Source organism: Anopheles bellator, chromosome 2 (genome assembly GCF_943735745.2).
Source record: "Anopheles bellator chromosome 2, idAnoBellAS_SP24_06.2, whole genome shotgun sequence".
In the NCBI taxonomy this organism is placed as follows: domain Eukaryota; kingdom Metazoa; phylum Arthropoda; class Insecta; order Diptera; family Culicidae; genus Anopheles; species Anopheles bellator.
In genome coordinates, this window is record NC_071286.1 from 12,114,381 (window position 1) to 12,256,496 (window position 142,116).

Genomic DNA, 142,116 nt, shown 5'->3' on the forward strand with positions numbered 1-142,116 from the left:
ATACTGAGCAAAACCAGTCGTAGGGCATTTGTGGGAGCAACGGTTGCCGCCGGCGGGCAACCGCAGTGGTTCAACAGGTTCAACAACTTCGTAAAGTCATTTGTCGGTCGCCGGGCGAACGACGGGTGGTCGCGTATTCAACATCGACCGTTGTGCCGCGGCTGTAATGCGCGCGAAATAAAGTCCAGACTATTCCGGAACTGCGCCGCCACAGAGGACGAAAGCGGAAAGACGTAGCAAACACACTCTAATGCGCACGCTCCCGGCCGTACACATCCTTTCCCGTTACGTCAGGGGAGTGCCACCGAAATGAAGCGTCATAACAAACAACAGACCGCCACTTGTTTTGTTGCCAGGCGGTGTTGTGAAAAAATTAGGCCAACTCTGGAGGTGGCCTCCCTTACATGCTCCATTTACGCAACGGATATCCTGAGCCAAAACAGAGTGGTGTGGTGGTGGATTTTTTTTATAAAAATCGATACTCGAAACGCTCCGTTTCCGGTGATACGATAATATAATGAGTGGTTGGGACGGTAGAAAGACAACCGCTCTGTTCCTTTGGAGGGTGCCCTCTACAGGCATGTAATTAGCTCTCCGCCATTCGACCTGCTGATTGCGAGTACCGGACACTTCTAGATGTACTCCGGATAGATGAAGTGTGGCAATTAACCAAGCACCCGTCGAGCCAGCCGATGCCGTTAACGTGTTTTGCGCATCGAAGTGTCACGAAATGGGATTATTGGACAAAAGCACTTCGGCACTATCTTATTAAGACGATTTTGAGCCGTGTAAGTCGACACTTTTCATCGAAGATCGACCTTCAGACGGTTAATTTACAGATTTTTGGTGTATTTTTAAACCGGAATCATTCCATTCACGAATAATGATTGCTTTCCGAGAAAACTTCTACACGACCACTTTTCAAACGAACATCAACGGAACACGCCCCCAAACCGTTTAGATGGTGATGTTTCGAAACATATTCAACATCGACCCACACAACCTTCTATGCTCAAAGTCTCCTGCCGCTCTGGCTGAAAATGTCTCGTTCGAGACCCCAATAGCTCGAAGCAGCTAAGACAAAGGTTGACGGCCCATGAGGTGGTGCGTTGTGCTCATTCTATTGGTTCGATGTCCCATGATCGGTGCCTGGGCAACGATCAGTGATCACGATCACGATGATCGACGGTATTCGGCGGCAATCCACCCGTGATGACGGCCAACAAAGGGAGGGAATGAGTTACGCCTGATACTGTGTTTGTTTTTGGAAAGATGTGAGCACAAGTTTCCAATCCATCGCACGGAACCTTGCGAGGGCTCGCCAAGGGGCTGGACGATTCCGTAGCCAGTATTTCAAGTTTTTCGTTTTGGGTTTTCTTACCTTCGCTTCTCCTTGACGGGCTTCACGATCTTCCCCGTCGCGTCGATCTTCTTGGACGTTGTCGCCACCGACTTCGTCGTCGTCGCTGTTTTCGTCATTTCGGACGATCGCCCTTGTTATCACACGATTCTACACACAGAGTTTGGTTTCGGTTTGTCCGTGCCGTAACGCTTGCTGAGATCGTCAATTGTGAGAATTGTGACACACACAGGTACACAAATGGAGAGGTTACTTTGAACTATTGTTTCTACCGCACAAAACTCATTACCACAATCACTCGTCGCACAAACACACTCTCGTCTAGCACGCACGCCTCGTCGGGACTCTTTTACGTTTTCGTCGCCTGCGGGTGGCCCTTCGATTGGCGACCAGCGCTTGGATTTGTTTGGTGCACTTTCTCTCTCTCATATATAAAAACGCACACTTACGCACCCTCAACGCGCGGTCTTTGTTACGAAATCGCACGCACGGCCGACGAAACCAAAATAAACACACCACGAGGTGCTCGAACCGCACACACTTACACGCACACACAAAACTCCACAATGTGTTCTGTCAGCTGCTGTTAATCACGGAGACGGAGGCTTTTCTCGTGAAGATGCTTGTTGAACACACAATCCACAAAACTAGCTCTCTCCGTATCGCTCTAACTCATCTGCAGCACGCCTGGCTTGCCTCAATCTCGGCGAGTAGCAACAACGAGCGTTGTGCGGTAATCGAACGGGAGCGGTGCGTAGTAGCCAGTGATAGCTTCTTGCATATGCACTCAGCTACCGCGCTCACAGCATTGGCAGGCCCTTATTTCCACGCTAGCGAGACGCTGGAATCAATCAGCACATTAATGCGCACGGAACACACCACTGCCCGGACTCAAGCGACACGACACAGTGTTTTTCAAACTCAATCACGACGCTCACAGAGGGGTTGAAGGTTGCGTGTCGTCGTCGAAGAACACAGAACACTCGGAACCTTGAATATTTTTCGGTCGTCTTGGCTGCACTGTTGCGCTGTGGCTAACAAACGCTGACTCAAACGGAATACTACCTCAACACGCCGCCTCACGCTCCGTTCAACCGATGTCGCCCAGATTGAACATTAAAAACGGCCGTGAAATACCCAAAAATTTGACTAACTTTTACGCACACGAAAACTTTTCATATCAAAATAAGACTGACTGATGCTGTCAAAATCTGGGCACTCAGTAGCGTCGGTGCCGGGAGGGACGCTCGAAAACGTCGACACTCAGTAGCGTCGGCAGCTAGAAGGGGCTTTCGCGGATTTGTTTTGTGTACGAAAAAACACGAAAAAAATATGACGACATATTTTCACGTTTTGCGTAATCCGCACGATTTTATGATTTCTTTCCATTCCAGCATGAGGTATTTTGTGTAAGAAGCGCTGCTCTCTCTGGCATCTACGCACCGCCATTTGAAAATAAAAGCAAAACAACGGATTTAAATTGTAACACTACTTTTGCATCATATTTTACTCGATAAATCTTTGTACGTTATACAAACTAGTTCGCCTTCGTAGCTACGGTATTTTTAACGGCTTCCACCGCCCCACTGTCCTCGTTCGATTGGTTATCGTCGGACGATTTTTCCGTCATTCCGGCCACGCCGCTGGCGTCCTCATCCTCTTCCCCGTTGAGGTTTTGTTTGTAAACGCCCGGGTAATTTCGCATACACTCGTTCATCGTGCTGAATGCTTCGTAGCAGTCGGAACCTTTCGGCTCTGCTTGACTGCAAGGGATGAATGGGACGTTTATGTAACCATTCCGATCGAAATCGCGTTGTCCTTACCTGTAGTGGAAGCAGGAAAAGGCTTCTCGGAATTCGACCCCGCACGGACCGATCGCCATTCCGCCTAGACAGGGACAGTTCCAATTGATGTCGCCACTTTCCAAAATCAGACCAGGCCGCGGTTCCGACTCCGGCAGCTCGATCTTGCTGGGCACCGCGTGGTCTTCCTTGGTGGCGAAAATGACCTTATCTTTCCCGTAGCTCTTGCAAATCGACATGGCTTTTAGAACTGCAAATGTGTTTCCACGAGCGTCAGCAGCAACGGAGTGGCCTTTCGCACCAGGAAATGGCAAGGTACGCCCTGAAATTCGCCAATCAGTGTAAGAGCTGCGCGCAGCTTGACATAAAAGTTCTTCGGCACCCGCAAGATAATCCGCCGTCGCAGGGCGTCAAACTTTAGCAAATCTACCACGGTCTGGCCACCGATTTCGCCAAACACTTTCTGCAGCGACTGTTCCACGCTCGCCTTCACGTAAATCGGCAATAGTTGGTCCGGATCTCGAGCAAATTTGCTGTGTATTTACAAGTCGTGTATCAAAAAGGTGTTGTAGTATCGATTCACGCAACTTTCGTACTTACAGTTCTACGTCAAAGTAAAAGTATTCGCTCATAATACTTTGAAAATTGCTACATTAAATTGCACAAATCTCTGCGGCCGCTTTTCGGTTCGAGAAAAAATGTGTTTTGCTTTTTGACAACCGGTGGATTTTTGACAGCTTCTGGAAAGAGAAAACAGAAAACGAAAGAGCCATATTTTCTTGCATGAGAAAAGCCATATTTTCTTGCATGAGAAAATATGCAAATACATTCATACCCCCGATTCATTATGAAGAAGAATTGTGAATTTTCTCCAACAATTAATAGAGGAAAAGCTAAAATATTCGCTTAATAAAACCCAACAATAATTCATTTATGAATACATTCAATAAATGGATTATTGCTGTTTGCTTCCTCCAATAACGCAGAAACAGCTGATAGTTGTCAACACGGCTGTTTGTTTTGTTGTCGTTTAGCAGAAATTCGGTTCGGATTTGGAGAAATCAGTCGACCCAAAGAAAGGGTTTAATGTTGAAAAGGCCGTATGGAATCAAAATTGGAAGGCTATAGAAAAACCAAACGACGTCAAGCGCTCGTGAACGATTTTAAGGATATCATCTACAATATGGTATCTTTCCAGCAAGTGCGCGTTGAGGAGAAATCGACGCACGTAATTATCGAAGCAGATGTACGGAAACCATGGCGTGCGTATTATTCCAAATTGCTCGATTGTGACGATTTTTGTTTGTAGGCTCAGCCCACCAAGGAAGAAAGCCCGAAAGAGTCACTCCGCGCGCAGGATATGCGATCAAAACGAATTCCGGCTACCCCTGAGCCAGTCGACTCCGATTCCGATCAACAGGTCGAAACGCCACCGGAGGAGGAAGAATCACCGCCTAGGCCACGATCTCTATTAACGTACCTCACGTATCTGGTGTATTTTCTGTTTTGGGTCACACTTTACGCCATTGCGATCGAGCTACGTTTCGGGGTGGTATTTCTAATGCTGTCGGCGCTTCTAGGCATCTACTTCAATACGCGCACGAAAAAGAGTCCGGGTGAAATAAGTGCATACAGCGTGTTTAACAAGAACTGCGAAGCAATCGACGGAACACTGAAGGCTGAACAATTCGAACGAGAAATAGGCATAAGACATTGACTGTGGAACGCGGCTCAGGCGACTTGACTAAATATATATACTTTGTTTGAAGATTTCGGTCGATGCCTAGTGACTGGAATCTTAGCATTATCTACCCCATACACAAAAAGCTATTATGCAGCAACTATAGCAATACGCTGGAAGTCCGTAAAATATTCTTGATTTCCTCCTCATACTGGGAGGCTACATGAGGCGTAACGTAATGTTTTTGACATTACAGATTAATGCCAAACTGCTGCGCCTCTGTCAAAACGTGTACGCCGAGCCGAGGCGCCGTGGCGTAAACCCGAGCGTAATTATTCTTTTCATACGCTTTGCTTACAAACAGAGGATAATTTATGTTCTTATTTGCTGGTATAGCAACAAAATCGGAAAAAAACAGATAAAAAAATTCAGAAATCAATTAATATCTCTTCGATTTCTATTTTCTTGGACCAAAAACACGAACGTAAACACGTTTGACATTTCGTTTTAAAAATTTTGCTGCCACACGAAGCGTAAACGTTTTGACGTTACAAATTAATTTTACGCTAGTTTTCACGCTTCGTGTAGCCCCCTAGTAATACAAATAATACAAATACAAATATACAAAATACAAATATTACAAATTAATTTTACGCTAGTTTTCACGCCTCATGTAGCCCTCCAGCGATAGAAATAAATTATTACTGCGGGGCTACATCAAGCGTAACGTAATTATTTTGACATTAATGATTAATGCCAAACTGCTGCGGCGCTGTCAAAACGTATATGTTTTGGCCGAGGCGTAAACAGTTTGGCATTAATCGTTAATGTCAAAATCATTACGGAACACCTCATGTAGCCCCACAGTTATAATTAAATCTGTATCCCATTTCCAAATAACAATCCTTTCATTAATTTTATTTAATTTTTTCAGTTTTTTAAATTTTCATTGTAGTTTCACATTTTATCCTTAGATGTCGCCCGAATCGATAGAAAGTGTTCTTTCTACAGCATGGCAGCGCCCTCAAGTGGAACTTTCGTACACTTTTAAGCCACGCCCTTTTACATTTTGAAAATTTGATTTTTTTTTTTTTTACATTTGTAAATTGGTTTAACTTTTTGCCAATAGATGGCTCTCTTTTGCGACTAAAAATTGATTTCTCATTTAAAAATTTAAATAATTTATTATTTCATTAATAGTTATTATATTGTTCAAATAAAAGTTGACAGAGATTTTCTGACGGTGATCCGTTCTTTGTTGCAGTGAATATGAAAGGTAATGAAACAGAAGTGAAAGGGTATATTGGTATGATACGAAACAATGCTTTTGAGGCCAGACCGGGATAGAAATGTTCTAGAAAGGACTCTCCGCCGTTCGCCTTCTGAAACGACTACAAATCTTGAGCCAAAATATGTTGACATACGTAGGTGTTTATAGTTCATTGCCATTCTTTCTGTTGCAGCAAACCAATCTAAGCTGAAAATGCAATCTTCCCACGTTGTACAACACAGCTATTTGGAGTGTGGTTCCCAGCAGCATCGCGTGGCAAACTGTTCGACTTGATAAATTCTCACGCAAATTAATGACTCGTTAGCGTCGAGCGTGCCCTCTCAAGAGATTCTCACCTTGACGACAATTAAAAATGATTGATTTAGTGTCAGTCTAGTAGCATCAAGAGCGGCACTAGCATCGAGCACTTCATCGACTGCCAGGACCTCACGGCCATTTTCTTGCACCACCATCAACGCTGCGCGGCATCGACCACCATTCGGCGACCGAGGATCGTGGGGAATTATTAGTTAAATTAAGACACCCCTTCAGTGTCGGCAGTGAACCAATTTGGTTCTAATTGCTACATAAGATTGCTGTCCCTCCGGCTGCCAAAAGGCGGCATCGCCAAGGACATCCTTTTTTACATGCCCGACAATTAGTGTCTGCCGGAGCATCTCTTGCTTCGAGTTGACTACCACACACGTTTCCACTGTGCTAATGACTAGTGGCGATAACTTGAAACGGCGACGGTTCGCCACTCTTGCAAATTATGCCCAAGCTCTGGATTAGGCTGAGGCCTCAAAGAATGCAGCAGATGACAGAGGGCCCCGAATGATTAAATAAATTCCAGTTAAACTAATTACCAATCGCTCCGGTACCTTTCCGCCAGAAAGTAACCGAAACTTTCGCTCAACTCAAAGACAACTGTTATCGTTCGTTTCGAGAGCCGCTGCTTCCCGAGCTTCCGTATCGTGTTCTGAAGTGGTGCCACCGTTGTTGGACCGGGACTGCCGGACTCTTGACAGTATGACAGACATGTTCAAGGGTCCTGTGCCGATCCTTGACACATACGGTGTGCCTGGCTCTCTCTCCGCAGAATTAAAAGACAAGAACCCATCGTGACTGCAAGCAAGTCAACGAGCCGGAACGACTTCCTCTTCGGCGTGAGTGCATTTTCATTCCTCCTTTATTTCGCAAGAAACACAATATGCCAGTGAAGTGGCAGTAACGAGATGTGAGATGCTCGTCTTGACTTTTTTGTCCGCCCAACAGTAGGGGTACTAAATGTAAGCAACGTAATATTTGTTAATCAACCTTAGATAAACGGTAATGGAAGAGTAAGTAAGTTGAACAAGATGATGAACTTTAATGTAAAAGAGCTAAGCGACATAAAGTTGAACTTTTAAATTGGCTTCTCACTTGGAGGTTCGTCGCTTGGAGACAGTAAAGACTATTTTCAATATTTTTGATGTGTTAACCACGAATGAGATGAACTAATTCTGAAACGTAATCTACGCCCCAAAGAAAATTCTAATCAAACACACAGAGTGTTTTGCAAAAAAAACGCAACTTCCGTAGATTACATTATTTAAATCACGAAGCTACTGTTTCTTTGTATCGACCTCTTACATTACCGACAAAGTGTGAACAAAATTGTTCAAAACAATTGTTTTAAAACGCATTCAACGCGCGGAGGGTAAGGCAACCATCGCTGTCTTTGGCACCTCATCGAAGCCATGGTCTCATTTTCAGCAGCTTGTCGAAACCATGTAACAAGTCTGACGCAACCCCTATGTTGGCCAAAAAATCGCTGCTGCCCCGTTGGAATCGCCCCACGGGGAATTCGGGGCTGTTCCGGGTGTTGATCGAGCACAAACGAGCTGCCGACGCTCTAATTTCGTTATCTAAACCATAACGTACTGAGGGGTGATTTTATGTCCACTTTTTTTTTCTTCTGCTGTTAGCCATGAGCATTACCCTCATTTTTGGCCATCGGAACCAACCTATGTAATGGCGATGCATGCGGCGAGGCCGCCGCCATCTTCCACCATGGTCGACGGGACCTCCGGGACCTACGGGAGATTCGGGAGGTTTTGGCGTAACGGTCCACCGATGAAATCATGCCTCCGCTTGTTGTCGGCCACGAGCACTCGTCGTCGTCGTGAAATGGATCAAATTTATGTAATAGGAAACGCTACCGGAAAACGAATGTCAATTATCCAAGTCGTTTCCAAGGGCCCGCCAGGGAACCCTGCCGGGAACGGCTTTTGTTGGGCCGTAAATTGAATTACCGAATTCATACACCCCAAAAACCCCCTGAGGGTGGCCGAGGGGTTAGATAGAGGGTCCCGAGTCTGGCTGCCACACTGCCATTGATCCAGGCTCCAAGGAGCCACTCCTTGCTGGTAAGCCCTCGGGCAGTCTGTCTCGTCTGCGATTAGGGAAAGATGCAAATGAAAGGAAAACTTTCTGCGGTTCGAGAGTTCGAGGGTTTTTGTGGAAAAGTGCGGCCCGTAATCTGTCCCGTTACTCTGGTGTCCCCAAAAATCTCGCTCTTGAATCCACGGCACGGTGTCCATTTACAAAATGAAGTCGAAGTGCCCCTGTTACACCGTGTGGGGATTTCTTGTAGAAAAGTGAGTCGATTGTGAGAAGACCTTCCAGGAACCGGGATTTGCCGATAGCCCGAAAAATGGCAAACGCCGAACCGACCCGAAGCCACACACGCGTATGTGGTCATCGGCAGTGGAACCGAAACGGTGTGTCCATTCAAGAGGTTCGACGTTCATCGACAGAAGTGTGAAAAAGGATCTCTCTCACTTTACGCCGAGTGGTGGCATTTCTTTGCACCAAAAATGAGTCGCCTTTTGTCGCCTCCCGGCCCGGGGCTTCACGTTTCAGGGTGCGATCGATCGGTTAACGGGGCTAACGGGATAATCCTGGCGGCCTGGCGGTGGCGTTTTGCATTACACCCACCGGCTCCAGCAGCCGGCCGGACCGATCGATTCCGAAACCACGAAACCGACGGAAACCCATTGTGGGAATGAATCCGTGGCGCACTCGCTTCCTTTCAGCTCGACACTCAGCTCCTCGGCCGGGGTTTTGTTACAATTCTTGGCCGTTGTTCCCGAAACCGAAGGTGTTTTTTGTGGACCCGGCGAACCCAGTGTCTGCCTCCGATAATCATGTTACAGCGCCCTTTGTGAGGACCAGAAGAAAGCATTCTCGGTCTCGGGGTTTTTCCTGTTCCACTCTCTGCCATGCGTTTGAAAGCGCGTCAATTCGTTGATTAAATTAACCTTACTCCCATTATGCCATTCGGGGGTCATTCGGAATGCGTCCGCCTTTCGTCGACGACGAGTATGATGGGCTGGCTCTAGGTTGCAGCATTTTCGGTAACACATTATCGCTAATGTGCCTACACATCGCTGGTCCCGAATGGTAATTGAATAATCGGCAGCTCTGGAAACGTGATTTCTTGTGACGACTAGACTTAAGCCTAATGAACACAACCTTTGTGCAATTCCGACGGGGGCCCTGGTCCGTTTTAACTGGTTGTGTGTTTTGGATTTCACAATTGGATTGGTTAAAAGTAACGTTCTGCTAGTGGTTTAAGATGTAAACGATGAAATCTATTGAGTATACTATTTTTCCATCTTTTGATGTTTACAGTATCCATCAAACACTACATCATAACATCAGTATCATCATTTCGCCAGTAAAGTTAAACTAATACTTGCCAGATATTACTTACGAGATTGTGCGAAATTATGCAAAGAAGAACAGAAATCTTTATCGGAAATAGAAACAGACGAGATTCGAATTGAAAGAAACCTTGCTGAGTAATAATAGCTCGTAAATATTAGTTCACGAGCAAATAAATAAGGTAAAGTTTCTGGCTCCTTTTCTTGTCTGTTGTAGAACCCATCACGCATGAAATGCTTATTTGTTGATGAACCTATTTACCAACTAGCATCAGAATTGGAATTGAACCATTGGAAGTGGAAGAGATTAGTAATAAAAGTCCCTTTTTAAAAATAATATCACTGAAAGGACCACACCTGGTAATCAAATGTGCCATTTTTTCGTCACTTTACATCTCTTTGGACAATATTTCGGCCGATATGTCGGCAACATCTTGGTGAATATTGTTTTCGAATCGAATGGAAGCTGAAATCCATGGTTTGTAAGCGTATACCTTTCGATTTCAAATAACCCCTACAAATAAAAGTCTGGTCGCCAGTTTTTGATATCAGTTCGTCCAGGGGACCAGGGTCGCAAGAAATTGAATGTTGCTTGAATGCCATCCTCCTGGAATCAGTAATCGTGCATGCCATTTTCACGAACAATTCACATAATAAAATCCGATATCATGGCCCGATAACGCCAATAACGGGTTACCGTAGATCCATCGTCGTTTTCAAAAAACTAGGGCTTGAGGACCATATCCACGATAATATCGACAGTTTTGTTTATTTATGCCTCCATGTAAGGCAGAATATGCTTCGTCAAACGTGACGATTTTTCGTCAAACTTTATTTTCATTTTTGGCAATTTCGATGCCCCATTTAGTGAAAACAAGAAGAGGAGAATAATCGTCTACGTAGGTGGAACTGTTGCTCCATCTAAATTTTGCATGGAAACATCTTCAAGTCCTTACGAATTATGCGTCGGAGAATGGATCGGCTAAAATTGTAATGAAATGAAGCTTCCAATGCGATCAATCTGACAACTATTGTCGAAGATAAACGGTGGCCCGGTTCCTTACAGGGTTTTTACCACGAAAAAATATATTTATTTTGAATTTAAAAGCTGCTGTTTTGGAGTTTCAATTATCTTCAATCAAACTTCATCTGCAAGCAGTTTTTTAGATCCATTTTGCCAATTCCCTGTGTCGAAAGATTTCGTGCAGTGGAACCAACCTGAAAGACCATCCCACCACGGGATATAAAATAGAAATAAAGTCTTCAAATAAAATGTATAAATTTCTCCGCTCCAAAATCCTTTCCAGAGAGAGCCACGGAGAAACAGAGTGCTATTGAACCGTTCCGATATTCCGTCAATCAATCAATCAAACATCACGCCACGGGGCTGGCCAGATAGTGGGGCTCAGTGCGCTGCAAAAGCGAAAATAAAGAATCTGCAACCGCCATTAGTATTCTACGGATCAGTGTGGCGTGAAACGTGCTCGTGACATGCAAGCACACGCAACCCCTGGCGTGACGAAGTTGCTCACGAAAGAGATACACAGCGGCGCGGCCCATCGGAGCCACTCGAAAAGTGACCACACCGACACCGACACGCCGGCTACCGGATTGGGATTCGCCAAATGGCCCGACACACACGGCAAAAACGCCGGACCTATCAAGAATCATGACATACACGGGGCACCCCGTTCGAAAGTGGCAACCCGACGGGGCGAAGGCTTGCGATGGGGAAGGGATTGATACGCCATTTGTCGATTGCGAAAGTCAAATCATGTTTATCGTCTCCTTCGCTGCCGAGACCAAAGAGACCAGAATCGGGGCCGCCCGCGAGGACCGATATGATGCTCGTGATGGGTCGAGTGACACGCCGGTTGAAGCGGTTCGTGACGTGAATAAAATGTACTCATCATCACCCGGGACGCTGCAACGTTTTATTACAATGTGTCGGGCCGGTCGGCTGTTGTGTTGTGTCGACGGAACACTTACTTCAGCAGCCATGGCTGAAGGGTGTTCCGGTGTTACTTCTCACCGAGTGTGCCGGTTCCGGCCGGGAAGGATGATAAAATCGATACAATGTAACAATGTCGCAACGTCTGACCACGATTTTTACGCCACGGCGCTTCGCTTGGCGATCGATGCGCGATAAGGATATCGTCGGGTCGCCCGCAGCCCTTCGTGACAGGTCGCAGCTGAATTATGCTTCAAGAAAATTGTTAAAAACCGTTCACCGAATGCGATGATGATTATTTTAAGCAATGAAAACAACGAAAAATATGGAAACAGCACGGCAAGGCTTTAAATCAGACCGAGACGGCAAAAAATACGGCGGTAATGGCGGGTTTCGGTACGTTAACGGAAGCCGTGAAGGACTGGACAAAGGAGATGTTAACCGAAGTATTCAGTCGTTTCACAAACTTCCTGAAACTAGAAGCAGCTCCCATAAAACCTGTATCAATGAATTTCGTTAATCTGCTTTTTATTTGGGACTTGTTTATAGACTTGTAAGAAGCATAGTTTTGTTGCTTTTAATTTTTGATACATAAATGTATCGCATTATTTTACATTTCGCATTTCCTCAACACACTCTTTGGAAAACGTGTGTCTTTCGTTGGGGTTTTTTCAAACTTTCGTACAATTCCTTTCACTAGCAAGCTTCGCCACAACACACAATGGCCGGCGCACTGCTGACAGCATGTTGAGTATCGAATCCGTTTTTTACCATTATTCACTGACGCAAAACCGAGTGGATATCGCTCCCGCGACGCAGAAGCGATACGGATGGCAAGCCATTTTTATATCAATTTTATTCAACGAAAATGGATTCGCACAGAAGAAACGCGTCCGGGGTGCGGTGAGCGTGTGGAAGGATCCTTTTTTATCAGGGGTTCGCCAGGACGGGACGAGGGGACAAGCATCAGAGAGGAGACCAGGGGAAAATAATGTGAAAGGAAGCACGCCCTGCTTCGGACGCCATTTTATTCATCTGCTGCCAGCAGAAAATCCCCGCACCCCGCACCGACCCCGAGCTCGAAAATCTGATACCGTCCCACGGCCACGGGCGGGGTGGTTGGATTTGCAGGAGCCGGTAGGCCGCGAGGGGATCGATTGGATCGAGGGCTCAAAATGGAACAAACGAAGCAACGAAGTCAACATACAAAAGCGTGAAGGCAGACACGGCATGGCGGAGAATATTGATATTCTAAAGGGGGTCCCCGGGGCGGTGAGGAGGGCCCCTCGACGGCAGCATCCTCGCGAGGGCCGCGTCCTGGCGTAGAATCCGGAGTCCGAGCGTCGACTAATGGAGGTTCAACCGAAACAGAACCATTGGACATTCACACAGCGCTGCAGAAAGCGAATTTAACTTATTCACAAACGATAAGTAGACTGAAAAGTAGATTTAATACGAAATTAAAGAGATGCAAATTTAAATTAAATAACGGCCAACAGTTGCGCACTAAGGCGAGTTGCTTAGTCTTTCCATTCCACGTAACAGTTCGTTTGTTTCCTTTTTACTGCCAATTCAAGATATGCTCATCCTTATTTTCAATAATTTTCTAACTTTAGAGTACAATTCACTTTTATATTTACTTTATGAAACATTTGTGGCATGTTTCACTTCAATTTCTTCGTTGTTCAACTCACACATCAGTTTTACTGTTTTCACACTATTTTCAAATACGAAACTGAAGGTGTACAGTTATGATGTTCATCTTAAAATTAGTTTTAATTTCCTGAATCGTGCGCTTTATCTCAAGTTTATCTTAATAGTTAAAGTCAGCTTATTTTGTGAAACGGTCCACCATCGTCAGAGGGCCAGATGAGTGTTAACTCACGAGCCCTTCCGGCGGCTCTCGAATGGAATCACCAACTGTCACTACCAACCAGTGGCACGGGTACGGGGTTCTACCCTTTACGGAGTGCCTGACTGCATACTTGAAGCATTAAAAGCCAACCGAATGCCCACAACACTCTGTCAGGATCATATCGCCCCATCCGTCCTCCGGTATTGCCCAGTGGCAGTTGAATTGTCAGCGGAAAGAGTTTCAATTTTATGTCTGATTGTAAATTACACTTTTGTTTAAGCGTACGGCGACAATTAAAGGGTAAAAACCCCTTTCTATGCACTCGTTGTTTCATTCGTTGGAGCAAACACTTTATTCTCTACCTTTACTCGAATCCGATTTCAAACTGTTCGCATGCCGTGACGTGATTTGTGGAGGCCGCTTCTTATTTTCTGCAACCATTTATCGTAACTCTAACTTAAAACAAACCGGCGCAACAGCGATAGAGATAGTGAGAAAGAAAGAGGAACCAATTTACATTCTTTCACGCTGATAATAGTAATGGTTTTCTGCAACTTCACTAAACGATCGGCCGGGCAGCAGCAGGGCAGGGCGATAGATCGGGATTGAAGAAGAACCCAAAGCTGAAACCAGCAGAGCCCAGTCCGTAAGCCCCACTGGGTGTGAAAAAGGCGCGCATGGCGAGCGAAGTTGTGCGCCGTCATTGTTGTTAACGAGGTCAATTATAGTTGATAATAAATTGGTTCTTCGTGCGAAACAGAAAATTATACGTTTGCACATTTCAGAGGCGAGCAGTCGTCGTCGGTGGCTCATCATCGGGTTGGCCGTGGTGGTTTACCCGGCCACCCGCCACCTGGGGCCCCAGGCCCCAGGTTCGGACCCGCGCGAGGAAGTCGTCGCCGTCGAAATGGAGAAAAATTGAAAACCCGAAGCTGCTGAATGGTTTATTTAACGATTTGAAAATTCCACTCACGCGTCGGGGTTGTCAGCTTGCCGGCGGCCGACGGCCGGGCCGCCATTATGGTCCGATGCAGGCAATAATGATTCATCACACCTATTGCCCCCCGCCTGGACCCCCACGGGGAAGTGACCCATCACTCCTGCTGACTGCTCACGATGACGGTCCCGAGCTTTCGGAGGCATCGCTCACTAGCTCCGGTTCCGGTTTCGGTCGGTTGCGTTCTCGGTCCGGCCCGGCTCCGGAATGCTTTTGATTTTATGCACCGGGCCAAATCCGGTCCCGGGCTGGGGACACTACCACACCGGGAGCAAATTACGGTGACGTACCCGCCAATCATACGGTGTACGATGGTCGGTAGTGAATGTGGCCTTATCAAGCGTGGTGTTTCCGGTCAGCTCGCAGCTTGCGAACGCGGCTACTAGCCACTGGGCCACTTGATAGATTCTAAAATTAATTTGTAAACTAAACTTAGGTTAACCATAAAATAAGTTTGGTGCAATTAAAATTTCGAGAGATTAAATTAGCTTACCATATGCTCTAAAATCACCATTCAAGTAGAGAAATGGCTGACAAAGAGTTATGTGAGTTCCACAGAAAACAGCGATTCAATGAAGTTTTGCTGAATATCATTTTGATCGATCAGACATGACTGATAGTTAAGTCCTATAAGTAGCTAAAAGGTAGTGTAATCGCTTAATTGTCCATAAATATTTCTCCATGAAGTTGCCGAATGCTGCTCTGAGCGATCGTCGTTTAGATCATCTTTTACACCACGGATTGTTTAACGAGCAAACATATTGTTGGAATGGCCTCTGTAAGCTGAAGCTCTATTTCTATTTCTGTAAGCTTAGTCTATTTCCCGTGCGTTCGATCTGGAAATAAATCGTTACTTTCTCGATGGAACCGAGTGCCCTAAGACGATTTGCTAAGCCTCACAATCGTCACCGACGTTGAAATTCCGATTGGGCAGATGCTTTCCCCGAGAACCCGGTCGAGGTCCAAAACTTTGACACGAAGTTGGTGATAAAATCATCACCGCATTTCCGGGCTTCACTTTTGGCTGTATGCACTTTCAATTTCATGCTCCTGTTTACCGGCCCGTATCCTTCCGCCTTCGGTTCAGCGCCTTTCCCACTTTCGACTTCCACTTCCTGGCCCTGACCCGTTGCACTTTTCGACGGGAGATCCGACGATAGCACTCGCATCCGAGCATCATGAACATGTTGGAAACTTTTCATACACCCCCCGGTTGGCCCGGTTGGATGGTGACGATCGAGTTTTCCGGCTCTTCACGGTCCAGGGCGCCGGTCATGCTGCGTCACGCTCTCCGGCGTCCGGCCTGGCCGTCGGAGTGGAATTAAACACTCGACGGGCGACGGGGGAGGCCGATGGCGGCGGATGGCTCGTGGCCCAGAAGCTTGAAGCTCTCAAGTGGTGTCTGGGCGGTAGAGGGACAGGACGCGCACAGAACTCGTGTTAAGTGGCTCGTGTTTTTGTTCCGCTATCGAGACAGTGTGGGTCGTTTCTGCCCCCCCTCGGCCCCGGCCCTGCTGTCTTCTCGAGCGTTAATCCGGTCATCTCATCAACCCTGGAACCGGTTGTGGTCCCCGCAGCCACCCACCGGAGACCACTCGAGAGGCGTGGTTGATGGCGATGAAATTGTTGCATGAGATGTAATTTAGCTGACTGCCTACCAAAAATGTCAAAATGACGATCGACTGGCTGGCCCTAGATGGCCGACCCGCCGTCCGCCGTCAAGATCGGCCGGGAGATGCGCCCCAGCCCGTGCAGAAGGCGAAGGGGCAGCAGCAAAACGCAGGACTTGTCTGTCAAAACATTCAATTTAACTTTCCGAACCGAGGCACGAGGGCCGAGGCGGAGTGTGGGCTTATCGGTGCCGGTGATCGGGCCGGGGTCTGGGCAGTTCCGGGCCAGTTGAGCAACCTCCGGTGGCGCTGGACTTGTTGGTCAGCAGCTTTGTTTGTTTATTTTCTGTTATCTTCATCGTTCTATTCTGACTGTAAGAATATCATCATCTCTGGCGATACGATCGCGCAGCTTGGGTCTGCTGGTAATGCTGACTATTTAATGTCCATGCTTTAGCACAACATTCAACAGTCAACATTAATTCAACAGTCTATACAATTAAACCATGAGTAATTTTTAAAATGACCTTCTCCGAATTGCTAGACTTCGTTGGCTCTGGCATCTTATTGGCTCTTGATCAGAGTTTCCTTTGCATTGCTATGGTTTATCGAATCAAAACGATCAATCAAGAATTTGTTTTTGACTGCAACTACTTGAATCTGCTCGAATGTCATATTTGAAATGACAGTAGCAGATGGCAACACTAAAAGAAATTATGAAATGCAACTTTTAATAAATTTAATAATTATTATCTTTAAAAAATCTTCATAAACAGCTTTTAAACAAATGGAATCATCAGTAGCCTTTTTTTGGACCGTGTTCGACCAAACCTTGAATGGCCGTTGGTGAGTGCAACGATTGTGTAATTTCCCCAAATTATCCATTCATACAAGTTCACTGCTTTCTCAATAAAACAACCAAAAGAATGGAATCAAGGCAGCACCTTAGTAAGGACCCGGCCAATTTAACAATTTAGCCACAGCAACAATCATACAGAACCGTTAATCGGGAGGTCCAACCAGAATGCGAATGCGGAATGCAGACTGGGCCAACCAAGGGCCAACTCGGAATAGTCTCCCGACGACGTTAATCTGCGGCCCATTTGGTCCGCAGGTATCGCCAGGAGCCAGAGCTAGCCAGCGATCGGGCCAGGCGGAGCCAGACGATGCCACAAATGTCTGGCCACCCAAAATCTGGCCAGTCATGCCAGAGCTCGGTTAATTTCACGTCGTTTCTCGGTTGTTCCGAGGGGCAGCGAAAAGCCAAAACAAAAACAGTGTTTCGCGTAATGGAGAAGGAAATTTAAGTGATCTCGGACCTCGGACGTGAAGATGGCGAACCGGGAAGAGAGAGAGAAAGGATCTTCGGTGGCGGGGCTGTCGAAATTGCTTAAAATCAATACCATGTTTGGTAAAGCACCGTTTACCGGTGGTCTTCTACGAGCAGGATTTCGGTTCGGTTTGGGACCGTTTTGGACTGGGCGTCGCGGCGACCTCGGCGACCATTTGTCGTTTCCCGTGGTATGCGCCCAAATTGGATCGATTATCCTAATCCCACATATTTATCCCTTCTGTGCGCGCCCCAAGAGAATGGCTCGAATCGGGTCTCTGGCTCTAGCGATGATGGTCGTTTTCGGTTTAATTTTTCCCCATTTTCCATTGTGCCTTTTTCATCGCCTTCGGGGGCCTAAGCTCTCCGTTGGATACCGATATACGTTGCGGTGGGTTTTCCTCTCGATTCCGATGGCGTACAGCGAAAGAAACCAAACATTAAAATCGTGATGGCTGTTCGCACGCGAGACGTTCACCCATACACGGTTTGTGGCCACCGTTCCGTACGGTATGATAATCGTGGTAATGATATTTCCGTCGGCTGTCCGGCGCCAATTGCAGCATTTTTTTCGTAGGCGATTGGAAGCGAGCAAGAAGGTTTAGTGGGCCAAAAACGTTGTGAGATGAAATGTTCGAATCAGTAACCTTTCTTTCGTTTGGTACAACAACGATCGAAATCGGTGGCATTGTTGGGAGCGAACCCGATCATTGGCAGTTGGCGCCAGCAGTGCGATAAAAACCATCGAAAATTGATCACTTTTTATTCTTCGATCGTGGAACTCTGAGGGAATTCCTCAAACACACACACGATATGAGGATGATTGAACCAAAGTAGATGATGAACAACGCGTTTGGCGCCTTTGGTAAGCCATTAAATGATCTACAAACTGCGTGAATTTACCATGAATCATTAAACAGTATAGAAACGATTGTTCTGATTGAAATAATTGGAGAATTATTAATGTTTTATACAGAATCTTTTTAAACTTAATTAAATGTTCTGATAGGAGTTTCAGAATGTAATTTGCTTGTTGCCTTTGTTTTCAAAATAATCTTTCGAATTGTGGTTTAGAAAGACGAAACTTTCATCAAAAACAAAACGAATTGAAATGTTTGGTCACAAAGACCAACTTAGAGTTGCCTGTTAAGCTAGGAGCTAGGAAAGTAATGGGCAGGAGTTGATATAAATCGTCAACGATTTCAACTTTAGAAAAGCAATTCGATACTGTGCCTACAAACATTCAACCAAATTAAATGTAAATCGAATTTCTAAGTGAAGAACAGATGGGCGCGAGTGACATGATGGTTAAATTGAAAGGAAAATATCATTACACATGGCACCCCGTATCTTCAGGACTAATGAGGAAGTTTCCCGCACGGGTTTAGAACTCAAAAACTCCGACGGGCGTGCGTTCCGGTAAATGAATTTTCCCTTAACCCTAACCGTGGCAATTTTCGTAACATATGACTGCTGCGCGTAACAAGAGTCGTTAATCCATTTTCCGCGTAACATTTGGTGCAAAATGGTGGCCCAGCTCCCGACGGGAGATTCTGTTGGTGGCAAAGCGAAAAGCAAAGTGAAGCGCGAACAAAAAATCACCGCATGCCGCGCACCGAACTGCGTCGTTATCGCGTTACATTTTATCAAAACGATGGAAACCAACGCCACCATGGAACCATGGAACGCCGGAGTATGTGCTAACGATGCGTATCACATTTTGCTGTATTCAGCCGGACCCTCAATGGAATGAAATGTATGAATATTAATAATCCCCTTGACTTCCACACCGGGACTACCGAGCGCGGCCGGCCGGCTGTAATAGAAATCCGACCCATGCTCACTCGATAATGATACACCATCTCGGGGCCCAGAACATAGGCAAGGATATTTGCGCCGTGTCCTTGGGGATGTTGAAAGAAACCGGCGGCGACGCGGCGACGCGGCGACTTGCGCGGCGCAAGAAAAACGATCCATTTCCAATTTCCATGGCCGCCATTACTGGTGAGCGCGAAGCCACGCCCCTTTCGGTTATTTACTTGCGCCATTTTTATTTACTTATTTTTATTATTTATTTATTTATTTATTTTTATTATTTATTTATTTCGATTTATTTGGCAAGATGAGGCTCGCGAGATTCTTGCCTTCATCTCTTGTCTTATCTATTTATCTTTAGGCTTTTATCTTTTGTAACTTTTATAAAACTTTTATATGGTTCCGATAAAATCTGTTTAACAACAGCGATAAATATCAGACTAAAATATGCGAATTTAAATGCAAAATTTAAATTATCCCTCGTAATGTTTTTTCAAAGGTTTTTCGAAGGCAAAACGCAATTAGCCGAGACACACCGGAGAAAGGTTGTCTCGAACTCCGACAGATGGCACTGCTAGCGGCTGAAGGAATGCGATTTCCCGCGAAATAAAATTTGAAATTTGTGATTTTTGTGCGCATTTACGAGTTTCAGTTGTTTATGGTTCTGTTTTACAAAAGTATGTAAATTAAATATTCGTATTTAATCCAAACCAACTGATCCCTTTTTTACAGACAAAAACACAAATGATTACTTAAAAATCATTTAGTTTTAACCTTTTCTAACCTTTGTTTGTTTCATTTTATTGTTAACAAAACAGAGCGCCACCGCGACGTGTCCAGCAGAAGGCACATGATTTGCTTTCGTTTCGATCAACGATATATTTTCAGAATAAACAACCGACCACAGCCAAGTCCTGGCCGGCTATCCTTCCTCGTATTGGTTTCAAACGGCCGGTTAGGTACGCGGACACGATCGATGTATCCCTGCCGCACTGCCGAGTCCTTTTTCCGTCCGCCTTCCCGGTGGTCCGTCGCTGCCGGGGTCGTTAATTAGCCGCCGAAGCCACATCGAAAGCTCTTGAATCCATCGTGAATGTATCGTGTAAAAATGACCCTCCGAACGGTGGCTGGGGTCCTGCGTTGTGTGTGTCGGTAAACAACAACATTATTTGTTGGCCGCTTCGAGACCGGCGGAAGGTGGAATTGTGCGTAGTCACATGATTGACGTGTGCAGACAAAATACGATCATTAGACTAGGAAAACATGGGCTCAGCCACGCGTGCCGTTGGTTGGCTGTTGTCGGTGACAAAACGTTTGGCCTGTGGTGAGAATGCGCCCACCAAACGGAAGCCGCTCAACACAACCTGCCCCCGGGGTTCCGGCTATTTTTTTGGGCGAACGGAAGTGAAACCACGCAAAGTCACGATCGACAACGATCAGCAGCCCCGGGTGCATTCCGAGGGCGCGCAACGAATCGCAGGGTTTCCCGGGGCTTTCACAGAGAATCATCGTGTCTAATTTAATTGCACCGACCCCGGAGAGTCTGTTGTGACCCTCGGAACCATTTCGCGCCGTTACAAGCCGTGGGTGCCAAAGTGACGACATCAAGCCGTAATGGTTGGCAGATGTGGGGCAGGAAGTATCGTGCGGTGGAAAACAGGTGCCACACCCCACGGCCGTGTCTGTGTTCCACACATCCTGAAGCAGCCGTGTTTGACAAATAGCGATAAATATATTTTCTGGTCCCCCGGCTGACGACCGCGTGGTTCATTTATCATTTTCTGTCTCACCCCCGAAGGACCCTTACCATTACGGACCGGGAATGGCAATCCGCGGGTCCCCGGCGTGAATTCGTCACGTCGTGTGAGAGATTTCACGACGCCGATTTGAGGGCACCCGATTAAACGAAGAATTAGAGCACACAAAAGAGCCACCCGTTCTATTGTGGGAGTAGTGTGTCTATTGTGAACGAAAAACGAAACACACCTACTGGGGACATTCAAAGATCGGTCCGCTTTATGGAACCGCGCGAAACCCGGAGAAACTCCAGAGATATTCCAGAGCGCGCCGGTGATGTATTAATAACTAATGAGCCAGGTGGTGCCGGTGGGGCCTCCATCGATCAGGCTGCGCCACCTGCAGGCTCCTGCGAGGTCGCCCCCCAACACCGACTCACTTTGGGGGTTCCATTAATTACTTTGCCGCCGTTTTTTACTGTTCCCGCATCCCGCGGGCGAGAGAGAGTTCCCGAGTTTCAGTTTCGTTTGAGCGTTGGACAACTTCATCTTCCATCCGTCGGTCTCAGTTTCGCGCGGTCGGATTCGTTACATGGGGAGCAAAGGAGCAACGGCGGCAGTGCCCACGGGCACCAGGGACTGGCCGCGAACCTGTAATGAGTCTTAACGTGTTTTCTTTGGGGTCCTTTTGTGGGGCGCACAGAGCTCCGGGTCTCCGGGAAGACAAAACTGCACACACTGAACTCTATGTGCCGGGGCGCGATGCGCATAACTTATGATGATTGTTTGACCCCGCCTGGCCACCAGTAATTAGTTGGACGCACCGGCGGGCCCCGACGACGGCCGGGCGGTCGATTGTTTTCTTGGCCCGATGGGCTTCATTCCCTCCTTCGGCCTCTGGACCCAGCTTTTATAGTTTGCCGACATCTTTGTTACCGGCCGGCCGGCCGACGACGAAAAAGCCGCGCTCGAGTTTCCACCGGCTCGGCGGCCAAAAGCGGACGACGGTCGCCCACTCGCGGGAGGCGGCCGTCCGGAAGGTTAATTTGACAGAATGATAAACGGATATTGATGGGCGTCATTAGGAAGACGTATGGAATCGGTTACCGGGCACTTTTTTCTGGACCCGTGAACCGCTTTACTTACAGTTTTACGTGTTTTGATACCGCCAGGCAGCACAGGTGAGGTCACTGGACACTTCGTGTTTTGTTATCGCCATTCTGAGGAACCTCCACAGTTTCTTCCTAAAAAAGTTCTTCACTCAGGGTCCCAAAAAGTGTGCGGTAAAATTGAAGAAACATTTTAAAAATTTCGGTTTTTCCCATTTCCCAGCCCAACGCCAGTATCAGTTTCCGAAACGGGTTTCGCACACACATGCGACACCCGGCCAAGGACACCGGGCCTGCAGTGCCCGGTTTTGGCCGTGATTTGACGTGTGTTTAGACATTCCAATTTCCATTCGCCATTGTTTGTTTTGTTTGTCCCGAGCTTATCCCATTGCCGCCGGGCGGCCCACGGGGGTCCGTTGCATCGGCCAGACTCGGGTCCGAACCCGTGGACCATTGGAGGAACTCGAACTCCGAAATCATCTGCCCAACAGCAGAGCGACGGTCAGCGTTCCGTTTCCATTTCACCACCGGACGGCTAAGGACTCGCTGGCTGTATGATTGAGCTGTCGATTATGTGTGTGCCAACGGGGTCCTTTCTCTATCTCTCTCTGCCTATCGGGACTGTTGGTCCTCGTCTCAGGGCCAGGACATCGGCGTCGCTTATCCTTCGACTGGCCATTGATGCCGGCAGCTATTAGCCGGGATAATGGCCCGGCTCACGAACGGCGGGACGAATGTTTTTCTATCGGCGACAGGAAGACCTCGAGTCGCTCTCGCTCTCTCTCTCTCTGACTCGTTGGTCGTATTATTAAGCGGTCAAAAATGGCACCAAAATACCGATCGCATATCAATGCTGACAGTGAAAGCAAAACAGGGAAAAACGAAAGAAAGGAGAACCTCGAAACTGTCAACACATCGGTTGGTGACACATTCTCCTCCCCGGGCCGGGAAAGAGGTTGGTCACGACCGCGGTTGGGTTGGGCTGAAAATTGTTTCACATTCCTCCTCGCACTGGAACCAAAATAACAAACCCCGGGATATTTTACTGCTTAACGGATAATCCGGCTCAGGGTAGCACCTTTGCTTTGTCATATATGTTTTTAATAGACTGATTTCTGGGGTTGCACTGCGGGCTGCGAGACGAGCCCCTCGAACCCCCTTTCACGGCGACAGTCCTGGTCCTGGCTGGATAGTTTTCGGCCTTTGGACGAGGAGAGAGCGAAACCAAGAGACAGAGCGATCGTGTCCCATGTCCGGTCCCGACTGATCGTTGATGAACTTCCTCCTGCGTCCTGGCTTTCTGGGTAATGCTGCGCACATCCCCGAGGCAGGCGGAAGATCTTCCTCCAGATTGTGATGTTGTTTTTATTCTCTCAACTCTGGAGCTCCCTTGGTCTTATGGTAATGAGAAGGCAGATCTGCGGCTTCTGAGCCGCTGGACTTCCTGAGCGGTTGTTTTGGTTTCGCCTTAATGACCCTGGGCCGGACTATTACGATCGCCAGTCGGTCCTGAGCTTGGCAGCAGGTTATCCTAATACTTCCGATACATAAAATACCGTCTTCGCCATATCTGCGTGATGATCGGGTATTTGACGACATTTCGAATGTCGCCTATTTTATACTTTTTTTTTGTATCTTTCTAATGGCTTCATATAATCTTTTGGATTGTTAAAAATTGATGCAAGAATGGAACTGGAACTAATATATACCGGATTTTAGCCAATTAAAAACTAGAGTTAGGAGTTCTCAGCGACAGCTGACTCCTTGAAGGTAAGGTACACGACACATTACAATCTGATAATGCTAACTAAATAGGGAATCTTTATGAATACCTTAATTTATACGTCAGTCATAGGAGGCATTGATCGATGTGATCGGTTCCAAATCGCCACATAAACAGCCTTTCACTCTAAATAATAAAAGAATTACTATTGTTTCGTCGGCAGGAGTTTTTTCCTTCGCTTAGGACTCGCGACGTGTTCCGGATTCTTCGGGACACACTTTCCACAACCTAGCGAGTTCAACAAACCGACCGCCTTCCGCTCATCCCAGCTTTGCTCTTTCGCCGTCGCCGCCACTCGCTTTGCGAACAATTTGTTGTCAGCCCAATAACTGTACAAATAACTCTTCACTCCAACCCAAACTAATAACCCAAGAAATGGACCCATTTAATGACCACTTTTCGCGCGGTCCCTTTGGACCTCGCGGCACCGCTGTAAAAGTGTAACCAGACGATCGTGAAGCTGTGGTCCGGGGAGTTTTTAGCATAAGGTCGCCGGTCCACCGGCCGTGTTGAAAAATCTCCGCAAATTGACCATCGTCCTGGGACCATCCCGCGGAGAAATGGGCCCTGTGAGACGGCCCGCCGATGGACGGATTATGCTCGCGGTCCGTTGCGCGAACTTCTCGTTTTACGGCTGCGGTGTATAATTTACTGCACTTTTATAGCCCTTATTAACACCCAGTGGCCCGAAACGGTGGTCAGATGCCGTAAGGAGATACCGTAGTGTTGCAGTTGCAGATAATTAAAGACCGCGGCAGCCGTGCTCGGTTCGGCTCGGGGCCCTGGGGATCATATTTTGTTCGGCCGCGGCCAACGAGAGCCTTGGACGTTGGGGAAAGATAATCCACAAATCCTAGCAAATCCTTGCGAGCAACACACAGGACGAACAATTCTCTTCCGCCAACGGCAGTCGTTAATCATTTCCGGGGCATGCCGCGACGCCCGGTGGTATGAATATCGTGGCCCGGGCCACGCAGTATCGATGGCCAAAGGAACCAGATTTTTCGGAATTTCGCGATTATGTTGTTACCCAAAAGGAAGGATATATCCCCAAACGTCGTGGGCGCCAACCATTGACCCAACGGGGGGCTCAGAAAACAAACACAAGCTGCACTAAGCTTCTCTGCGCACCGAACGGAGCAGTTTTCTGGAATTTGCTTACAATTTGCACCTTCAGCGTCCCACTGCGGTGCCGCCCGCGGCCACTTTTCGGCCACTAATAACTAGGTTCGGTCGGCCGACCGCGATCTGGCATCGTTTGTTTCGATAATTAATGGCGGAATATCTCAATTAAGCGATCGGAGGCTGCTCCGACTCTGGTTGCCGCCGTGCCTTCGGAGTCCTTGAGATCGTCACGAGATTTTTAGCCACATTTCAGGCCGGCTAGCGATGGCGGGTAATTGCACACCGATCGCTCGTGGGCTGAGGCAAAATCAATTTATCAAACTTACGAGGTTACGAGTTTATGGGGCCGAAACGCCCAAAACCCCCCCCTGAAGTCGTTGTGTGCTGAGGCAAAAATGTTGCCAATTTTTAGAAAACCGGTCAGCTGAGGGCTGTTATGATGATATCATCATAAGCACCGCCAGTGTAGGGTGTAATTATTCGCACATGATATGTTCGGGGCCCTCGAAACCGCCGCACAGCAGCATCGCGGCCGGCCAGGATCATTGACGGTGGTAATTAAATGCGTTCGATAATGCATTACGGTAGCATGAGCAAACGAGTGTGATTAAGTGTTCGGTTCGGTGTGTAACGTTCGAATTAAAGTAATTTTCACCGTATTCCTATGCTGCTAAATATTTTATCTATTTCATTTCAGCATCAAGCATCGCTTTTGTGCCGATCGCCAATTCCGCGTGAGATAATTGCACGGAAGTGGCCGGGGAACGAAATCCACAGATAAGGAAGTTAAGAAACATAGAAGGGAAAATGTGGCCCTCCCCGAGAGCCGAGCGCCGAGCGACGGAACCACGGGACCGGAATGGAGCCACCGACGACCGACAAAAACATATCGCATGACACAATGGAAACGGAAATTAATAAGGGTTAATAAAGCCCCTGTTGATTAAGCCCGCGTCGAGAGGGCCGCCAGGGGTCTGTGGCTATGCTTTGTTTTATCACCACCGCACTCAACATATTTTGTGTGCCAAGTAACGCGCGCCTGTAGCCCCCCCCCGGGGACACAACACATCCTGTGCGCGATGCGATTCCGCATGACACTCCGCGCGGCGCGAGGACAGCATATGCTTCCCCGGGATTTTTTTTTTTGTACTTCTCTGCTTTTGAATCTCTCCATTTAAATCCGAAATGACACTTGAGAGCACTTGAGCGGTGCCTAATTCATTTACTGCAAAATGCGAAACCACAAATGAGCTAATGCGCGGACTGCGCTTTCGCATAACAAACAAACTCATTGTGGTCCCTGGTCCTGTGAGTGTCTCGAGTGTCCCTCTCGTTCTCTCTCTTATTCTTGGCTTTTGTGACGAACCAAGGGGTTGCCAAGTACCAGTAATAGGGGTGTAATGGGGAGCCGGAATTGAAACCTGTCCGCATGAGCTGCGCAGCAGCATTGCACGGACATTGAGCTCATTTATTCATGTAGTATTGTCAAGGTTATGAGCAATGACAGTATGATAGCACATCTCAAGGCATACTTCGACACGCAGGTCAAGGATCATATTGATCATTTTGCTCGTAGCTTTGAATCCTTTTTGAAACATTTTTACATATATTTTTCCTTTCATTACAAATATTACATTCCTTGCTAGCGCTGCCATTTTTGTGTCCGTCAGTGTAGCGAGTCCGTGCGAGTCCTGGCCGTGTGGCCCCGGGCGACTCCGCGCGCTTCCACCACAATTCCAATTACTTCAGGCGGTCATTGTTTTTGTCCGGCTCAAGAGTGCGATGATGATAGTGGCTAAGGACAAAGCCTGGATGGCTGGATGATGTACACCTTTGTCCCGTCCCTGTGTTTTATGTTTCGTTACCGGAAGCCGGACCGGTTGCGATCGCGCGATCGCGCTTTCAAACGCGTCACCTGGAGCAGGAAGGTTCCAGGAAAGCGACGACGATTTTTGCGACGATTTGCCGAAGGAAGCGTGAGGTGGAAATTTTTTTTTCTAGTACGATCCGGAACCAGGAACCAGCCGAGCCTTCCCCCGGAATGCGGAAGATTCGCGGTGCGCAGTGTGCGATGAAACTCGATCCGCCTGCTCCGGACGACCGGGCAGCCGGCAGCAGCATATTCTGGCTGGGGGTCTCCGACATCCGACTGTTATTTGATCCACTTGTTGTTTTACTGCTGGAGTTATGTTGTACCCGCCCGGCTCGATCCGCGTGTCGATTCTCATGTGTGGGTTTGTGTGGTTGTGTACATTAGATTTAATGAATTAATTTGTCCGGACAAAGGATTTGTTAATTTTTCTCAATTAGAGCGTCGTCGATGACGGCTTCGCTCCCGGGCTCGGCCAGGAAGCGTGCGGCATCTGGGAACCTGGGAAGATTCGAAACGAAATCCGAGAGCGAACTAACCGCTGAACGAAGCTGGTTACGCCTAACATGGTGCCATTACGTTTGTTAATTAAGCAATTGGCAATAACGGCATCCTGGTCTGTGTCTGCTTAACGGGGGGGGCCCACATCATTCGGATTCGGATAGGAGAAAGAAAGAAATAAATCAAACTAATTAATTACTGTTAACGTTTTGTGAATACATGATTTCAAACATAAAAACCATTCATGACTTAAAACTCTCTTACATCCCATCTTTGTGGAAGGAATGTTGGATGCTTCCTATCCATAAGAAGGGCAGTAAAGAGTGTGTTGCAAACAACAGCGGCCTTTCTATTCGATGTGTACGTAGTAATCTCTTTAAAATAATTGCGAAGAAGCATCTACAGTTATGCTCTAACTCTTACATCTCCGACCAGCAGCACGGCTTTGTCTCGGTCAGATCGATATCGACGAACCTTCGGATCTTCTTGAACGGTTGCTACCCAAACTTTGACAAAGGTCTTCAGGCCAATTTTCCCGTTGACTATTTTCTAATAAAATAAATATTTAAAAAAAAGCAAATAAATACTAGAAGTCGGAAAAAGAAAGAAAGAAACAAAGAAAGAACAAAGAAAGATCGGAATAAAAGAAAGATCACATCAATCTTGACTCTCGAGTACAGGAACCAAATGCCAATACGGAAAATGGTACATAATAATTATATTAAATCCAGGCAGGAAAGCACGACTAAACCTACGGGAAGACTTGGAGCAAGTAACAAAAACGGCAGCATCGCAGCGGACAGTAACTCAACCAGGCTTTTGGCCTAGAACTCTAGTAAGGAAAAGTTAGCCTCAAAAGCAAGGTCGCTAACGATTTACAGACAATAAAAGAATTCGCAGTCGAATTAAAAGACTGAAGAAAACACGAAGTGTATGGTCCCAATGTCGTAAAGTGCACCATTGGTCGAGTTTCGTCACTGATTTGACCGACACAGACTAAGAATCACAGTTGCGCCAATTGCCAAATGCAATTCCAACGTGTTGTGCAACGCGAAAACATGCAACCCCCCAGGCAGGGGAGGCCCATTTTTGATGGACGATCAACATATTTGCTTGACATTTGCACTGCTTCTTGGGTAGCTCGGTGCGCGATGCCAGATCGTGCTCGCGTTAGATCACCCACTTCAGGCACGATCGTCGATGCACTACAAACCACGAAAGCGCCACTCCGACGCTCACAGATGGTGCGTGTAAAGTCTGGAACGTGCTGGGAAGTCGGCTGCGCCTAGGGCACCACCACAGGGCACTAGAGCCCCCAATTGAGGCTAAACGTTGTTTCGACCTCCATATTTCCGTGCAGCATAATTACAGCCGGGGGAGCCAATAATTCACCACCAACTATTTCGCTGCCCGAGCCCCGGCACCCCTGGCACCGAGCCTTCTCCGAGGTCCGAGCTCCCAACTAATCGCGAGAGATGATTATGATATTTTATAGGCCCCGCGAGCCGAACCGATCGCTTCGATTCGCAAGGATCATGTCGGGCCGGCGAGCTGGCCGCCTCCATCTGCGCGGCTCATTTGCTTCATCGCGGTCCCCAGCGAATCGTTCGCTTCCCAGCCCGCAAGATGGACTCTCTCCGTCACTTTGGGCCCCCCCCCCCCCCCCCCCCCCAAGGGGGGGAAAGCCCCTAAAATGGAAGGTGGATAATGTTGATGATCAACCGGGGACCGGGGCCTCCGCTGGACGAACTGGCCGGCCTCGCTCGGATGGAAGAGTCAAAACATCACAACAGACAAATTATTAGTTAAAAATCATTTAGCTCTCAATTTAGCTGATTCGGAGGGCCGAGTTTTCTTTCTCTAGCCAGCGTCGTCGCCGTCGTCATCATCGGCGCTTCTTCTTCCACTTCTGGGAAGGCCGACCCGAAACGCTCGCGCTGGCTGGCTACTGGAATTTAAAACGGTCGACGAATTTATTGCCCCATGCCTCTTTCACCGAGCGAGAGCTGCGAGGGAGCGTTCCATTCCGTCCGACTCGGGCTCGGGGCACCTCGTCGCCATCATCGGCCCCCAGAATGATGGGATCACCGGTCCGCGGCCCACAACGCGCGCTTCCACAACGTCTCATTACTGCAATCGATGATGTTTTGTGAGTTTCTGAGTCGTTGATTGCCCTCGGCGCGCTGTCCACGGTGGGTTCCTGTTCCCGCGGGAAGTACGCCCTGGGCTGGGCGCACTCGGCACCGTATGGAAACCAGGGCCTGGCGATCGGTCGGATTCCAAGGATCCGGGGGGCCCGGCCTTCGCGCCTATTAGAAAGTATTACGGATGGAATTTTAATTTATAAATGCGCTCGAAAATTGACGCCAATTTCCCAATCGACCTCCCCACAACCCGGACTTCTGGGCTTTTTCTGGCATGTGTCGTCCGCGAGGATCGGGGATCGGGACCGGTCGTCCGGGGGCAGCAATTTGTGAAACGTTTTCCATTGTTGGTCCTCCGATTGGTAAACGATGAGATACGGTATCCGAGCCCGAGATCGGCCACGTTACCACGGCTGACCGGCCACCAGTTAATGGAGTGACGGTTCGGGACGGATTGTTTCCCGCTGGACAGTTGCTGGAGCTGCCACAATAGGAGTTCCGTTTTTCTTTTTTCCATTCTATTTCTGATTATCTCCATTGACGTAGCACCGTACCATGGCGACGACGACGATCGCGCTTCGGTCGCTTTTCTCCTCGATAACGGTCCCCGATAGGCGTCCGCGTGATCGATGCCTCGGAGATCTGGATTATCATACTTTCTGATTTACGCTCAGTGCACGATCGAATCAATTTGGCGCGCGATCGATCGATGGGTGCGCGGCGCGAGAGTGAACGGCCACAGCCAATTACCGGACCCAATTACTCGGGGGTTTGATGCATTTGTGTAAATAGCCTAATGGGCGGCCAAGGATTGTCCGGTGGTCCGCTGCTTGCGCCCTCGGTTTGTTTTGCCATTAGGATAGGACCGCTGTGGCCTCATAATTTGATGCCCTGCACCAAAACGGTAATTTGTCTAGCCGGGTTTGAAACTCGCGAGCGTGTCCTTGTTGGGCAATAAACGTCGGCCGGCTGTGAAAGTTTGACCGAAAGCAGGCAAAACAAAACACATTGTTTTACTCCGATTTAATGTAGTTCAGCCAGCAGATTAACTTTATTCATCGGCTTCTGTGCCAATCGAAAGGAAGGTCTATGGCAGTCCAGTAGCGGCCATTCTGTGATTCCTCCTATCAATCGTAAAATAGGTTCAAAAGCTAGATTAATATTATATAAGACATCTTCATAAACTAAAGTTCTAAAATATTAAAACCATTCAACTTTAGGTAAATTTAGGTGGTACGACGATGGAAGTAACATCCTCCAACAGCGTATAAAAATCAAAATAAAACCATGTGGATGTTCTGAATTTTACCAGCGACTTTCCTGTCGCTACGGATCGTGATTTGTGATGGTAATAAATTCCGTGTGCGGTTAGCGCTCACCAAACATCATTATTGTAATCCACAGTGTAAACATCGCACACACGCGGTCGCCATTGCAATACCGGAACCGGTGGCTGCCAAGTAACGTGATGTGCGCGGCGCAGGACTACGACACGATCGAGGGTCGCTCGGATTGATATGGACGATGCACCGTCTTCCCAACTCTACTGCCAGAAGGCGTACACTGGTTGTGGGGTCGCAGGATCAGCTTGTTGTTGGTGCCGTGACCGCATAGTACATCAGGCAATTCTTCTCCAGAGTGTGACTTATTTCAATAAATTAATAACAACCAGAACACTTCTATCACTTAAGAAGCCCTTCCAGCGGACCACACTTAATACAATGGCCAGCAGTGTAGCCACCGGCAAGCCAGTGGCAGAGTACACAAAGACTTCATCATTCAAATGTATGCACCCTCCCCCGACGGAGAATGTCAACCGAACGGGGTGTCCCGATTCTCCGGCACCGAAAGGCAAATCGAGCGAATCAAAACCGATTCCGGTGATCCGGAGTTTAGCTTGCATTGCCGGGTGCCGGGAAACCGCGCGAAACACAACAACTGTAACACCACCAAAACGGCGGCGGGATGAGGGATAAAGTTTCTGTTTGACTTGTCGTCCTTGGCGGCCATGAGCGCACCGAGTCCGTGGTCGCAGTTTGATGAATATTAAACGCGACCAAATCTTCCCAAAAATCAACAAACATATTGTGGAGTGTCGGCGTCGCCGCAGGGCGCAGGACGACATTGTAGCCCGAATATTGACTACCAAAACAGCTACTACCGCGAGAGGATCCGCGCGCCGCAAGCGCCCGCGAGCAATCCTTTCAAGACCGTCCCCGACCAGCGGTGCTAAGCGATGGAGCGGCGGACATACTCCGAACCCTTCCGAAACCGCCCAACAACAATGGCAAAGCCGCCCAAAGCCCGCAGCGGAATCGGGATAAAGAATTACTATGTAAATGCGATTCGAATGCGATGCGAAATTCGGTTTAGATAAAACTCTTTCGCACCGCACCGCATCGGCGGATGGATTAAGGATAATGCACTCTAAGTGCTTTCCTTAGCGAGGCCCCTTGGAGTCGGTGTGCTGCGCCATGGTAAAGTCTACGGACGGAGAAGGAATGTAGAAAAGTATCGGAAAGTTAGTACCCCGAAAGTACCCCTGTTCTGACTCTGGCGACCGGGGAGAGAATCGATGTGAAAATGCCGGTCGGTTTTAATTTACCTGAGAGCCGCTGATGCGATCGTGTCGAGAAACTACAGTTTTTGTGTAGAGTACAATCGAGCATTCGCAAAATTGGTATGTTTTTAGAGTTAGGCTTACATTCAAAACGGGTCTTTTGAGTTAGCAAACATTCAGTAGAATTCTTGGACATATTTCAATTATACTTTGACTTATCGTTTCGGTTTCAGTCCGTCGTGCACTCTAAATTAAAGAATTCCGCTGTTTTGCGAAAATTATCCAATTGCTCACTTCTTCTCTTGGCATGTGCTTTAGCTAAGTTAGTAATTTATTGATGCAAAGAGAAAACCGTGAGCCAGAAAGAAATGCTGAGATTTAATGTAATTGAAACGGGTGGAGTTTTCCAACAAACCAAATATTAAATGTAATTGAATGATTGAATGATTGATGATACTAGTCTTATTGCATGATCAAAAAAAGCTATACATTACTCATATGTTTACGAGTTATTGTGCTCAAAGTGACACTACTTTTATTATTTTCAAAACAATGAATCGAAAATAATTTATTTTTAATTTTGCACTGCTTCTTGGTGGGAAAAAATACTTTTCAAAAAATGGCTTGAAAAGTGTTCTGAGAACTCCGCTCGATCAGAAACAACAATAAAACGTTGGTTTACTGACTTCAACTGATGATGCTGAATACAATGGTCGTTCAAATGAGACGGTAAAACCAGCAAAAAATTAAAAATTCCACAAAATATTTTTGAATGGCCGAAAAGTGAAGTTGCGTGAGTTAGTTGCCATTTTAAAGATGTCAAAAGAACGTCTTGGCTCTCTATTGCATGAACTTTCGACTATGAGAAAGGTTTGTTCAAAGTGTAACAAACCGGCATTTTTGCGCCGATATGTGACAATGGATGAAACCCGGATCGCATCACTTCACTCTGGAATCGAAACCACTTGGACAGCATTTTCCGATATTTCCCCAGAACCCAACTCGGGACGAGGTGATTTGTAACGCCTGCACCCGAATCCAATGTCGCCTCGGCCGCGAACCCCGGATCGATGCTCATTTTCGCCCGGTCCATGTCGTGCTTTTATGCTTCGTTCCTTTCCGAACCACCCCGCCCGGGTTCCCGTGGACCCCGTCCCCGTGGGTCCGCGCCGCCAAGGATCATTTTAATGTGCCGGAATGCTTCCTTCCAAAACATATCATAAATGAAATTATCAGCCAGGCAGGTTCGAAGGCAAAACAAACTAAAACAGACATTATGTTGATTGATTGATCATGTTACCGATATGTATGTTGGAGGTGCGCGTCCGCGTGGTCCGTGCTTCGATTGAAGGACCCCTCCCGGGGAAGGGTAGGTGCACATCCGCCTAGGGAGCGAGAAGGGAGCGAACGTCTTACAACGTCGGAGAAATGAAGCTATCCCGACCATCCCGGGGCGAATGGGCCAGACAGTGATGCCAGGCCTGGCGCGTGATGTTTCAATTCTGATTCGAGCATGAGGTTGTCAAAAATTGTAAATTCGGAGTGGAGCACGATGCAGAAAGCCACACATTCTGCCACATCACGATCATCGTCATCATCATCATCAGCAGCAGCGGCCGCAGCGCCGTCTTCATCGAGTCGAGACGAGCGAGCCGAGCTCACTCAAGACAATCGACGCTCGGTGCAACAAAATGGAACTCATAATCAATAAAACAAATCTTTGACTTCCAAAAGCCTTTGGCTACCCTGCCCTGTTTTCCCGCCCCGGGCCCGACCCGGCCCGCTGGTCAGTCCAGTCGACCTAATCGCTGCCCAAAATCGCGATCGATTCATTTGGTGGATCATGTTTGTTTTTCTCTCCGTCTGCCAGTTAGAGACTCCCTGGACTGCTGCACCGATCCGTGGTCCTTCTGCTGTGTTTGTGTGTGTCCTTTCCCCAGGAGGATGACTTATCAACCGACCGACGGCATGAGAAATTAATTTCCTTTTTTCTCAGTCCCTTACACCAGTGCCCTACGCCAGCGCCCAGCCCAGCGCACGGGGAGCTCGAGGTGCGCCAAGATCTCGATCGCCTCGGCCGCCGCCGGGACGGAATGATGGATCGGAGTTCGGAGAGTCAATGCTCCGGCAATCACGGGGTCCCCCGGGTCCCGGGGCGTGATTATCCAACGCATTCTGGCCGCGGGTCCAAGACGTTGCCGGTCGCGACACCTCTCGACACGGCGGGTCGGCGATCGTTGGCGCCATGATCGATCTCGCCAGATTTAGGACTGTGGGTTCTGTGGCCCTTCGCAGCCGGGGTTTCTCAGGTCCGGCGAAGACGAAGCAGAGAGGCTACGGAACGCTACCAAATCGGGCATTGGAACAAGGAGAAGAAAAAAACGTCCATGATTACGCCGTCCAGCACCGTCGAGGTGGAGGCCCCGCTCAACCGGTTCCGTGGGTGCTCTCTGGGTGCAATTATTATTTACATTTCTTCCTCGACTGCCGAAATTACCGAGTATAAATAACATATCAATTATTCCATTGAGCGAAATTATTTAACATCTATTTTGGGCTTCAGCGTTCTGCTTCTTATCCCTCCTCTCGGACGATCCCGGCCGGGGAGTGGAGCGCACCCCGCGAAACCCCGATCCTTAGATTATTGCCTTTTGGACCTGCGATCAACCACCAACTCAGGGCTTCCGAGATTCCGAGGGCGATTCACGATTTCGCTGACGAGGCAAAAATGGGCTAAATGTGTGGTTCGGTTCGATGAGGCTGCTGCTGTCGATTCCGAGTCATCGAAGGCGTTGGTGGAGTGGAGGCTGGGCTGTTTAGAGGTTCTGTGGCACTGAAGAGGTCACCACATTCAGGGGGTTGGGACCGAGAGTTGGGCCTGTGAAACAACAGAAACCATACGATACGCAAGCACAATTATATGATGGTGTAAACATTTACCGTATATGTTGTAAGTCTGTACAAGAAATCTTCCTTTTTGTTCCAACAGCTTTAAGTGTATTTTAATAAATTTTTCATGTCTTTTTCAGAGGTAGACGACGTCTCTGGAGTCCAATTTTCAGAGCACCCAGCTGACCATAGAAATGAGTCAAAAACAATCAACTATGGTGAATGTAAGGGATGAACAAGCAATTCGAGCTTCGAAACGGGCAGTTTATCCAAATTCTGTCTTTGCTTTGTTGCATTTGTTGGGTAAGACTTAACCAAAAGGATATTAGCAAAATGTAGCTAACAGCTCCATGACAAATTACGCAAATGTTGAGCTGTATCTGAACGGTGTAGATCGAACTACAGATCACTGGCACTGATGCAGAATTGATGCAGACGATGATCATGTTGAACTGTTGAACTGTGCAATTAAAAATACGAATGAAGAAGAATAAAAAATGTTACAAAACAAGTCGTTTTAGTTTCTTATCAAAGTGAACTAATTTAACTTCATTGCTGTTTGGCTAAGCAAGGCTTTTCGTCAACCATCCTCTGTTTGGCTCTCCTTATGCATCAATTTATGATTTAAATTTTTGTAGGAAAAGTTTTAACAAAAATTGAAAACATTATGCTAGTACCGTAGGTTATTTTATAAATGATCTTTTGTGTAATTCAAACTGAAAACATCGACCATACCTCCATCATATCTGCATTCCGAACTGTTGGGTCACAACATATCTTTAATAAGCCCTTTTTATTTGCAGTTTTTATAAATAATCCTTATAATTACTGCTAAATCCGTCGTGTTCAAAGTGTACCAAACGGCATCCCCGTCGAGCGAGAAAAAACAGGGATTCACACCCCGTCCATCCCGTAAATCCCGTGTCGTGATGGCAGAATGTGCGGCCGCTGCAGCTGAGCCTCCGCTGAGGGCACGGCAACCCTTCGCTGGCCGGGTGTGCTTGCAATAAACAGATTTCACGGATATCGTTCGATCTAATTTAATAAACGGACACGCAAACGCGGCCGAAGGCGCATTCGGGAGCGCATTAAAAGGGTGCCGGAACCACCGCGCACGGAATGCAGATTGGCCCAAGGGCACCAACGGGCACGGCAGGAACGGTGTTCTCGGTCGCTCCCGACATCCCTGGTCCTGGTCGCTTTGTCGCCTGGTCCCTCTGATTCGCGCCTATTTATCTTCTCATCGGTGCTTCGCCTGATGGCGTCCATTCTGTCGCAGGACACCTCTGCTCTGCACGGGCAGATTATTTATAACCACGGCACACCGAAGCCCGCGCCGCCGGGGAAAGGATTGGTTCCGACGAAAAGCACTGGCAGCAGATCCCGGAGCGTATCACCAGCACAAAATGGCCTACCCGAGCTGATCGGCCGCCCCGGGTTCATCGGGAAAATTATTTTCCATTCATCGACCGGTGTTGGGGCAAATCGGTGTGGCATCAATTGTGCCGGTGGTTGTGACAGATACCCCCCGGGCACCGGGACTTGTTGGCAGCCGCAGTCTAGAGGTGTGCCATCGGGCGAAATTAGGAAAATTCGCACCGAAAGCGACCGTGTCACCGTGCAGTTCCGGTTCGGATTTCGGGAAACAACACTCCTTTGGGGAAGGCTGGCTGCGGAAGGGTTGGGTTTGGGGTTGATTGTGGAATGGATTTTTGCCAACTCTTACCGACACTTACCGAGCCGCATCGGCGTTCGGCGCGCGTGACGATGCTATGGATCTAATCTGAATAATTAACTCATAAGGCGGAGAAAATAGTATGTGCGTTCAACTACTATTGGGTGGTAGTCTGTTCTACGTTGCCCTGCCACCGGACTTTAGGCGGATCTGTAGGTAGAAGATAAAATATATACAATGTGAATCGATGCCTAAATATAAGGAATTTAAATTAATAAATTCTCTTTTTATTTTTATTTTTGAAAACAAACATTAAAACACACTTCTCTTAATATAAAAACATTCTCCCAACGACGCACACTTTAAGATTGATCCGAATATGCTTCCCATCGATTCTTGAGGTTTCGACATAATAAAAAAAATGAAATCTCGTAAAACGGACACAATGGCCCAGTTTGTCATTGTTTCCAAATTTACGGTACGGCTCACACTTCTCACCTCCCGATTTCACTGCGCTCCGGATACGTTCTCTCACAACCGACTCAAAAAGGACGAGCCAAGGAAGAAACCCGACACCCGGTTAATAGGTTTTGTGGTCCTCGCGCTCGTTCGGTGAGCATGCCAAAGTGTCACCTCGTTGATCCGCAGCCGCAGCAACGGCCCCCGGCTGAATGGTGCTCGACAAAACTACCATCCGCACCGGGGGCTCTCCTCCCGGTCGAGATTTCTATCCCATTTCCATTCCACCGGGCTCGGCCGTGTTCCCTACCGCAAAAAGCGGGTCGGCCTCCGAATCGAATTCCGGCTCACCTCGAAAAGAGCAGAAAGTTTATCCCCGATCTCGACGATCGTTATCTGCCATTTTGGGAAAATATGTTCCAAATTTGACACCTCCAAGCCATCCCAGGCTGGCTGGCTGACTGGCACACGGATCGTGCACACGATAAAGGTATTAGTTTAATGTTTCTGTCTATTTATCCTCCTGACTCCTTCGTCCTTTCAACGCCAACGGCTGGTTCTTGCGCTCCTTTCGGGTGTGACACATTTACGTTCTTTTTTTTTTCTTCTTCCTGTTATTCGGCCCCGTCGCTCGGTCACGGCCATGATTGACGTCATTTTTACACTATGGTCCCTTAATCCGTTTCCGCATGGCCCACGGGCAGCGGTGTTCGTCCCCGGGGTGGGTTTCCGGTGTGCGTTCGAGGCGCCCTCTGAAATGGATCCTAAGCGAGCGACTCACATCAACCAGCGATTCAACGGCATCGATAAGACCGGCAATGGATTCCCGAAATCCCGTGAGGCCGCTCGACCAACTGCATCTGGCGTAGCACCTTCCGGTTTTATCTGCAAACCGCATCGGATCACTTCATTTGCGGGATGGAATATGGAATCCAGTGAACCACAACTGAACTAAATATTTAATCGTTGGAGTAACCGGAATAATGAGAAGACTTTATTACACTCGCATTAGAACTGGAGTTCTTGGCAAATCGAGGATTGATATAGAGCAGAGACGAATCTACGATTATTTGTTTTAATAGGTGAGAATTCGGTGCCATTATTAATCGGTAGAAATGTTTCTAACTATGGGTCTGTCTTAGATGGAACACGGCTACGGTTTAATAATAGAAGACTCAAAGTGTTATAAATTGATTTCTATAAGATTCGTCTGTCACTCAAACATTCGAACTTTAGTCAGAAACGAATTACGCCCTTAGTAATTCAGTGTGGGTTATCGTGTAGTTATAATGTTGCAGTTATTATATATAACTATTATTATAGTTAGAGTTATAGTTGTTATATCAATATACTATTATTTAAGTATAATGTAGTAGTAATAGCTTTATCATCCCTAATGAATGAGAATACGACAAACTTTTTCATCTCTAGATTCAGGTCCTTCGATATCTGTTATTCACTTGGATATCACTCGAAGCGTTCAAACCCGATTTGTTCTATGTGATGTCGTTCGTTCTTGACTAGATCATCTTGATTTGATAACTATTGTTTTAAAATAACGGCAATTAATCGTGGAAAACTTCAGTTCACATCTATTGCTTACGACGTAGAAGTTCGATATCAGCCACAGAAAGATTTTTATATTCAGTATTTGATTTACGCAAACAATTTAGCTTAAATTTTGAGAGAATATTAAATGAAACAATGCCGTGGGCTAGACCTAAAAAGGCACCCAAAAGAGTGAAACCGTCAGCTCCTTACGTCAGGTTGCGTTCCAAGACAAGACGTTTCGTGCAGCAATTTGCCACCCACCTGAACACGCGGGGCGGCTCAAACAATGCGGGTGGAAAAGCGATGGAAAACCGGAGCACATCTGCCACTATGTTGCGTGATCCACGGCCGACGACGGCGATTGTGACGGATGACGATGGATGGATGGCGCTTTGCCGAGGGAACTGGATTACTGAACTCCCCGAGGCTCCCCGGGCCTCGTAGGAAAAACCATTTGTCATCGCGATTGTCGCGCACAATGGGGCGAACGGACATTTTGTTGACACTTGCCGGTGGTGCTGTATAAGTGTTTTTGGGGACCCACTCTTTCGCGGTTCGCTGAGCGCGCGCGATCGCGAGCCGGATGATAAGCACTGAAATTAAAAGCAGAAAGTAGAAAAATCAAACACAGAAAATCCTGCCTCGGCTCGGCCCGCAAATGGGCTCCACCGTGAGCACCGTGAAACTCGACACACAACATCCATCATCCGCCAGCGGCAAACGACGACCGACCGGTTGTTGGGCTAAATTAGATGGGTCCGATGGCGATGGAGTGCTTCGCGTAATCTAAGTGATGACGGGAAAATATACTTTCATCGCTCCGGTTTTTCCAGACCAGACCCACCCACCGGGAAAAAGCCACACGCACGTCACGGGCCGGCAGAGTTTTGTGTCATGCTCCGGCGCCCAACTTACAAAATGGATGATGTTTTACCAATTTTATTCCCGGCCCACGCTTTGTTCCGGGGCCTCGTCCCGAGCGGGGGACACAGATCTGGCTTCAAACAATAGGCCTCCGGTGGGGATGATGAAACCGTCCCCTGACGGACCGGGACTCCTTCGTCCCCGGGTTCTCTGGTGGTTCACTTTATTTCACGAAAAACTCCGAAACCATTAGATATAGGTGGCAATTAAGATTAACGGCCGGGGTGGCGAACGGTTTCGGGATTTGGCGCGCCGAAGTTGATGGATGGTCACCCGCTGAGGCGCATGCCTTATTTTGCGAGCTTCAGCTCCCCGGTCACTAAGCGAATATTCGAACCTAAGTTCCCAGTGTCCAAGTGATGATTGTTTCCAACCAGTTTTTGGGTTAATCAGTTCTGATGCGCTTGGAGTGGAACGAAGAACTCGCTTCAAGGAGCCGGAAAAGTTACAAGCGATAACAACCTGCCACAAGCTTCAAGAAAGTGGCTCAAGAAAGCAAACATTTTTCGATTAAGGATGATGTGGGCAATTAAGTGTCGGAAAAGCTCGTTGCTCAATGTGTTGAGGTGAAAGCTCTCGATAGAGCTGTTTTCGGGGCAAAAAAATGTTCCCTAATGCTTTTTGCAGCGAAGTGACCCTGATATTTGATACTGCGACTTGGTCTTCTTAAGGTACCTCACTTTCTTTGCTTGTTTTGAACAACATTGACCGATATTTTTTCGGGTTCCACCGGATAATAGGCGTTCTGATTTATCAAACAAAAACAGGAACATGAATTTATTTACATCTCCAACACGAACCTTTTCATTCGGGCCATTCTAGGACCCCGCTATATTTGAGGGTCCAGAATAAACGGGCAGCGTTCAAACAATTCTGGCTCGGGTGTGCGAAGCAGGTATTCCCTTACGATCCTCACCAAATACCGCCCAACAGGGTCCTACCGGTCCGATGTCACCGTTGAACGGAGTGGATGATGAGCTCGATTTCATAAACCTGGTTCGTCTCCCAAACTCCAGATGTATGCTGCTGTCGATTTAAAGCCCATGTGGCCGGTCGCAGGAAAAATACCGTTTCATGTTGTTTCGAATTGGCTTCGAAATTGCGATGTTGCGATCGAACGGAAGCACATTTTAATTTCCCAGTTCGTCAGTGACACCAGCCAGGGCAGCAGCCATCATGTGTGCCACCCGTTCGCTCATTATCTCGCGTTTGTATGCACTTTCGTTGTTTCTCGTGTCCATCTTTTTATGTTGAATTTTTTGTTTGCTCTGCGCCGTGGTGTGCGTGCGCTCTGCCCTGGTGTTGGTGTGGTGGTTGAATTGGCCTAATCTAGCTCCGCCCAGGAAACCGGGTCCGGGTTATGTACATCTCCTATGTGCTGGCCATCCGGCTCTGTGTGTGAGTTGTATATGCTTTTATCATACTTTTATGCTGGCCTGTTTGGTCTGCCAACAAAAGCTCCACGGTCCCATGGGTAAACATACGCTTCTCGTAATGTGAAACATTAACGATATGTCATGTGAGAGGTGGTGCTGTGAGCGAAACACATGTTAGACATATTTCCCGTGATGCGTGTTTCAACCTTTTCCCTGTCCATTTTCCCTTTTTTCTGTCGCTTTTTGTTGCTCGAACACCAAGCGCCCGAGAGTATCGATTGAAAGAGTCAGAATGCCAGCCGTTTGGAATGTAATTAGCAGGGTTCTGGTGTCCCGGGTGGAGTGCGACTGGTTAGAGACCTCGGAACGATACGCCGTGGTCCCTAGCGAGCGATACTGTTGAAATTTACCAAAAACTTGACGAGGCCGATGACGCAAAACACGGGGCCGTTTTCAGGTTTTCAGGTCATAAAAGCCGACGGTAAATTTGTCGACACAAATCAAAAGCGAAGTCGTGAGACTGCCATTCTCGCCTAAATTACCCCACAAAAGAGGACCGATATTTAAACCATCGAACAGTGAACAAGGAACTCACCAAAAACAGGATTCCACAAACCGCGAAAGAACGTTACTCAAAACAGACAGCTCAGCTTTAATTATTAAATTTATTTTCCGTAATAATTAATATAATTTGATTGCAGCATTTTATGTACAGTGTCGTTTTGTTAGCTTGTTGATGCTGTTTGTTTTTCCGCGTATCTGTTTTAGTTTTCTGATTGCCCCCAACAACATTCGAACCCCAAAACTCTAGTTTCGGACCAGTTTGTGGCGCTCTGGCGTCCCTCTGAAGGATAATAAGTTTTGCTGTATGCTCTACACGCCCGCGGTGCTTTCTACGGTTTATGTTTTTTTGTTTTAACAATATCATTGCTTGGTTTAATTTTGTTCCATGTAAACGCTGTGTCCGCTATGCCCGGTTTTTTAATGCGAGATCTACGGCGCCCCATTCGTCCCCACATTATCCCGTTCCAGAGCCAACGGGCCCGGGCGGTGTTTTGGTTTCCTTTTGAATTTAAATTAATTTTCCTACACCCTTCCTGCGAGTGTCCTGCGAGGACCTGCGGACTTGCGGACCGGATATTGCCAAAATACGATATTTGCCTAACAGCGTGGCCAACCAACTGGGCCACCTTGGACGCCGCGCGCCTAAGCTTACTGAGGTTAATGTAGTTTTTCTTTCGCTTCTCTTCCCTTGTTTAGACACAGACGTCTTGAAGATGCTGCCACTGCCGGCTTTGTCTTTTGTGTGCGTTTGCCCCGCGCGGAGCGCGGACTATTGCGGGCCGCCCCCCCGGGTTTGGCTGGCCATTTGGCCCGCAACTTAAAGCATCCAACTCTAATCGGCTACACTAATCAGCTACTATGTGCACATTATTTGCATTATTTGCCAGCACGCATTGATGCATTTACAGTATTTATATGACGATTGTTTTGTTTGCTCTGCTTTTTGTTTGCTTTATTTGCTCTATTCCACATAACTTAATACACCGCGTCTAGCTCACTCGCCTAGCTATTTATACGTTTCATTTTCCATTATTTCATTGCATCATCGCGTTGCAGTGTGTCTTTGTAGTGTTCCGGTTAGTGTTTGCCTTCTGCCCGGATCGCCGTTTCGCCACCCGTTTTTGCTTTCACAAAACGAACTCGCTTCTCCGTTTTCCGGTTCCGGTGCTTCAGTTTTCTCTCCCGTTCTTTGTTGCACGGTTCAACCGGCCCCGCTCGTTGCTGCATAACCGGACCGCCGCAGAGTGCAGTCTCGGCGTTTTTTGCTACTCCCCCCTTTTGGCCACAAATCGCTCGCTCGAATTTTCATAAAACTAAACAAGTGAACTCATTAAGTTAATGACTTTATGAACTGGAAAGGGCTCGCACCCTGCAGCGAGTTTCCGAGACCAGCACGATGATGGTGGCCAGGTGGCTTGATGTCTCTCGGTCGCTCGGGTATTTAAGTGTTTTTTAGTGCCCCGCATTTGATTGAGTTGCCATGTTTTGACAGCCAACATTCGGTTGTCGCGAACCGTTTCAGAATGTCAGCAGTGGGTTGTTTCGGTTCGCGTGGCCATTATACTTGAATGTTGATCCTTTCGGGAGGACTTCTTCAAAAAGTGCTTAAGAAATGTTTACCCAAAACGCAGCATTCAAAGCCAGTAAAAGCAGTCCCTTGGGAGCTCATCCCCAACTCAGCACCTTGAATCGATTCCCCAGCGGACGGGAATTGGGGAGTGCGCATGCGTCCTTCACCAGAAAGAGACGGCACGGGGATCCAGATTTGGCCAGCGGTACCGTTCTGATCCGGGGTGAGCTTATGTACTACTCAACGATTGCACGTATATACTCCAATTCCGAGAAATTGGACCAACGTGTCGGTGATTTTGTGGGGCGCAAACAGTGGAGCAGAGTGGAACCCTCGGCAGTAATCCATTGGCAAACCGGGAGGATGCTGAAGGCGCATCCACCACCATCAAAGGGCTTTTGGCCATCAAACGGATGGAAGTTTTTGGATCAGAAGAGGAAGGAAAAACAGCAACGAACGCAACGGGCCTCGTCGATCCACGAACCGTTGGGGGGGGCATCCTTGAATAAAGCGCATCGTGTTACAGGCTTTCGTGTCCGGGTTGTACTGCACGCCAGGCAAGGCTCCCGGCGCTTATCACGAGGCTTCCTTCGGTTTCGGTGACGGCGAGAACGGCCGGTGGAGCAGCGAGGTGGTGGTGGTGGTAAGCGGCGTGTTAGTGGTGATGGGGTTCGGTACGATCCGCACGATCCCACTGGCACTGAGCCCGTTCATGAGGGCCGCGGCCGCATGATGGTGATGGTGGTGGTGCTGATGGTGGTGGGGATGGTGCTGTCCCGCCGGATGTCCGTGCGGGAGCCCCGGGTGGATGTGTGGGTGGTGCACATGCAGCGGGTGGTGCAGCGCGAGGTGGGCCGGATGGTGCTGAGGCTGGGAGGCGGCCGCCGCTGCTGCAGCCGCGGCCGCCGCCGCGGCCGCTGCCGCCGTGTGGTGCAGGAGCTCCGCGTTCAACCGCGACGGTGAGCTGACCCGTATTCTCAGCGGTGACATGGGCTGCAGTGGAGGGGCACTGGCGGTGGCGGTGGTGGCGGTAGAGGTGATGGGGACGGGTCCGGCCGAATGCGGTGTCCCTGGGCGACCACCCGGATCGGCCACCGAGAGATCACTCGGGGCGCAGGGATGTTCCTTCCCGGGTGCCGGTGGCAGGGTCGGCGTGGTGGTGTTGGTGAGGGACACGCTCGTGGCACTGCTGTTGCTGCTCGGCGACTCGCTCATGTTGCCGACCGTCGTCGTCGTCGTCGCCCCCGTTGTCGTCGTCAGGACACCGCCGGCCGCTGTCAGGTTGCACGGGATGCCGAGCGACCCGCTCGCCACACTGACCGCCAGCGAGTGGGGAAGGTGGGGCTGGGGCCGCAACACCGTCGGCGTGAGGGGCAGATGCGTCAGACCAATGGGGGGCGAATGGGTGGCGATCGGTGGCGAGTGGTCGCCCAGACGATAAGGCATGAATCTGCTGTTGAACGAACCTGGCGGGGCGAAGCACAAGGAGAGAAGAGTCCGCGGACCGCGGATGATGCCGGCTGTTAGTAACGCCAAAAGAAGAAAGTAATAGGGGGACCATACCTTCCTGCGTACCTTCGGGTTGCATACCTTCAGGCGCGGAACTGTGCCCTTGTTAAGGCGGAAAAACTTACCAGGTAACAGGCCGCCGGTCAGGTGGTCACCGAAGCGGAACGAGTGCAGCGAGGCGAAGCTGCTCCGGAAGTCCTTCTCGCGGTCGTCGTGCAGCCGGTCCTCGCTCGAGCCCGGCAACGAGCTGGGGCTGTGCTGCATCGACATGCTAGGAACTGGCGAGTGCGTGCCGAGCGAGATGTCCGAATCGGAGTCGGTGTCCACCGGCGACAGGGGCCCGCCCTCACCCCGCCGTGGCGTCAGCGAGGACGACCCGGACCCGGACAGTGGCGGTTGGTTGTGTCTGTGCGGAAAAGGAAACGGAGGAGCGCTCGTTAGTCGAAGGAACATCTCATTCATTTTAATAATCGCCCAACAAAATGGTCACCCCGGGACATTCCGAGGTAGAAGTGGTGGTGGCCGGCCACCGTAATTTGCCGTGTGTTTGGTGGGGGGTGTGTGTGCGTGTCCGGGAGTGCAGTTAATCTCGGTGGTGCCTCCGTCCTCCCGGGTCTAATACCAATATCTCTGACGCTATGAAAAACGGCAAAGACAATAATCTTCTCTCTCTATCGCCCTGTCTCTCGCCGAGGAGATCGTAGAGGGAACGCAGAACAGATTAAGTGGTCGGGAAGCCGGACGGGAAGCAGGCGGCGAAGTGATCAGGCAGCGAGAAAAAGGTGCCGTGTCATAGCCTTTAATACGTGGTTTCCCTCTTGACGACGCCAGTGTTCTAGGCCAACACAGACCCGGGTTGCGTCGTCTGTTTGACACTAAGCGTAACACGATGACACGGAACATCAGCCCTCAGCCCGGGATGGATTATTATCGACGACTCAACCCGGCTCAACGGACGACCTGGCCCAGCTGGTCCAGGAATGCTAATTAGTCTGCCCGGACGTCGGCCCACATTGCAACCACACTAATCGATCGATCGATCCCACCAAACGAACCATTCTCTATCGAGAGTCGCACAGGAAGTTGGTTTTGGGCTCAACACGTCCTCAAAAAGTCCTGGAACACTGTTGACGTCGATTCTCGACCGTTTTCGATACTACAGCAGGCTTTTCGGGGGAAGCGCCGATGGATCTGAACGACATTCCCAGGATCACCCGACGCCAGCCGCCACTCGTCGTCAGTGGCGCCGGAAATGCAATGCGTGCGGCGTCCCTATATTTACCCACTTCGAGTTAATAGGTGTCCTGCTTTCGTCAATTTCGTCGTCGGCAGGGTGCTACGCGCCACTGGATGTCTGATCCTGTGGGATACGCTCTCGAAGGATGCGGCCACCAGGAAGGACGACGAAGCGTCGTCCTTCAGCTTCGTGTCCGAAGGCAAACACAAGCACTTTCGGTGGAAAATGGTCCCATTTTTTTATGTTGGTTTCATGTTTGCTGCGATGCACTCTGTTTTCCCCGATGGCGAAGGTATGCGTCGCGACTCCTCAAGATGCTGTCGGCTTTTGGGCGTCACTGCCTGCGATTGGTCTTGCATTTGTCTGCTCTTATGGGCTCCCAATCGCGCCGATTGGGCCAACATAGTTTGGAGCATAATTATTTCGTTCCAGACTTTAAGAGCAAGAGTTTGAAAAACAAACTCCAAGAACACGCGGTAGTCTTGGTTGGCCATGTATCAAAGATGAGGTTCCATTTGTTTGACAGCTGTCAGGATCGGTTGAAATTTCCAAATACACAACACCCGATCCGACCGCAGACAACCCGTGTGCATGTGTTGGTACTGCGCGTGGTGGCGCTTAATGCATTCTTCGCGAAGCAAAAAACACATTTTAACGAGGCGCAGCCAAAGTCCCCTTTCCAAGGAGTTCAAGACCATGGCCTCGTCGCAAATGGAAATGCACAGAATGAGTGAAAGAGAGAGAGAGAGCGAGAAATGGGAAAATAACAACAGGGAGACGACAAGAATGACACACACGGCGGAAGGCAGAAACAAAAATCATAAGTCCTAATCCTAAACAAACTCCGTTTCAGCACACTGCCTCCATGGGGGACGCGGACACTTTCTTCGAAGAAAGTAGTGAGTAAACACACTTACGGCGAGACAGAACGACAGAACCGCTGGCGGGACAATGAACGCACGCTGGACGACGTGGGAGAAAAACAAAAACAACGTCAACGGAAAATGCCCGGGCGCCTTGCTCCGGCCACAAATAGAGTCGCTCGAGTATCGGACCTGGCGCGGACCCGGAGCCAGCCAGCGATAGCTCTCACTGTCGAGACATCGAGCTCGGAGGCGTATCGGGTTACGATCGTCGATCCCGCCCGGGGTGCATCCTTGATCTCGCGCAGCAGGAGTCCCCACGCCACCATTATCCCACGCCGCTTCACTCAGGAGAAGTTCTAAAGTTTCAACTGAACCGGTCGGGAACGAAGCAATTTGTGGTTTAATATGCAAAACGGTAACGCATCGCCAGCTGTCAGTGTCGATTGCGCGCCCCGTTTCCAGGGCAACCAGAGAGGCGCCTAACCACTCGTAAATGATTTCCGCCCGGGGTTTGGCTATTCGTTTGCCATTCAAATCAGACGCGGACTTCCAGACGAGGGCCGGTGGTACAATTAATGGGGTGGAATCAAAACAAGCAGCCAATGGCCAAAGGGACTCAATAAAATATGCTAATGCTGTGACTCGGTGATCAAACACATGGGCTGAAAAGACGCGTCAAAATTGGCTTTATTCACCAAACTTCATCTCCATCAAGAGCGAAACTTCATTCGAGCGAAATCTCTTACCGACGAGTATCTTTCTAAGGTCTGACAGCTATTTTTCTGCCATTTTTTCAGCTCTGTTGATGGTTCATTTCCCTTCTCAAGGTAGTTGATTAATATTGCTCCACGCACATCTCGAAAACACCGAGACCCTAACCTTTGCTGTTTTGTGCTTTTGAGCGTTTTGGAAGACGTTCACAAGTTGCTCTCCACTCAGATGACGATCGTTTTGATTACGGAGTGAAATGATGGATCCATGTTCTATCCATTGTCACATATTGACGCAAAAAATTGGTTTATTACGTTAAAAAATGGCCAAACACTAAGAATCATCAACGGCGTTCTTGTTTTTGAACGTGTTGATCATTCAACGGCTTTCGCATAGCTCAAATGCTTAAATCGTTATCCGAAGTCCTTATAACACTATTCAAGCCATTCGTTTCGCTTGAACGGTATCTTTTCCCACCAAGAAGTAGTGTAAAATTGAGACATGAAATTGTTTTCACTCCTTTGTTTTAAAAATAACAAAAGTATTGGCACTCTTAGCACAATAACGCACAAACTTATGAGTAGAATATCATGAAATTGTGTATTCAGCTCGCGATTTTTCAACCCATGTGTTCAGGCCAGTCGCACAAATGAGCCTCGCAGTTTACTATGCGAAGCTCAAGGGTGGCGGCCGGCACTCGGCTCACTGACTGACAATCATTTTACGATGCGGTGACGACGACTGGTTTTGTTGTGACAAATTAGAGACAGCGCTCCGAGTTCTTGGGACGAGTTTCGCGAGGGGTTCACCGACAGGACAAACCAGAGACGCGCTATTTACTTGCGGAAACCTTCCGCAAGTAACGGCGGGACAGATTTGCGACGCAGCAGCAACAACGTAACCCCTCCGTTTAGTGTCCTGTCATCGATGTGCGCTATCCTGCGCCCGGGCCGTGTGTGGGGTCGGGTTGACAAATTGCCGCCGGGGCCGGCGGGTTTTCGCCTTCACACCCCGGCACGAGCGGTGCAGGACTTCCGATTCGGCAGGGTCGGAGCACCGGGCCCCCCGCTCCCGCCAAGTGTATGGTGATGATAATTGAATTGTACATTCACCGGGGCCTCTGACCGGTTCGGCCGGGGCCAGACCAACAAAGGGTTAAGGTACGCCGGTGGATATGCTCAAGAAAAGCGGGAAGCGTCTGGCGCCGGGGCCGTGCGTAAAACTGCAAGTGAACAGCGCAAACACCGAAGACAAAGCGACGGGTTCGTGGTGCGCGATGTGACTGTGGCTACCCCTTTTCCTTCCTCAAGGCCAGCACCGCCGCCGACAGTGTTTACACAACCGGCCTCCGGGATGCGATGCGCGCAGATGTGGACCGGTACAGTGTTTTAGCAAACAACAATAAACCATCCGCAACCGCAAACGCTTAATGGCGCGGCATATGGTTGGGCGTGCGCTCCAGTGATGGCTGCGGCCGCGATTTCGCCTTCGTCCTGATTATGCGCCCGGTTATTGGACGTTTAATGGCTGACCAATCCGCAGACCCGGAGGTAGCTGGCTCACAAGTACTGACAAGTGATCTCAGCTATTGATAACGCAATCCGTTTGTCCAGCCTGGCGCCCTAAACTCAGACATTAGATCCAAGCGGGTTCTACCAATTTCCAATTTCTCTCTGAAGTGAGAATCTTGTGGGGCTACAAAATACGCTTCCATAACTGTTATGACGTCTTCACTTGATGAAAAACGTTTTCCAAGCATAACAAATTTGGTTGAGTCTGGAAACAGATGGAAGTCGCTAAGTGCAAAATTCAGTATTGCTTACACTGCCCAATGAGATGCGTAGGGCTTCTAAAGTCTCTTTCAATCACTTACGACATCCTGTACTTCTCTTACAATTTCAGGTGTTGCTGCTGTTTTTTGACGTCCCTAACGTGGATCGTCTTCAAGACCCCACTTAAATTCAGTCTATCCCACCTTTTTACTGTACTAATTAAAGACGAAGAGTCCTTATTTACTTTCTACATTCATTCATAACCCCAGTTCGCCAGTTTAAGCCTTTCACAAATTAAAATTCAATCACTGCACGATACTTGGTTTTTTCCCATTTAAAAAAATACTATGACACGTCGATGTCAAATGGCTTGTAAACAAATAATCAAGTGACAGATCGAAATGAATCTTCAAATATGTTTACATGAAGAGTGTACCAACAGCACCAACCTCTGTTATTGAAGCTCGAAACTTATTAAACAGCCTAGCAAATGAAGAACTCACTTATAGCACAAGCTGCAAGGGGTCTTCAAAAAGCAACTCAAGTCTAAGGCCATCCCACAAATAGGGGGACGAAATACAGAAAATAATTATCGGTTCCAGAGTCCAATCTCGGAGCAGGAGAACTACATTCCGGATTACGGATGTCATTATGGTGTTGCTCCCGGGTGCAGCAGGTGCAGAGGTTGGAAACTACTCACCAGCCCACTAATATCCAGCGAGTCAAAAGCCGTCAACTTGCCCTTGCCTTGACCAACACAATGTCCGATAAGACACACTCGGCGCGCTATACGTTGTGTTTACAGAACATGCCACCAAATATTTACACCCGACAGCAGTAGCTTCCGGCAACTCACCCAACCACATCCGGGCCCCACTCCCGGCCCGGGAGCGAACTCGAAGAGAAATGTGTTTGCCAACTTGTACCCACTTCAGGGCTCCACTCAGGAGCGGGAACTACTGTGCGCGGACAGTGCCTCGGGCACCGATTGGCCGTTCGATATTGGCCGACAGTGCGAGAATTAAGAAGTTCTTCTTGCAATCATCATTACACGACCGTTGTCCCGGAGGCAACGTGGTGCCCACCATTGGTTATTGATTTCCTTCGCTTCGATTGATGGCAAAACACACTCTCGACCGGGGCCGGTCCAAACCGAAGGACGACGACGACGACGGTGGTGGTTTGTTGAGTTTATAATCGACGGACGATTAGGTTGTCAAGTGCGTGTCCTGCGAGCCCATCCATTGCCGTAAGTGCCCGACGAGTGTGCCAGACGCGTGATGGAATGGACGCGATTGTGGCCGCGCTGAATGCATTTGCTTGTCGCGTGGCTCCTTGGCTCCGGTCTACTAGAGCTGCAAACAAAGCAAATTATGATGGACTTGGCACAAAGAGACACGGCTACGACTGCTCCAACAGAGAGCTTCCGATCGAAAGGTGCAGCAAAAAGTGAGGTTAAAAACGAAACGCAGCGTACAAATCACTGTAAATGTGAAACCTCAATGTTTACTTTGATCGTCCATCGTCCAGTTGGTTCACCCTCTGGACAACCCTGAGCCGGTCAGATGTCGAACCGGAAGGTAGCGCACATATCCCTACGGGTTTTCCGAGGGTGAAAGACCGTCATTTGCCGCAAGTAACCAAGTTAGGTAAGGTTTTCCTCAGCAGACACGGATGGTCTTGGTCTCGGGCACAAGAGTCTCACTCGCGGATAAAAGGATAATTGAATATGAAAAGTGTAATAGGCCCCCCGAAAATGTCACATGCACCCAGGGGCCGGCCTCATTGACCCTCCACACACAGCGGGGGGCAAGATATGTCGCTCCATACAGCCTTCCATCCATTGGCCATGCTGGGTTCGTTTGTCACAAGTTAACAATGTTAAGCTCAGCTCGAAGGTCGAGACAGGTACCAACGCCCCACGACTCGGGGAAGTGGAAAATGTTTGTTTTTCCAAAAAATGAAAAACCAACCCCGGCAGCCGTCGTTGAGTAAGAGGGTCCAGGGCCAGGACGTGTACCCGAAACTAACCTCATTTCTTGGATTGTTATTGCTTCGTCCTTTTTTTTGGTGTGTGGTTCACAATCTATCGCCGCGCGTTCCGTGGGCCAGATTTGATCCAATAATCGTTACGCTCGTTCCTTGCCCAGTTTTTATTGTTGCCTGCCCTTCGTTTCGACTACTCCCTCGTGCCCGGACAGCTTCACACCCTTGCCGGGCGCGGCGCTTCCGGACCAAGCGGCGCGGCGGCCCTCCCATCCGGTTGGCCAAATATTTGAATATATTTACAGCTAAACTTAATTTGTACAACAATAGAGCCATTATTTCACACCCTCGCGAACCGGCTTCAATAAGGGCGGTGGCTGCTGCTGCTGCCTAGTCTTCGACTCGCCCCTCTAAACGCAACGCAATCGAATCGTTAAGGAATTACCGAATAATGAATATAAATTAGCGTGAAAAATTAAAATCCCAGCTTGTTCATTTGCTGGCCGTGGTTTTTGTAGGATCCACCACGGGCACACTCCACGGGCTGGCGATGGGGTCGGAAGTCATCACTTTGGCCGCCTCCGGCCAACGGCACTCCGGAAGTCTCATCTTCCCCGTCGGCCTGCCACACGCCAAACGGGTACCGTAATGGGGTTTGGTTTGCCCCGCGGCCATCGGGCCCGAGTGTCCTGGTGTACCGCGAGGATGCCACAGCACGGCCCAAGGACACCGCCTGTTGGAGGACAAATTTAACCGTTATCGAATTAGGCCGCCTCCCCCGCCAAGAGCGACGAGGGCGAACAACCAAACAACTCCGGTTAACCCGTTTCACTACATTACATGCGAATAATGTACTGACATAATGAAGTTTCTTTCAAAGCGGTCCCTCTGGTCGGGCGATGTGGTTTGTGGTGCGGTTTTCCGTGCGGTCCCTGCAAGCGATCCGATCCTTGGATCTCTCTCGGCCCAGCTGATGCATGACGTCCTTGATGAAGATGGAAAAATGAGCCGCTCGGGGCCAAGGCAGTGACGTGGAAAAGTCAGAGCGATGAAAAGCGAGACTTTCCATGCCGTCGGCCAACATTGTGACCACGTTGTGGCAATACCCAGCTGGTGCTGCTTCAAGTGGCGTCCCAAACTCAAGAACTAATAATTAAATAAAAGTTTAGCGACGATAAAAGAGAGCGAACAGTAAAATATTGAAGACGGAACTGCCAGTGGCCACAATATGAAATACGATCACACCTGACCGCCTGATAGGTACCTACTACAAAAAGGGATTTTACTATTGAGTTTTGAAGGCCCTGTTGAAATTAGACCCTTATTAAAATGTTCCTGATTTTTCTGACCCACGACCAACTGACAGACAACTGAGATGTTTGAGATGTGTTCAGACTCATTATTTTACGATTAAAAGTCTGCAAATCCAGGAAAAATACCAGTATCGCCAATACCAATGTGAAGCAGGCCACAGATGATGATCCAACTTCTGTTTTGATTTAAAGTAACAGACGTTGACGCGAAACTAGTAAACGCTGACAGTATAGCAAAAAGGTTGTTTTTTGTCCTTTTAAAAAAGAACTTTACAAAACACATGAAAAATTAAGTTTCTTACGATAAAAATATCGTAAGAAACTTAATCATAAACATAATATCGTTCAGGGGGACGCCCGCAGGATCTATGGCAATATTCGATTCTGGTTAGATGATTTTCAATGACTCTTTTGCAGATTTCGGGTGTTACCTCGGCCATAACTTGGCGACGGCCGTTTTTGAAAAAACACGGGTCCTATACGCTGTGAACCTATAATTCAGTCACCTTTTCAGAGCTACAACTGATTATTTCTGTAGGAATTAAGTGAAAAAAAATTCTCGTCGCAGAAGAAAATTTTGGTGGTAAAATGAGCGTTTTCAAATTCCGACTTTTGTAGTAGATTTTAATGATTTCAACACGATGTTCTGTCGTTTAATCGTTTAACTCATTTTCCAAAATGGCAGCCTTGTAATTTCGAATCTTACGCAATGGATAATTATAGAACACTATACAAATTCTAATCTTTGTTTGACCTTACACCTCAAGAAGGATCTGGCTAGTAGAAGGTAATAGAGTCCTGGCGACAATAATCAAAGTCCAGTGCTCTCAACAACAAACGCGAACCAAAATAGTAGAAAGTGAGCATATTAAACCAAATTTGCCTGGCCACTATCTATCAGGGAGTGCTCGGCACTAGTTCGCGCCGGAATTCGCGGACCAATCAATCAATCCACACACACCTTTCGAACCTCTTGAACTGTAAACTCGCTAAACTCCGGCAGGTCCGGCAGGCAGCATGAAAAAAAAATGCACCAAGCAACATGAATAATGAAGCCGTTTTTGTTAACCCATTTGCACCGCTTCCATCGCTCCTTCGGAGAGCCCCTCCCTGAGCCCGGCCCGGTACCCTTTTGCGGTGCGCCAAAGGATTCGACACGCATCTCAAGTTCAAACCCCGCGCTAATACCGCGGGACGTCCACCCAGCTCCGAGCCTCCCGGCCTGCCTAATGACTTTATTATCTTCGGCCCGGCGCGGCCCAGCAATGCGCCGCGCAACAATGGCCGCGCACCGCACCGTGGCACAATGTTGTCCGGCGACTCGGTCGGTTACGGTCACGGTGTTAATACGCGAGCCACCAAAACCGTCAGGGTATTGCTTTCGCGCGGTCCTCTCGGCGGTCTCCGCAATCCTTTCGCTCCCGGGACTGGGAGCGGAGCCATCTCGGCAGCCCACACGCTGGATGACCGCAAACGGATCAATCATCTTTCGGTGAGCTTCGGGCCGGGTCCGGAGTCATTAGCCCCGGCCAGGTAGCTAGGGGGCTGGGGGGCCTTGATCCTACCCGCAGCCCCCCGATGGGATCAAGTTTCTTCGCCAAGGGCCGGGCCGGGAATTGCTGTATCGAAACGTGTATAAATAATTAATTAACTTATTGTTACACTTAATAAGATAATTAGCCACGGAGCCCTGGAGCCCCAGCTCTCGCCGAGGCCGAGGCTCGGCGATGCCTGCCGTGCGTGTGCGCGTCCAGCCCCAGGCCACGGGGGGATCATTATCTGGGGGGGCGGCAGGCTGTGGAAGAGCCCGCTTCTGTGTGGCGCCTTCCCGCGGTGCTACAAAAAGGTGCGGCGTACTGTTACACTTCGGCGGCCCGGCATAGGGCCCGATCGGGAGCATCATCAACAATGTGGCCACTGCGCAGGATTCATTGCGCTATGGCGGCGGCTCAACAAACGCAACGCCATCGCAACGTGCGCGCAAAAACAGGTCGGCGCAACAACGGGGCCTATGCTCAGCCGCCGGAGCGCGCGCTCCTTCACACGGCGGCGGCGACGGCGGCCAGCATAAAGAGTGAATTTTGAAAATGATACCACACAATGTTTGCGCGGCCCTTCCCGACACCCGGCCGGCGGGGCGGCGTGTGCTCGCTCGGCCACGGCCTCCGGCAATTAACCCTTCGGTGGGACGTGCGTTTCGGTGAGGCATTAGATCGCGAACGATCACTCTCTGCTCGCTCGCCGCTCGATGGTTCGATCTCGTTAATTAAATCGAGCACCGGTCGATCGGTGGGCGATGGTGAATGAGGGGGCACCATCGTACCCGATGGTCCGTGGACAACGATGTAGTACTGAATTCAGGCAAAAGGCGGACCTTGGTGAGCTCCTTTAAGGCCACCGAGTCTGTTAAATTGAACGGATTGAGACCTAACGACAGTTGTAGGTCAAATCGTTCGTCGTTTAGTGTTACAGTCCTTCCAGGCCGATACCTGTGATTGGAGAACTCATCGACTTATCAGTTCATTGGCTTCTCTTGCACGAACTCCTCTGACCATTTTGGAAATAAGTTTTTAATATTTACCCGTTTTCTGCAAGCGTATAGAGGCGCAATTCGTAACTGTGAAAGCTTTTACTAAATGTTGACAGTTTTTACAATTAAGATCGATGTTTTAAAAGTCAAGTAATCGATAGATATCGATCGACATCGAATTGAAAACGAATATTCAATGAAGGTCGCGCGAATTATGTTCGTCGCCTGCCGCCAGAACCTTAGGAAACCTACAGTCGTCCTACAGGAAAAGTCAATGTAGATCTAAACGTGTTGGTTTTCACGAAGGATACGGGACTAGTTGAGAACTGGCTCAAGAAACGAAGACCCCATGCGACTTTCCATACAAGAATCTACTCTAGGCCTAGAGGACCACCGACCATATTATGTGGCCCAAAAATTGTCCACAACTTCAAGTCTACCACTTGTTCCCAGAAGTGAGAACCATCGCGAAGGTCTAACAGGACTGACTTAGAACTAATAGCCCAACTCAGGTCACACATGTTAACATGAAAGCAGAATCACTTAACCGGTTTAGGAAACAGGGCCATTGCGGCGACTGTGGCACATATTGAAGTCAATTACGTTAAATTGACCAAGAAGTGTCGGCGAGAGACGAAGATCTGAGACGATCGTCTACGATGCTTACGCTTCCTAGAGAAATGCCATTTTATTGTTTCAGTTTTCTTCGTAAAATTCAAAAACTTCTGAATTAGCCAACGAAGGGTTGTCGGCTCGGTTTCACCCCCTGTCTCTACTATCCAAACCATTTACCATACCGGAGACCGCTCGGTATCGCTTCTCCGGGGATCGTCTGGCCAAACCGAATCAGCAATGGGATCGGGAAGAAGCGATTGTTCGCTGGGAGCAAGCTGAGGCGAAAATATTCCATTTTTTGCCCTTCTTTCCGCGATGCTCCCTTTCGCGAGCGTTTTCTGTGTGTCTTTAGGGCGGGTGAACATAAAAAACAAGGCCGTTGCACTTGCCGGCGCATAGCGCATTCCCGAAGGCCCCATTCCTGGGGCTCGGCACCTGCTTTTAGCTGTAACAGTGAGCCGCCTGAGCCAGGCAATGAGTTAATTCAGTAAGGCCCACAAGGCTAACTCGTCTGAATGGCTCTCGGTCGATCAATCGACAATCTGCTCCGGATCACCAGTCCGGAGCCAGTCATTTTCTATCGGCCCAAAAAAGGGTAAATAAAACGGCCCAGTGCGATGTCCGAATGTGGTGCTGCCGGTCCCGTGGCGGCTGGTTGCCGGTGGTTCCCGGCGGAATGGCTCATTTACGGTAAATGTGGTAAACAAGACCATCAATTCAAATGGGCCCGCGCTAAAACCTGCGCTATTATCGATTGGCCCGGCCCTGGCAGAGGCAATTCCGCGCCAAATCGGGTCCGGGCGCGCCGGCAGGACTCGGTGTCCCCGGGGCCACAGGTCGATCGCCGGTCGGTCGATGGCGATAAAATAAAATTTTATTTCCTACCCAGGGCCAGGTCGGCAGGCCGTTTGCCGTTCGTCATCGGCATCTCCTCCGGTTGGCATCACCGGCACCGGCTCCTGCATCAAACTCGTCAACCCGTCTCGTGTCCTGTCAAATGCGAGACACACACACACACACGATGGTAATTAAAACGAAGCGGTTCCATTCCAGTGCGACCGGACATTCACTCGTTACGAAAAGCCACAGTTGCGTGGCCGGAGCCCAAAAGTCCCGCGGAACGTCCTGGGGTTTCGTGTGGTTCCGTGAGGTAAAATTATAAAGTGATAAAAATATTTTAAGCCTAACCTGAACGCGGTCGGGCCCAGCGTAAGGGACCTCGGAAGGTGCACCTTGGCCAGGGCTTGGCATCGTTTTTGCGTTTCGTTTCGCTCACCGTAGAATGGAAGCCCCGGAATCGGCATCCGTCATCGAGGTCGGCCGAAAACGCGAATGACAAACATTGGGCGGTGGAATGTTCCGGGTGTGTCTGTGTGCCACTGGTCGGTGGAACGCCGGGCGATCCGGGCTGCAGATTATTTGTAATAATTATACCATTCACCACGAACCCGGGGAGCCCCGGGGACACCCGGGGTGCTCCGACACCCGACACCGACACCGACGACCGTTTGTCGTCTTGCTCCCGTTGAAGTCCTTTTCTCTCTCTCGCTCTCTTGACTGCGCTGTTTTTTCTCCCGTTTCTCGTCCGTTCGCGTGAAAGGGCCAAAAGGGCCCACCGCGACTAATAAAGTCATATCCGGCGAATCCGAGAGATCCTTAGCTGGCGACGCGAGCGAGCTGAAATACCCCAAATACCCGTGTGCAACACGTATTCCGTTCACATCCACGGTCCGAATTCCCGTTTACGACGTCACCCGGTATTGCAAGCGGGGCATAAAACGGCCAACGACACGCCCGGACAAACCGAAAATTTTGTCGCCAAACGGTCACGCCGCGACCGATAACATATGCTCTTCTGGCAATTACCCGGCCCCGGGACAGGGACAGGTTTTTAATTGCTTCGCGTTCTTCTACCTTTCACGTATCGGTTCGGCGCAACATTTTAGCAAAACAATAAAAGCGAAACTCATTACAGCATCGCGCGAGTGAAGTGTTGTAAAGAACCTCGTTGCCTCGTTTTAACCCGAGTTCCCATTTTTGGGAACTCCGTTCCGACCTTAAGGTGGGACCAAATTCTAGCACCACGATTAACGGCCGGTCGTATGAATTACTGGAGCAGTGTAACTGACGTGGGCCGTGGTGACAAATCTCGATCACCCATCATTGAGGTGGGCCCCTCGGCACAAAGGAACACTTGTACAAACTGTCCAATAATTGCTTTATTGTTCGGGCGCGCGTGATAGCTTCAGCTGCAAATCAATTTCCACGCTACGAGAGCCGCGAGCACCACTCCTTGTAGTGTGGAGAGTTTTCCCCCGAAGCAGCATCTCCGAAGCGAGGTGGCGTAAGTAAACAAACCGAGGATATCTTGGCCAGCCCCGAACAAAGGCCCCGAATTTGTACACCACCCCGAAAGGAAGAAGTAGGACGAAGAATTAGTCGCTCCCACTCGCTCTCAGTCGGGTCCGCAATCACGACCAGGATGGAAACATTTTTATCGAATCACATTTTCCGGGATTCCTGGGGCCCGCCGAGTTCGGGACGGCCCGAAAGCTGCACCCCTCCTAAGTTCGTTAGACTCAAAGTCGATTTACGATTGTTACTACAATTTGAATAACAACATCCCGCCGCCCGCCTTCGTCTTCTCCGAGGATGGATGAGGGTGCCATTCCAAATCGGCCTCAATCTGAGATTTCCGGGGCTTCAGAACCACGAGTCGAGTCGATCAAAGTCGATGTAAAATTGTCGGCGAAAAACGTCCTGATAAAAGCCTCGAACTACGAAGTCAGGAACTCGGTGGGACCAACAACCATTCGATTGCGAACACCGAACGTGTGCCGTTCCTTGCGGGCCAAGAAAGCCCAGCACCAAACGGGAATCGTCTCCTCGACACACGCGCCCGCGCTCGGAACCGGAATCTGAAACATAATCCAGCAGGAGGATAAACAATTTGCTTTCAGGACAACTGATCCCGTGCGTTCCGTTCCGGAGCCGTAATCCCGGCACCCCGGCGGTCAAATAAATTCCATCCTTTTCCACTTTCTCTCTCTCTCTCGATTCGTTTCAAAAATCTTTCCGAACCCGAAACTCCGAATAGGTGGGATGATCTCTGCACTCGAAACGATGACGATGGAGAGTGCACGGGGGTTGATGGAGTTCCCCCGGGTTTTTTAGGTCAGGAAGTTGAGACCAGTGATCCCGGAGCAAACAACGACCACGATGGGCCCGAGCAACTGATGTAGCGAACCGTTTGGATATGTTGTTGAATAAATCCAATTATGTTTCAGAAATATGGGAACTCCAGTACCGTACGTAGACTTTTGAGGTTATGATTCCGGACGATGTAGTTGGGATGGGCACATTCATTCATTGATTGTCTTCAGACTATGAGGAAGTCGGAACGGATGGACTCCGAAAGTTTCCAAGGCCATCCAATCGGGCCGTTTCTACGGCGCAAACTGAAAACTGCGCTAATCGCGAAGATTAAAGGTACCTTCAAAGGGTCACTGTGTTCCGCTCTATCGTTGGGACTAATTATTATGCCCAATGCCTGGAGGCCACGTCCGGCATATCCGGAATGACCGGAACCGGCGGTAAGCCGCCCCGGAAGATATTGTGCCACGTTGGAGAGGTTTACTTGCGGTTTGTTTGAAATTAAACCTCTTCCAGTCCGTCCAGAGAACCGAGGGTGGCCAAATCCCCTCCACGAAGTAGGTAAAGTTAAATTATATGTTATGCGCCTTCCATTGGATGGTTGGAGTCCATGGACCTGAGTTCATATTTCAAGTCTCGTTAAATCTTTAATGCACGAAAGTGTTGGAGACTTCACTGGCCCCGATCTAAGGCCCCTGAATTAAGTAGTATGGGGTCTTTCAGCAACTTATAGAATTTCTAAACATTGTCATCCGAAACACGACAAAAGTGTTTAAAAAGTAGAACTCGCCCAACTGGGACCACAAAAATCCTGTTCCGTTTGCTCGGCACGGGCCAACCACACCCGACTGCAGCTGAAATGCCACCGATTGATGGCTCAATCCGGCCACACCGTCCAGCAGACCTGCCGGTAGCAGGGATTGCAGTTTTACAATGCACCCGTTTATCGGTCCACGGAGCCACGTTCGCTGGGACAAAGTTGGCGAACGGACGGCGCTTGCACTAGATGCCCGCGGGATACCTCCATTTGTGCGAGTGATTAGACATATGTCATCGGTCGTGGCCGGTCGGTGGCTGCTGTCCGGTAGCTGGCCTGGCTCGGCCTGAGGCACTGCATAGCTCCGGACGACATCACATCAATCAAGCTCTGCCGGCCGGCGTGGACCTCCGGAGCAACATTTTAGCGACGGAGCGACAGTCTCCGATGCAGTTCGCGGCTTTGACAGCTGAGCGGCCGCACCGTCGGCGACCGAGATTCTTGACGCAGCGTGACGCGCCCGTCGGTGCTGTGGCGGTGGTGGTCGTTTATTAGTTTTCTTCCGATCACGCCGACATTGTATGCGCCGTGGGTCTGTAGACTTCACACGGGCACTCCGGCGAAAAGCGTATCCACACGTGCCCCGGTCGATTACCGGGCCGGGGTCATCAATTTTGTTTCCGCTGCCGGTCGGTTTCGGCCGTACATTCCTGCGCCGGTCGGCAAGAATGTCCCACGTCCGGAGCGCGTCCATAAAAACGGCGTGATTTATGCGCCGTGCCGATCGATCAGGTCGCCGGAGTTTCGGCATCAGGAGTGCCCCGTAGCACCGTCCGGGCTGGTGAAAATATTTATGAAATGATTTATGCCCAATTCCATCGAGAAGTAGCTCCGCGAGGTTTCGGCGGCGAGGTCCACTGGGGTTCCAACCGTTTTTTTTTTCCAGTTCGCCCCTGCGGTGTTTGTGGTCTGCGTCAAATACCTACACCTCGGCCGCGGATCACTGCGCTTCCGAAGGATCCGGAGGAACGGTGACGGTCAATGTCCCCCTGGCGGGGAAGGCCGGTTTTGTGGTCCCGAAGTTCCGCGGCAACCCTCCGATACGTTGGGCGAGTCATTAAAAAGTATTTAGCCAGATTCCGATACCTTCCACAGCATTACCGGACGGTCACCCTGCGGTTGCAACCGTACATCACCTTCATCATCACCGTCATCATCATCATCATCATCATTGGCACCCGTTCGTTCGGCTGGTCGGCTGGTTTACATTATTTTATGGTTATTGCCGCTGTCGGAAGCAGACCTGGGAGGGACGTGTTCGGCTGATTGGTCTCACCGTACGCCTCTAAGTCGGGGATTGGCGAAGCCTAATTTCCTTTCACCTTTCGCTCTTCCGCTCCCCAGGAGCTGGGTTTATTATTGTTGTTGCTGCTGACAGACTTTACCATTGATCTCTTACACTTCCTGGTGTTTCCCGGGCGCCCCAGCGGGAGACTTCCAATTTGTAGCCACTTTGTCCCGGACACGGAAGGTGTGAGCGTGGCATCAAAGACACCCGGCAGGGGGCATATTGTTTTATGGCACATCGTTGTCGTCGTCGACGGCGTCTTGCGATACCGCAGCACACGGCCACCGGTTTTCTGGGAAGGTGCGAAAATCCCGTGCGTTCCGCGCTATCTGCGAGAAAAACTAGAACGGAAGCGGACGACATGTTCCAGAAAGACTGAGGGCTTCCCGTGGAGGCCGCGGAAGTTCCACTTTTCCGTCGTCTTCGTGTCAGCGACGCCATATCGGCAGGGCACTCGGCCGTCCTTCTGCACCTGATGTTGTTGTTTTTGTTGGCCACAATTACTCCATAATTTTCTAGTTTTTCTCCCCACAGTCTGCTTTGATGTGAACTCACAGCACACGCTGGAATGCCATCAGAATCAGGTCTCACAAAAATGGGTGAGAAATTGTAGCAACACAGTCAGCCGCGCTCACTTCCGTATCGTGGCCGATTGGCCAAGATCAAAGTGTCTCGCGCGCTGCGAGAAAGACAATTACACAATTCTTCAACGGCGCGGATTAATGGTCTTCGAGGAGAGCGAAGAGTGATGAATCTATCAGCGTGAAGTCTTCCGAACCGTACCAAGGTGTAGCTACTCTAACAGTAACAGGAAGGAAGGTTCTACTGGGTGTATGATGAGACTTGAAAGGAGTAACTTATTATGAGTTGCTTCCGGACAAATGGACAAAAATCAAATTCAGATCTCTACTATCAACTAAGGAACCGTAGACCAGTTTGACCGATCGACCCGAAACGGCCAAAATTGGTCAGCAGAAGTCGATTAGTAGAGTTTTTTGGCCAACAACAACCCAGGCTTCTATAAGAGAAGCATTACGAAATTACCTTTAAAATGCCAACGAATTTTACCACAAACAGTGGCGCAAATCGGACCATCGAAAACAACTTAAATCATGTTTTGAATTTCATGAAAAACTAACGAAACTAATAAAGAAAGCTAAAGTTCATTTTTATGTAAAACGAAATTACATAGCCGGGACCAACCGGAATACATAGCAAACCGTGCCAGCAAAAACCAACATGAAAGCCAACTGATTTCAACAACTCGTCGCGCCGCCAGTAAATCGATAAAATGCAGGTGGCTCAGCAGATAAAAGTGAAACTTAGAAAGCTGATCAAAGGCTCGAGCCATTTGCAACATCAATCGACGGCGCATTTGGTTTTTTATCGTATTCCGAATCCAAGTTTACACTTTGCTTTCTCAACATCAAAAAGAGATTGATTTTTCATTCCGATCGACCGATACACCGACACCTCGTTAAGGTAAAGCATAAATAAATGTTATCGCCTCACCTAACGCTGGCTGACCTACAGAGATTTTCCGCGTTCAATATCGCTCGTATCCGGGACCAACTGATGGAAATGATTCCGTTCCATTCGAAGAAGGAATGGATCGCCGAAAAAATCTAAGCAAATTCGAAAAACGCACCACGAACCAAACAGGGCATTTACTCTTACCCCAAGTCCCGAAACCCGACGCGTCCCGACACGCCAAACCGACGCAGTTGTTCATCAACACCACAGGTCCGAGAAGGAGTTCATCATCGAGCATCGCCGGCAGCCGAAAGGATAATGATTTGGACAAATTACGCCCGCTCCACTCCTGCCTGCCGGTGGTCGCGTGCGCGCCAGAAACTCAAGGATCTCCCGGATGACAGGCTGCAAGCACCCCGCCAGTCTTCCGGTCTCGCCCTCTTCAGCCGGGGCGAACCTATCGCGTTTAAATTGTTGACATTGTAGCAATTCAAATTACATGCCTTTTGGGCGGTCGGTCGGGTGATTCTTTTAAATTGAGCAGCGCGACAGCGACCGGAGTTTTTCGGTCCCCGTGGCTCCCTCGAACCCACCGTCGGTATTGTCTCTCCCAGGGGAGACTCCCCGCCCGTCTCTCGCCCGCGACTTCGTCCCCCTGTTTAACCGGAACACCGGGGGACGGAAAGGCGCCCAGTTTTCAATCACCCCACCGTGAAGTCGCTGAAGGTTCCGTGTTTAGCATCCCGTGCCCTTTATCTAGCCCCGGATCTTGGCCGCCGCCCCTAATCATGGCTGTCGGGCCGCACGTTTTCCCGCTGCGTCGTCGTCGTCGAGTTCCTGACGAGCGTCTCCGTTGGAAAATCGTTTGAGAAGAAAGAAAAACAAACACCTAGAGACTTTTTAGCACCACGTCATCCACGGATCCGTCGTCCCGGGCGTCGGGAGTTACGGATTTAAATGGCTATGTAAATACGGCAGGGTGCTCTCCATTGATTTCAACCCCTACGACCGGGCGTAAGACGCATCGCAAGGCGTGCGAAATGGCAAAAGGAACCCCGGGTCAAGTCAAGTCTAGTGATCTCGGGCCGTTCCTTGCTGTTGGAGATTAGCGATTGATTGATAAAAGTACTACCACGTCTTGGCGTCGGAAGTTAATCTACATGCAAGACACGTGTTGGCCCCCAAGGAGAATCTCGCATTGTCTGGTCCAATTTTGCAGCATTAGAACTGGAGCGAACGAAGAAAAAAGGGGCCCGGACACGGTGGCTCCCGTTACATTCCCTTGCAGGATGAAGGATTGTAATCCTTTCGTTTTTCGTTCGTTTTCTGCAACCGCCCGGGAGGTGTCCGCTCTCACGGCAACCGCTTGTGCTTTGTAGTACTGTAAGCCAGAACCGGGAGTCTGCAGCGGAGTGTACCAGGAACAACCAAAGCTGGGGCTGGGAGCGAATCGTTTACGTGTAATTTGATCGTAATTTGCTACCAGCCACTGGCTAGGCCAGACATTCCGGCTCGCCCATAGGCCCAACGAGCACGAGGTCGAATGTCAATCGCCACGGATCATTATGCTGATTACGATTGCTAATGACAAGGTTGGGTTGCCAGCTTCGGTACGGTGCACTGCCAGGTACTTGATTAGCCAGCCCGATCCTCCTCGGTCCTGGGAGTCGTCGGGTGTCTCGGAACCGAACGCAAATGATACGAGGGTGTCATGCTACACTTGCACCATGCATTGTTCGGTGGACTCTGTCACCGGTCTTTCATTATGGTAATGCCGGAGTCGTTAGATTGGTGGTCTGCTTTTTTGGCATCAACTCCGTAGCGATACGTTTCCGATCCAGACCAGTGCAGAAGCTGCCTTCTGCGGAGGATTTCCCGCGCGTAACGTTTCCATTAATAAACAAGTGATTTGTCTTAACGGGCTCATAGGGATCGTATGTTCACACATTAGCCACTCGATGCGCTGGGCCCCAGACCGCTCTCTCTCTCGCTGTAACGATATTATGGGATTATGTTCTAATATCTCGCTCCGCTGACATTAGAGCAGCGCATGTGGTCCGCATCGGCATCGAAGGGTCGGCAACCGACCGACCGACCGGGGGATCAAGTAACCGGCGAAATCAGCCAACCGATAACGTTGGCCAAATCTGGCAAATACTTGAAATCCGATCCCGCCACGCTCTAGATTACCTGAATGGCCCAGCCGTGGCCACGGCCGGGTGTGGATTGCCGCCGAGCGGTGTGGTCCCACAGCCAGGGCAATCCATTATCCTGCAGCCATCGGTTTTCATCGATGAACCGTCGGCACCCGGACGGTAGCAGTCACGGTAGCCACGGAACCCAGACTCTCCGGGGAAGACTCTCCAGAGACCAGAGACGGCAGCGAAAGGTCTACGTGGCGTGGCGTAAGTCGAAGCCGAAGCCGGCTAGAAAAGGTTCATATTACCGGTCCGCGAGCGCGGATTGCACGTGGATTTAGAGTGAATTAAAAAAAGAACACAACACTCCATTAGACGAGAGCTCCCTGCGAGAGCTAACAGGACTAATCGACGGAACGGAACATTCCCCTCGGCGGGCAAAGCTCCTTTCTCCGGAGGCAACTGTTTGATAAACTGTCAGAAGTCCGTTCGGTGAACAGTAATCTCGTCCACTCGTTACACGTCTTCCAGCTTCTACGCCATGCAAGTGTCCAACAGCTGGCCGCGTTGAGAGGATTTTTAATACCCCACTAATCACGCATCATAAGGACGTCGCGTCTTAATCTCGACAACCGATGGCCAGAACTTAGTTTTTCTTGAGGTGTCGAGATTCCGTTTCTTCAAGTCACTGCAACTAGAGCAGCAGCACCACCACCTCTGCAGGTGGTCTGCGTCGAGCGGAATCGTGCTTTTCACACATTAACAGCTTATTTCCGCGACCTACGGGGACGCTGGAGACGCTGGCACCGAAACCGCGGAGTGGAACAGCAGTCACCGTCACCAGGAATTAAAACCGACCGACAGGAATTAAAAAAAGACCGATCCCCGAAAAAGCATCGATTGGCATCCAACTCAACAGCTCAGCTCGATGCATTCCTCGCTGCTCGATCAACCGTGATGTCGCTTTTGGCGACGTTATCTCGAGAACATTCTTCTTGACGCCCGCCGAAAGCTGACGAAAGTGGTGATAGTCCGGACCGGATACCGAGGATAGAGCCGCCCCGGTTCCGGAGCTACGTGTGAAACAAATCCTGCAACCGGTCCACCGTGCACTAACCGTGAATGTTTATCGATTATTTTACGGCAAAGCAACAGACCGCCGGGACCTGGAACTTAATCTCCTGGAATTATATATCCGTTCCCCTGTTGGGGTGGAGCGGGGTATTAAAATAACACTATCCCAACACCGTCTGTGTTGGCCATTAAGTCGGCGAGATTAAATTGTGGCTCTCTATTGCGCCCGCAAAGTGCTCGGGCGCGACCGCCAGAGATCCTTCCCCGGTCGGTGGCGGACACATTAAATCCGTCAAAAACGCAGCGCGCGGTCGACAAATAGGATTAGGCGAGGTTACTCTCTGTGCGTTGGCCTGCTACTGATGTGGGCGGTGGCCAACGCGGTGTAAACAAACCCTGTCCCTGATCCAGGGATCCGCTCTGCGGAACAGTTGGTAGATCTCACGCACCACACCACAGTGTAATACAGTGTGTGGAGATTAACGTATCTTTTTAGATAGACCTTTCATCGGGCAACAATGTTGTCAGTGCTGTTCCGAAGTCAATCATCGTTTCGGAGTGATAAAATGGAGCAAGTTTTACCATAACATCAAACACACACTTTGACTCAACCTCAGATGGTCAAGAACTCAGAGATTATCGATCGCTCGATTCATAGCAGCGACTTATTCGGTCAACAAACGTGACATCAAATGAAAGTCCATGACACCCGTCATTTGTGCGAACTTCCAGGCCGGAACTTGACGGTAATGATCCTTGAACGAACCGAACCGAAGCCACTGATCCCGCTCATCGGAGCGAAGCTTCCTGGACTTCCATAAACTTTTACTGCCGAGGCCCCGGCGAATCCTGAATCCGCACCCAGATCAAACTTTGCCGACCAACAATGAGGGGACCCTGGAAAGTTCGCCTACTCAAACCTGGACCCACCTCCTATGGGTATGAAGGGTGCCGAACCGACCGGATGTCACGTTCCGACTATCCATTCCAACTTGAAACTTTTTATTGGCCCCACTCCCGGCTCTCGTGGTTTATGCTTCCAGCGGGCCAATTGAACTGTCACGTTTTACGTACCTGTAACAGACAAGAGAAACAGAGAGCGTATTAGTTTAATAACCATAGGATAATCAGCGGTACGGAAGAACCAATACTCTAGAGGACTTCAAAAGCAATTCTTCGTCAACTCCGGGCAACTAAACAACAACCGATCCCGATACCGAGCCAAACTGCAACAGCAGGTCACCGTCACCAGGAAACTACCATTTTGTGTCCCATCGCACCTGCCGTTTCACGATTGGTCCCGGCCCTTCCTTGATGACCATTATCGCTTCTTCCCGCTAGAAATGGTGCACTTCAGCCGGCGACGGCGACGCAAAAAAAAGAAATTGCATTTGCAATTGCACATCCACTTGCCTGACTGGGCAGCGGACCGCGACCGAACTGTGCAAATGGTGCCTCATCAAGTCACGCATCTCACCACCGGGCCCCTGCAGCGTGGCGTGTGCAGCCAACCCCTTGCGGCTCATTAGCTCCCCGTGATGGCGGGAGCCAGCCAGAACAAGCGGCCGGCCGGCCCGCCAGGTTGCATAATGCCGGTGCACGCAAAACAGCACCGGGCAGGGCATGATGGTGCCATCAACAACCTAAGTCCTGAGGCTCCGAGAGAGCGAGAGAGTGAAATGTAAAATTAATTATCGCTTCGTGCGAATGGTGACCTCTTGCCGGGAAGAAGCGCACTCTGTCCAGATCTGCCCTCCGCCGTCTGCCATCTTAATCCAGCCCGCTCCAGCGGTCCAGAATGGGCCACAACAAACTGCAAATTCATGGCCATAAAGCGCAGTAATGAATACCCACTGAGGTAGTCTGCTGGAGACTGCTGGGGACTTCTTTGGTAGCACCTGACGGTGACGACGACGATGGCGGACACCGAAAGTTGGTCACCAGAGCGCATCATCATCACCAGCGTCGGGGGCTGAGTGCGAACTCATAAATGGTAAATCCTATAATACCGACGACTTCAATTATCACATAATCATACTAATGCTGCACTTCCTACATTTGGGAGCGCTCCGGGGCAGGGACAGCGGCACAGCAAATTGCACTTCGCGAGTGACGCGCGAGCTGATGTTCTCGCCTCCTCGATGACGATGATGACCGCGCGATGACGACCGTGTGGTGTGGTGATGCACCAGGTCTACCAGTCGCCAGACGAGGTCTGAACCCAACTGACAGCGGCCCGTCCGCAGAGATCCGTATCCGGAATCTAACCTCACCTCCGTGTACTGAGTTGGTGTTGGGTGAGTCCCCAGTACCTGGGCTGGGCTGTGTCAATAATATATAATTCACGTGTGGCGATCGACGGCCTCACCGGCACGGCCGGCCATGATTATTCGCTTACAGGGCCCTTTGTCGTGTGATGCATTATCAAAATGCATTCCCATTAGCAATTAATGAATCAAGCTCGCGCGCGCACCGGACACCGGAGAGACCACGGGCAGTCAGTAATTGTGGCTCCGGCTTCGGCAGCACGAGTGGTTGGCAGCAAAATACTGCTCAAAATATGCTTTGCTCGCCAGCACCAACCACACAGCATTGTGTGGCCACTGGCCTTCTGCGAAGCTGCGAGGCTGCTCCGGACACCAAGAAGTCCGAGCCCCAAGAAGTGCTGCATCATTCAATTGGGGTGCCCCGGTGGAGAAAGAAGGAGGTATTCCATCCACCGGCCACCAGCGAAAGATGGATAAGGGTTTCTTGTTTTTTTTTTGTTTTGGGGTAACCTCACCCAACTGACAGCTCCTGTGACTAATAAATCAGCCAGCCAGCCAGCTTGCCAAGTTGTTCGATCGGGAGCCTCGTTTAAGTTTCGGCCGGCGATTGAATTGGGGCGACAATTGAAAGCCATCAATTACCGGGAGGACGCTGTAATCGTTGACGTTGCGGCTTCTTGCCCAGTAGATCGGTCTGGCGCACTCTTGCACTGTGAACACTACTTTCTGATCCTTTCCGATTCGTGCACTGTGAACTATTTGCATTAGTTACACAAGTAAAAGGATACCTCGATTGTGGTTGCCATGGAGCTGAGGCAGGCGTTACGGCTTCACATTACTTGAACAATTTTACGAGGTTACTCTGTTACTTTACGAGGTCCATCACATGTATGGATGTTGGAAACTAACGATTACTTAACTTTTAAAAAGTCAAACTTCATTCTGGAAATTGTACACACTTAGTAAAAAGGTTGACATATACGAAATGGGACGCCATACACATTTAAAAAATGGGAAAATATTTAAAACTTATTTCCAAAAGGGTACAACCCAAAACGAGCGTTTGGTGTGGATTTAGGTCTGGCAGCCCATCATCGACCCGTTTTTCTTCGAAAATAAAGAAAAAGGAGCCGCCGTGACTATCGATGGCATACGCTACTGAGAAACTGGTTGACTGATTGGTTCTTCGGCGAAATTTAAAAGTTTATTAAAATTACTTTGTCTTCTAATGTTCTTTTTCGGGTCTCTGGTTATTCGGTTAGACTCCCCATTTTGGTAATGGATTGAGAACGGAGGAATGGTCAGTTGATAGAGAATAAACCACGGATCTTTCATATTCGTACGAAACGCAGCGGGTTTTACCTGTTCATCTAAAACAATAATAATCAAACATATGAATCCCCTCCGTCAGGCCATCGGACACTCGATGACCGAGTATCGCAAGGCTTACTCATAGCGTCCTCATACACGAGAAATGATACGTCTCGCGCGGAATAAATGTGCATCAAACGGTCCATCAATAAATGTCCATCAATCTCACCTTAGCGTGGTGCCGTGGAAAGGCACCGAATAATGCACACATCAGTCATCGCAGCTGCCCGGCCATTGTTCCGCCCCGGCCAGTGAGTAATCATCACCAGCCCAGCATCCCCACATCCGATGCGCGTTTATGTGTGTCGTTAACACAAGTTGCATTAATGTCTCACGGCCACGGCTGTTCCATGGAAGGGCTGCTCGATCGTCTACGTCCACGCGAGCTCTCGTGTCCGCCCGGGTCTTCCTTTTTGCCGATCCGATGGCGACGATAAATGAGACAATCAATTTTGTTGCTACCGTTGTGCTTGATTCATCTCCTCGATATGCCACCGATAGCCAACATTAGGACCCCGGCTGGCCGGCCGGCCGGCAGGGTCCTATCAGGGCGTTATCATAAGGCGCAGTAGTGCCCGGCAGTAGTCGATATTTTCCGGTGTTTAATAAAACCCACTCTCTCTCTCTCTCGCAAGGCCGGAGCACGGCAAGAACTGGCGGCCCTGATGTGGCCGAGTGTATCAGTGTGTGTTGGCCGCCGCCGCGCATGATTGATGAAGCAATAGCGTGTTTGCGTTGAACAAAACGTTTGTGGTAACGGTGTGCCGGCCATGTGTTGCCGTTTGTGGCCTTCCTTATTTTTTGTTTGAGTCGTACAGGCATCGCAGTCGCAGGCCTCATGTCCTGCGGAAACATCAGCGGCCAAAACGGGTGCACCTTCCAAACCACACACACCCAGGCGGCCCTAATGTGCGCTCTTCGTGTTGCTCTTGACACCTATGCCGTGGAGTCGTCGCTGATGATCGACGAAGAGAGAGAGAGCCGGGCCAAATGGGGACCAGGAGGAGACGGAAGAGTCCACGGTGCGGTGCGGAAGACAAATGGATAAGTGATATCATTTATAACATTACCCCCACCAGGCCGTCCCAGCTGACCAACTTGTTGTTGTTGGGCGGCGTGAGGACTTCGGCGCGAAAACATAAACGAACACCAGTCGAGTGCAATTAGGCAACATCGAAAGGAGGGATTTCTTGCCAGGATTTGACGCTATCGAAGTAACCGATTGATAGCGAACTAGACGACCCTATTAGGTTAGACCGTTCTGTGACAGTGCAGCCTGCGACGAAACTCCCAGAAACACCAGAATCCCCGAACCACAACCGGTTGGCTGGCTGTTGGCGCTGTTAAATGATCCTCAACTCATGACTGTGCCATCAACACTCATTTAGCCTCTGAGACTGATCGCAGCAAATCATCATCTGCGCCTCGGGCCAGGCCACAATGCGGAGCAGTCCCCGGGTGATCTCTAATCGGAGCACCGGGGTACGTTTGGGAACGAGATAATTACGGAGTGCCAGTTACACACCGTCCACCATTAGTTGCGCCATTTAATTACGCATAATTCAGTGCAGTAAATGAGTCGAAAATGTGACACCAACCTGCTGCAAGCTTGCTACAGCTTAATCTTGGCCCGACGGCGTCATGGTACCGAACAGCAGAAAAAACAGACCCATTAAATCCCAATCACCTCATCGCTAGTTAGCTGCCGTGCCTCTTTATTGTGTCGTCCATCACCCGGGGCCGAAAGTGGAGCAATACACGCGTTATTAACCATAAATTACCGGCCGACCACAAAACCGTCCGGGAACGTGTCCACTCCAGCCACTCCAGTGGTATCGTGTTACTCTCGGTGTAACGTATCATTTACGGTTGAATCGAAGAAAAAAATGGCACCGCACGGGTTACTTACTCCTTGAACCGACCCAGGGGGCCTTGAATTCGATGCGACCACAAGAGCCGGGAGGACGTCGGCGACAAGTGCGCCAGCCGGTAAATCACCGGCCTGACATCTCCCCGAAGCAGGCAATAGACTGGTCCGGTTGGTGGCCATTAGATCGATTTTCTCGATCCTCACATCTGGCGTGCTCCACATGGTGGTCAGGGCTTCTCAGCTGACGTGGTGGCCACCCTGCACCCGAAAACACATCTCATCCGAAAACAGACCGGTGTGCGTCCGTTGTGCATCTGTCACTTTAGCTCCAGTTGGTAGGTGGCCTCCGGATCGTGCTACAATAACAGAGTTCGTTAATCGCCCTTCAATCGCAACTCGCTTCCTTACTTCTTAAGAACAACATACCAAACGGCGCAACGTGCGATGTAACGCGTCATCGTCAGCTACTCGCCCCGAAGCCTGCTGAAGTTTTCTGTGTGTTCGCTTCCCTAATGCTGCCGGTCCCGTCAACAAACAACGTCTTGACGAGTCCTTATCGCGATCACAGGAGCACAGGCAAAAAACGGTAACTTGTGAACGGAAAACCCTTCGAGACACACAACAAATTCAATTGTATCGAATTTGTGAGTTCATTTGTTTATTTACTTTTTCGCTTCGCGATCAAAAAAATGGGGGAATCGAAACGAAAACAACATCAAAACTGACAGCGCCGTCAAATGAGGGTGAAAACGACGCTCAAAACAAGGGGAAAAAATAGAGTTGTTTTATGCTGCGTGCACTCGGGGCGCGAAAGGGAAATTCAAGGACCGGCGACCGGACCGGAACATTCCTCCGTGGTGCACCGGCCCCAACGGCGGGTAATATTGTGGCCGTGTGGAAATATTTGTAACGCATCGGCGAGCAAAGCCAAGCGAACGCACGAAACCGGTCGCAAAGGAGAACGGAACCGGGCACCAGCTACGCGTCTTTATCGTGCCAACAGAAGGTTGACAAAACGTTGTCCCGGGGACGGCCGGACGCTTTTCCCTCGAGTGTTTTCCCTCGCCGGAGTGTGTCGAGTGCGCCGCCGTTTAATGGCGATGAATTGGCATTTGACGCAGGACGTAATAAAGTGGTAACAGTGTTTGGGTGTTTGGTGTGTAGAAAGCGAAACCATCAGAAACTGGGCGTTCGGGACAATTCACTGTCGCCGCCACCCTTCGCCGTTGGCGCAACAGCAAGTCTGAAGGAGGTGGAGGCCACTCCAAATTAAACGTTCTCGAAAGCCACTCCAACCTGCGCCTGAAGCCTCCGTGTTCTCTCCAAGAAAACTCGACCAAATTCGGGCCGCATGGGAAACGCCTGCAGTGTGACGTGCGAAAAAGTACCCCCCTTCTTGCGGAACCGACGAGGTCTTCTCACACCGGGGGTTCGAGCTGCACTCGGGCAATGCAAATGAGTCGGAAGGGTTGCGCCGGCTTCTTGACCGTAACGGTGACGATAACGACGATACTTCAATCCCCCGATCCGGCAGAAGTTGCGGCAACCAGAAACACCTTCAACAGCCCGCAGAACTTGGCTTCTATTAAGCGCGCGTCAAGTACTGGCCACTTGACAAATATTATTGGGCCTCCCGAGTGGGCCAATCAATTAGAGCCGACTCGGAAGGATAATAGCGTGCGAAACGCTGGGCGCGAAGTCGAGCATTTGTTTGGGCACACTTCTCCGGCCCGATTACTGAATCCGGCCCTCGGAGCGAACCGCCGCTATTAAAGTTCTCGTGGGAAATTCGGTGGGCAGTCCAAGAAAAGAAAAAAAACCGTCAAGGACAATTATCGGATCGATCGGTGAGATCGGAGCACATAGCGTAGAGTGGATCATTCCGGATCCGGCGCGATGGATACGATTTCATCGAATTGGCCTCGGATCGGAGCGGATCGCCTTAATGTCTAGATTAATAGCAAGTGTGACCAATCGATTTCACACCACGGATTACTGTCTCCCGTGGATTGATTTATGAGGCTGTCCGACCGGAGCTACCATTCTGGTGACTTCCCCGGGGTGGCTGGTGAAAGGCGGTTTCTGGATATCGTGATGTAAGTTACTATTAACCATTTCAGCTCAAATTAGTTTCCCCACAGTTCTGTGCAACGTGAAGCAATCAGAGTGCCTATGGGCCTTCTTGTTGAGCTTATTTACCCAACAACCCATTGCCGATGCTCCACGCCTGGAAAAGTGTCAACCAAATCTCGACAAGCCGATGACCCTCACACCGCCGCACCACACGGTTCAAGCCCGGCATCACCTGCGGTCGGTCGTCCGGGTGAAGAAGTGCCGCTCAATGGGCTGGTAGCTGAAGGGCGCGCTCGTCCATTCGTCCAGTCAGTCGCGCCATCAGCGTGGTGTAAAAATCTTCATTTGTCAAGATCGTAATCTACCCGTCACATTAATGTAATTATAGACACGTATCCACACGCACCGGTGAGTGCCCGCGACGAGAGACCCGGAGCCCAGAAATGCCGTGCCGCAGTCTATGTACCGCACTTTTCTTGGGTGACCTGGGCCCAGCCCTCGGACAAATTACTGTAATGACGAGGAGGTTCCTCGGAGGCCACTCCGGAGAGTCATGGATCCGGAGTTCTAGCAACTTCTGCCATCCAGCCAAGCCAAGCTCGCTGAAGTGCTCGTCGTTTATTTGATGTTTGTTACGGACTGTTTGCGCTGGTTCGCCTTCTTCACTAGACGGTGGATGATGTTGTCCCCGAGCGCGGCCGCTAAGAGCGCGTCAATAGTGCACTGCCCGAACCCGCTCGCTGGCTGGCTGGCTGGCTGGCCGACGAGATCTTGAAATCACACACAATTTAAAACTGGCAAAACTGGCCAATGGCAGCTACCGTGTGGAACCCCCTTGGCCAGTCTTCCTTCTTTCTCTCCACACTCACATTCCATCGCACACTCAGCGGCGAACGTCCGGACGCGAACGCGAAGAAGCTGAACGGCAGAAACGTACGCCTCATTCTATTTAATCGTTTCTTCATAATAATAAAGTTGTTTGTTAATTTCCATCTTCATAACCACCGTAACCGTCCGGGGCCCGGGACTAATGCCCGTACACGCCTGCCGCGGCCGATGCTTCGCTTCGGAGGAGGTCCGGCCGGGCGCACGATGACGACGCTGTGCCCACCGTGGATCGCTGAGAAACGAACGAAAGCCGTGTGGACGCCGTACACCAGAAGGGGGTACAACATTATCATAAAGATGTATCATAAGTCAATGATTGATGAATGATTTTTCGCCCATCGCCATTCGCCATCACCAGCGCCAAGTCTCCGGGGCCGTCCGGGCCGTGAAGTGAAATATCGGACGAAGGAACAGGAAGGAGCTGTGGGTCGATCGAACTAGATCTACGGGGCCGTACGCACGCAGAGTCTAGGCGCACACCAATCGGCCGGGTATGACATCGTGTGGCCAGCGCGACTGCTGCTGGGAACGATCACTCAATTTGTCAAGACGTCTGGACCTGGAACATGATCGCCCCTCTGCCATGTGTGTGAAAGATTTGATTAACAAGATTGAACCATCCGTTAAACCCACAGCCCCGGCCCGTAAGCTGAGGGCGCAGAAATACTCTTAGGCGGATTAGCCTCTAGGCCACGATCGCATCCAGCGCACGGGGCTATCGATCTATCACCGGAGGCCCACCGTAGGTACCGGATTAGAACTGGTTGTGCCTGGTGTATCCCGGGGAGTTGAGGCGCCAAATTTCCCAAATTCTCGGCTCTCACTCGCGTTGCAGCAGTGTTGCGCGCCAGCTCGCGCCAATAATTGATTGGCTGTCGAGACACGGGCTCGGCCGGACCGAACCGAGAAGATGTATCTTTATTATTCATCATCATCATCATCATGATCACAGGCCACATTAGGCCACAGGAGACGTACCCCGGGGTGGTGGTGGTAAGCCTGTGACGCACCCCCGAACCGAGTGACAAGAGCAACAAATTTGAATACGATTAAGAAGTACGAGATAATCGACGGCGATTCGGGTCCGCCAGGCAATCGGTCCATCAAAACGGTACCCAGAACCGCAGAAACCAGTTCCCCTGATGGATCTGTATGCCCCTTTCGTTTTCGGGACGTTTGGGAAATGTAACGCAACGCCTGCCGGACACGGTCGGACAGTACCGATCCCGGTGGAGGCTGGCCCTGGCGATGAACGGCGCGAGACCCGTCACACCGGCCAGTGTGTGTATTGTTAAGTATCATTAATGATGTATAAATGCCTGTTGAAATTTTGACACATCCTGCGCCCGACGCGATGCTTGTCGGAGCCTGTCGTCCGGACAATGTTCCGTTTACGTTCGGATTAGCGTTCGGTGTGCGAGTGGAGGAACTCGCTTAGGTGCGATCGATACGATCTTGTCACGCGCTCCGATCTCAATGAGGGAACTGTTTGGGAACAACCGGATAGTGGGACAGTTAGATGCGGATTAGGGTGGTGAGGTGAGTTATGACATATTACAATGGTATTGATTCCGGCACGGACGGACACTGGGAATCTTTGAACCACTGTGAAGGATAGTCCAGACGTTTGAGGAGTAGATTAGGGACTGGGCTACCCAACGTTTGGAGTGTCAATGAAGATGAATTTTAAATATTATTTTATTTTTCGTTATTTTTATAGACACGAAATTGAGGTTCAGAGATTGAGAAGTGGATGGAAGAACATCCGTGTTAATGTGCAATAACTGTTTTTGTATTCCAAGCATTTGCATTCCAAGTATTCCGACTTGGTAACAGCGTCCTCATGGAGTTGAAGCTACTCGATTCTACAACCTGCTACCGTCACTACACTTCTAGTTGAGTCCATCGCCATGATCCTAAGTCAAAGCAAGAGACTAAAGAGATGTGTGAATTTGAAAATTGGTAAAACAATAAATTCCGATTATTATTGTAACCTTTTAGACCAACTGAAGAAGAAAATTCGTGAAAAAAGGTCGGGTTTGCAGATTTGTGGGAGCAATCACCGTATTCACCAGATTTGGCTTCTAGCGACTGCTATCTGTTTCCAGACCTAATAAACAGGAGTCATAACAGAACGGAATTCATAAATTGGAATCTCGTTGGAACAAGTGTTATGATGTTCAGAGACACCAACCTGAATAAGAAAGTGTATCGCGAACCATAAAATTGTGTTTTTCTTATCGAAGCTCAAAACTTACTGAACAACCCAGTATCTATATTAGACGTCCCTTTTCCGGTAGTCTTAAAAGCGGTGAGCATTACTGATTCCTCAACTCACCACCTTTGGGTTTAATAATTCAATTACCTTTCTTTACAATTTTTCCACTCAACCACCTCAGTTGCTGCTGCTGCTTGGACCAGCTGCGCAAGGTGTCAAAAAGTTCTCCAAACCTGTCAACCACTCCGTCACGACGCCGCCTGCTATTCCATAATTGCCCGGCCGGCGGAGGACGACAAGTATGTGGTACTGCTGCCCTCGAGGGTCTCTCTTCAGCAGCAGCAGCAGCGGGTCGCAATGTCGCAAGAGATCGGTTGCAGTGCGGCACCACGTACGATGGCGGGCTGGCAACAATTTGCCAGCTCACGGCAGGCGAAAAACGTGTCACGGTAACTCGGATATCAACCGGCCGCCGCACGGACCGTTGGCCTGTTGGCAGATGATTGAGTAATTAATGCCGCTTTGGATGTGCGCGGCGGCGACGGCGGCCCTTTGCGGTGAGTGGACTCCCCTTTCCTTCCCTATCCATCAAGTCCGGCGTTGGAATGCCGTGGCGACCACCACAGCCTTTCTGGTGCACCGCGCCAAGACATTCCGTTGAAATTGAACCGCCTTTTTGGCGGCAGGCTCTTTGGCACCGGGACCCGTCTGTCGATGGGGACCACAATTCGGTAAGGATACTGCAAACCCGCGCCAAGATCATCCCGTTCTAGATCCCTCGCCCGTATCGACCACATCGGGCATGGAAATCGAGTGCAGAGCACTTCAAGAAGTGAAAAGAATCGAGGTTCGTTGCCGTACCGCCCGCCGAGCTCTCCAGATGATGTGCTGCGTGGCCAGTGAGCGATCCGCGTCGACCGACGAGAGGTTTACTTTGGCTCCTGCGGCTGCGGCTCGTTGAGGTCTTCGAGTTCCCCCGGGGAGACGCTCGACCGGGCGTAAGGACGAGCCGGCCGAGGTTCGTCAGTCAGTTGCCCAGTCATTGTTGCCTCGAAAACCTCCTGATGGCGGCACGGCCCATCCCGGGATCTCGTTGCCCCGCGGGACAAGCACATGTTGTTTGTATTCATTTCAACGACCATCTTTATTTGTTCTTGACTACGCCTGGGCGGCGGCGATGAATGCTGCCGTTGTCGCTGCTGCTGCTGCTGTTGGTGTTGATGTTGTTGTGATTGTTGTGCCAGGGTACTATTGTGCCACAAACAAATGGGAAGACGGTGTACTCTCGCCCCATTCAGCAATGGCCGTCAACACGTCCTCGGGCGCGCGCGCGCGCCCAACTGAGTGGGTCTCGTGCGGAGGTCCCGGCGATTGTCTGTCAGAAAGCGGCGATCCGCAATGTCATCGTTGCGCGCTCGTCCGGAATCGAGGGCGCCACGGCGAAGGCGGGTCCGGAGCAACCGGAGCGTTCATTCGATCGATCGATCTCGGCGCGAACCAAAATCAAATCGTTTGATGATTTGTGTTCGAAGCCCGTCCGCTGGACTTCGGTTGGGAACCAGCGAATCTCGGTTGAGATCGATGTCGATAAGGGCTCCTGACCAGGCTCGCAGGGTGGGTTGATTTATGATTGTGTTTTTCGTGTTTCAATCAGCATCATCGGTCGATCGAATGATTGCGTTTAATTTTAACCATTAACCACACCGCGATCCACTGCCCAAAACAACTCTATTTAGTGGCCTGTCCTGTGGGAACCAACTCCCCGAGCCGGAGCGGCTAGTGAATTTAGTTCAATATCTAGTCAGAGACCCCAAGCCCACGCAGAGTCCTTCGATTTGGGCACGTCCAACTGGTGGACACAGCGTGCCGGAATGTGTGCCAATCAAACGGTTATGCACCACCGCCCAAGACCGAGGGATTCGGTGGATCGGGATCGAATGTCAGACAGGCAACCCTAACCCTTCAAAACCTCAAACCACCGAACCGAATTCTGTGGGGATCTGGGGTCCGCTGGGGGACACCCTCAGGCACGGTAGCAGCAGCTGTTGCTAACAGGCTGTGTGGCCAACAGGTTGGGACGTCGTCGTCCCCATCGAACCCCACGATTTGGGCTTTGAAACCGATCCTTTATCCACCGCGGTCCACGGTCCCGATCAATTAAGACACGACACGGTCGTCGTCGTCCGGACCGGACGGTAGCTGGTAGTAGAGTTCTCCGGCCCAAACCCAACGCTGACATCGATGCCCATTTAGTGGCAGCGTGGCCAACCGGTGGCCCCGATATGCGAGAACCTTATGCGAGGCGTCTGCCGTCTGCCGATCGCAAAAAAAAACCGGTGCGGTGCGCGGTTATGGGGTTTGGTTTCGGCCAGGGAGGCGATCAAACTAAATGAATATTTTCCGGTCGGCTGCGCAAAAGCGAAATTTACCGCACACGACCGATATTGTGTTACGCCTCGTGTGGATATCGGTGTCGGTGGTTTTTGGGGCGAAATTGTCGCACAAGGGTCGCTCTCCGCAGGGTTCCCGAACAAAAAAATCGCTCAATTTTTCATTTTTCTAGCCGCGGATTTCGAGTCGTGAGATGCCCCCTCTCAGTATGGCGGTTTTACCGGAGTAAAGGAGTTCTGTGCAAATTGTACCGGTAAAATGTATGGGAGTGAGCGCCTTATACCGCTATCCTGGACCCTTATAACGTTAAAAATCGTATGGGCGCCGTGAGCGTTTTCCCCTACATTTTTATTCTCTCTTCCCCTCATCCCATACACCCTCTCAATGAACTGTCAAATCGTTCTGCTGTTGTAAACAAAGTGTTGCATTTATTCAGTTTTTTACAACAACGATTTTTGAACAATTGTTTCACTTTTCTATATGGCACTGTTTTTTGGCAAATGTTTAGCACTGCGTTGTCGCTTTCGATATTCCGCTTGCATCGTCGTATCGTTCGCTCCATCGTAATCGTCCGCTGTGTTGTCGGCATTCAATAGCAGGATGACACTTTGTTCCATTTCATGGTCGGCTGAAAATGTAAACAAATGCGGTTTACTTTTACGATTTAGAAGTAAATACCTCTCAAGAAATGCTTCCCGATGCTTAAATTTACTTACCGAAATAAGCAACAGCTTAGAATTCACTATTAAACATTATTTTTACACCAATATTTGAACCTCTTCGAATTGCTTGCGTCGTGCGTCGTACGTTTTGTATGAAACTAAGTTTCTAACAGTTTGGCGTTGGAGTGCCGGACTGGATGCTACATGAGCGTGACAGAGACAAAAAAGTTGTTCGGTGTTGCGCTTTCTTTCTGGCCTTTGGTGAGAAACGAATCGGCGCTCAGATATTTCATCTCAGTATGGAAAATGTGAGTGACTTTTTTGTTCGGGTTGCTGGCCACAAATCAGTATCCGAACTCCGAATAGCCGGTTCAAACTCCGGTAACCGAGCATTACGTAAGAGCGTAGCAGCTTCCAGGTCCGCCGAGGCTCGGACCAAGTTAGTGCGCACTGAGCTGGACACTGGAACCCGCCCCGGGTAATCCATGCACAGTATCCGTTCCGGACTCGGTCCGGTCCAACTGGGTCGCAAATCAGTCACTCTAACGTCGGCGGCCCAAGACCACCGCGAGACCTCGACAGAAGGCCCTGCGCTGGATTCCAAGAATGTGAAATCACCTCTCACTAATCGCTCCTGACGTGATATTCTATCTCTTTTTGCAATCCCCGGCGCGGATTGGCGTGCTCCCCCCCCGAAGAGTCTCCCGATGTGTCCGATTACTTTGTTTCGATCTCCCTCTCGTCTGCGATTGCGAGGATCGAGCTTTTCGGGGTCCGGCTGATAACCGATACCGCCGGACCCGGCTACCGGTGGGTAGGCCGTGGCTGTCCTGTCATGGATCTGCCGTTCGCAATTTCGGGAGGTCCACTGACGTCGCGGTCGTCAATCCAGACGACGTCACCGGGTACATTAGATCGCCCAGATCGTCGCAACGGGCTGACGCTGACCGGGATACGGTTACCCGGGGTGGAACCGTTACAATGCGGCTTGGGGACAACTTCTGGGGAACGTTAACCACTCCGGATCGACGGGAAATTAAAACGAAATCAAAGATGATAAAAGTACAATCAAAGGCACATCGTTAGCCGATCGTTACGAAACTTCAACGAACTACCCGAACTAGCAACATTGTACATTGTAGCGTGGTTGGAAAGGATCGCCATTACTGATCCCCCGGTAGTAGATGGCTACTACTAGCTGCCAGTAATTGCTGCCTGATGGATAACGACTCCGGGTCCTTCTCTTTGTCACTCGCTGGCCGTCCATTACAAAGTAACAACCACATTAGCTGCAAAGCGGACGCCCCGCGTGGAGTTCAGCGTCTCTCGTGCGCGAGGTGCGAATGATTGCGCACGCTCGGCGTTGAAAAGTGATCGTATCAAATTAGTGATCAATAAAAGCACTCTCTGGTGGTAGCGGTGGTGGGTAAAACCTTTTAAAGCGCCTGCCGCACTGTCTTCCACAAAGTAACGACCCGCCGGGGGCTCCCTCCAACTAGCAGCTGCAAAAGGTCTTTAATTACTCTATCGAGCGGTGTAGGGGGTCACTTACTGTCGGGTCGCTTCGTGGCTGCAAATTATACCGTCAATAATCAATCACTACCCGCCAAGACAGTGCTTACGGATGTGTCACTGTAGCGGGCGAGCCTGACAGCAACGGCACGTTAAGCACGAGCACGGTCCATGCGGGCCCGGACCTCACGAGGGTGGTGGCCACTCGCCCGTGGAGAGTCCCCATCGACGACGCGGCCCTTTCATTGTGACTTCATCGGACAAAACTATAATGAGAGAGAGGGCGCACCGTTTCGGTAGTCGATTGAGGTTTTCCGTGAGCTGTGGGCTTTATCCCAATAAATGTGGCCACCTCGGGAGGCGGCGGCACTTGAGCTCGTAGCAAAGTTCCTCGCCGTCCGGAGCACGCGGCACTCGACCGATCCGAAGCCCGGGTAGCGGGTAGTAGGCAGCAGCAAGAAACACTCCAAGCGACCGCCGCCAACTACTTGGCGCCTCAACAAGGTATGAAATCACGAGAACACACCGGGACGCCGGAGACCCAAGAAGGACGAGTCGGGTAGCGGAATCTCTCGGCAACCATTGATCGGATCTCCCGGCTCAAGCCGTAGCGAGGGCCGTGTGTGAAGAGATTGCTGAGCTGAGGGGTTTCTCGCCCAAGAGATCGCTTCGCTTCTCTTCGCTCCGGATCCTCCTCTGGGCTCCGGGCGCACGGTAGCGACGGTCCCAACCGATAGGATCTAACCCAAGCAGAACGTGCAAAGTGGCCGCAAATCTTACCGCATGCTTCGCACTCCACACTTCCAGGTCCAGGTCTCAGGACACCCGGCTCAGAAATGGGAATGGAGGGCCGAGGACCATCTCGGCCATCAACACGGAGCGCCCGGCCTAATCCCTGCAATTAAAGTAAAATCAGATCCAAAACAACAACAATATGCTTCCGATTGGGCGTCGGTGAACAATGATCACTCACTCCCGCCCGAATGCACAGCTCACGCGGTGACGCGTGACTGCACAAATGTCACGACAAATCCAACACCAGCTGAACGCCAGCCGCCCCGTCCAGGGGCCATTAGAGTTCCGTGAGGGGTTCCATGTTCCGGGTGCCGGGGTCTCGGTTCGGTGACGGTCTGATTGCTGTTTGTTGCAACCGTTTACTGTCACCCGAAAAGCTGCGCCCTGACTGTGGCCGTTGTTGTTTTGGGTAGCGGAGCGGTAATGTCTTCATCCGACGGTGATTAGATGCGCCCGAAGGGGGCCCCCGGGGCCTGGGATGGGCCTTCACGCTTTCACGCCGCTTCCAAACGGAGTTCCAACAGTTCGGGCAGACAATCGGAGACAAATCGGAGTGAGATGTTGTGCCGTTCCACTTTCGATGGCAGTTGTCAAACGTCGGATCCCTTCGGGGTGCCCCGGGTAATCCGGCTCTTACCCGGGGTGTGCCAATACGGGGCGGATCGGGCCAGCCGCGCATATGATAGCACTTCCGGATTAGAGAAGCCAAATTAAAGATGTCGACCGGTCGAGCTGTTTCATGAGCTTTCGATGTGAATTGTCGCCATGATGTGCATGGTTAATGAAATGTTAAGATGTGCTACTGTTAACATCTAGCTGATTTGGAACATGAAGGACTTTGTCGGCTAATTTGTGTGAACTTTTAAACTTTGACTCGCTAAAACTATTCGCTAAACTTTAGAGGCCGCTCCTTGGAAACTTTTTACACTCTATAGTTGAGTTAGAAGCCGATACGTCGAATGCGTTGAAGGTTATTCCTAAATAGAACTTTGGCACCGTTTCGTAAATTGGAACAAATCCAGACATAGACATATTGTTTAAGGTAACGATTATTTTAAAGGTAATGACATAGGTTTTTAAGAATTAACCAGGCTGACGGAGGCCTTTTGGTGTTTAGGATTTTCGTCATAAATCCACGTTCCACATCCAGATTCGGGTTTCAATTCGGTACAAGGATCCCTTATTTTTCTGCCATACAAACAGTAATACGCAAATGGTTTTCCGTCTTTCAATGTCTCTTTCTTTCAATTCATGTGGAACTCAATTAGATTTTTTTTCTAATCTTTCCCATAGCACTCAGGCGTTGGGAAACTGTGCTATTATTTCTGCAAGCCCCGTTTACGTGTGACTCACATCTTACAAATTCTCTCAGCAAGAGTATGTTCATTATGATGACTCAATGACGATGACTTTCGTTAGCCCTTTTCTTTATCAGATTCTTAAAAAAGCTGTTGTTTAAACTTTTACCAATGATTATTACTGTCAAACACATATCATTATTTAAGTAATATCATTACGTCACATCGATGTAACAACGAGAGCCGAGTTTATGTAAAACAATAACAAATAAATGAGTCATTCTGTTGACTCATTCAGCGTAAGTGAGAAGCTTCGGGAGTATTTTTTGCATTAATCCACGAGTAACTTTCTACACAACCTAAAACACGTGAAATACATTTTAAAGCAATAAACATCACATGAAAAGGATTTTAAAGATGCAGAACAAACTGGTAAAACAGCTGCCGCATATTTATTCTCTTTTGGGCAACATGTTTGGTGTGGTTCACAAAAAAACCCAAACATTCACACGCAAAGGCTGTGAACTGCAAAAAACTCCAAATGATCACGATTTAAGTCCCAAATGGTCCTGCGGCCACCTACGGCTAATGGAACCGTCGCACGAACGCCGTTGTTTATCGCCGTGCATCGGATGCATTTAAAGGGGTGTCGCCTAAATCATATAAAAACGGACACAAATTACGGTGTGCCGTGGCCGTGTGTGTTATGATATCACACCTACGGCGTGCGCTCGGGACGGGACAACCGGTGACCGAGTGCGAATCTATCAAACCACTCATTAAGCGGGAGCTTTAAGCTTTAGTCACCGATACAACATGGTCCCAACGGGGGTGCCAAGGGTTTCTCCAGCTCATCATCATCATCAAACGCCCGGTGGCAGCGCTCTAATGTGTGTGCAGCATGCGCAGGACCCCTTCATCAAATTACACTTCGCCCGTCCCGGCCGGTAATTATGCTTTATGGTTTGAAATGTTGCAACATGTAGCAAATTTTTCGGGAATCGCTTCCAGTTTTTTCCGTGGCTTTGGCTTTGGCTGAACTAGAGCGGTGTTGATCGCGCATTACACCCGTAATCAAGTAATGCTTCCGCCGACGATCGCCTAACGATAGCCAGCGCTTGCCGCCTAATGGCCGAATCGGGGCGAAAGTACTTCACAAAGCAAAGCAAACCTCGTGTGAGAATGATTACCATTACCCCGCACTGCGACTGTGCGATTTTGCAATCTCCCGTAAGACCGGGACACCCGCAGGGTGTGCTCGGTGTGTCGCGCATATATACGTGTCCTTTTTGATACGGATATCCCGATTCCGATCCCGGTAGTAAGAGCGAGCCGAGCACGCAAATTACGCACCGATTATGTTGAGCTCCACGCCGAATGGGGTTTTGATGATCAACAAATGTTCAACATTTTGTTAGTTTCACGTTTTTTCAAACGTAAATTTTCGCCCAAAATCGGACTTTACTTACTTACTTTACTTACTTTACTTTTTCGGCGACAGACCGGCTATCGGTCCAATGCCGAGTCTAACATTTGACGCCACGTCACTCGGTCCTGGGCTGCTGTCCTCCAATCACCCCCAACACCTATCTCGCGGGCATCCTCGCCGACAGCACACATCCAACGAGTGCGGGGCCTGCCCCTGAGTCGGCGGCCTCTATCGGGGTTTCTGTTGAATATAGTCTTCGCTGGTCGTTCCTCCGGCATTCTGGCTACATGTCCAGCCCACTTCAGCCTGCCGTGTTTTATTCGCTTGACTATATCTGCCGACTTGTACACCTGGTACACCTCATGATTCATGCGTCTGCGCCACTCACCATTTTCCAGCTTGCCACCAAGGATTGAACGCAAAATCCTACGCTCAAAAACACCAAGAGCCCTCCGGTCAGCCTCTTTTAACGTCCATGTTTCATGGCCATAGAGGGCCACCGGGAGGATCAGCGTCTTATAGATCGCAAGTTTAGTGCGGACTTGCAGGTTCCGGGACCTCAGCTGATTACGTAAACCGTAAAAGGTCCTGTTTGCGGCTGCTATCCGCCTTTTTATCTCGCGGCTAACCTCGTTGTCGCATGTCACCAGGGTACCAAGGTAGACGAACTCGTCAACTACCTCAAAAGACGCCCCATCCAACACCACTTCAGCACCAGCATCCGACGGACTACCACGCTCTCTACCCGCCACCATGTATTTTGTCTTGGTAGAGTTGATGGTGAGCCCTATCCTCGCAGCTTCCCTCCTGAGAGGTCCGAAGGCCTCCTCCACAGCTCTACGGTTGATCCCGATGATGTCGATATCATCCGCAAAGCCCAGGAGCATGTGCGACTTCGTAATGATGGACAAAATCGGACTTTGGAAACCGGAAACCGGACCGGACTCAAGAAAGAAATAAAAAATTAAGCGAACGCTCAGCTTTACATGTTTGCGTTCGGGAGTTTTTGTCACTGCTTCCCAAGAGAGCTCGGCTCACTTTATGGGGTCTTTAGCACATTAACATTAGTCCCTCCGTTTCTGAGGGCTCCATTAGCGTGCGTAACACACTGTGCCCGTGCGTGTTTCCTTGCTGATTGCGCGAGCGTTCATTTGCGGCCCCGCTAATGAAAAGGTTTCATGCGCCAAAAAGTGTATTAAACATCCACAAAATGTTGCCCGCCTCAACCCGCCTCGGGCCAGATGATTTACGAGAGCGACGGCGGGCACCACTGCACAACATCAAAAAAAAAACCACCAAAACATTAGCAAACAAATTGCGCCGAGGCCTCCCCAACCCCTTGCCTCGGCCCTTATCGGCCCAGCTGTCATAATCTTTACACGCGAAAGCATGAAAAATTATTCCAAATTCCGCAACCCGAAGCCGGGAGTCATCGCGAGCCATCATCTGCAAGCATCATGTGCGCTGGGCCGGCCAAGGTTCGGCAGCCATTGCTTGCGTTGTGGTCCGTTCTTTCGCAGCCTTCACCCTTTACATTGTCCAGCTTCCCAATTCTTCAGCTCTCGAGCTGACGACCGAAGTAAGTTGTCATAAACGGACACCGCAGCAGCAGCAGCAGCAGCAGCGAGCGCATCGTGCGAAGCGAAACAGGGAATTAATTAGCGCGCTTAATTATCGGTATTTCTGCACCAGGGCCACGGGCAGAGTTCATTAGAAATCGAGATTTCCGTTCGGCTGCTGCCCTTCATTCACCGGCCACAAAACTGTCAACAGGCAACGACAGTTACCGTGGTGGGGCCGTAGGAGCCAGTACCCGGTAATGGGCTAACCAGGCCCTCCGGGAACCCGGGGGCCCGGCTACTGTCACTTCCCTGAACGGCGTGGCACGGAAAGTGATTCCCGGGCGCCGCCGCGCTGCCATAATTGAAAACATATAAAAATGGACCACAAATGGACCCGGCCTATGCATAATGCATGAGGTAAGCTCAAGACGCGCGCGCGCACACGCAGTCGAACCGAGCGACAAATCGGGCTCCTTGCCGAGAATTATGATGCCGATTATTCAGCAGGGACGAGGACGAGTCGGCGAGCCAATTATGGATGGCTGCACAATTATAGTTTTACCTCATTAGGAGCTGTTGACACGATCGGCTCGACCGACAGGAATGCGTGTACCGGTTTTTGGGTAAGGCCATCTGCATGGGGTCGCTTCTTCGGTCGACTCGATTGGTCACTCGACGACGTAATTAGTAGCGTAAAGGCAGGACACCGAACCGGTAGACAGTAGGAGTAGTAGGCTACCACCCATTGACAGGTATCCTTTGTTGTCTCACAGGAGCTTATGAGCCTGTCGTCACCGCGTACTGCTCGCTGGTCCCGGCACGGCACGTAATGGCCGCGAAGAAACGCGGCTTAAACAGAGCGTCCTCGTTCGCAAGGACCCACACGAATCACGCGCGCACCCAAGTAGCGAACGGGACAGTTTAAACTCCTAAATTACCAATTGAGCTCAATTAGGGAAAGATCGCACGGACCCCGGCCCGGTTTGTGGGAGGTTCCGTCCGCGTTCTATAATTAACTTACACACGGGTTTGGATTTTATGCTCTCGGCCCTTGCGGCCGGAGCGATTGCTTCAATTGACAGAATGTGTTCCGAACGCCCCCCAACCCCGGCAACAGGCGGATTACGGCGAGCGGATTATTCCGTTCCGTGTTCAGCCAGCGCTGACCTACGCCGGTGGTGACCTTTCGCGAGTTCCGCGGGGTGGTCTCGAACAAGTGAAGCCCAACCAACCAACCGGTGGCCCCACTTAAGGCGCCCCCCCTCCCGGGTTGAAGGCAATCAATAAAACTCGGCAAAATGGCACGTCGCTATGTAGATCGACGGAGTTGTAAATCGGACGATCGAGAGCCGGGGACGGCCGATCCCAGCCACGGACCGGTTGATTGATGATACCAGGCCAGCCCGGCCCAGCATCCGGTGTTAGATTATCTTTATAATTACGCACGCACGGAATGAGTTTCACGTTATCTCTGGCTATCTGGCTGGGAAGGTTTTCGGGTCGGCTATAAGGACCGTTAGCTGGCGCCGCTGGGAACGACTTAATATGTTAATAAATTTAAATAATAATAATGTCATGAGAAAGCCCTCGGTTGGGAGAGCGATTTAATGAGCCGCACATACTACGCCACAAAACCCATCGTCATCGCCGCCTCGGGTGATCCTCGTTATGAGCGCGCCATCGAAGGGAGTCGTCCGATTCGATCGAACTTCCCGTACGAATGAACTGCTCCAAGCTAAAAAAGGGCTAACGATTCTAACCCGAAAAAGGAGCCAATACTGTCGCCCGCAGAGGGCCACCCAGCGAACCTCCGAGCCTTATCCTAGTCAGGCCATTCTCAGGCCATTCGATTTCCGTGAACCATCGCAAACGGTTGCATCACAAGTGACGCTAAAAGGCGAAACCCATCTCGCATCTCGCATGAATTTTGGTTGTTCCTTTGGGTGGGTTTTTTTCTTCCTCGGATGTTCCTTTCTGCTTCTCTCAGTACGCGCGTCCGTCACGGTTTCGACAGCTTCGACCAAACTCCGGACCAGGGGTCTCCGCCGTATCAACGGCCGATCGCGAGCTTTCACTGCTCCATTGCCTCTGCGTTCCTCTCCGTCTCTATTTCTGTTGCTGCTGCTGCTTTATCTGCCCATCAACTCCCCCCCCGAGACGACGACGAAGGCCGTGTCGAGGAGCCCACAAATAGGCGGACATGAATGGGGCTCGGCCCGAAAGCTCGGCCTCAGCCTCGGTCATGATCGGCCCGATCCGGCTTCAGCATCACAACATGGACATCCCCGAAAACGGACGGACGGTTAGGCAGGCAGGCAGACAGGCTCAGGCTCATGGCGATCGCGAACGTGGCCGGACTGCCAGGTAATTCAGAAGCTATTTCCAATCAATTATGCTGCACAAAATTGAGCTGTTGAAGAGTACAAATAAGCAAACAAAAGGTGAATTAAGCTGTTAGGGAAGCCCGGGGCCCGGGGCCCGGGGCTCGTGGCGTCGTGGGTCGGCCCCGCCTCACGCGGCCGAGTGAACAACGGTTTCCTGGCCCGGGTTTCCAGGCTGGCTGGGGCTAAGTGAAAATATCCGTTCACGAGGGCGAACGCTCGGGAGATGGACAGCCTCGCAGCAGCAGCGAACGGAGAACGGAGATTTGTGGTCCGTGTCAGCTAGGCACACCCGATTCGCGAGTCCTGAGGTGGTGGTTGACCAGTACCATCAAGCTGGTGAGCTCAACGGATTCGAATCCGTCACGGGCTCCGTCCTCCGACTGATCGAATCCCCGGCGGCATCTTGACGAACTGCATCCAACTCCATCCGATAGGGCGCGGTGAATCACGTTCCAAGAAAGGGTTCCAAGAGTTCCACGAGATTCAAAAGTGAAAGCTCGGCCACGTTTATGAAATGCTGCCGAATCATTTGTGCATAATGTAGCTTCGTAATGCGTCCCGTAATGCTAATCTCTGCCGGGCCATCTTCGGCCGCCCATTGATAGAACTCGAAACCGTGGCCCAAGAATTCGATAATCCGCTCCATCCGGGCTCCGGGCCGACTCCACCTCTAAGGCCACAATCAAAACAAAACTCCGTCGCAAAAACAGGTAGAACGGGTTGATCCCCCGGTGTCCAGAAGGGAACCAGTCGAAATCTGGGCGAACCTGGAGCGCTGCTTCCAGATCCATTCAGTCACTACGGACGGGCGGGTACGGACCGGATCGGGCACCCGGTGGTCTCCGCCGCGTCAGGTAATTAGCCGTAAAGCCGCTCTAATAGTCACAATATTTACAGGAAGACGCTAACCGTAATCCGGGCTTTCCCGACAAACATTCCACCCGGGAACCCGGGTCGCCGGCCGGACCCATGACCTGACCCAGTTCGGCGACGACGACGGCTGCCTACGAGGAGCTCCGAGCTGTTTTTGCAGTGCGGTTGAGCCGGAACATCCCCGGATTGCCGTGACCGTCGGTAGCACCGGCGACGACGGCGGCAATAATAGCCCCCAGATTAGCCCAAGTCAACGGCAATGGCCTGGAGCCCCTTGGTGGGTGTGAATGATTTGCGGTTACTCCGGCCAGTAAATCCCGGGCTGGCCAGTCTCGGCCGGAGCATTAAAGGTCCGAGATTAGAGCCCGAGTCGCAACGGAAACGGTTCCGTCGGGAAACGAATTTCGGACGGCAAGGACACGGCTGTGATCAAATATTAAAGTACCTTTTTCCAAGTAACACACTTTTCTACGAATGAATTTCAAATGGAATCTTCTCTCTCTCTCTCGCTCTCTCTCTCTCTCTGACTGTTGCCTAATTCCGCGACCCAAGGACACTCCGCGTGGTGAACAAAGTGCAAAAACGCTTCAGCAAACAATCGGCCATCTTTTCGAACGGCATCAGCGCTCTTGACAGCCTCCGTGAGAACTCGGGCTCGTTAATTATGCACCATCATGTAAATGCGCGGGTTTCGGGCAGCTTCAGGTTACCGCCGGTGACGACGACGACATGTGACATCAATACCACTCGACGGCCAGTAATGACGGCCAGCCGAAAAAATAAAACAAACCCCCGGCCTAGCCAACATTCAGCACGCTCCAGCAAAACTCAAAGTGCGTTGAGCGCAGCAATTTACATTTCGCGATGGATCCTTGGCCCCATCCTTGGATGGAAAGGCCCCAACAAATTGTTTATTTTTCCATGCGAGAGTCGCAGAGTCGAGTCAGCCTTGTCCGTTCGGGTAAAATCTGTTTTAACGTGCGATGTTGCTTTGACGTTTTCAAATGGCCAGAGCCGGACTGTTTGGGTATAATTAAAAGGAACCTTTCTCGCCAGCGCAAGGCACACTACGATTTTAGCTCAACCCCAACCCCTTGTCGCTGAAAGGTTGGCGCGAAAGTCACAGCGCAGAAAACAACAAATCACAAAATGGGTCCTTTTAATTGTTCGGGTTCGGGGTTCGAAAAAATCCATTCGCTCTTAAAACAAAACTCCCCAATCATCGGCTGGCAGAACTTTCGTGGCCGAAGTGAACCGTAGAGTACGGCAATCTAATTAAATTCATTTGCACATCATTCCGGAAATGACCGGCGGGCAGAGTTGGCAGGGCAGGGCCCGCCGCTCGCTAACGACTCGCTTTTTAAAATGCACACTCAAAACAATAGGCAACAAATGATAATTAGGTAGCCGAGATCCCTTTTTGGGGTGGCCTATGGTTGAGAGGGAAAAAACGGGGCCATTGTAGGCGCCCACGAACGAACATAAGTAAGTTAAACAAACTACCCATTGTGAAGACACTCGAACGCCTAAAGTGGGCGCGTTTAATGTTGAGTGAACTTTAAATCAAAATAAAACATACAAAATCGTAATTTAAATGGAATTGGTATCATTGGAGCTGTAACTTCAGTTTGGCCAAACATTGAAGAAAGTAACAATTGAAAAGAGTCCCTGCAGCAATAAAAGAAAATTGTCCCAAAATTCAACGAACGAGTTATTTCAAACTCTCTAACTCAACAAAATGCCCATCAATTGAAGCAAATGTTGCCCACAAAAACCATGCGCCGAATGACCTATGCGAATTCGGCACTCGCCGAAGGACTCTTCGGTATGGGGCCACAGCAACGGAAGAAAAAGTACCAATTTCCAGTCATTTCCATGTGAAGCCTCCACGCCACGGAAGGAGCAAACACGGAAATAATCGTTCAATAACGGGCGCCGGAAGCAAGGCCACACGATGCCCTGACTTCTTACACCTCACTACAGGACAACAGGGCACACGGAAGGCACAAAAACTCACAACTCCTGGTGACACAAAAAACCTCAATATCCTTATCATCCCAGTCACGGTCCAATTCTCACCCATCCTTCCGGTCAATTATCGAGCGCCGGTTAGAAAGAAGCAACGCTCCTGTCGGCCAGACCGGAGTGTCGAGAAGTCGGGCCACCTCGCACTTTCGGCCGGAAGTCGGCCACCAGAAATAAAAAGGACGACGGAATAAAAAATGGAGCGCAAACTCGACTTACCTATTTTTCGCGGCCGCTGCCCGGTCCCGCTGGCGTCGGTTTTTAAACCAATTTCCCACCTGCGTCGGGGTGAGCCCGGTGGCCTGGGCCAGCTCGCGCTTCTTCGTCGGGTTCGGGTACGGGTCCTGGAGGTACCACTCGCGCAGCAGACTGCGCGTCCGCTCCTTGAAGCAGTGCGTCTTCTGCTCGCCGTCCCAGATCGTGCGCGGCAGCGGAAATTTCTTCCGGACGCGATACTTATCGACCGGCCCTGTGTGTGTGGTCGACCCGGCCACACATCCGATTCGATCCGATCCGTCGCAGGAGACCGAGAAAATGGAACAAAAAAAGAGGGGAGACAAATTATCACTACTGGGCCGAAGGATATCGTCATATCGGCCATTCGTCGTCGGTCGGCGCGGTGCGTCATCGATTCCACGTCGGGACTTTTCTGTGTTCTGGCGTTTTTCAATTTCCCACTTTTCGCGCGAACGGTAGCACACCATCCGGGAACATCCGGACGAAGGAGTCGATTTCCCGCTTACGAAACGGTTTTTCGCTGCTCACTGCTCACGTCGGCCAGTCAGATGGTAGGCCGCCCCGGGAAATTCGGAATGCAAATCAATTCCTCAATTACGATGGTACGGATATCACGCCGAATCGTTCATCGTTCGGCATTTAGCTGGCAGACGAAGACGACGATGGTTTACATTCGACGGGCTTACAACGGGACGGAAGATGCGATTGCATTAATTGCGCAAATTGTATCAAGCTCTCGTCTACGGCACTACGATAGGATGGCAAATCGGACCGGTTCTTCTCGGCTGCGCGCTTTGTGGAAGATAAACAATCATTTATATGTAAATATACAAACAAATGGGCTAATAACGGGCGCATAAGGCGCTCGATTCCTCCGCTATCTAATGACCCATTGCGACCGTCCAGCGCACATTGCCGGCTAATGTTTTACGTTTTTCCCTCAACTAGCTCTCCAGTGAGCCACTAAGCTTGAGCGACGCGTATTATCGTCATTTCGCTTCTGATTGCCTTCTTCACGAGAGCCCATCGAGGAGCGTCGAGCATTGCTAGTCCAAAGAACCACGATCCATTACATTAATGGCACTGGCCACATTCATTTTTAATGCACAAACTTGCCCACGGTAGCGGGCACGGTAGCCGGATAATAGACACACACGATAATGATCGACGGCGAAAATGGTGAAAAACTTAATTACGAACGATCGACGCCAGCGACCCCAGGGACACAGGAGGGTCGAAAGGGATTTTCCGTTTTTCGGGCGCCATACCCGGGATTCTAGTGGCAATACACACTCGATCGTGCTTACCCAGCGGTCGTCCTCGCAGCTTTTCCGCCTCGTGGTAGTGCGCCTCCAGCCACATCGCCTGCAGCTTACCGTGGGACGTCTTGGTGAACTTGTGTCGCTCCAGTATCGAGTACAGTTCCCTGTTTGGGTGGAGATGATTATAAAAAAAGCAATCAGTTCGATTCGAATTTTATAGTCCAAATAGTTTAAAATAACATCAACAAAGCGCACGGGTTCAGGATAAGTTAGTTTTAAGACCAATACATAAGAAATTGATGAGAAACGTTTTCTGTTTCTATCACAATTATTTTCAGAAGCACACATTTTAATTTAGTAGCTCCGTGTGGCGGTGCAGATTATGCAGAATAATAAGTACCAAAAAACTGTGCCTTATTTGCCTTGAAAGCCTCAAAGCATCAAACGGAGTGCCTATTTTCTGCATCATTGAAGCCTTTTTAAATCCTTTCAGTGTTTTATTTATCGTTCACTTTTTAAACTACCGATTACTTGACCTTTATAACGTCAAACTCATTCTGGAAATTGTAAACATGTAGTAAAAACTTTGAAATTTACGAATGAGACGCTTTACACTAGCAGAAAATTCTGAAATATTAACTTTCTTCCAAAGTGGGTGAACCTTCAACGTAAACGGTATGATATTTGAAAAGCAATTTTGTTTAAATCTTATTTCCACCTTGGTGGTTATGTAAATAAGCTGAAGGGTCGTTTTTAGGGAATCGGAAAACCCACACATCGTGCAAGAGAAGCCAATGCACCCAAAACTAGTGATTGTTGGGTGCGGATTTTGGTCTGGCAACAAGAGCTAAGTTTGCTCCAGATTCGCTGAAACTTTAATTTCATAAAAGTTAAGCGTTTGAAATCGATCGATTGAATGAAAATACTGCAAAGTTGTAGGCAAACGTTAGCATATATTGACGCCCACTGAATCAGGCAGACCCCCGATGGAATGCAATCTCCAGAAGGAGCGTGTTCCTGCTCATTATCTACCAGCTCCTTAGACCAGCATTTAGCGGAATTATAGCAAACGAGCTCCAGAACATCGCCCAGAAGCGCGGAATCAAAACAGAAATGGGCGAAGCGCGTGTTTGTGCTGGATATTAATTACAATTACACCCGTCGACGGGCGGAACCACGGGCCCCGGATCGACGCCATTGCGCCGTGCGTGGCGCAATTGTTTTTTGCCGAAAATCGAAACCTGTTCAAAACTGTACCACAACTTCGAACGATCCACCTACACGCGAGGTAACAGCTGCCCTCGGGGTGGATAGCGAGCTGGGTTAACTGGCTAATTAAATTATTTATCGAAAATTGGTTCGATCCAATCACCTCAGGCGGCCCACGGACCGAGCCCCACGGCTCGATTCCCCGTCCGGCTCGTCAACCATGTCCATATGCTTGGCTTGGCTACGCCACGGTACGGCCGGAAAAGTCAACCTCTCGAGAGCCACAGGGAGGCTGCCAATTTCGACCAACCTGGGGCTGGTGAGACGAAAGCGAGAGGAAACGGTAATCTTCCGATTTGGAGATCATTATTACAAATTTCGATCCCCGTCGACGCTCCGGAAGCGGATCATTCACCCGGTGTGGGGGCTCGGATCGAATTCGAAATGATTGGAGCTCGAAATTGATCGATTACGGGGGCCCTCTTGCGCCGTCTCAACGATACACCCCGATCCGAAACCGATCAAGTGCTTCTATCGGGCGGCCAATCCGTTGCTGGATGCTGTCTCCGCTGTTGCGAAGGTCTTTTCGGGTCCAGCCGGTCCCGTGGTGCAAGTTGGAAGAAGTCACGCTGATAAAATGGCCGGCAGATTGACCATTTTGCCTCCAAAAAAAAAACGAAGCGATTTCAATCGCCTTTCTTCCGTGTTTTTTTGGGCGAATTCGAGAGTGCGAAATGGTTGCTGCCACGTTGATGGGCCATTTTCCGCTTTCGCTGAGCACAAACGTCGTTTCATAACCCATTCAAAAAACATATGTTATTGCCATTTAATTGATACAAAAAATCCTTTGTGTTTTCATCTTTTAGACTGAGGAATTTTAACATAGGCGAGTGTAGCAATCAGCCAAAAATGGCGGAAGAATTGTTCATTCCTTGGGTCCGGTGATTTTCATTGCGAGATTGTAAGACATTAGTTTGCTATCGATCGGGATGCAATCTGGAATTTGTCGGCACTCGAAACCGTAGAACGTACCGAAAGTGGCCGGTGTGGTAGGCGACGATGGCCCGCGCCCGCAGGACCGCCTCGGAGCGGTCGAGCTCCGTCACGTTCGGGTGGGCCACCGGCAGGCTCCATAGGAACCGGGCCAGCCGCTCGATGTCACCGGACTCCTCCAGCGTTTCGCAGACGGTCGCGACTTGCGACGCAGTAAAGTTCAACGTCGGTAAGGCAAAGAGCGGGCTGGGCGCGAGGATCGGGTGCGGTTGCACCGGGTGGTGGTGCGGAGGATTGCCGGATCCTCCCGTCGGTGGCCCGACGGCCATGGATGGTTGTCTGACCACCGCCAGATTGTTTGTGTTTGGCGCAATTTTGGCGCGTTGTGCCGCGACCGTCTGTGGTTGCCAGTCCTTGCCGATCCTTGCCCGTTTTGTGCGCTTCTATTGCCTACTGCCCCACAATCACCACGCACGCACACTTTCTACCGTTTTCGGATGCTTCTGCCCTGCTGTGCGGGGATCAGCATCAATGGCTGTGGCTTTTGTGTAATCGGCCTCTGGCACCACACTCACACAAACACTCCCGGGACGGACACGAGCACATCGGCTTTCCAGAAACTACCGGAAACACATCGCACCTCACGCAAAGCACCAAACTTATCTTCTATTGGTTCTCCCTCGCTGAGAGAAACAACCATTGGTTTCCTTTGTCACTTGCCGCCGCAAATTAACCTTGCTTCCTGCGGACCCAATTGCCAAGCGGCAGGACATTCGGGTGTGTCATTCGGGCGAAGGCCGACATCAATCCGACCGTGTCTCACTGTGGGAATTTTTGGCGGTCGCTACTTCTGAGCTGCAACGCTCCACCGCACTGTGCATCCTTCGTGCTGCCGGCCACAAACAATCATCTTCACTTGCCCTTTCTTATTAACAGTAAATTTGACTTCTTCACCGCGTTCAAATGCCGCCGGCAAATATCTGGGCACTACCGCAACGATCGAGGCCGCGCACTCACAATAATTCACACGGCCCACTATTGTTCGAACGGAGACCGAAGTGTTTCAAGTAATTCGCTTTGAAACCGTGCCGCACACTTTGATCGGGATCGATAGAAAACAAAACAAGCTCACTGCACTGCACTGCGCCGCGGTATTGTTTCTCCGCGGTTCTGGCTTCGCGCAATTGTTTTCTGCGGCAAGTCCGCGATGTTACAACGCAGCGCTGAAGCAGCAACGCAATCACCTCTTTCGAGCAGCGAACAGTGAGCAGTGAACAACCCGTGAACGAGAACGGCACTCCGCACTCCCGTCGGTGTGTGTGTGTCAGTGAGATGCTGCGTCGCAAGGGGAGGAGGCAAAGGACGTCAAAGTGAGTAAACACCAACACACACCAGCGAGGGAGCTGAGTGATTTTCTTTTCGATCGGATGAGCTTGGTAAAGCCACTGATATCCTGTTTGATTTCCAGTACATAATCGACTCGCGGGCTCACCCTCTCTCTCTTTCGCGTGTTTGTTTCAGCGCAATAAAGGCAATAAAGAAAGAACACAATGGGCAGACGCACACCAAGACGGAATCGTGAGAGCTGATTAGCCAAGAGAACACCAATCAGCAGCCCGAAAGGGGGCGTTCCGATCGGCTGTAAATGGTTTTCACGGTCTCACTTCAAACTGCCAGGCGGCAGAGCGAGACGGGCAGTGGTCACGCGCTCCGCCAGCTGTTGGGAAACCATTGCGTTTCGCTGCGAGTGTGTGCGTGTGCCAGCTTTCCGGAGTCACGAAGCGGAAGCGGAAGGGCGGGGAGGCGGAAATGCTTCTGGTTCGTCCGAAGGGCGTTTCCGGTCGGTGCCGATCCTGCTACCTGCCTGCCCTCCCTGCCCCTGCCCAGCACCCGGTAACGCAAACAAACCCGATGGTAACGAAGGCCGATCGCTTACAGGCGGATAGTTGGCCCCAACGCCGCCGTCGCGCATCCTTCACGCATCCTGGGGTGTGCAATGAATCCTGGCAGATGCGATGCCAGGAGCAAACAAACTGCCCACACATACGGGCGCACACGTACGCAGGGAGCCGATAGTAAGCCGAATTAGCTGGCTCGCTCGCCTGGGGAGACAGGCGCACCACACGGGGGCTCCGCAAAGTTCGCAGGACAATTGCGGTCGTAATTTACCCACCCGAAAGCCCGACCAGGGTTCGGTTCGTGTGGAAGAAAAAAAACAACCCGAAACTAAGCCATCTATCGCTCCAATCTAAATGACGCATGGTTTCGTTATGCACGTGGTGGGGTTTTTTTTCCTTTCCCGATACCGGCCTGTTGTCACCGGGCTTGAAATTGTTATCATTGACAACATCCGGGAAGCAGTGCCCCTTCGCGGGGGGGCCTTTAATGCCTGGGCCCGGTGCGGTACACACGGATCGGAAATCAGTGCCAACAGCAGCAGCGGATCGTTACAAGATGGCCAACAAAGGCTGTCGAGTGAACCTGGAGGTTTTTCCTTGAGCATTGAAAACTTTAGCACACTATCAATGTTGGTGTGCCAAAAAGTGATCCCAACAGTACTTATCTACGAATTACTTTATATCCTGAAGGGTTGCTTTTTGAACGGAATAAATTCCACAACGAATCCGTACGGGTGGAGGAATGTGTTAAAATTTATGCAAATATCGAAACTAATTTGCCAAACCCCGTCCTGGCTGGTTCAAACAGCAGACGGTTCCGAAGCGGAATAAACTCATTTGTAATGTAAAGAACCTGTAAGGAATTTCTCCGTCGACCTCGCACGACCATGGCACGATCTTCTGGCCAAGTGGCTCCATTATTTAACCGTAACCCCGTACAGGCGCACAGCAGGATATGGCGTAACGAATGTTGTAATCAACATCCGCAAAGAAAAAGAACAATGGAAACACCTGCACCCGGCACTCGTATACTGGCCGCTCTCCGTCCTCGCCGGGACGGATCCCCCGGAGGAGGCTCGCACACGGCACCATTAGACGACACCAGGACCCGAACGAGCCCTATATCATCGCAGGCTACAAAGTAAAATAGCGTCATATCATGTTGCTACCAAGCACTTGCCGCGCCGGAGGTGCCGGAAGTAGCGGTCGCTGGCGGGTGGCAGCCGAAGACCCCAACACTTTCGCGCGTTCCGTGCACTTACACAGAGAAAACGGATGGCCGATTCTGCCTTTCCTTCTGTTGCTGGTGAGTATATAGCGAAATAGTCCCTCCGCAGGGCACGTCCATGTCCTGCCGGTTCTATATACCTTGGTTTGCGGCCGGGAAGAGACGGCGGGAGCGACTAAGAAATACGTAAAGTTTTCACATAGGGGCACAGCGACCAAAAACCGACCCCGACGAAAGCGCGTCGAACATGCCATGCCATAAATAAATCCGGAAAGCGACTTTGGAAGTATTTCCACGTCCATCACGCTGTGTACTCTCTCTCTGTGTATAGATAAGTAAGAGCAAGCTGATATTATTACATTTCAGCAGCACCTACTTTGTGATGTAAACAGCAGGCAAATCTACTTAGCGCGGCAACATTTTAATTATTATGATTAAGTAGATACAAGCCCGAGGCGTGGAGAGTGATCCGAATGGCAGGAGCAAGATTAACTATGCCGAGGTACGTGATTTAATCCGATGCCACTGCGAACGAAAATCGATTCGGACAGTTTCAAGTGCTACAAGGAAGATGCGGCCAACTACGTAGCTCATGCCTTTCTCCTGCCGCACGAGTAGCTCCGCTGTGTATCATTATTTGATTGCAACTTTGGTGACAAAAACCATGTCATCCTATCTATCGCCACGGCACGGTTCCGTGCGTTGGGGCGGTTGGAGGTCATGATTTCGCCTCCCGCCACAGCATCGGTTTCATTTGACTCGTTTCGCTGCGTTGAGTTTTGGTTGAGAGCAGCATCAGCCCGAGACCCGGCCCACCGGCCACCCGACTATCCACCCACTTGGCCGATGTGCCACCCACACTGAAGCAACCGAGGCACGGTGTGTTAGTGCACCCCCCCAAAACGTCCACGGTCCGATAGGTATCCGATTCCGATCCTTTCTCCGTCTCGGTCGCTTTGGATGCTCTCGCGCTCTTTTTAACCCTTTGGCCACTTCGACAGACACACACATATGCCGGAATGCTGGTGGGTTCCTACGCTCCAAAAGTACTACAAACACACGCAGAGCTCTGCAAGTGAAACGAAAAAATCATCAGATTGTCCAAATTGGACATTGAGACAGTCTCTCTCGATATAGTGCCAGGCTGCTGTATCCGATAGGACCTATTGCGAAATTCCGTCGGACACTGGGCTCAGCAGCAGCCACAAAAGTATGAAATCTAACCACAGAGTGGTTTGGATCGATAGTCCTTTAGGCCGATTATTAGTACACTTTTGTTCGTTCTTTCGAAAAAGAACTTATTAATGTTGGAACCAATAAGAAAAGAACGATGGATACTTTCCCAAAATGAAAAAAAATGAATCTTCAATCAAATGAGTCTTATTTCTGTTAGAAGTTTAGAAGGAGTTTTACCAAAGACCTCTATCGCCATTTGCCTTCTTTTTGCCTAGGTGCTGCTACATTGGTTGCATCTGCTGCGGAGCTACTCCTTCGAAGCTACACCATCTTGTGTCTAAAATAAGATCCTTTTCCACGTAGAGCGTGCTCGTCTGCGAGCATCAGATTGAATTTGTCCCCTAAGGAGCTCCCTGGGCCGGGGAACCGAGCACGGTGCGAAAATTTAATTAACAGCATCACCAGGAAAAACTTCCTTTCCATCACTCCACCCGGTCGAACCGATGCCAACCCATTTCCCTCAAGCTTTGGCCGTAGTTACTCAGGCAGAAAGCTCCTTCGTAGCGTAAAGAGAACATTATTCCAACCAACGTGCTATGTACACATAGACCCGGGGTGGAAACGCACGGCACTTCCTGGTGGCACAATCAGGATGTTCTGGCTTCCGGAGCCAGGAGCAGTACAATCGGTACACAATCATTTTACCAGCTTTCCACGTGTGCCAGTATCACGGCAGGATATCGAACCGAGCAGCAGGATCGTAATTAGATTCCTGGTTAACTCGGTCCCAGGGCACCTTCTGGTGTTAGACGCCCGGATGGGCTGGTGATAGCCGTAATTTTATCGAAATGATCGACAAGCATTGCGAGAACGGTTTTATGAAAACCACACTATCACGCCTCATTGAATCGCTTTGTTTTGTGATATTAGAGAACAAAAATAAAAAATAACTAGAATTGCTCCAAATTTAAGCACCATTTAATACAAGAAAAACAAAGACCCATGTTTTCGAGTTTGGTTCTCTCGTCACTCGGCTGACGTCGTTTGCCCCGTTGTCAGTAGTGACCCCGAAAAGGAAGCTAAATGTGAAAATGCACAACGTCTCTAAGCCCCTCTCGGATAGCCCCATTTCGGGCGCCACCAATTTGTCCTCATGTCGCGAGTTTCATGCGCCGGCAAACCGGAAAAGTAACCAAACATGGCCACCCCTTTGGGTTCCACGCGCAGAGCGGTGTCATAACCCTTGCACCGAGAGTAGGGACGATTATTTTTAACCTTTTGCTCGCCACGACGAACACTAGGTTTTCTTCGCTTTGTATCGAATTTCAAAGTGTTTTCCTTCACGCCACGCCGAGAGCTGGACGACAGACAGCACCGATGATCACTCCGAGCGGGACCACAAAACCATCGTAAATGAGGCATCCGCGGGTGAGGTGTCAAAGTGACGAGCGCACCACAGTTCGAGGAACATCGGCCACGGAATCCGGCACCCGGGACACGGTAAGTGGATGGGTCAAAACGGTCGTAACGGCTGCCGGTGCGACAGATCACCGAAGGGGCGAGTCACTGTCGATTGAACGATCCGGCGGACAAAAAACATCTGTGCCGGCGCGTTGAGGTCCCTCGTTTCCATCGAGACCTTATATTCAATTCCTATCTCATAATTAAACGATACCGCCTGTGTTTTGTTTAACCGATTTAAAATGTATTAACTCCAGTATTTAGTAGTTAGAAAGTCAATATTGTTTATCGTACAACAATGCCATTCCTACAAAGGATAAACACAAGTCTTTGTCCATGTTTCGGAGCCGTTAACCGCGCTCCATCGGTTCCATTCACGGACCTTTCTTCTCGAGAACGGGTGCCCCTGCCGAGCATAGACAGTTTTCTACGAATCCCGCAAACCGTAACCTCTCCGATCATCTCAAGTTTACCCTCTTCTCGACGCTGAAGCACCACTCAATGAGCCTCGGCAACAATCCCCAGGCATTGTCGCGCATCCGGGGCCGCCGGGCTGAGAAAGATAATGAATCCTTCAGCGCCGTTTGCATACCGGCAGCCACCGGCAGTGAGCTGGCAATCCAGCCCGAAGTAGGATGATCCATCAAAGCACAGAACCGACGGACAACGGAGCCAATCGATGGCGTGCTGCGAACGCGATCGAGTATTTCCTCAGAAATCCGCTGGAGTACCGAGGTAGGGCCGGTGGTTTAATGCCAGCGGTGCCAACGGTTGCTGGTAATTTAGCCGGCCGCTTGCCGCAACTCAGAAGCTTCCAGTGAACTGGTTGAAGGGGTGAAAATGCGCCAAGTATCACTGTTTACTTCACTGGAAACGATCGGACTGCACAAAGTACGCTTGAGCGTGATGGCGGGACTGAAAGATTCGAGAAACGGGTTGAGCAAGTGCGCGATACAAATCGAATCCCCGCCTCGCCACACTGCCTGCAAAACTATAAACGGATCTTGCCTCTCTCGATTTGCTACTTGACACACTCAAGAACTGCCGTCGATACAAAGTTTCGACCAGCTGAATGAAGCGCCGAAGTTGCCGCAAAGGCCAACCGGCTGTACAAACTACTTGTCCGCCCCGACAAGTGCCCGCGGACCGGCTTCGGCAAGGGTTTCTTGGGTTGAAATAATACTTTTTAACTACTGTTTGCTCCGAACGGCATGTTCACGGTTTTCGTTACCGTCTTACGGAGCTCCGCTGCCCGTTCAAAACAATCTTGACCAAGCCCGATTGAAATTCGAACGAGACTTTCGAACTCCGTACAGCAACAAATATTTTAAAACGCCAATTCTCATCAGGGCAAGTTTATGCTTATATTTGTTACAAAAGTTCTTACATAATAAATCCTCTCGCTGCACCTGTTGGGCTCTACTAGTTGGGTTTCTCCGGCGAGGACAGTATCACCTCGTCGTTGTCCGAACTGGCGGCATCGTCCTCCTCTTCGACCACCAGCATTTCATCGCCGGGAATCTTCTCATCCGCAGCCGGTGTTGCACTTACGTCCATCGCATCGTCGTCGCAGGTATCCGATGTGCCCGCCGCCGTTACCGTCATCAAAGGGTCCAGCTTATTCTGCAGCTCCACGATGGACCGCATCAGGACCGTAAAGTCTTTCTTTTTCGTCTCCAGCTTCCGTTCCAGATCCGCCTTGCTGTCCTTCAGCTGATCGAGCTCCAGTTTCAAGGATTCCAGCTGCTGAACCGTTTCTTTCCGGTCCGGTTGCTGGTTGATGATTTTTGCCAGCACGTCGTATTGCATGCGATTCTTTCGAATCTTCTTGGCCAGCACCAGATTCTGCTTGCTCTGTCCAATCTGCGTTTTGGCCGTCTCGATGCCCGACTCGATGGCGTCCGAGATGCCGGCGTAGTTTTTCAGCTCCTGCTGCATGACGTTCGCGTAGAAATCGGACTTTTTCATGTCGAACTCACAGAGCGCCAATTGCGCGAGCAACCTATCGTAAATCGGTTGACTACGGGGAGAAGCACACGAAACGATAGTTATAAAAATGGAAAGGTGGTTCTGGCCATGTGTAGTACCTATTTTCTGGCGCATCATTCGAATTACACCACTTGATGAAAGTCTTAAGCAAATCATTCAAACGCCTATCGTCCCCGGTCCCATCGCCATCAATTTGCAGCCGACGTTTGATGACTTCCTCTGGAAACAAAATTGCGTATGATATATTCAGCACATAGAGCACACAAAGCCTTTTCACCTACCGTCAGACATTGTTTTGTTTGGACAACTTTTGTTTAACTTTGAAGAAAAATCACGGATACCTAACGTAAAATAACTTCAGCGCACATTTGTTTTGTTGACGCTTTCCAATTTTCTTGCTTCGGTAATGTCAGAACTTGTTTACCTCTCTTCAGCCCTTCAGTAACGTACATATATTCACATGGTAAGCAATTTATTATTTTCACTCAATTGTTTCTCGACCCTTTTTGTGTTGGCTTCTTCCTCTTCCCACAAACTTTTTTTCCACCATCAATCTTGCCCATTGCCAAGGAAAAATAATGCTTAAAGTAAAGATTCAATTTCCTACCCATCATTTACTGCTTCCTACCCCTCACAAATCAGTGCGCCAGAAACGTCATTTTCCGCTGTCATTTTCGTTTTTGCTGTAGTCGTGTTTCAGTGCTATTATATTTGTGTTATCTTATCATGTAATTATGATGGCAGTTTTTCGTACGTTTCAGTTCGTTCGAGGCAATTATTCGTTCCTGTCGCGTTTCTACGGATCAATGTCGAACAAAGTATGTATTAGACGCACCGGCCGAGTGGGAAGACAATCGTGCGGCTAACCGTCACAGCACAACGCCTCAACAGAGCCGAAAGTGGCGCTAACCTTTCTAACACGCACCGTTCCGTTTGTCCACCGGTGCTTGCCCCGTTATCGTCCATTTGATACCACCGCCGATCGACTTCCTGCCTTCATCGTCGCCCGCCATCGCGATCGCCATCCGGGGAACATGTGTCCGGTGAACGCGGGTTTTCCGTTGCCACGGTCACCGCGGGTGCTTATCGCAGCAAGGGCTAGTTTTGGGTGTCTACTCAACGGAAGGGAAGGATGAGGTGAAATTTACACCTTACGCTGAAAAGTACAACGAATCAACAGCTGGAAAGTTGTTGGAGCAAATCAATATGTAAGTGTTCGTTTGTTTTTTCCCCTTTCTTTCTCTCTCTCTCTTTCTCACTGACTGTTGGTCTGTCTGTCTCTATCCGTAACATACTTTCCTTACTCGGTCGTGGGATGGCGATTCCAAATGGCGATCACTGTTTCGCACATCTTTTTAAATCAAACTTTGAGTATCCCAATTTCATTCATTATTTTTATTTATAGCCATCCGCCATTTGAAACATCATCCCCTTTTATTTCTTCGCGATTCTATGTGTCCGATGAAAAGCGAAAGTCATGGTTCCTTCATGCCTCCCGAATCGACCGTACTTTGCCCGCTGATGGACACTTTTTTTCAGAATGACTAAAACGGGCTCTCCGCCTTGTGTTGGTTGGCCGGAGCGGATAACAACCGCTGGTGCCGTGCAGGAATTGTTTTATGATACTGCACCATGCGCTGTGACACGGTGCCTCTCCTGGGGCGAACCATAAATCAGCGCAATAACGTCCCCAGTCCTTTGCGATTGCATCGAATCGGAAGCCTGGTTGGAGAGCAATTTTCCGCATCGAAACCAGGCGCTTGAAAAGGTGGTAAAATTTTAAACTATGCAGCACCCCACTGTGTTGTGCAGCACGTTGTCGGAAGCTGACGACGGGTGTCAACTAATGAGGGGGATATCTAATCTTTACACGCGGCAATCTTTGCATTACCCGGTCGGATGATAAGCGACCCGTCGCATGTTGTCAGGCATCTCAACGCCGTCGCCATTGTTTGAATTATATACCGTGAATTGCAGTGTACTTATTGTACTGCAAGCACAGCAGGCTTCGACCGTGCTGGAACGGGTAGAAGTTTCATTACCATTTCCAACGAATCACATTTTTTGCGGTTTCTATTTCGCACACGGGTTAATCTCAACATTGTCTATGGAAATTCAATTTCACAACCGTTGCCGGCATCAATCTTCAGCATCGTGCATGCATTAGGCTTTTTGTCACTCAATTTGTTGCGTTCCGCCCGCTGACAAATGCTGTGCCGCGGTTGAGTAGATCAAATGGCATTGCAACCAAAGCACTTGCGATAGAAATGAACCCGAATGGAATTGCATATCGATCCCCGAAGCGCATATGCCGGCGTCCGGGGTCGAACCTATAAATAGTTTGCTAACCCTTGATGCCATTTGTGCAATTGTCATTTGTTTTCGTGTTATCACATCGTTCGCCTTCTTCGGCGCGGTGTGGCATTATGTGCATGCGATGCGCCGCGCGGTACACAGCGCGAACAGCTGGTTGCTTTGTTTCGCACATCTTTCGCTCATCGGCTATATCATCCTCGGTGGCCGCCGCTGGGTTAGTAACCATCGGCGTAGCTGTGTTGGGCAAAATGTTTTCCCTTAACCCCTTAAATATATGGCGCCATGGGAAGGATTTTTCAATTTCAATCTGCCCACCCCGCATTCGCGTGGGAAAATCCATTGCCCCTTTTCGGTACTATTTTTAAAAGTCACAGTTGAAGGACAGTTCGTGACTCGGTCTCGGTGGCGCTGAAGCACGGCAGCGGCTACAAAGTAGTATCCACTTCTTCAGTTGGAGTAGGCATGGCTGACGCGCCACTCAGCGCAAATTGTGCTCCCCTTTTACTACGGCCCTCTGCGTCATGGATCTGTCGTCGCTGTTGCCATTGCTGCCGTGCTTCCAATTAAAACACTTTCCACATTTTAAAGTCAACCTCGTGGAAAATGCGGATATTTAGTGGCAAAAGTTTAGCACCCCGGGAAAACCATAAAAGCGATCCTTGCCTTGGGTGCCGTTGGTTTTGCAAGCGGCGCTCGCGTACGCTTTATGTGGCTTGAGATGCTGTATAAATGAATAAATTATAACAAAACCCATTCGCGACAGTTTGCTGCGGCACCAGAAGCTTAAAAACAATCGATTTCCCTGCCCTGGAATCCAGACGGGCGCAGGTGCTTCGCTGGCAGGGTACTCTTTGGAGTCGATTCCAAGTATGTGGATTGTCGCAACTTAACCCGCGTGCTCGGCCACTGCGGCGAACCCGGCGAGGAGACCAAAACTGATCTTGGGACCTCTTTCGGGATTCGAATCGTAAAACAAAATTGACGGATTGGCCCAAAAACAGGAAACATTCCGTATTCCATTATTTGGCAATGCTACGCGTAATTTCCATATCCCACGCGATGATGCTAATACCCGTTCCAGATGGGGCCAAATAAAGAAATGTGGTGGGGATGTGCTGATAGCGCCTTCGTAATAATGTTGACATCGGTGCAAAGGCGTCGAGAAATGGTGATAAAGAAAATTCATTTATAATCCACTCGACCTATGACCCTTCCCACAGGCCGACGGGGCACTGGTGCCACCGTTTCGTCGTTGTTGGTAAAGTGCCATTCGAAAGACTCCGTGCGGCAGTTTAGTGCTAATGCCCGAGCTAATGTTTCCCGGTGTGGCACACCGACCGTTGCGGGAAGGTCGTCCCTTTATGCTAAGCTCTGCCAAGCTTTTGGTTCGCTTCTCGCTCACTATCCAGCAAAACCTGCAGAATTGCAAAAGGACAGTGGCAAATCTTCGTCTTTTCTAGTTCGCTTTGGGGTGCATCATGTTATGAGTGTCCTGCTGTATCAAAGCGGTTGGTTGCTTGCGTTCGATCGTCCGCTTTCGGAGTTTATCTGGCGAATTCCAATTATTCCGTTGATTGCGATGGCTGCAGAGGACCTTTAGATTGCTTTTAAAATTAAAATTATTGTTCCAAAGTTGTCTATTCGTTGTTTCATGATCTGATCTTTGATTAAACACATTAAAAACAATCTTCAATGAATGCATTTGTTGTGCCGTGGTGTGCCTTTGTCGTTTCTTTCTTTACTTGTAGGCTGAACATAACAGTGAATTCTGCAACAAACAGGCGGAGATAGTTGATTCCCGAGCTTTGCACTGCTTTATTATCTCTCTTTCCCACTTTCTCACTCTCTTTGCCGCACTCTGCTCTGCGATCTTTCCTTTTCTAACTATTTCTTACACTTGATGACCGATTTGCAGTCAGAATGAGCCCCAACAAATTAGAGTCACAGAGTTCTTGCCTTCGGAACCTTGATGTATCTTTAAAAACCTTAGAAAACCTTTTCTTTGCCAAACCCTCCCACCGTAGAGATCCATTTTTCTGTGTGTGCCGTAGCTTCACAGACGGAAGCAGCCCACATTGCTTCGTTAATTTCCTAAACATGCACTCCCTTTGGATTCCTTCGAGCTCCCCTGTGCGCCCTGTGCTACCGTAGTTTAAAGTGTAGTTTAAAACCACCACATAACTTTTGCAACAAACGCCCCCCTCAGGCTTTTAGACGGCAAGCATAGCTCAATTCTCGTATTTTCGCCTTGTGCTTTCGTTTCAGATTCACTGTTATGTTCTAAGCCCTTCTCCCCGCGAGTTCCGACGGAAGAGCGGAAGCATTCGCGAGCTTTAGTGTGAACTGATATGAACAACCGACACAGATAGGCACGAACGCAACAGCACGCGCCTTCAGATCGATTGTTTTTGTGCTCATCACTGCAGCAAAAACGCATCCATCTTCGTTCCGAACCAAAGGACTAAACGCCAGGCGCGTTACAGTGTGTTACAAGTAAAACGTGTGTTGCAAGTACTGAGTGTTCTGAGGTAAACAAAAACTTGTAGAAAATATCTGTCGTCGCCCAACCCGGAGAGGCACCTCCGGGCGGGAACGAAAAACAGAACAGAGGCAGAAAAGGGGTTGTGTAGTTATGTCAATGCGTCGCCAGCAGCAGCAGCAAACGTTCGATGTACAACTGTTTTCCTCAGTGTCCAACTCTAGCGAAACGAGCAGGTACGAGGTCCTAAGGATGTGTTCCCTAGGTGGCAGCAGCGGCGGCGGTGGCGGTGACGGTGATAGAGGGAGTGGTGGTGGCGGCGGAGCTGGTAGCAGCAGCAGTAGCAGCAAGAAACGGCTCACCACCCTGAACGGCATCCCGACGAGTGTGGATGATAAAGCAAGTGACTTCCTGTGCCCGATCTGCTTCGACATCATCAACGAGGCGTACATTACGCGCTGCGGGCACACGTTCTGCCACCAGTGCATTGCCCGCTCGGTCGAAGTCGCGAAAAAGTGCCCCAAGTGCAACTCGCCGCTTGCGTCACAGGAGCAGATTCTGCCCAACTTCCTACTGAACGATCTCATCTCCAAGCACCGGCTGAAGACGGGCATCGGCGGAGGGCCGGCCGGTGCGGGGGGTGGCGGTCTACAGTGGCCCAAGTCCCAGTCCGGGAACGCTTGCTCACCGAAGGGGGCGCACCCGGGCACGGGCGCAGACGGTGAAGGCGATACTTTGAAGCACTTTCTGGCGACGGAGTCGAAAAAGCTCTCGCTGTCGGACGTGAACGTGATGCTGGAGATACTGACGCAGCGCAAGACGCTGCTGGAGGCGGAATCGTGTGCCGCCCAGAACCGGCTGCTGCACGAGTTCCTGAAGCACTTGCTGAAGCAGAAAGAGCAGCAGCAGCTGCAGATCGGGAACGAGATCGCCCTCATCCGCAACGATCTGCTCGAGGTGGAGAAGGTGCTGAAGGACGTGCAGAGCAGCTGCCCGTCGGTGGCCGAGGTCGAGCGGAGCGTGCAGGACGAAAAGGACGAGAACGTGGTCGCGATCAAACGCCAAATTATACAGATCATCGATACGATCGACCACATTTTCGTGCCGTCGAACCAATCGCCCATGGACGATGGCTCCTCGCTGACGGGCGAATCGTACGAAGGGTTCAACTTGCACTCGCACCCGGCCCGCGGTCAGCACGGTTCCGGCTCGGTGGCGGGTTCGCTGTCGTCCTCCTCCACCTCGTTTCTGGCCCGCAAGCAGCGGATGTACCAGCACTTTGACGACTTTGTCCAGTGCTACTTTGCGGCCCGCAGTGAGGAGCTGTTCTTTGGCAAGGATCGTTCGTTCAGCTCGGACTCGCTCGGCGTTGGCGATCGCACGCTGTCCAGTGGGGCACCGAGTGTCGACACTGGGCTTGCTCCTACGATCGGTACGACACCGAGCGGCGGCGGCGGCCACAGCAGCTCGAACCTGTCCCAGTCGCAGTCGACGATCGATATCACCCGCTCGAGTGGTGGTGGGCGCTCTTCGTCGCTCGATACGTTCCGCGAGAATCTAATCAAATTCTCCAAGTACAGTGCGCTACGGCCCCTGGCAACGCTCAACTACTCGAGCGACTCGAACTACGCGTCGACGATCGTGTCCAGCATTGAGTTCGACAAGGACAGCGAGTACTTTGCGATCGCGGGCGTCACGAAGCGGATCAAAATCTTCGACTACTACACCGCCATCCGGGATGCGGCGGTCGACATCAACTATCCGATCAACGAGATGACCTGCAACAGCAAGATCTCGTGCGTGATCTGGAACACCTACTTCAAGCAGGTGCTCGCCTCGAGCGACTACGAGGGCATTGTCACGATCTGGGACGTGCTTACGCGGACGCGCACGAAAACGTTCGAAGAGCACGACAAGCGGTGCTGGTGCGTCGATTTCAACGAGGTCGACACGCGCCTCCTGGCGTCCGGCTCGGATGATGCGCGCGTGAAGCTGTGGTCACTGAACGTCGATCACTCGGTCGCCACGATCGAGGCCCGCGCCAACGTGTGCTGCGTCAAGTTTAACCCAAAAAGCTCCTGCCACCTGGCGTTCGGGACGGCCGATCACTGCGTCAACTACTACGATCTGCGCAATCTGAAGCAACCGCTGTGCCTGTTCAAGGGCCACCGGAAGGCGGTGTCGTACGTGAAGTTTCTCAACACGGACGAAATCGTGTCGGCCAGCACGGACGGCCAGCTGAAGCTGTGGAACATCAACTCACCGCCGTTCTGTCTGCGCTCCTTCACCGGGCATATTAACGAGAAAAACTTTGCCGGACTCGCCACCAACAGCGACTATCTGGCGTGCGGTAGCGAGGACAACTCGCTCTGCGTCTACTACAAAGGCCTATCGAAGCAGCTGTTTAATCTGAAGTTTTCGAGTACCAGCGGTGGTGGTGGTGCTAGCGCCGGAAGCGGTAGCAGCATGCGCAGTGGTGCCCTGGCATCGTCGGATGTGGAGCGCGGCAGCACCGATGGGAACGAGTTCGTGTCGGCGGTTTGCTGGCGAAAGCAGAGCAACATCATCATTGCGGGCAACAGCGAAGGCATCATCAAGATATTGGAAATAGTGTAGAACCGTCCGGGATGTATAGATGCCTCCACGAGGATGTAGAAAAGAAGATCACGCAATGGTCAAGTGCTGCTCTACATTGTTAGATGCCGTTTTTTACAAGTAGTTTCATAGAGTGTTCGAGCGTAGCTGGAAGATGACAACCCCATTTTGTATATATAGAACTGTTAAAGCCTGTTTGTTTTTTAATGTTTGCCAAAGCTCCGCACAATAGGCCGATGGCCTCGACAGATGCTGATTGGACTCGACCATTTTGTGCTTGAATCGGAAACATGAAAGCGGACAAACCATAAGACTTATACCGTGCCCTAAAGCGGCACGACTCGGAAAGAGCGTTCGGCAGAGAAGTCAATTACAAGCGCGCGTGCCAGTTGAGACATGTCCTTCGGTATCCCCTCATGTAACGAAACGGAGCGGACCTATTGAGATGCCAGGACCACCGTCCATCGGAAGGAAAAGAAATTCATGCAATACGTAACAGCGCAACGAAAGGAATTTCTTCAAAACCCGAGAAACAGTCTCCGTGACACTTCGTTACACGCGCGCAATGTTGCTTACCATTCAATAGGCTTGGTAACTTTGCTGGTTTACGCTTTTGTATAGCTTTTCCGGATAGTATTTTTAAGTTAACAGTTTTTTACCTTCTCTCTCTCTCTCTCTCTATGTAATATGTTGCACAATCTTCTATTCCGAGAAATTGCTTCCGAAATTTTAGCTTTCCGGCATTCCTTGACAGCTGGAGGTGTGTCCAGGCACCTTCCGAACGCTGCCCATAGATTAGCGTGCAGCGCAGAAAAGAGAACTATTTTTGTACATTTTAAACAAAGTGTCACTTAACCAATGTCCCCGTAGGCGCCTTTAGGCGGATGTCGAGGCGGTACTAGTACAAGAGGAATAAGGCGCATAATGTTACGTACCTTTCGGAGAGTTGTTTAGAAGCCGAGAATATGTTCAAACTAGACTTGGTTTAGTCACAGAGTGCAGGTTCTGGCAAAAGGCCGGCTAAGAAATATGCACTTTGTTACAACGTTTTGTCCACGGTTTACGTTTTAAATGATTAGTTTAGCGAATAAATAAACACCAAACATTATGATTCTTTTTCCTTACAAAACCACCCGCCACAATTAGTTTATGGTAATATTTAGGTGCTCCCAAGAAAACGAACCTTATTAATGGTGCCATGCGCACGCCTCGGAAACATTCAACCATCTCATTATCTAGCTGCGGACCGGTGAAGGCTGGTCAAACGCGCATTTTCTGGGGTCTGGGCAAGTACCCGGCCGTGGCGGTGGCCGGTTTGGGCGATGCGAGCAAGTGGGACGAGCTGGACGAGATCGATGGTGCCAAGGAGAATGTTCGCATCGCGGCGGCCGCCGGTGTTCGGGCGCTGGTAGCCAACAAGCTTGCCGAAATCGTACTGGAAGACCTGGAGCACCCGCAGCAGTCGGCGGAAGGGGCTACGCTGGCCAACTACAAGTTCCAGGTGTTCAAGAGCAAGGACAAACAAACGAGTCTGCCGACCGTTCGGTTCGCTGACGATGCACCGGGAAAGATCGACTGGGAGCGGGGAGTCACGATTGCCGAAGCGCAAAATTTCGCCCGACTGTAAGTGGCACACCGATGCGGGACGCATGGGGAGTGGGATTACTAACTTCTGGTTTCATCCCTCTTGTTGTAGGCTCATGGAAACACCGGCCAACCACATGACGCCGACAATCTTCGCGGACACCGTCAAGCAGCGGCTTGGTGCGGCCGGCGTCGAAGTGCTGGTGCACGACGAGGCATGGGCTAAGCAGAAGGGCATGGGTTCGTTTCTGTCCGTAACGAACGGTTCCGCCGAACCAGCTCGCTTTGTCGAGCTCACGTATCGCGGATCGCAGGCCGAGCAGTGTATTGCGCTCGTTGGCAAGGGCATTACGTTCGACTCGGGCGGTATCAGCCTGAAGCCGTCCGCCAGCATGGACCAGATGCGGGCCGATATGGGCGGAGCGGCCAATGTCGTGGCAACCATGCTGGCCCTGGCTCAACTGAAGGCTCCCGTACACGTGAAAGGGTTCGTGCCGCTGTGCGAAAACATGCCGAGTGGCACGGCCACCAAACCGGGCGACGTGGTGTATGCGATGAACGGAAAGAGTATCTGCGTGGACAACACGGACGCCGAGGGCCGCTTGGTGCTAGCCGATGCGCTGTGCTACGCCTCATCGTAAGCAGATACTCAGACGTCACTCCGCTCCGATCCGAAACACCGCTAATCGCACGCCACCTCTTCTGGCGTTCTCTTCTCGCTTCAGATTCAATCCAAAGCTCATCCTCGATATAGCCACGCTGACGGGGGCCATAAAGGTGGCGCTTGGAGACTGCGTTTCCGGAGTGTTCTCGAGCAGCAACGCGCTGTGGAATGTCATCCACGAAGCCGGCTCACAAACGGGCGATCGAGTGTGGCGTATGCCGCTCTTCAAGCACTACAGCGAGCAGATGTGCGACCATAATGGCTACGACTTGAACAACCTCGGGAAGGGCAAAGGCGGCGGTTCGTGTACGGCGGCTGCCTTCCTGAGGGAGTTCGTACCGAAGGGTACACCGTGGCTGCACGTGGACATTGCTGGCGTCATGGGAGATTGCAGTGATCAGAGCTACACCGGCGCCAAGGGTATGACCGGTCGTCCGATGCGTACGCTCGTCGAATTCGTTACGAAGGCCAGTGCTAGTGCCTAAAGTGTAGCACGCAGTGTCAGCGCGGAATCAGTTGCCTGTCAGTTCCAGTGAACGCGTTGAAAATAGGATTGTTTTATTACCGTTTCAAAATGGGGAATGCATTTCATACAACTACATTTCATAGCGGTCGACCGATCGATCGCTATTCGAAGCATCACTAACGTGTGTAACGGTTGCAATTCGCCAGCGTTTGCACACCTTCGTTATAGCATCAATCGTACAAACGGAACCAATGCCTTTGTTTTCTTTCTTTTTAAGTGGGGCTTCTGCCCAGGGCAGATACAAGTTGGTAAATAAATAATAAAACAATTTGATAGTGGCACAGTGGACGTCTCGAGTATGTTCTTTCGATCGCAAACTGCAAATTTACAGTTGAAGCCAAGCAGCCAAATGGTAAACAAACTCCCCATTTATCTTCCCCATGAAATCGAATTCATTGTTTGGCAAATGATGTCGTCGGTTTTTGACATGTGTTTTCGCGCCAAATTCATTCCCGGTTTTGTTGACGTTGTCTCCATGGAAACAGTTGTCGACAGTTGTTTTACAAGTTTTCTTTAATTTGGCGTCATAAAAAGTATGCAGAAAAGTTTCGTTTCGGCATTCAAACTTGATGGCGTGCCTATTTTGCCACCGCTGGTAAGGGAAGAGCACAAACCCTTCGAAATTGCTTTCGGGCGTACCGGCTTGCTGCGGTTGTAATGAAGCCTTTTCAATGCTTCCCGTTCGCAGATCACCGATGAAGTGCGTGCAATGGTTGAGCTTAGTAGACAGCAGGCTGTGGCTATCGAGCAAAAACTACTGCAAAAGCGACGAAATGTGGCTCTACAGAAGCAGTGCCTTTACGAGCAATCGGAAGGACTGCAACAACCGGCAGTGCTTTATCCGTCACCCGAGTTAGACCTTTCTACTCATTCACCTCCGGACACAAGAGAGGAACAATATCACGCTGGAGACTTTGAAATTGTGGATGAATCACCGCAAGCAGATCACGAAGATGGTGCTGCTGGTGCTCCTGCCAGCGCAGTGCCGGACGTTAAGCAGGAACCAGCGCTGCCAGTACCTCCCGAAAAGTCACCCGTTGTTCTTAGTGATCAGCAAACTTCTAGCTCTTTTTGTAGCCCCCCGGAAACAGTTGAAACAGTCAACACAATCGTATCAATCGACCCCGACGATCAAACCATAGCCCCGGTAACACGCACCGTTACTCCGACGTCGGAGCAAATGCTTCCGTGGGTCACGTTGGTACGAAGCAATACGTTTGATTTGAAGAAACCAACCATCGACTTAAGCAACCTAGAGGGGCTGCAGCACTCCACGCCGGTCGATCGATCTAAAGGTAGCGCCGTCGAAGGTTTCATACGCTCACCAAAGGGCGAAGTTAAATCGACTCCTGCTCGAACCAGCTCTAAAACAGGTGCCCATCGACCAACACCAGCTGAGCGAATCAGACCTCATACAATGCCTCGCATTGCACCAGCGGCAACTGCACTGGTGTCGCATCAACCCAAGCAACCCGTTCCGTTGAAACGAAAATCGCGCAACCGTAAAATCAGCAACTGCTCGGCCGCTTCCAGTTCCACCGTGAATCTGAGTGTGGAAAGCATTTCGAGTGCACTGTCGGAACACGAGCAGCGGATGGCGGAGCTGTTGAAGCGACAGGAAGAAGAGCGGCTACTTTTGGAGAAAAGTTTTCGGGAGCAAACGCAAGAACTTGTGGCCCTGTGTGCCAAATCTTTGCCTGTGGCCAACGAAACACCAACAATGGCTCCTAGTGGCAGCACCGACATCAAACCAGCTCTGAGCGTGAGTCTGCTGTCGCTCTGTGACGTGTCGTATGAATCGTGCAGCGACACCGATGATGCCGCTTATCAGACGTGCCAGAATAACGGAACATCGGAAGAACGATTGAGTAGCAATGGCGAAACGGCGTTGGCACCAGCTTCGCCGAGGCTAGACACAAACGGAAATCGCCGAATGGCCAACCGTATCGAAGAAGAACGGCTTCTGCGGGCCGGCACGATCATCAATGCTTACGCCAGGGGCTACCTAACAAGGCGCCTCTTCCGAACGCAGAAGATACAGTCAATCAAACAAACTATTGTAGATAATCTTTGCCTTATCCTGAACTCACGCAACGAAACAAGTGGAAAAAGTGATCCTATGGCCGTATCATTGCGGCGGAAAGCCTTCCAACGGGTTGCCCTTTGCCTGGACAACCTGCACGAAATTTTTATCGACTACACGCCCCAGAAACGGCTGCAGATGATTCAACGCGATCGGTACCTGAAGCAACAGCAAGCAGCCCATCATCGACAAAATAGCCCTTCGCTTAAAATGCAGGGATCAGTGCAGCGGCTTGGTTAGATTTGTAGATTCACTACTTAACCCGTGTGTCCTTCTGGAAAATGAAATGCCTTTTTTACAATAAAAATACATTAAAACAAACTTTTTTCTGTCCACAATTGCGAATGAAAGTCAGATAGGCACCATAGGCTTCTTGGGCGTTGAGCACATCATATTTCCTCATTTATTATCCATTTTTTCTCTAAGTTCTCTTAGTTTTCATCTACTTAAAAGCAGTCCACTGTTGGTTCCTAACTCCCTGTCGCAGAAATCTTAGCGGACTAAGGAAACGTTCAAGGGAGTAAGCCAATTCCGGACGGACCGCCACGTAGTATAGAAGGACAAAACGGCAAACGTTTTGTGAAATCGATAGCCAAAGCCGATCGCGGCGGCAAAGACGCGAAGAGAAGAAATACGCTTCGCCGCGATCCAGGCGCGCGGATCACGATGCGCAGTCCGTTTCGTCCGGTGGAAAACAAGGAGCGGGTTAGTAAATAGGAAGCGAGCACACATTTTACATGCACGAAGACAACCACCACGTCGAACGTCTTCGTGCGAAAGATCATCCGCCTTTCAATTACAATATGGGACAATCTTTTCTTTTATACATCTTTAGTGTTACGGAGACAAATAGTATCTAAAATGAAAACGAAAATCAATGTCCATCCCATCAACGACGCGAACCCGGAGGTCCTCGGCGAGAGGGGGAACGTCGCTATTAACGCTCGCGATGCTCCGATCGGTTTCTTGAGGACCGATCGAGCAGGAATCTTGGGGGGGCTAGGAGCGGGAAGCGGTAGAGATAACAAATAGTTCGAGTTCGTTCGTTGCAATTGCGTGTGAGAAGTGTTTGAATGTGTGCCAAACGGAACGGAGCGAGAAGTTTGGTAGGTGGTGCGTTTTGGTTGGCTCTGTCTAACGGGAGTGGGCCAGAGTTTGTGCCAGGAATCTTTCTGGTTCCAGATTGTTTCGCTGCCTTTTTTACTGTATGCTGCTGCTGGTGGTGGTGTGGTTTTTCCTTTGTAACTGTTGTCACATGCACGATGCACATGCTCTGCGAACGTGGCCTATCTGCAACCCATGTACTGAACAGCCTTGCAATGACGGTAGAGAAAGAGGTAGTGCTGAGGTAGCGGGCAGCGGGTGGATTCCGTCGCTAGGAATGGCGACGAGAGCTTCCACCCCGCTTGCCGGTCTCAGGTTAAGGGACCGCCGTGAAATTCGGCTGAAACGGACCCGCGACCACGACCTCTTCCACGGCCACGACCTCTACCGCGACCCCTGCCCCGCCCGCGTCACCTTCTACCATCGCCCATACCAACTAGATCTGCAAGAAAGATAGAGCGAGAGGAACCGGAAAACTAAGTCACACAAAGCGCAACGTCGACATTCGTAAAGTAGCACCAGGACCGATCCGGACAGTTGGCTCACCTATATTGCTAGCCGTTTTCTCCAGATATGCCAGCGGCCCTTGAAGGTTCGGTCCAGCCCCGGGGGGAAAGCCCGGGCCGCCACCGCCCGGTTGTCCCACGTTGCGCGGAACACCGCCCTGCTGAAAAAGCTGCGCACTGGCGGCACTCATCGGAAGCTGCTGCATTTGCTGCTGCATTTGTTGCTGTTGCGCCTGCAGCTGCTGTTGATGCTGCATCTGTTGTACTTGCGCCATATTCTGGAGCGACATGTCAAACATAGTTTTCTCCCTCCCGTTACATTACATACACACGAGCCGATTGCCCTCTATCCACCATTACCTGCATCGGTAAGTTCATGCCACCACCGGGCATGATGGCTCCACCCGGAGCTCCCGGTGCTCCTCCGGCCAAATTTCCCCGCATATCGGGAGCCATCGATTGGATCGGTTTGTTGAAATTCTGCTGATCCGAGAGCAATTGCTTCCACGTTTCAATCTTTTCGTAGTGCTTCCGTATCAGCTCGTCTTTGCGCGCAATTTCCTGCTTGAGGTCGAAGTTTTCTTCCTTCAGGAGCAGATCGGGCTTCAGGGCCGAAAGAAGGAACCGTTTCTGCAAAAAGAACGCTTCCATCTGGCGCGCCAGGTCTATGAATTTCAGCGTCGTCTGGTCGACCTCCACCTTGATTTCATCCTTGTCGATTCCGGTGGCCGATTCCTCCTTCGTAAGGGCATGAATGCACGACTGTAAGAGGCAACGGGCGGCTTTAGAACGTCCCCTGCAACAGCGAAAAAACCCACCTGAAAAGCTTCCTCAAGTTCGTCCACGAGGTTCCCGCTACCGTTCGAAGAGGAGGCCATCGCGACGAAACTAGCTATCACTCCGACCGATCCAGAGCGGAAAACATTAAGGCCTCTGCACACAGAAGCTGACGTAACGCGTAACGTAACGTAACGTTTTTCTGGCCGTGTTTTTGTCTTTTCTTTTTTTTGCGTTCCCGGTCCCTGGTTTTCGCTTGTAGGTTCGCAAACCAAACATTTTTGCGTTCCCGTTGGCCAAGGTTCGTATACCACCAAGTTGGGTTCAGTTTGTTTCTGTTTTGTTTTGTTTCACGAAATTAAAATACCTTCTCGCCTCCCGTTATTCCTCCGTTTCGAACAATTGGCTTCTCTTTTCATTTCCCGTTACTCATCCTTTTCAGACAATCGCGATTCCCGGTGACGTACATGATCGGCTTCCCTTCCCGCTTCCCGTTGGATACATGTCAAAACTCGCACCAGCTGAATTTGGCTCAAATTGCTTGAAAACTACCCGAGTTTACCTGAAATGAGCTTAGATTTTGTATGGAAGCCCTCCTTTCTAAAGAGGGGAATCAACCCCAAAAAGGAATTTCAAAGACGAAACAAAGAGAATAGATAATAATTGTAGATTTGAGGACGTTGCTTGTTTTGGACCGTAACAATCCTCGTCAGCTGACTTAGTATTCGGACAGGTCGATGTGTTCGAATTGTAATGTTTATTTGTGTCGCGATCGAAGGCAATTCAAGGTTCTTCGGGACTCATGCTTCAGCAAACGTTTAGTGCTAGTGGTGTTCAAAAAACAAGCTTCAAGTTCAATACATTGTTCAATTTGCCTCGACGTTGCCAAACGGTGTTCCCAAGGCCGTTTGCTGCAGCACGTACTGCCTTACTGCCCAATGCTGACCATAATGGTCATCGATACGTGCGAAGATAGGGGGATTGCGCTTGCGTATTTGCCACATTCCTACTGTATCCCGCCGTTGGAAGTGGCCTATTTGGATAAGTGATTTTCAAGTTCACATTGGCCTCTGAAGAAGGTTACTACAGCGGACTGTGCCACACGAAGCACCGCCCGAATTCTATACGTTGCTCTTCGTTAGCCGAAAACAAACAAACCTGGGCGCTCCCTGCTAGACTCATTGCGCAACGGATCTTCGCACCTGGGCACACCTTGCAAAGCATGTTTTCGGCGATTTTAATGCCATCGCAGTTGGGTCACGATTTTTGACCACCGCAACACACACGGGTGATAATATTTCTTCACCGTCAATGCGCGAGTTAGTTCATTCATTTCGCTTACCGGCCCGATACCTCCGAAGGATAGCAATTGAATTGTCCACTTCATTACCCGTGCAGCGGGTGTGGGGGCTAAGCGCCACGCGGATGATGGGGAAACGCACGCCAGTGTGGTACGTGAGGCGAATGGCCAATATTGAACATCCCTAAGGTTCGAACCCATTTGAGGGGATTGGTTCGACGCACCACCGATCGTCATATAAAAGAACTAGGAACGATCGAATTCCACATCATTGCGCTCCGAAACGTGGCATCATCATCTCGTCGCAGATCATCGAAATTCTGGTGCTAGCTCCTGCGAAATGGCCGCGAAGTTTGTGGTGAGTGGTGCTTCAACTCTTTCGAATTGTTTTGATAGCTAAGATTTGCCTCCCTCTTCCAGATTGTTTTTGTTTTGGCACTCGTGGCCTGCTCGCTGGCAGCCCCAAGACCCGATCCGAAGGCACAGTTCTTGGCCGCGGCCCCGGTCACTTATTCTGTCGGAGGGTATCCATACGCCTATTCCAGTTATTCCAGTTACGTTTCTCCTTACAGCAGTGTTGTCTCTCCGTACAGTGCCCTAGCATATCCTAGTTTAGGTATGTTTTAAAAAGGCCAACATTGTTGGGGTACATTTAATTGTGAAATTCTTGTTCGTTTTTCAGCCTACAGCTACAACTATCCATATGCCCTGCTGTGAAATTGTACAAATCCAAATAGACTCTTCAATGTTTGTTAGAATAGAAGTTCAATGTTTCGTCCGCTACTCAAACATGCATAATAAAGGAAACGGATGGCAGCATTAACTCTTAAAATGTACTTCTTTTCCTCGCTGCTTAAAAGTGCCTTGTTTAATGGTGTTTCAGAAACCGATTATTAATATTTAAAGGCACGAAATCAAATGCCTAAGGTGTTATCAGGAATTAATATCGAAATCCTCGTATCGCTTGTCGTAATGTTCCCCCATCATGCCTTCATCCCCTTCAGAGGGATAAGAACTCCGCGCACAAAGCGCCGAGGAAGTACTGAAGCGGAGTCTCGCCACAAAACACACCGACGACAAAAGGATTATTATATTAGGACGTTGTTTTATTCCATGTCTTGACTAGAACAATACAAACAAAGGGTCCACCCCAGCCCACATTGCTCCTCCCCTGTATTTACTCCAAGGGGCAATCAGGAGGGAGGAAACGACAAAAGGATTGTCCGGTGGTTTTGTGGCTTCGATTAACCTACTTTGAATCACCCATGAACTTAAATTAGGTTTCAAAAACTGGGGCAATGGTGTCTCATCGTGGATGTCGAATTGTATCTCGACGGTTGCGCTGGCCACGTGTCTGAGAATATGGTGGTTGGCGGTTAATGGTAAAAGCAATACAAAAAATTTCGCAGTGTAAACATTATTGCGCCACAAGCAATCAAGCTAGTCAGTTTTAGTAGGGCTAGTTTTTAAGTGCTGTGGGTTGATTTTTGATCGAATAAAGTAATTTTTTATCCTTGTATTTGTCGTTGTCCGAAAACTTTTGATACATACAGTAACTGAATTTTGAATTTGAAAACGCAAATTGGTTCGAATTTCGAAAATCAGGTTCGAAATACAGAGAGTAAAGAGAAAAACAGAGACCGGGAACGCGAGAGAATTTCTTCTAGTTCTTTGTTTTTTCTTCGTTTTGGAAATGCAAGATTTTGACTAAGAATGTAAGATTTCTATTTTCTCTTATTTCACTTATTTTATTTTAGTTATCTACGATACGATAGTTATTGGATTTCATTTGAGTGTCGGCCTAGTTTGTCGGATAGTCCGGAGATTATCCGTTGGTAGAATTGGAAGGCTCCATTTCCGAACCAAAACTGGAAAACTGTGATCCTAATTCGTGTTGCTGGTGATCAGGATTGGCGCAAAATATAAAAATAACTGAAACTAAAAACTAAAAATAATAACTACAAATAACTAAAAATAAAAAAATAATATAAAAATAATATATTTCATTCAATTTGAATTTGAATTTCGCAGCACTTGGTTAGGTTCGTCATCTGTTCGTCATCAGGTTCAGGTTCGAAGGCTCAAAGTTACGTTGAACCGTGTTGAGATTCTCAGAGAAACAGAGAGAGCCAGAAAAGAGTTAAAAAAATTCCAACTTTTGCCGGGAACGGACGCGTGTAATTTCCCGTCGAAGTCATTCGTATTATTTCGGTCGCTTTTCACTGTTTCCGTTGAACAAATCGAAGAACCCTTTTGCGGTTAAGTCGTCGGACGTGACCGGAAGTGCAGGTTCGTTGTGTTTTGTGTTATTTCGGTGCGATTGCCACACTCCTTAGGGTCAAATCCTTCGCGAAATTAGTTTCAACATCTTCAGGCGGTCAGAAAGTCCCGAGACTAATTTCAGTCGGACGGCAAAGAGTACGTTAAAATGTCATTATTAAAAATTCGAACATCCGCATAGGAAAGAGTTACAACTGCTCGTAGCTCAATCTTTAGGCTCGCCACCAAAGGTGTTTGTTTCGCTACAATAGTATTTTAAAATCCAAGCGGTTACGCTGCGTTTCGTTCGGCTTCTTATTTTGCGTGCGGTTGCGTTTACATTCGTTAACCCGTTCAAAGCAAGTGTTTTGTGGTTGGAGCAGTTTTATGTTCCCGTGTTTACGCAGTGCAGCCAGTAATAGTGTTTAACGGGGCGAATTTCAAAAATATGCAAACTTTTGCCGGTGTTTTAAGCTTTCCCGTTGGTTCTTCTAGTCTGTTTGGTGGCCAGAACTGACCCGCTTTTCCGCGATCCGTTCGTGGCGTCGTCGTGGCAGGTGCACAATCCCTTCGTTCGTGGCAAAGGCAGCCAAAACAGGACCGCGCCATCGCTATCAGCGTCCGCGCGTCGCGTGGCAAACGCGTCCCCTCGCAGTGGATCCGGTATTCCGGTATTCCGGTGCGGTCCGGCCAGCAAACGGTAACGGGGAATCAGGCATCTTGAATCCGCAACCCGGCAGAATCGTGGCCAAATCCGTTTTTCCATCGTGGGCTTCCTAAAGATCTGGTACAGGATTTATGGGCTACGGTAGTGTGCGTGCGACGATCGCCACAGATTTCAGCGATCGTTACCGATCGGTCGTAGTGTTTGTGCCGCTGGAATGAAGAACAGACCGAAGATTCTGACGGAAAGAGAGAGAGCGAGAGCGAGAGCGAATGTGCGCGTGTGTGTGTCGGAACTTGATTTTGACACTCAGCCACGGAGAAAACAAACGCGAAGAAAAGAAAACAACCAAAATAAATACGGGAGTTCTCGGAATCTGCGATCGGCGAGGGCAAGTGAAATCAAAATCAACACAGCGGCAGAAATTCCATCTGAGAATGGCGAGTGTTTGAGCGTTGTTTTGGCATTCGCCTGGACGCTCGTCGCGTCGGTGTCTATTGTTTCACCGGTGCCACAAAGCGCGCGCGCCATTAGCTAATCCGTTCCATCGTTTCAGTTTGCCCATTCAGGTGTAGCGCCAAACCATCATCGTCATCCACAGTCATCAAAGTAGGTTGCGTATGGCAGTGGGAAACCCGACCGAAGGTGTTAAGTGCAATCGAGGTGGAAACATAAAATCACCTCGGAAGAGATAATAGTTAGTCGGGTGTGCGTTTGCGAGTGAGTGATTGTGCGAGTGTGTGTGGTTTGTCCTTTTTGCGGCGTGTTTTGTCAAGTGCTATTGTTTTTACGCCAACGTCCACGAGCTCTAGTGCCAAATTCCCGCCTTCCGTGCCTTCCCTCACTTGCGGTGTCCAGGCGGCCAACCAACCGACAGCTTGTTGTTGGCTCTCCACAAGTAGCCGGAAACGGCTGCACTTTGCAACAGCGGATCGAGACAATCATACGCCGCAACTCTGGATTACGGATTCGGAGACGATTTCAAAGGTACGTGATTCGCAGGCTACGCATGTTGTGGCCAGATGTGGCGGCCGTGGCCGAGAAAACGGAGAAACAAACAGCGGCACAAGAATCCGCGCGCGAAGGCGAAGGGTTCTTTTTGCTAACATCTCCATAGCAACATATTCGCGAACACATACTAACTCACTCGCCGGGCAGCATCTTGCACATTCGAGGCCTACTTCTGATTGCCCTCGCAAGACATTGCAAGACATTTGCGTATTGGGCGGGCGAGCTCGTGTCTGTGTTCGTCTCACAATTTCGCGTTCCGTTGTCCAAAAAAAACCCACATAGAATGTACAGGGTGGCAACGTGAAAGTCGCTTGGCAGGGGCAGGGTGGCCCGAAGTCGCTTTTCGGAAGCATCACACGCCGCACGCCCGACTTCGTTCGGCATTTCATCCCAGCTTTTGACTGAATGAATCTTAAAAGTGTCCAAACGTATATGCTTTACACTGCCTCACTTTCCTAGCATGTATCCCCAGATATTAAAGTTGAGTGGGTTCAAATTGGAAAACGATGAGTGCCATTCAGAGGAACTGGCGAAACATGGCAAATTTTGTTTGCACCATTTCTGAACAACCAATGCCTTGATTCCTTGACGCAAGGATGCAAATGGCTTCTGATAACGTTTTGCAAGTTGTACTGCTTGTTGATTTTCACGACCCGATCGATGAATAACAGTAGTAGTTTGCCTTTTGCTGATATTGCTCCCCACACTATCACAGTTGATGCATTTTGGTACCTCTCGACCCCTCTGTTATCGGCTGGACGAAGACTTCCACCATAGACACGATCATTTTGCTTGTTCAAAGTTGCCTCCAAAGTGAACAAATTTTCGTCCGACAAAAATATGTTGTGAGCAGCGTGCGTCTTCAGGAGCATCCGAGATCTGGCAACCCTGTCGGCAATATTTTTGAGAGATAATCCATGAATCCTCTGCATCTTAACAGGACTATATCCAAGATCCTTTTCGATTATGTTTTGCACGGAGGTGTGACTCATTTTCATATCACGTGCCATTTTTCTTCCCGAGCGGACCGGATTTCGTCGAATACGCTCCTTCCTTCCTTTGAAACGTTTGATGGTCCTGTACACGAATAATCTGGTCAAGTTCAGATTTTACAGCTTCGTCTTCATGTGAATGTTTATGAGGTTTTGAAGATGCAAGATCTTGATTTGTTATCTATAAGAATCCATTACAATTTTCTGGTGAACGAAACACAAGCACTGACTTTATCACGTATGAATAAACTGAAACATAGTACTTCAAATAGTAAACAAAGATCGGACCTATAGCTGTAAAAATTAAAACGATGGGCAGTGTAACTTTCTCGTTGCCACCCTGTATATTTCTTGTGAGGTCCAAGGCAAGGGGCCCAAAGGGTCCTTTTCTGACGAATTTTCCGTGCCGTTGCGTTTCAATGAATTTACTTTTGTATCACTCAGATTCAGCTTCTCTCAGCTTCTCGCGGGCCGGCCGGTTCTGGGCTTCGCAAGGCAGCATAAGAAACACATCCTCTTGGTGACGATTACACATGGCTGCGCAGCCATTGTTCGTTCCTTCGCCACACCGCCGCCGCGAATCAGAAAATATTGAGTAACACGTATTCCGCGAGCCGCGCCGGCGGTACCGGTGGGGGGACCAGAAGGGATCGTTTTATGGATATGGATCGCAGATCGCGCTCTGTGTATGTGTGTGCCGGTTTTATGTTGCCCCTCGGTTCCTTCTTTTGCTTCGGACCGATACCGTCAGTCAACTCCCGTCGTTGGGCGCGCATTTGGCTGTTCTTCGTGCCTTGCTTCCCGTTGCGTCTCAGATTCCTCTCCCCCCGCACACCGCCCCCGGGGGGACATACACCGCGCGCACACACTTCTGGCCGAGACAATTTCGGGCATTCGAACCGAGAGAGCCTGGTGCCCGTGCGGTACCCAGCCCTCGCCACGGTTCCCCGGCAGTTTGTGATTTCGGAAACTTGTTTTCCGACCCGCCGGAGCTTCCTTCCGATCCCCGCGCCCGTTCGTTCGGTTTTCGTCGTTCAGTTTTACATTTTAAGCGCATTTTTTCTCTCTGTGCCTGTGGCCGGGCCACTCGCGTTTATGTCACACCCGTCGACACCGATCCTGGGCGGGGTGGCAGCTGAGGGGATGCTTGGTTTCGGTGCGATGCGTTCTTTGTTTTGTTGCCCCTTTTCGGGGGCGCGGGGTGTGGATCGGAACCCGAAGTGAGACTAATGCTTGCCGTGAGACGGCGACGGGTTACTTTTTCCGCGCAGTGGCCACCCTCATCTCTCGTTCGCACACACGGCGAACCAGTTTACGAGCGACAGTTTGGAGGAAGAGGACGCAAGGAAGAGCAGCGCAAAAAGCGCGCCCTTCCAGAGAACTCCACTCCAGTGCACTCGATTACACATGTCCCGCTTTACGTCATCATTACGCCCGCCGCCAACGGGCGCGACCTGATCATTTATCAGTTTCGATCGAACCCCGCCGACGAAGATCGAACTTGTTTTCGTGGTGGTTACATTTCGTTTTTTTTGTTTTTGATTGGAACCGATACTCGTTGCCCGTTAAGCTGTGGCCGCAGCGCAAAAGTCGCGCGATGGAGCAAGCAACGAACCCGAAAATCGGCGACTTTCGAGCGTCGCCCCCGGGGCAATTCGTCTCCCGATTCGCGGCGATAAGATGCCTATCGCTCGGACTGTAAACGGTAGCCGGCCGCGACCGACAGGCCCCTTTTGGTAGCGTAGCAGGTTGATGTCGAACATCGGGGTAAATGATCCGGATCACCAATCCGAACTGCAGACGATTGGAGGGGGTTAAGTTTCAACGATTAGTCAAAAGCCAACGCCGTCTTTGGTTGGTTTGCTTTTGGCCGTACGTATATAATCTAAGCACACATTTGCTAAATCTGCTTTTATTCTTCGACTGCGCAAACATATCTATCAAATGATGAAAAACATTAGATTGACTTCACGCAGAGGAAACTACCCTATCGTAGGAATAATCAGTTGAATTTCAGACATAATTATTATTGTTCATTAATTTTTGTAAACATTTAAAAAAATCAACTTGCACATATCGGCGCACCCGGGCAGTTTGCAACGTCCTGTAGACTGCTCTAAAGACTGTTCCTTGAAGTTGTGCTAAAGATTAATCACAAACCGTGGGTTACGTTTTTCCTTTCGTTCTACGCAAATCTGAACCACAAGAGAAGCAGCGCGTGCTGTTGGGCCGCCTGTTTGCCACAGATGCCCGCTAACCACAACAACGTTAAAAGGCCCCACCGCGCCCCACCGGTGATGGTCGGTACACCGATGGTCGGTGGTCAGCTTTATTTTCACTATTTATTTCCTTTCCCCCCTTTTTCCATCCCGTGGGCGAAGCGCGGTGGCAAGATCGTGAGTACACAATGTTTAAAACAATAAAACCACCAACACGCCAGAGCCGTGCCGTGCCGTGCCGTGTGCGCGGCGGCACGGCATTCATTCGCCATAACTTTCGTCCCGTCCCCCGGGTGTGGCCCAGCTGCGGTTGATTTCTGCGGGATGATAAATTATCCGAGCCATTGAAACGGGCAACTTGGGCATGCTACTGGCTGGCTGGAGGATGATTGTTGGCTGACATGCGGCCGGCTCTGCACGGCGGTTCCTGCTTGGTTCACGTGCTTCGTTGCGGGATCTGCGCTGCGCCCGGGATGATGGTGGCGTCGATGATTCACACCGACTGAGGCAGGAAAGAGGTGTGTATGTGAGAGTGTGCACACAGCCTACCGGAGGCCAACCCAATTCGCCCACTTCTCCTTGCATTCGACGCAGCACGGCAGCAGAATGCAGTTTGGGGGCGGGTTAGTGGCCTGTGGCAGGGCACAAGAGAGGTGTGTGCTGCATTCGCGATCTTGTTGTTGTTGTTGTGGTCGGACGGCCCGATCCCGTTGCCTTCGCAGAGCGCGGGGTTCGTCGCCATCGGTTGGCGTTGAAGTCTTTCGTTGTGAAGTCTTTTGCGCGCGCGCGCGCGCGATCTCCACCATCTCCGGGAAGCCGTGCTTTTCTGCAGCGTGCCGCAACAACAACCCGTTCCCTCGGTTCCCCCCTCTTCTTCTTCCCCCTGCACCCTCCTCACCATGACAGCGGGGGTCGTCTTCGCGGGTGGACTGGTTTTGTGTTGCTCCCGGCCCCCGACTCCGGGGACTTGCGCCGCTGCCTTGTGCCGCAGCCCGTTTAACTCCATTGACCCAATTGTCCATCCCGTCGCCTGTGCGTTTTATGCAATTTCTCCTGCCCTGGCCTATGAGCATTTCTTACGATCCGATCGAGCGATCGACAGCGGGGGGAGGGATTAGCAAGCCCTGGCCACCTGGCCGTTCTACGTCCGTTTTCGGCAAAAGGGTCTCAAAAAAGTGGTTCATCTCACGGTTTGGCTGAGGGACGGCACAGTGACGTTCGACGACCGTGAACGCGGGAAGCTCATTAACTGTGCACCTTGTTGTGTAGCAGCAACTGGGGAGTCGGAGCCAAAATCCGTCATGGTGCTTCTTCCCCGAGGCGACCCCGGGTAATTGCGCGCCCGCATGTGGTCCGCGGGCTGCTGTTTACGGCGGGCGGATCCCGTAAAAAAACGCTTAACACAATTTAATTTATCATTGTTTGAAGCGGCTCTTGAAGGGCAGCGTTTTTCCAGCGAAGCTCCCGAGAGTTCCCCCACGAGTTCCACGCGAACACGCGGAACGGTAGCCGAAGGATCTCGATGAAGACGTTGCGCGTCACCGATCGGTCCAACCTAAGAATTCGAAGAATGTTTATCCCCTGCCGGGAATCTAATCGTCGAAGAAACCGTGGTCCTCTCCGTGTTCTCTCTGTTCAAACCGAAACGACCGACGTGTCGGGAGTCCGGTGTCTTCCAGAAAACCGGTGTCTTCCCCCCAACAACCTGCCACGGCACGGCACGGCACGGTGAAAGCTGATACAATTACCAGAGATTTGTCATCGATCAATGGCCCGGAGCACCACCGATGCAACCATTTTATTGGCGATACCAGGTGGGACCTCTTCCCATCTCTCTCTCTCTCTCTGTCGCTTTAGCGGTCGAAAAAGGGAAAGTTTTGACATTTGGGCCCGCCGCTGCAACTGTACTCCGTAACACGTGGCACGATCCCTGGGGCGGTGGCGGCGAGGAGTCGCACTGATATTATGCTGGCGACTTCCTCGTGACCATTTTTGGTCGCGAATCGCCGTCGGGGTGGCGCCCGGCTGGTGGGCAACGTGTTACCAGCTTCCGGCCGCCTGCAGCAGGCAGACAGGTTGGGTTTTCTTGGCCGCGCCCTAATCCCTAATGGCCACCGTGATTCTTCTGCTTGTGCCAAAAGTGTCAACCTGGGGCTCCCGGTTTCGGAGGCCTCCTTCAAATCGGTCCACCGATGGTTTGGTGATTTTTTTTTTAATTTCTTTTGCTTCCCACCAGCCCCGAAAGCTCGCCCTACTCAGTTTTTGCATAAATTTATTGTGAAAGCGTGTGGCTGGGTGGCTGGCGGCCACTCGGAGATATGATATGATGGGCAGCCTAGGTCCGCCGGGCCGTGTCGCTTCACGTTTGATCGACAGCCACACAGACAGGCCGCCATGTTCGGGCGTTTCGATTTTTCACTACCGAGCCGCCGAGGGAGAGTCCTTCGTGTCCGTCTCGAGCCGGACCGGAGCGGACCGGTGTACACTTTCCTCCAGAACCATCGCGTGTCGCGGCGCTTTCCTCCTCCGCTCTCGTGGGTCCCGAATTCGGTGTTAATCTCGTTTCGGGGCGAAACCATCCGTTCGCTCGCGCTATCGGCAACAACATTAGCATGCACTGGTTAATATTCATGAACCGGTGTTAAAACGATTGCAAAAAGATGTCTGTGTGTCTGTGTGCGCGCTGGAGATAGACTTTCCCGAAAGGTTTTCTAATTTGCCGAATGGCGGAGCTCTCCAGGCACACTCTACCCCGGGCGGTGCCAGTCCTTTTGCCAGCCAACACAGATCGGCGTCGATCGACGCGCAGGGTGCGAAGTTCGCTGCCAGCTGTGTAAATCCGGGCGCCAATCCGTTTATTACAATCCCCGGCCGGCGGATCGCGGATTGACGGCTCCGCTTATCAGCGCATGTTTACATTCCATCGGTTGTGTTTGCCCAGTAGAAGATGAAACATACGTCAGCGTCAGTGGTGTCGAAACACTCTGCCGAACCTTCGGGCACGATGTGTGCTTTTTGATCGGCGCCGGTTTGGACAGCGTGAGCGTATCTAGAAATCGATACGAAATGAGTTTGGCGCTGAGATACGCTGTTCAAACGAGATTGCGCCATATTTATGTTCGGCTCATCTGAGGGTGCCAATATGGGGGTCGTTCGGTTGAGTCATCAAGTGGAAGTCATCGCTAAAACGGAACGTTCTTGGTCTGTTAGTTTGGGGTTCAAAAATGGCAGATTGAAAGTTTTCAACTTCTTTTAGGGAACATTGTTAGGATGGGCACGTCGAAGATGGGCACACGTTGAACGTCGAAAAAAGGAAGCAAAACAAACGTCCATTATAATCTACATGTTGACCTTGATTACCAGATTGTTTGTTCTCTTTACGACGTGCGATGAATGTTTGCGGCGCCGATCGTTAGATGGCTTAAGTTAACGGGTAACCCATTTCGTGTTATTGATCAGTGTAGCACTTAACATTTTCTGAATTGACCTCCTCATTCGACGAAAATCTCTGTCCTTCGAGCGAAACTTTGTGATGAGGGAACAAATCGGTCCTCGATCCGGGTTCCTCTATCAACGCGATTGGCGATTTTTTCTCCGCTAGTTGCAGTATTTGGACGTCCCGAACGTTCATCGTCTTCTAAACTTTTACGGTCACGTTTAAATGTAAATGTTCAAAAGATCACAGTGGTATGTGATCAGAGACTCCAACTCATCTGTGATTTGCGTAGGAGTATCGGGCCTTTGAAAACCAAATATTTAACGACCTCTCGATACTCGATTTTATCCATTTTTCACAAAAACTGCGCGTCTGCAAACTGGCTGTTGCTTTTGTCGACTTGGGCTGCCTGATCTTCCTGTTGAACCCCTAATTCGTCGCATCGAGAACCGTATGGCCGCCCGCTGGGAGGGACTATTTGAATCGCTTGTTAAACACTACGCATTTTGATGCTAACACCGCCTTCCGGCCATCGTCACTGATGGCCATACATCACTCCCAAACACCACCACCTGGGGAGGGCGTCAAAGCGCGAAGAGCGCTTTTTGAACCGTGACCGGCGGCGGCGTAGTAAAAGCGCTACTCAATTTCAAACCAAGGTCTGTGGACGCTACAAAGAGTCCGTCCGCCATGCTCACCACAAACCCTGGCTGTTACATGGCTTCCGGGCGCCACCTAAGTGCGATCATTATTTTCCATCCCACAATCGACGTTGCGGTGACACAGGGCCCACCACCCAGGGCCGCTTTCTCTCTCCCTCGATGCTGTTTGGGGTGGATCGTCTGGGCTCATCTTTCCCTTGTCCAACGGACAAGGTGTCGACAGATCGGTCACTAAACTCCCGGGTCTGGGTCGCGAGAAACGAAATGCTACCCATTTTCTGGCAGCACTCGGATTCGGAATGGTTGCTTTCAATACCCCGTCCGCAGGAGCAGTTCTCTGGGGAAGCATCGGGAGCGCGCGTAACATCCGAGCCCGTGCACGGCGCGTCAGGTTACAGGTATGTGGCCTCGTTGAGCCTCTGCAATCGGAGTCTCGGGTGAAAAGTGGTGAGTCGCTGCCGGGGGCACTCGTGTCCGGATGTCGCGTTCCGGAGACCGGTGCGATCTGTGTCGGCTCGGCTGGGTCAGCCCAGCGGAACCGTCCGCAACACGGGGATGACAGCTTCGGGCCGGTGACGCTGCCAAGTTTCCACCGGCCCAGGTGGGGCTTCAGCGCAGGGAAATGAATATCATTTGTCGGGACGGGAGACTGGGCGAGATATTGCCGGCCCGGTGGCCGGTGGGAATGATGGATGGATGAAGTGCAGGTCGGTATAGTCGATGGTGGCCCCGATCAGAGCGGTGGGGTTTCTGGGAGCTTTTCTACGATTTCAAGAGTCCGCCGAGACGGAAAAGAAATGGAAACGCTGAAACGTCATCATGACTCGCCGAGGAGCGCGTGAGCTCGCCGTCGTTGTTCCGGACGTTCATGGGAAACTTTGCCTCTTGAAAGGGAAACCGAACCACGCGCGGCGTAGATACGATGTGCGAGGAAAGTAACTCTTTTTGGGCGATAATTTCGAGGGCCGAAGGTAGTGGCTGGTGGAGTGCAACTGCTGAAAACAGATCCTCTAGCTCCCAGATCTTCACGCTAGTGGAGTGAAAACTTGGAGCGAACTGGAGAGTTGGGTCTGGGCTTCTCAAATGGCCCACTTGGCGATAACACTTTTGGTACTGGAGACTTTTCGAGAATCTCAGCCCCAAAATGAGCTCTGTTGACCGCATGAGTGAGCATATGTGAGTAAACGGGGCTATTTCTGACCGCGGTGCGTAATGCCAAATGACGACAGTCGTTCGTGATGAGGCCTTCAGGGGCTAACGGTCACTGCCTAGAGCTACGCTAGGTGGCGGGCGTGACTTCATCGTGACAGTCATCGTTGATCGTCGATCGTCGAGCTTTGTTTATCCAGTGGCCCACTCAGTCAGTGAGCACTTCTTGATTTGATGCAAGGTACAGCCAGAAGGCGAACCGCAACATCTTGGATTTTCATCCTAAGAAAAGGTCTCCGTTAAAGATAGTAGTCTTCTAACACTTCTTGGCCTTCCAGGAAACGGCCTCAGCCGATCCAAACTGCATACGAGTTTGTTTGTACCCTTCGTATCTAAAAACTTAATTGTCACACACTAGTTATCGCCACGATTTGTTCCGAGAAATTCATGTCAAATCGCTTTTTTCCACACTCATCGCTGACAGAGACCACTTTTAACGAACAAAGTTCCGCGTGGCATCGGGCCAGACGCCTATTAACTGTAGCCAGCATAATTAGCTTGATTAGAGTTTATTGCTCGTCCAACAGCTTGATGTTTGCTTTTTCTCTTAAATGGTACAAATTTCTCGTTACCATTTTCACGATCATTAAGCTGCTCGATCGCCGCCAGGCTCGATGATCCCGTTTTTCTTTTAGCTTCGCTTCATTACGAAACAACAAACGGTTACCGAGGAGAGGCCACCACCAGCCAGGCCAATACATCACGCTGCCGCGCGTGTCCCCATTGAGTAGCATAATTCCCACCGCCAGACTGTCTCCCAGAGGCGCGACCTGAAAAAAAAACCCGGCTCCCGGCTCCACAACGTCGTCCACCCTTTTCGGGCCGACAGAGAGGGTGGTGTTGTCATCCACCGCACTGGCACTGGCTGCTGTTCCGTCGTCGGTGCGATCCGATCCGTTCCCAGCGCGCATTATCCAGAAGACCCGCGCGAAGACATTCCAGCCGGCTCCGTTCGTTTGTAGGTCTCCCCGGCTCTGAATCTGTAGACTTTCTTGTTTTCCGTCCCCACCCTCCGTGACCGCACTACACCTGTCCACCCCATCCCGCTAGTCAGGCTTTCAAGGTCCCTCCGCGTGCCGCTCGGCGCGTCTTTATTTTTATTATGATTTCTAATTCCACGCTTAAATGCAGCGTTTTATTCATGCGAAGCGCACCGATGAAACCCGCCCGTCGCCCGCCCGCCCGTCCGTCCGTCCACCCGGTCCCTGTGTATGTGGAAACGGGTTTCATCTTTTCACCTGTTTTCCATTCGCCGGAACAGCGGGGCCCGATTCTCGATGTTGGGGCCGAGCCGTTGTTCATGTTCGGCGAGTGGAGCTGTAGGCTCGGAATGTACACTCGCAGATTAGCACAGGGGCCGCCGATCGGCAGCCGGTCGGAAGGTGGCAGGGTCTGTTGGTGGCTAGAAGCTTATCAAAATAGTGTTACGTTTTGAAGCACACTAACTGGCTGGCGCGAATCGAATGTTGCGCTCTCGTTTTTATGATGCTTTGTTGTGGGTCGTCCTGGGGCTCGCGTTGTGCTCGGAATTGCTGTGGGCTCAATTGGCAGTGATTCATTAAACACGAACCTATTGCGCACTGATTTTGGCTGTGATTGGTGGTGATTGAAATTTGTTGGCCGTCACCGTTTTGCATTCAATTCCGTCCGCTTTCACTGTTTATTGTTGAGTGAAATGAAATAAAAAGGTTGAATTTTTTTTTAGCGTTGCCAACAATTCACCAAAATATATTGCACATTCAAAGTGTTGCCTGTCACAAACCGTTTAATAGCAACGAAAAGTTTGGCTTGTGTTGTCCTCAAAATGTGGTTGGGCGTATATAAAACGGCAAAGGTTTTGATTTTTTAACAATTTTCATGTTTCTATGTTTGGAACTTCACGTCTGGTTCAAGTTATTAAATTTCACAAACGTTTATCAGTTTTGTGAGTGGTTGAAATAAGATTAAGGTTTTTTGGAGAATGTTTTGTTTTCATTTCTATTTGTTTGTCTATAAGTCCGTTTTCAAATTTTCGTTTCTATAAGTGGCCTAATTTTCGAAAAGTTTACATTAATTCATCATAAGTCGATTTGAAGAAAAGGATGGTATTTTATCATCAGCATCGCCATTGGAACCGGCCTAATTCTGGACAAAGGTGCCCTAGGTTGATGAACTGTTGATGCAACTCAACTACAGTTATGGAAGGTTGAATTTTATTCCTATTTGGGGTCTAAATCAACATTAAAAGGTAGATGACAACGGCACCGAAGGTCCAGAGATCTACTCCATGAAACCTGCCAGTTAGTGGCTCGATTTCATCCCGTTTGACCGAAACCGCGCAAATGGAAATTCGATCTATCATGTTTTATATTGTTAATTTTTGTGCTACCCAAACATCGAACTTCCTTTTCAGTTTTTCGCAAATGGCTTATAGCTGTTTGATGGTTAATCTTTAGCTCATGGCCGATGCTCTGATTATTAAAATAGCGATTAAATTTTATTATTGCTGTGGTTTTATCGACATTTTCGACAACCGGTCTGCCTGTGCGATGTGCTTTTTTATGTGCATAAAAAATAACTGAAACTGTACGATCGATACTTTACGAGATATCGATCACTGAAGCCATCTACTGTGAAAATAAAGGATTACTTTTTCCCCTACTTTGTATATAAAATTCTACCGCAATGCTTTTAATAAATTTTGGATTAGAATCACGTTAGAATTTTTCCTTATGGTTTGGTCCTCGCCGCGGACAGCTTTTACCCAATTTTAGAAAGCTTTCCCATGTTGCCCCGAATTGTTTCGAAAGGGGGATCAATCGATTAACAACCAATGCACACAAAAAGGAAACCCATGTGTCTGTAGCCCTCGAGGACCGAATGCCACCAACTTCAAACCTTTACGACTGAGCTACGGAACCCAATCACACATCAGCAGTAACTTAACTTTAATCTAAATCCCCAGCAGGTTGATTGATGATCGGAACATTCCGACGGATTTCGCCGAACAGCGAAACGACCTAATTGAATCCGCGTAGAACACCGAACCGCAACGGCTACAGGCCGTTGATGAGGCCACTTATCGAGAAGATCTTGCCACGAGCGAACCCTTGCTGCCCTTGGGCGGGGCCCTCTCCCCCGTGTATCCCATATTGCATTTTTTCACCCTTTCTCAAGGGCCCTCGATTTTTTTTTCTGTGCCACGCTTTTAGCAGAAAGAAGAACACACACTATACGGTCGAAAGATGGTCGCCGGCGTGCGAGTTTGCGATTGCAATCTCTGTGTGTTGTGGAATGCAATTACACGCGTCTCTCTCTCTCTCTCTCTCTCGCTCGGGCCCTATTGTTTCCCGGCCCGTTGGCGACCACGTAAAAAAGTTGCGGTGGATATCGGAGCGCGGAGGTGTGATTAGCAAAATCATTACCAGCGGATGTTGGCCGCGGGGGGATGCGTTAATCAATTGGGTGGCGAGGCCGAGATGGCGGGCCCTTGCTGCTAAGGGGTTGCTTTCCTTCGTTCCCGCACACACGCGCGTGCGTCGGTTCCCTTGGCGTGCGATATCACCGGTGCATCACATTGTTGATTCATATGCGCGCCCCTGGCTTGTGCGGGGATGATTGGGGCTGGCGCTGAGGCGGACGCGATTTAGAGAGCCGCTCGTGACGAGGATCATCCGGCGAGCGGTAGAAAGTGCGCCACGTATTTACTGTTCCGCCATTGTTTATGACGGGAGAAACCAGCGCTCGGCACGTGGGCCGGTGGTGCAGCGTGTGACAAATGGTCACGGCCAGGACTGCGGACTGCGTCCGACGGTGCCGAAAGGGTGCCCAATTTCCCCGGCTTTTTCCTGACGTGAACCCGACTTCGCAGCCTAATCAATCCGTTCGGCCTCACCGAGAGATAGATCAAGGAGAAAGCGTACACGCGCATCGTTGGCGCACCGGGGCAAAACAATCGACATTTAATTGTGACACTACCCACCGGCACGGTTAATTGTGGCGATTGAGTAAACGATTTAATAGATCTGCGGGCCGTGCCCGTGGCTGCCATCTGGGGCCTATCTGGGGCTCGGTATAAAATGCGCTGTAAATCTACGATTTCTACCATCAACCCGAGCCAGTTGATGGATAGTTCCATCGGGGCAGATACACGCCACCGGACCTTGCTTTTACGGTCGGTTTCGGGTCACAAGCAGGCGATACTCTGCCCGGACCGGCAGAGGGTTTTATTTCATGGGCAAGCGTCGCGGTAAAACGCGCAATCTGTTGCTCTAGCGTTTCTAGTCCGCCGGGCTTTAGTGCCTCGGCGCCACGTTTGCGCAATATTGCGATTTCTACGTGGCTGACGACGTGGCCACGGAGCCAGGTCGCCACCGTCGTTGCCCTACAGGGCCAGCGCGAAAAGGTTAAAGATCATCCTTTTGGCAACTTTGAATCGAACGTGTCGGATCAGCGTCGTAGTTAGTCTATCAACTTGTCAGCCGCTCGCGTCCGCCAGTCGTTTAGAGTAATTTGGTGATTCTTGCCTGTTCGCCTCTACAATCTCCGGTAGGTAGGGCATGTCATGAGCCTGGTGGTAAGTGAATAAACTCTCTCCACGGGGAAGGGGCGTTGACAAATTGAAGGTCCTCGCCTCGGGAAACCGTGATCTTGTCGTTCGGGGTACGCCATCGGGAACGCACATTCCAGCTCGAGCTCGTTCTCACTCACCAGCCAGCGAGCGAGCGGAACGGGGAACTCGGATCGCTCCTAATTGTCTCGAGCAATTAGCTTAAATTTGTCAGTTCTTCGGGCAGCCGCGCGTCACCTAGTAGTAGCGCCTCTTACGAGATGCGCATTCCATTGGTGCAGCGACCCGCCGGCTGGATACGGACTCGCTGTCGTTCTGTGGCGAATTAAGGTTACGTTTAAAATTAGACTCTGCCGCGCCTGACATCGGGGTTTGGTTGGCCAATGCGGCCATCCGCAAGTCGTCAAACCGGATCAACGCCTGCGAATCCGGGGAGTCAGTCTGCCTTTGTGAGTCCCCCCCCCCCCGGGGGAATGACTCGTTCGCCGTGACGCGTGACACTCTTGGGGTGAACTCAGAGATGCTTCGCTTTCTCAGGCCGAAGAGGTGTCATAAAAAGATGCTAATTGTACGGGACCGAATCGGTTATAATTAGATCACCGAGCGATTCTATCGATCGCGGAGGCTCTCCACGGCAGTACGCCGGTTGGGCAAGAGCCGAGAAATCGAGAACCTTGTCGGTGGTGGTGGCCGCGACGGTTGCTGAGTGTGGGGCCTTAATTGACAGAACATTGTATGTGAAGTGGCCCCACTGTCGAAGCTCCCTCAACCTCTTACGGGGTCGGTCGGACCGATTTGTTACTTTGGTCTTTCTGGGTGCGGTGTGCCATGAAGGCGGCGGTGTCCCGGTTTGCCCGGTGGCAATTAGACTGGAAGTCAATTAATTTAAAATGTATTCTGGTCCCACCGCGGTCCAGTCGACGGTCTAACGTTCGATCTCGGGGTCGCAAGTCCGTGTTCGAATCACCGAGCGATCACCAGCACACGTCCTCTATCGGAATGTGACGCGTGTGGCCGTCTTAGAAGTAGTCGTAGTGGTTGTTTACCCGCCCGAGCAAGTCGACTATATTGGTGAGGCTAGTTTGTTGTTTAATGATCCCTTCACAGACCCGGCACGGCCCGGCTCGGTTTTGATAAATGGTGTGCGATAGGGAGCGAATGGCATTAAGCCACGACGAGGTATTACGGGCAATTGCATCCATTCGACGACGACAACACTATCGGCGGAGAACTTGCGGTGCACTTTACAACCTGCGGCTAGTGGTTCCAACGGGCAACGGCTTTTATCGTGCGGATGAGTGCGGTACATGGACGCACTAATACAATGTGAGGAAGCCTCGTGCCTCACTGATAAGCCAAACAGGAACTGGGACCTGCTGCCGTGGTGCTCCTACGGCCAGACCTGGCGATATCCACAAGGCGCACAAAAACTGAACTCAAGAAGGTCAAGAAAAGTCGGTCGGCAGCCGGCTTGTAGCTGCTTTCACTTTGAAACCGCGTGGGCTGTGACTACTGCCGCTGCCGCTGATTATGGCACACTTCACTGATAAACCCCTATAATTAACCTCCGGAGGGTCAAGTTGGTTTACTTGGGCCGCACCGCAAGTGACGGCTTATGGAACCTAATCACCAGCCTGATTACATTATAATCACCACAATCCATTGCGCAACCCAGCCACCCAGATGCGGTGTGTCTACGAAATTGATTTGTCAATGTTGGCGTCGGTGACTGCATCAGTTCAATGTCAAGTCACGGGTGGAATCGATGCAAATTACTTGGCCCTCGGGCGCGCGCGCGATGTGTAGACGTTTGTGAGGGAACCTTTTTCTTCTTTCAAGAAGCCCCAGATCTGCGCTTAAAAGTGAGGCTTTTTAGACCTGGAGATCGGACTTCGGAGTACTCTTGTCTTGGCAACGAAAGTGATGCCCCTTGTAACGTTGTCACTAATTTGATCGCTATCGCCTGGGGTTGGTGGGCCCCATGTTTTCCCCTTCCACACACTGCGTGTCATGTAGCCGTGCTCCGTGCGGCACCGGAATCAATCACTTTGATTGATACACCACCACGACCACCGCCACACAATCTGATCTTCCTGTTTTTCTGTTGTTTCACTTCCAGGTAAGAGTCCGCCATCGTGTCCGGAATCTCCAGCCATCGGTGCTACTATCTATCCCACGGCCGCCGTGTTCACAGCTCTTATCGCGGCATCGTGGATGACACCCGGTTCCCGCTGACGCGGAGACCATGACGGACGGGCATGGCGTTGTTACCCAATTTGCCAACGGAAGTACTTTCTGCTGTTGGCCGAGATGCCCGCGCGATAGCGCGGTCCTCCATTTCAAGGATTTGTCACCAGATGTCACCACCTGACGTTTCAAGCTCTGTGCGACACTTTTCAATGCTAACCGTTGACCATTTTAGGGAACATGATGTCATCACGTTTTGTGCAGATCAGGCTGCAGTCCGGAAGACTGGTGAGACCAAGTCAAGTCGGTAATACGCGGGCTTCTGCCAATAAACACCGCCAATTGATAGGCAGGAGGCAATTGAGTGACCATAAACCTACGTGTACGCCACCGTGCATATCGCCGTCGAGAGGTACGCCGATGTAGCCGTCGTCGTAACCTCTCTTAAGCCGGACCGCCAGCCCGAATGGACACTGGACATAAATAGCGCGCACCACGCAGTCAGGTTTCAATTGGTCCTGCCGTCGACGGGGCCACCCAATTAAGAACAGCTGATATGCTGAACGCAGCGCAGACGGGAACCCGCATGGGTTGTTGTCGCATTGTCCAGCAGCAGCAATTAGCGCTAATTAAACGAAGATGTCCCATGCCGCAGCCTTCCGAGAGCTTCAAATATACGTGGCCAAGTTTTAAGCACCGCCAGCCAGCGGGCTTTGATGGACAGTCAGCGTAAACAACGTTTTTTACGTTACGTGAATGCACTTCGGGGCAGTCAATGACCGTCGTGCGACGAAGACACCGCGGTATTTCACCAGAGACCCCTGAAGACCCCCCTGAGTTGATTGCTGGCCCCCGAAAAAAAGGAAGCAAAAAAAAAAACGATGGCGACGTGTTCCAGCAGCGCGCCCGGAGGTCGGTGAACTTGCGCGTTTATTTTTGTTTCACTTAAGTTTTCGTGCTTTCGCTCGCCACGTGTGAAGTAACCCGAGGGGGGGGCGGGAGCCCGTGGCGGTGCCACCGGTCACCGTTTCTCATGGCCCGAGCTGGGAAGATGATAGGCTTTTCCGCTGGCCCACGATGCCCCGCACGATGCATGTTACTGGGTCGTGACTGAGCCGTGAAATAGCTTCGCTCTGACATCACTTGCGCTGCGCTGCGCCGTCCGTCCAGCATTCCTCTTGCGTGTTGCGCGATGCGTTTCGATAGCCCGCAAAGATTGACGTCTCCACTGGCGCGTCGGCATCCTGCGGCGGCGGCGGCAGCGGTAATCCAAACCACCCCGCCAGCAGAGAGACTAGGCCTGCGTAATGCCGCCGCGGTCTACCGGCATCGAAACCGGGTTGCAATTAATAATTCATTTACAGTTATTACACCACTTCGGCCATGAGGACACCGGCCCGCTAGGAAGAGTGCCGAGAGAGTGTGCAAATGAAAGGTCGATCTGGCCGGCGGGACCGGGTATGTGGTCGCGAGTGGTGGTTCCGGTGGATCAAAGCATTCGTTTGTGTTGAAGGTCGGTAGTGTAGGGAGCCAGCCGAGCCAGCCGACGGAAACCGGTGACAGGGACCGGTTGTTGTGTTGGGTAAATCGAATCGCCCGCCATTAGACTAGAGCCGGTTCGGGGGGGACGGTAAACTTCAAAACTACACCCTTCTGCGTGCGCGGACCCTAGAGAAGTAGTCCATTTGTGGGGAGGGCCGTGCCAAACTGCATACCACCGGCCTCGACGTCATCGATGCTCTCGGCGGTGGTGGTGTGCCTCGTACCAACAGGAGATTGGATTAGCAGGAACTGGATTAGCAAGCGACAGCGAATGCCGGAACGTAGGAACCGACAGACAGAGAGAGAGAGGGGGGACCTAGCATAATTCTCGCATGGAGTGATCAGTGAACGGAATCCGCGCGTGGCAAGGCCAACATAACGCCGGCGTCGTGAGAGGTCAAAATATGGGTTCGATAGCGATTGAAGGCGCATACCTTCGGCGGCGATGAGGAATGCCTTTACGACGATGTACGTTCTCGTAGTGCCCCAATGTAATTCTGGTTTCTCCACGAATAATGTATTCGTGCTCGTAAAGAGCTGTGACCCACAATTCTCAAGGCTTGTTTTGTGGTACGGTGTGCTTGTTGAAGGCCGCTGTTTACTTTTCCTTTTATTATTTGATTAAAATCCGTTTGCTACACATTTTGCGAGAGCACCCACTGAGCGCGGCCATTTTGATTTGTTAGAAGAACGGGCGGTGTCGTACAATCACCAATTTACATATTTTAGGCACCAATATTGATGACCAGTCTTCTAGCTTCTGTCTGGCCTGTGTTCTTTTCAAGTCCACCCAGATTCTGTCCTATATTATGGGCTGTTATAGGTCGAAGGCTCACCGATGTGGCTCGGGCTTATATGAGGATCGAACTAGTTTGTAGACAATCTTGATTTGCAGATAAACTAGAGCAAGATCAAATTTATGGTAGTAGGGATGGCGTAGATAGATACGCATCTGAGACTATACATCCACGTCTAGTCTAAAACGTCTTCTGGTCTCGACTAGACATCTCTGTCTAAAACTGACGAAATGTGTAACAATGGTTCCTCGATATCAACAATAGTTTTTAACATCCCATATGCCATATCTTCAATTCATTGTGAAGTGGCCACAACGACCACATGATTCATATGGATTACCTGTGCCTGCGACGACCACATGTTTTGTGTTATTTTCTCATCTACCTACCCAAGCTAACCTTTAGGCTTTTAACTGTTTCGGCAAAATGAGCCTCTAGTATTAGATTTCCGATGGTGTATCACCTATCGGCACGTGTCGTGACGCCTATCAATCAATCAGCAACCGCCAAGGAAGCGAGAGCGAAGCACTTCTGCTAAGCAAATCACCCGCCTGACCTTTTCCGTTCCATCCACGGTGGCACCAATGGCAATGGTCATTGCTCAAGCTTCGCGCACCTTATTTAAACTGTAATTTAATGCACTCAAAGCCATATAGGAGGGTAGAGAGCCGCGGCCAACGTTGACGGGGAGTATCACACGGAAAACAGATGGCCACTTTCCCTTTCTGTGGCGCACCCAGCACCGGTGACGAGTGTGCCTAAGACGAGCTTTTGTGTGGATTTCGTAAGGATTCGTCACCAGTCACCGAGGGGGGAAACGGCGGGACTATCTCAATTTTCACCGACGTCACCGACGGGGCGGGTCAGCAAACGGTGGAGAGAAATTTGTCGATTAACATAACCCGCGCGTGGACCTGTCGGCGGGTCCCCTGACCGCTGACAGATATTGATGCCGAGTCATATTTCCCGTCCGACCGAGCGATCGTCGAACGCTCCTTTCCGGTAGGAAATTGAATATTTTTCTGCCCCAAACACTGCGGCCAGTGTTTCGTGGCTTCCGGAACGCGGAAAGAAAAGCATGGAGACCACCAAACAACCGCCACCGCCCAGCCGGAAGCGGTCGAATGTGAGTGTTCCAGCCGGTTCGGTTTGGGATCGGGAAAACCTGCAAATGACGGTGTTTGTGATGCTTTACCGCTTGGTGTTTACGTCTTTTTTTTTCTTTACTGATCAAATGGCTTAAGAGTAACCTATACGGGTCGGAGTGCGCCATTAGGCCGCGCCGTGATATGGCCATGTGCCAGGGCACCCCCCACCAGGTTTGCCTGAAGGCAGTCGTTTGTAACTTGCAATTAAATGCGTCCATCTTCCCGACACGACAGTGAAAGTCCACACAGCAATGGGAGAGTGGTTTTTTTGGGGGAGCTCGTTGCATGAAAACCGTTAACGAAATGCAAATAACTAATGGACCCCTTCTAATTGTTAGTGTTGCTCACGCGACGCGCACCTCTTCGGTGTTTGTTCTGCGTATTCGAGGAGTTCTTGCCACGGGCCTCTTATCAGTGTGTAAACTTCGATTAGAGGCTCCAAAAATACGGGACCCATTTTCCACACCGCAACCAGCCAGTGTTGGGAGTCTTGGGTTCGAACCGGAAATGATTTACAACGGAGACGGGAGACCCACCGATCGATCGATTTGCCGCTTCTTGGCCAGCATGGTTGTGTCATAAACCTGGCGGTTGATTTATTGACAGCGAATTGATTTCATTATCATGCCACGCGATGCCAAACGAGGTATGCAAAACAATCGGACCGGATCCTTAACCCAGAGCATGATGCAGTAAGGGAATTTCATACAATGTGCATGCTTTTGTCCATATTTACGGCG

At 50.1% G+C, this 142,116-nt stretch overlaps 9 protein-coding genes across 9 annotated transcripts; 4 read left to right on the plus strand and 5 right to left on the minus strand.

Moving 5' to 3' along the window:
• Window positions 1–2,847: 2,847 nt before the first annotated feature.
• On the minus strand, window positions 2,848–3,401 carry LOC131209981 (mitochondrial intermembrane space import and assembly protein 40-B). The gene is made up of 2 exons (XM_058203162.1): window positions 3,184–3,401; window positions 2,848–3,123 (listed from the first exon to the last, which is right to left on the minus strand). Exons 1-2 carry the CDS (start codon window positions 3,399–3,401, stop codon window positions 2,898–2,900), a joined length of 444 nt encoding a protein of 147 aa, XP_058059145.1. The 3' UTR covers window positions 2,848–2,897.
• A 5-nt stretch (window positions 3,402–3,406) lies between these two features.
• Window positions 3,407–3,874, minus strand: LOC131209982 (ribonuclease P protein subunit p14). Its single transcript, XM_058203163.1, has 2 exons — window positions 3,763–3,874; window positions 3,407–3,695 (listed from the first exon to the last, which is right to left on the minus strand). The coding sequence occupies exons 1-2, from the start codon at window positions 3,792–3,794 to the stop codon at window positions 3,407–3,409; spliced, it is 321 nt and encodes a 106-aa protein (XP_058059146.1). The 5' UTR covers window positions 3,795–3,874.
• Window positions 3,875–4,207: 333 nt separating this feature from the next.
• Window positions 4,208–4,896, plus strand: LOC131210780 (SAYSvFN domain-containing protein 1). The gene is made up of 2 exons (XM_058204071.1): window positions 4,208–4,408; window positions 4,472–4,896. Exons 1-2 carry the CDS (start codon window positions 4,265–4,267, stop codon window positions 4,877–4,879), a joined length of 552 nt encoding a protein of 183 aa, XP_058060054.1. The 5' UTR covers window positions 4,208–4,264; the 3' UTR covers window positions 4,880–4,896.
• A 38,894-nt stretch (window positions 4,897–43,790) lies between these two features.
• LOC131209354 (protein Optix) lies at window positions 43,791–95,344 on the minus strand. Its single transcript, XM_058202407.1, has 5 exons — window positions 95,055–95,344; window positions 92,859–92,977; window positions 91,534–91,783; window positions 44,849–45,129; window positions 43,791–44,680 (listed from the first exon to the last, which is right to left on the minus strand). The coding sequence occupies exons 1-5, from the start codon at window positions 95,342–95,344 to the stop codon at window positions 43,791–43,793; spliced, it is 1,830 nt and encodes a 609-aa protein (XP_058058390.1).
• A 6,815-nt stretch (window positions 95,345–102,159) lies between these two features.
• LOC131212254 (THO complex subunit 7 homolog) lies at window positions 102,160–103,163 on the minus strand. Its single transcript, XM_058206048.1, has 3 exons — window positions 103,049–103,163; window positions 102,866–102,986; window positions 102,160–102,798 (listed from the first exon to the last, which is right to left on the minus strand). Exons 1-3 carry the CDS (start codon window positions 103,056–103,058, stop codon window positions 102,201–102,203), a joined length of 729 nt encoding a protein of 242 aa, XP_058062031.1. The 5' UTR covers window positions 103,059–103,163; the 3' UTR covers window positions 102,160–102,200.
• Window positions 103,164–107,814: 4,651 nt separating this feature from the next.
• LOC131206997 (E3 ubiquitin-protein ligase COP1-like) lies at window positions 107,815–111,256 on the plus strand. Its single transcript, XM_058199604.1, has one exon. The coding sequence runs from the start codon at window positions 107,815–107,817 to the stop codon at window positions 110,176–110,178; it is 2,364 nt and encodes a 787-aa protein (XP_058055587.1). The 3' UTR covers window positions 110,179–111,256.
• Window positions 111,257–111,355: 99 nt separating this feature from the next.
• Window positions 111,356–112,890, plus strand: LOC131206999 (cytosol aminopeptidase-like). Its single transcript, XM_058199605.1, has 3 exons — window positions 111,356–111,780; window positions 111,854–112,378; window positions 112,467–112,890. Exons 1-3 carry the CDS (start codon window positions 111,356–111,358, stop codon window positions 112,888–112,890), a joined length of 1,374 nt encoding a protein of 457 aa, XP_058055588.1.
• Window positions 112,891–113,466: 576 nt separating this feature from the next.
• Window positions 113,467–115,254, plus strand: LOC131207000 (uncharacterized). The gene is made up of 2 exons (XM_058199606.1): window positions 113,467–113,526; window positions 113,620–115,254. Exons 1-2 carry the CDS (start codon window positions 113,467–113,469, stop codon window positions 115,252–115,254), a joined length of 1,695 nt encoding a protein of 564 aa, XP_058055589.1.
• A 141-nt stretch (window positions 115,255–115,395) lies between these two features.
• On the minus strand, window positions 115,396–117,552 carry LOC131209262 (mediator of RNA polymerase II transcription subunit 28). The gene is made up of 4 exons (XM_058202283.1): window positions 117,443–117,552; window positions 116,985–117,386; window positions 116,665–116,902; window positions 115,396–116,560 (listed from the first exon to the last, which is right to left on the minus strand). Exons 1-4 carry the CDS (start codon window positions 117,500–117,502, stop codon window positions 116,529–116,531), a joined length of 732 nt encoding a protein of 243 aa, XP_058058266.1. The 5' UTR covers window positions 117,503–117,552; the 3' UTR covers window positions 115,396–116,528.
• Between the last annotated feature and the right edge of the window lie 24,564 nt (window positions 117,553–142,116).

Bases quoted from the DNA above. Each gene is read 5' to 3' on its own strand.
- LOC131209981 (XM_058203162.1), bottom strand. From the start codon at position 3,401: ATGTCGATTTGCAAGAGCTACGGGAAAGATAAGGTCATTTTCGCCACC. The intron at 3,124-3,183 runs GTAAGGACAACG...CATCCCTTGCAG, and splicing joins TTTTCCTGCTTCCACTACAG to TCAAGCAGAGCCGAAAGGTT.
- LOC131209354 (XM_058202407.1), bottom strand. From the start codon at position 95,344: ATGGCCGTCGGGCCACCGACGGGAGGATCCGGCAATCCTCCGCACCAC. The intron at 92,978-95,054 runs GTACGTTCTACG...CCACCCAAACAG, and splicing joins TACCACACCGGCCACTTTCG to GGAACTGTACTCGATACTGG. The intron at 45,130-91,533 runs GTAAGTCGAGTT...TTTTCCGCACAG, and splicing joins GCAGCGGCCGCGAAAAATAG to ACACAACCAACCGCCACTGT.
- LOC131206999 (XM_058199605.1), top strand. From the start codon at position 111,356: ATGCGCACGCCTCGGAAACATTCAACCATCTCATTATCTAGCTGCGGA. The intron at 111,781-111,853 runs GTAAGTGGCACA...CTCTTGTTGTAG, and splicing joins GCGCAAAATTTCGCCCGACT to GCTCATGGAAACACCGGCCA. The intron at 112,379-112,466 runs GTAAGCAGATAC...TTCTCGCTTCAG, and splicing joins GCGCTGTGCTACGCCTCATC to ATTCAATCCAAAGCTCATCC.
- LOC131209262 (XM_058202283.1), bottom strand. From the start codon at position 117,502: ATGGCCTCCTCTTCGAACGGTAGCGGGAACCTCGTGGACGAACTTGAG. The intron at 117,387-117,442 runs GTGGGTTTTTTC...TGCCTCTTACAG, and splicing joins AACTTGAGGAAGCTTTTCAG to TCGTGCATTCATGCCCTTAC. The intron at 116,903-116,984 runs GTAATGGTGGAT...ATGTCGCTCCAG, and splicing joins GCATGAACTTACCGATGCAG to AATATGGCGCAAGTACAACA.
- LOC131212254 (XM_058206048.1), bottom strand. The intron at 102,799-102,865 runs GTACTACACATG...TTCTCCCCGTAG, and splicing joins AATGATGCGCCAGAAAATAG to TCAACCGATTTACGATAGGT.
- LOC131210780 (XM_058204071.1), top strand. From the start codon at position 4,265: ATGGAATCAAAATTGGAAGGCTATAGAAAAACCAAACGACGTCAAGCG. The intron at 4,409-4,471 runs GTACGGAAACCA...TTTTGTTTGTAG, and splicing joins ACGTAATTATCGAAGCAGAT to GCTCAGCCCACCAAGGAAGA.
- LOC131209982 (XM_058203163.1), bottom strand. From the start codon at position 3,794: ATGAGCGAATACTTTTACTTTGACGTAGAACT. The intron at 3,696-3,762 runs GTAAGTACGAAA...GTAAATACACAG, and splicing joins TTTTACTTTGACGTAGAACT to CAAATTTGCTCGAGATCCGG.
- LOC131207000 (XM_058199606.1), top strand. From the start codon at position 113,467: ATGCAGAAAAGTTTCGTTTCGGCATTCAAACTTGATGGCGTGCCTATT. The intron at 113,527-113,619 runs GTAAGGGAAGAG...TCCCGTTCGCAG, and splicing joins TGCCTATTTTGCCACCGCTG to ATCACCGATGAAGTGCGTGC.
- LOC131206997 (XM_058199604.1), top strand. From the start codon at position 107,815: ATGTGTTCCCTAGGTGGCAGCAGCGGCGGCGGTGGCGGTGACGGTGAT.